Source organism: Primulina eburnea, chromosome 4 (genome assembly GCF_022965805.1).
Source record: "Primulina eburnea isolate SZY01 chromosome 4, ASM2296580v1, whole genome shotgun sequence".
NCBI classification, from domain to species: domain Eukaryota; kingdom Viridiplantae; phylum Streptophyta; class Magnoliopsida; order Lamiales; family Gesneriaceae; genus Primulina; species Primulina eburnea.
In genome coordinates this window covers 37,664,443-37,808,621 of record NC_133104.1, presented here as the reverse complement: position 1 = coordinate 37,808,621, position 144,179 = coordinate 37,664,443, and the positions used below count along the sequence as shown (strand labels likewise).

At 35.8% G+C, this 144,179-nt stretch overlaps 14 protein-coding genes and 3 long non-coding RNA genes across 29 annotated transcripts; 9 read left to right on the top strand and 8 right to left on the bottom strand.

Annotated features, from left to right (window-relative positions):
• Positions 1–8,806: 8,806 nt before the first annotated feature.
• Positions 8,807–9,994, bottom strand: LOC140830273 (uncharacterized). Its single transcript, XM_073193556.1, has one exon. The coding sequence runs from the start codon at positions 9,992–9,994 to the stop codon at positions 8,807–8,809; it is 1,188 nt and encodes a 395-aa protein (XP_073049657.1).
• Positions 9,995–12,837: 2,843 nt separating this feature from the next.
• LOC140831103 (probable WRKY transcription factor 11) lies at positions 12,838–14,732 on the bottom strand. The gene is given in 4 exon segments (XM_073194878.1): positions 12,838–13,212; positions 13,312–13,437; positions 13,895–14,206; positions 14,208–14,732. Coding segments are annotated over 4 exon segments (1,035 nt in total). The 5' UTR covers positions 14,609–14,732; the 3' UTR covers positions 12,838–13,016.
• A 16,030-nt stretch (positions 14,733–30,762) lies between these two features.
• On the bottom strand, positions 30,763–32,882 carry LOC140829847 (mogroside I-E synthase-like). The gene is made up of 2 exons (XM_073193129.1): positions 32,148–32,882; positions 30,763–31,546 (listed from the first exon to the last, which is right to left on the bottom strand). The coding sequence occupies exons 1-2, from the start codon at positions 32,802–32,804 to the stop codon at positions 30,818–30,820; spliced, it is 1,386 nt and encodes a 461-aa protein (XP_073049230.1). The 5' UTR covers positions 32,805–32,882; the 3' UTR covers positions 30,763–30,817.
• Positions 32,883–41,294: 8,412 nt separating this feature from the next.
• On the bottom strand, positions 41,295–41,897 carry LOC140830272 (uncharacterized). The gene is made up of 2 exons (XM_073193555.1): positions 41,621–41,897; positions 41,295–41,536 (listed from the first exon to the last, which is right to left on the bottom strand). Exons 1-2 carry the CDS (start codon positions 41,895–41,897, stop codon positions 41,295–41,297), a joined length of 519 nt encoding a protein of 172 aa, XP_073049656.1.
• Positions 41,898–51,057: 9,160 nt separating this feature from the next.
• Positions 51,058–54,621, bottom strand: LOC140831102 (probable xyloglucan glycosyltransferase 5). 2 transcript variants are annotated; one of them, XM_073194875.1, is made up of 6 exons: positions 54,286–54,621; positions 53,191–53,976; positions 52,677–52,985; positions 52,318–52,608; positions 52,087–52,200; positions 51,058–51,999 (listed from the first exon to the last, which is right to left on the bottom strand). In XM_073194875.1, exons 2-6 carry the CDS (start codon positions 53,911–53,913, stop codon positions 51,361–51,363), a joined length of 2,076 nt encoding a protein of 691 aa, XP_073050976.1. In that variant the 5' UTR covers positions 53,914–53,976; positions 54,286–54,621; the 3' UTR covers positions 51,058–51,360. The 2 variants fall into 2 exon arrangements, with proteins under 2 accessions (XP_073050976.1, XP_073050978.1); XM_073194877.1 differs by having other exon boundaries at positions 53,191–53,926.
• A 14,987-nt stretch (positions 54,622–69,608) lies between these two features.
• Positions 69,609–70,796, top strand: LOC140829846 (fasciclin-like arabinogalactan protein 3). The gene is made up of 2 exons (XM_073193128.1): positions 69,609–69,988; positions 70,225–70,796. The coding sequence occupies exons 1-2, from the start codon at positions 69,659–69,661 to the stop codon at positions 70,729–70,731; spliced, it is 837 nt and encodes a 278-aa protein (XP_073049229.1). The 5' UTR covers positions 69,609–69,658; the 3' UTR covers positions 70,732–70,796.
• A 5,237-nt stretch (positions 70,797–76,033) lies between these two features.
• On the top strand, positions 76,034–80,082 carry LOC140831100 (uncharacterized). Of its 9 annotated transcripts, none has more exons than XR_012117789.1 (7): positions 76,034–76,151; positions 76,321–76,387; positions 77,533–77,667; positions 77,787–78,131; positions 79,153–79,274; positions 79,352–79,635; positions 79,762–79,909. It is a non-coding gene; the product is annotated as an uncharacterized lncRNA (long non-coding RNA). The 9 variants fall into 9 exon arrangements; XR_012117782.1 differs by lacking the exon at positions 76,034–76,151 and adding an exon at positions 79,952–80,082 and having other exon boundaries at positions 76,251–76,387; positions 79,762–79,860; XR_012117783.1 differs by lacking the exon at positions 76,034–76,151 and adding an exon at positions 79,934–80,059 and having other exon boundaries at positions 76,251–76,387; positions 79,762–79,860.
• LOC140831099 (glutamate receptor 2.8-like) lies at positions 76,381–80,337 on the bottom strand. Its single transcript, XM_073194874.1, has 5 exons — positions 79,992–80,337; positions 78,259–79,598; positions 77,796–78,108; positions 77,242–77,648; positions 76,381–77,129 (listed from the first exon to the last, which is right to left on the bottom strand). Exons 1-5 carry the CDS (start codon positions 80,263–80,265, stop codon positions 76,458–76,460), a joined length of 3,006 nt encoding a protein of 1,001 aa, XP_073050975.1. The 5' UTR covers positions 80,266–80,337; the 3' UTR covers positions 76,381–76,457.
• Positions 80,338–86,230: 5,893 nt separating this feature from the next.
• LOC140829845 (uncharacterized) lies at positions 86,231–87,876 on the top strand. The gene is made up of 3 exons (XR_012117563.1): positions 86,231–86,323; positions 86,420–86,542; positions 87,827–87,876. It is a non-coding gene; the product is annotated as an uncharacterized lncRNA (long non-coding RNA).
• A 1,265-nt stretch (positions 87,877–89,141) lies between these two features.
• On the top strand, positions 89,142–89,887 carry LOC140829844 (uncharacterized). Its single transcript, XR_012117562.1, has 3 exons — positions 89,142–89,387; positions 89,463–89,634; positions 89,729–89,887. It is a non-coding gene; the product is annotated as an uncharacterized lncRNA (long non-coding RNA).
• Positions 89,888–98,071: 8,184 nt separating this feature from the next.
• On the top strand, positions 98,072–99,539 carry LOC140831098 (ubiquitin-NEDD8-like protein RUB2). Its single transcript, XM_073194873.1, has 3 exons — positions 98,072–98,241; positions 98,652–98,911; positions 99,244–99,539. The coding sequence occupies exons 1-3, from the start codon at positions 98,149–98,151 to the stop codon at positions 99,347–99,349; spliced, it is 459 nt and encodes a 152-aa protein (XP_073050974.1). The 5' UTR covers positions 98,072–98,148; the 3' UTR covers positions 99,350–99,539.
• Positions 99,540–103,290: 3,751 nt separating this feature from the next.
• On the bottom strand, positions 103,291–107,647 carry LOC140831097 (probable protein phosphatase 2C 59). The gene is made up of 9 exons (XM_073194872.1): positions 107,532–107,647; positions 106,800–107,122; positions 105,781–105,908; positions 105,075–105,173; positions 104,819–104,977; positions 104,448–104,534; positions 104,261–104,352; positions 103,982–104,056; positions 103,291–103,735 (listed from the first exon to the last, which is right to left on the bottom strand). The coding sequence occupies exons 2-9, from the start codon at positions 106,880–106,882 to the stop codon at positions 103,577–103,579; spliced, it is 882 nt and encodes a 293-aa protein (XP_073050973.1). The 5' UTR covers positions 106,883–107,122; positions 107,532–107,647; the 3' UTR covers positions 103,291–103,576.
• An 8,608-nt stretch (positions 107,648–116,255) lies between these two features.
• On the top strand, positions 116,256–117,101 carry LOC140830271 (uncharacterized). Its single transcript, XM_073193553.1, has one exon. It carries the CDS (start codon positions 116,256–116,258, stop codon positions 117,099–117,101), a length of 846 nt encoding a protein of 281 aa, XP_073049654.1.
• Positions 117,102–122,147: 5,046 nt separating this feature from the next.
• Positions 122,148–130,308, bottom strand: LOC140831096 (uncharacterized). 2 transcript variants are annotated; one of them, XM_073194870.1, is made up of 14 exons: positions 129,996–130,308; positions 129,687–129,768; positions 128,606–128,843; positions 128,297–128,338; positions 127,954–128,025; positions 127,671–127,806; positions 127,326–127,483; positions 125,688–125,772; positions 125,007–125,194; positions 124,621–124,782; positions 124,393–124,542; positions 123,972–124,232; positions 123,517–123,789; positions 122,148–122,427 (listed from the first exon to the last, which is right to left on the bottom strand). In XM_073194870.1, the coding sequence occupies exons 1-14, from the start codon at positions 130,048–130,050 to the stop codon at positions 122,182–122,184; spliced, it is 2,148 nt and encodes a 715-aa protein (XP_073050971.1). In that variant the 5' UTR covers positions 130,051–130,308; the 3' UTR covers positions 122,148–122,181. The 2 variants fall into 2 exon arrangements, with proteins under 2 accessions (XP_073050971.1, XP_073050972.1); XM_073194871.1 differs by lacking the exons at positions 129,687–129,768; positions 129,996–130,308 and adding an exon at positions 128,935–128,996.
• Positions 130,309–130,716: 408 nt separating this feature from the next.
• On the top strand, positions 130,717–133,343 carry LOC140831095 (uncharacterized). 3 transcript variants are annotated; one of them, XM_073194869.1, is made up of 3 exons: positions 130,717–130,935; positions 131,008–131,102; positions 132,301–133,343. In XM_073194869.1, exons 1-2 carry the CDS (start codon positions 130,840–130,842, stop codon positions 131,071–131,073), a joined length of 162 nt encoding a protein of 53 aa, XP_073050970.1. In that variant the 5' UTR covers positions 130,717–130,839; the 3' UTR covers positions 131,074–131,102; positions 132,301–133,343. The 3 variants fall into 3 exon arrangements, with proteins under 3 accessions (XP_073050970.1, XP_073050969.1, XP_073050967.1); XM_073194868.1 differs by lacking the exon at positions 132,301–133,343 and adding an exon at positions 131,865–132,166 and having other exon boundaries at positions 130,719–130,935; XM_073194866.1 differs by lacking the exon at positions 132,301–133,343 and adding an exon at positions 131,861–132,166 and having other exon boundaries at positions 130,723–130,935.
• Positions 133,344–133,461: 118 nt separating this feature from the next.
• On the top strand, positions 133,462–134,709 carry LOC140831094 (protein ENHANCED DISEASE RESISTANCE 2-like). The gene has a single exon (XM_073194865.1). It carries the CDS (start codon positions 133,655–133,657, stop codon positions 134,549–134,551), a length of 897 nt encoding a protein of 298 aa, XP_073050966.1. The 5' UTR covers positions 133,462–133,654; the 3' UTR covers positions 134,552–134,709.
• A 2,590-nt stretch (positions 134,710–137,299) lies between these two features.
• LOC140830270 (uncharacterized) lies at positions 137,300–139,023 on the top strand. Its single transcript, XM_073193552.1, has 2 exons — positions 137,300–138,587; positions 138,674–139,023. Exons 1-2 carry the CDS (start codon positions 137,300–137,302, stop codon positions 139,021–139,023), a joined length of 1,638 nt encoding a protein of 545 aa, XP_073049653.1.
• The last annotated feature ends 5,156 nt before the right edge of the window (positions 139,024–144,179 follow it).

Below are 144,179 nucleotides of genomic sequence, written 5' to 3'. Positions count from 1 at the left end.
TTGTAGGCACTAAAAGAATTATAATTCCACACACAATTCTTTTTATAGATCATTTGATTTTTCAACATCTGGTACACATAGAATTAGACATTGTGGATTTGATTATGGGTCGTCTCAGTATATTGGTGATAGATACAATGAATCTTCATCATCTATATGGCGTGGTGTTGGACGTCATGGTCCCGAGTATAGATCTTCAAGTACAGCTGATAGTTCTACTGTGTATCGTGGATTCAGGATACTATAATCGTCGTGACGAAACACTATTACAAAATCAATCATCACATTCTAATGATATTTCGTCATCTCAATCTAATCAATATCCCTATGGACAATCACGTCAATATCCAAATGTTCGAAATCAATTTAATCTACGAGATAGTGATGAAGAATATAACAATGATCTCGCTCCTCCGCGTCACTCTTCATGGTATTAGCTTTGGTATTTTTAGTGTGTATTTTCTTATTGTGCTATTATTGTAAAATAGTTTTGTATTGATCTATTAATTTGTAATAACTTTCTATATTTTATTTTTTAGTATGATGTAATTTATATTTACATTTTTTTACCAATTTTTTGAATTTATTAATTTTTTTATACAACCGTTTCGCAACCGTTCCGCAACATAACATTGGAACTGGAACGGTCGTTGCCGTTCCAAGCACCGCAACCGTTCCGGCAAACCATGGACATCACGCTGCCATTTTTATTTCTTCTAAGTCATTGAGAAGCTCGCAGAAACCTGTTTATTCGCATTGATCTCCTTGTAAAAGGGTATCCTACTTACCCTGCTTTTGCAAGCTACGGAATCATTAAAAGTACAATACTTAACCTCACTACCTTTGTAGGCAACTTCACTCATCGTCTTAGGAATGAGGAGTGATTCCTCAAGTTCTCATAATTTAGTTGTCCCATTGAACCAAGATCTTGGGATCTCCAATCTACAAGGTTGGGTTGCCACTATGAAAACTTTATTTGGTAGGTTTTAAACCCATTCCTCTTGACAGACAGTACATTTGATCTCTATTTAATGCTTTTGTAAGCGGATCCGCTAAGTTATCCTTTGATTTAATATAATCAACAGATATAACTCCATTAGAGATCAACTGTCGCACAGTATTATATCTTCGACGAATGTGTCGAGACTTGCCATTGTACATACTGTTTTGTGCCCTTGCAATTGCCGACTGACTGTCGCAATGTATCATGATTGCTGGCACTGGACTTGTCCAACATGGAATGTCCTCTAGAAAGTTGCGAAGCCACTCAGCTTCTTCTGCAGCTTTATCTAGCGCTATGAACTCCGATTCCATAGTAGACCTCGCAATGCAAGTTTGTTTCGATGACCTCCAAGAGACTGCTCCTCCACCAATACTAAATACATAGCCACTGGTGGATTTGGAGTCATTGGTGTCCGAAATCCAATTTGCATCACAGTATCCTTCAAGTACTGCTGGATACCTTGTGAAATGTAGTCCATATTCTGAGGTGTGCTTTAAATATCTAAGCACCCTTGTCAACGCCTTCCAATGTGCATCACTAGGATTACTTGTAAACCGACTTAACTTGTTAACCGCACAAGCGATGTCAGGTCTAGTACAATTAGTGATGTACATAAGGCTTCCAATAACTTTGGAGTATTCCAATTGGGAAACTGGTTCTCCACGATTCTTCGCCAAATGGACATTCACGTCTAAAGGCGTTTTTACTGGGTTAGAGTCAAAAGCGTTAAACTTCTTTAACACTGTTTCTACATAATGAGACTGAGATAGGACTATTGCTTCTGGAGTTCTAAAGATTTTAATCCCTAGAATTACATCAGCAATACCCATATCTTTCATATCAAAATGTTTTGTCAACATTTTCTTTGTACCCTTTATCAACTCTTGGTTATTCCCCATTATTAGCATGTCATCCACATATAGACATACCATCACATAAGATTCTCGAGTGCCTTTAATGTAAACACATTTGTCACACTCATTAATCTAAATCCATTTGACAATACCACTTTGTCAAATTTTTCGTGCCATTGCTTGGGCGCTTGTTTAAATCCATATAGAGACTTAATTAAACGACAGACTTTTCTTTCTTGTCCTTTAACTATGAAGCCTTCGGGTTGCTCCATATATATTTCTTCTTCAAGTTCACCATTTAAGAATGCCGTTTTGACATCCATTTGATGTATCTCAAGGTTATGCAAAGCTGCAATAGCAATGAGCACACGAATGGATGTTATTCTTGAAACTGATGAATACGTGTCGAAGAAATCATAACCTTCTCTTTGTCTATAGCCTTTGGCCACAAGCCTGGCTTTGTATTTTTCAATACTTCCATCAACTCTCATTTTCATTTTCAATATCCATTTGCATCCCAATGGCTTGGTACCTGGTGGAAGATCCACTAGTTCCCAAGTATGGTTTTGCAAAATGGAATCCATTTCAGAGTTGATGGCTTCTTTCCAATAAGGAGTGTCAGGGCTAGCAAGAGCATCTTGTATGTTCTTTGGTTCATTCTCCAACATAAAAGTATGAAAGTCTGGACCAAAGGACTTTGAGATTCTAGCCCTTTTGCTTCTTCTTGGCTCTTGCTCTTTTGAAGAGTCTTCCAATGGTATAGCATTTTCATATAGAGTTGGATCATGTGTAGGTACTTGACCTTCATTCTCCGTCTCTAGTTTTCTTTTGCTAGAACCATTTTCTTTCCTCTCTTTACAAGAAAATATATTTTCAAAAAATACTGCATTTCTTGACTCAATTGTCATGCCCGTATTCATTTCTGCATTTTCAGATTTGTGCACTATAAACCTATAGGCACTACTATTATGTGCATATCCAATGAATATGCAGTCGACCGTCTTTGGTCCAATCCGCTCTTGTTTAGGCTTTGGTATTTCAACCTTAGCTAGACACCCCCACACTTTGAGGTACTTGTAGGAAGGTTTGTGACCTTTCCACAATTCATAAGGTGACTTGTCATTTTTCTTGTGGGGTATCTTGTTCAGGATGTAATTAGCCGATAGTATTGCTTCCCCCCACAAGTTTTGGGGTAGTCCTGAACTTATCAACATAGCATTCATCATATCTTTTAGAGTTCGATTCTTTCTTTCGGCAATGCCATTTGATTGAGGTGAATAAGGTGCAGTCGTTTCATGAATTATACCCACAGATGTGCAGAATTCATCAAAAGGTGCTCCGTATTCACCCCCTCTATCGCTTCGAACTCTCTTTATTTGTTTGCCTAGTTGATTCTCAACTTCGGTTTTATAACATTTGAATGCTTCAAGAGCTTCATCTTTCGACCTCAAAAGATATACGTAACAGTACCTTGTATTATCATCAATGAATGTCACGTAGTATCTTTTTCCTCCTCTAGTTTGTACAAACTTTAAATCACCAAGATCGGTGTGTATTAGTTCTAGAGGAGTTGTACATCTTTCAATCGAGTGGTAAGGCGCTTTGGTCATTTTTGCTTCAACACATATCTCGCATTTGTGTGTTGGATCGACGTTGTGTTTAGGCAATAATTCAAGTTTCATTAAATGTTGCAAGGTATTAAAATTTACGTGTCCTAAACGAACATGCCATAAATAAGAACACTCAAGCAAGTAAATAGAACGTTTTCCTTTATTACTTTCAACAACATTTTGGCGTATAGCCATTACATTCAACTTGAAAAGGTTCTCATCGAGATATCCTTTTCCAATAAAATGACCATTTTTAGTCAATACAAACTTGTTAGACTCAAATACTAGTCTAAACCCATGTTTGACCAACAGAGACCCCGACACGAGGTTCTTTCTTATGTCCGGTACATGAAGTACATCAACAAGGGTTACTTGCAAACCCGATGTCATCTTCAGTATCACATTTCCGGTGCCCACCACCTCAGATGTAGCGGAGTTCCCCATGTACAGTTTTCTCTCGGTCGATGGAGTGTATGTAGAGAACATCCCTTTGTCGGAGCATATGTGTCGAGTTGCTCCCGTATCAACCCACCACTCATTGGAGTTTTCCACCAAATTGACTTCCAAAATAACTGCAGATAAATTAAGTTCAGAAAAATCAAATGGTACCGACCTTTCTTGAACTACATTGGCTTGAGGATTTCCCTTCTTTGGCTTCCTAGAATCCTTAGCCATGTGATTCGGTTTTCCGCAGTTATAAGAATTGCCTTTAAACTTCTTCTTGTTTGGTGGTTGTTGGCCTTGTTGTGGTTGCTTCTCAAACTTCCTCTTCTTCCCTTGAAGACTCGATTCAACAATGTTCACCCTTGGTGCCATCTTACTTGACTTGGCCTCGGTGTTCTTGTTGTCCTCTTCTATCCTCAATCTTACAATGAGATCCTCCAATCCCATCTCCTTCCTTTTGTGCTTCAAATAATTCTTGAAATCCTTCCACAACGGAGGGAGTTTCTCGATCAACGCAGCAACTTGGAAGGACTCACTTAGACTCATTCCTTCCGCATGAATCTCGTGCAAGATAAGTTGTAGTTCTTGCACTTGACTCATCACAGATTTTGAGTCTATCATCTTGAAGTCTAGAAACCTCCCAACGATGAACTTCTTCAAGCCCGCATCCTCCGCCCTGTATTTCTTATCAAGCATGTCCCAAAGTTCCTTGGCGGTCTTGACTTGACAATACACATTGTACAATGCATTGTCAAGTCCATTGAGGATGTAGTTCTTGCATAGAAAATCGCTTTGGTTCCAAGCATCCAAAGCGGCCCTCATGTTGGTATCTGTCTCGTTTTCAGCGACGGTTGGAGGATCCTCCTTCAAGAACCTTGACAAACTCAAGTTGTGAGATAGAAAAGCATCTTTTGTTGCCATCTCTTGAAGTCCGCACCAGAAAATTTCTCCGGTTTCTCTCCTTGTGCAATTGTAGCATGTGGTGTTGTAGAAGATGAAGCCATTGAAGTTCTTCTTGCAAATGATCAAAATCCAGAAATTCTTCTTAAGATTGTTGTTTGGGGTATTCAAAAGTGAGAGAAATGCAAGAAGAAATCAAATAATAAAACTTTGTAGAGGCAAGTGTTGAACACTTTCTCCTTAAGAAGAATTTGCCCTCACAATGTGCTAGAATTTGTGGCAATCTTCTCCCAAGATACAACTACAACACTTGAATAATGAGCACTCAAATATTCAAGTTCTATCACAAAGAAATGGATGAACTCTCTCTTGTTGAAGAAAGGAAGAAGGAGAATATGCTTATGCTTGTATGTGTTTGAATGTGTTTTTGATTTTCAAATAATCATGCATTTTATGTTTTTCATGCAAAAGACATGATCTTTCATTCATAGGGAGTGTCCCTTGGCCATTGTAACTGATCAAAACCATCAAACAATGCCAAGGAGATGAAAAAACATCAGAAAATTCGAAAAAACCCGAAGAGACGCGTCTGTGCGCGCAGGGGCGCACGCCCGCTCGCACGCTGCCGAGAGCTCTCGGCAGCTCCTGCCGAGAGCACTCGGCAGGTGCGCACACATGCGCGCTGCTCCGCGCGCATGTGCGCGCCAGGCACTGTCTGGCGCGCGCACATGCGCGCAGGCCCGCGCGCATGTGCGCGCATGACACTGCCATGCGCGCGCACATGCGCGCAGACCCGCGCGCAGGTGCGCGCCGGCTACTGTTCATGCCAATTTTTTTTTTTTTTCTTTTTCGATTTTTGTCCCTTACATGTTCCGACTACTCGTTTTAAGTTCTTTCAATATTTGATGAACTTTTTTCGAGTTTAATTCAGAACCACCGAACTTAATATTCGTTCATTAAGTTTCGTTATTCGTTTCGAATTTTTCCAAATCAAACACATTGATTTATTTGCTTAATTTTCATTCATTAAGCACCAAAATTCCAACAGTTTCTGCAATGAATTTTTTTCTTTTTGTTGCATTCTGCTTAAATCGGTCTAAATTCATTGATCACCACTATAAACTGAGGTATGTTAAATCACTTTAGAACTCAAATATCTACGCTCATCTTGGTACTTTTCGGAAAAAGCTAGGAAAAATAACCACTAGGAAGAGTGTTCAAATTTGTGACATCAAGATTTTGTTTGTATAGTAGTCGTGTTCCTACCGGCCTTTCTATTATATTATGTTCTCCCACCATATTAATTTTGATTTGAACAGAAAAAATAAGGAAAAAACCGATCGAGACATTATAAGCTCACACATCACTGCACTTTAATGTCTTCTTGTTGAATTGTTTATTCTTGTCAATCATGTGAATGAATCCATATCAGAATATGTCGAAAATTTATGTCGATTTATCAGAAAATATAAGTTACATAAATTTTGGAAAATGAATCATTTGATAGTGTGCCTGAGATGTTGTACGGTTTAAAATATTTGATTTGTACCATTAACACCAGCTACAACTTTTGGTAAAGCGGCAAGCGTTCTGTTTAACAATTAATATCAGAGTCAATGTCACGGGTTCGATTCTCATTGTCTGCAAGAAGTGCGATTATTCATATGGAGATTATTGGGTGCAATAAGCTATATCTTTTAGTAAAATAGCAAGCGATCGATCCTATAAATTGTCTTGAAATGTTATATCAAATACATTATACAAATGAAATTAGCATATGATGTCTGACATTGCTCTTTGAAGCCGAACAGGAACTCATATTGTTGCTTGTTTGCTACTTTCACTGGCCCTAATCGGCCTAACATGGGTATCAGTTGAGGCTGGAAGTTTCCGTTCTGTATTACTTTGAGTCTACGCTGTATTTTGTGGCTACATTTAGCAAGGAATGAAATTTTGGTACAATTTTTGAAACTCGGTGAGTTCTAATGAATGTTTTGTTGCAGTGTCCACCTTTTCGTTTGGTCCGGAACCTTATGCTTTGCAGCATTTGGTGATCCATTTGCCACCACTGCTTTTTACAAAACTTTAAATAAATGTATATTATAAATTAATATTTTTCACTTACCAAATAATACTTTCATTGAACTAACTAATACTTTTATATCAAAGAAATATATAATAAATTAATATTTTTCAATCAACAAGTAATACTTTGCGATGACCTAAAAATAATATTTTCACTTTATATTACATCACATTTTTCGTAACACAACTAAAAAAAATGAGATTTTTGCAAAGAAAACTTATACTTTTGACCTAAAAATAATAATATTTTTCTCTCAAATAAATATATTTACACAAATTTCTCATAATACAACTAAAAAATAATATTTTTGGCCTAAAAGTAATAATTTTATCTCAAATCATCATATATTATAACAAAAAATATATATATTTTCAATGAAAACTAATATTTTAGATCTAAAACTAGTATTTTTTCATCAAATCAGTATAGAAATATTTTTGAGCTAAATCACTAAAAAAAATAGTCATTTTTTGATATAACAATAAGCAATAAAAAAATGTAACAACCATCGACATATAATACAAAGTGATGTGATTTATAGTGTTTGGGAATTTTGAGTGAGGGTGATGGCAGGGATAACACCTGCAAATAATGAAAAGAACTCGTGAATGGGCGCCGGATGGGTGTCCGGCGTGGCCACTCCGATGCTAAAGTCAGCAAGTTTTTCAGGCGAACACAATCAATATTTGAGAGTTAAAAGATTTCAGAATCATTAAATGAGAAGTATACCTGCTATTTATAGTAGAAAATGAGGTAGGTACCTCGATTCCAGTGTCACCTACTAAGTATGGCAAGGCGGTTGTCCGTACTCTAGCTTCTGATGGCTTCTAGGACACTCCAAGCCCAAGTTGTTCTGACAGATTAGACGGCATGTATCAATCATACTCGATTGTGGTTCAATTCTCGAGGTAGCCCGGGTAGTCGATTACCCGGGTATTTGGATGAGAGCCCGGGCTGTGATGACTGCCCGGGAAGAGGAGAAAGTGCCCGGGTGATTGCACGAGAGACCGGTCTGTTTAGTGAATACTCGGGAAAAGATGTAGTGATCGGGTTCTTGATGGTGCCCGGGTCATCGCTGAAATGACCCGGATCCTTATAGGGGTATCACCACTCATCCCTAAAATAGTCGGGCTAGAGCTTGACTCGTTGTCCGATCAGTCATACTTGTAATTTTGTTGAAACATAACTCAGAGTGAATAAGAGCATCGGGTCTTCAAATATTTCACAGATGAAATGAGATACCGGGATCTGATACAATCCGGGTTTTGAGTAAGATGCCAATACATTCCAAGGCCTTTTGAGAGAGCCTTTTGAGAGAGCGTCCTTGCGCATCTTCTAAATAAAAAGATTCCGAGCTGACCCTCCGGGAAATTTTATAAGGTCCTTCCCACCGAGCTTCCAGCTTCCCAACTTCCCCCGCAGGGTTGAATTTTTTCATGACTAGATCCCCCACGGATTCGTACATTTTTGTTATATGATTTCATAACCCGGATCCTGTACGATTCTATTCGAATGAATGCTCGGTCTCTCTTTTCTCCTATTAAGTCCAATTCCATGGCCCGGCTCTGGTCATTGTCATCCGGGTAAGATGCTACCCGGGAAGAAATTCGCCCGATTTCTACCGGAAGGACTGCTTTAGAACCATATACCAAGTTGAACGGAGTTTCTTGAGTAGGTGCCCGAGGAGTAGTTTTGTAAGCCCAGAGAACACTGGGTAATTCTTCCACTCAGTCCTTTCCTTTGCCCTGAAGCCTGGTTTCAATGCCTGTAAAATGATTCTATTGACGACTTTTGTTTGGCAATTAGCTTGAGGATAGGCAACAGATGTGAAAGACTGAGTGATCTTCATCTCCCGACACCATGACATAATTTTTTTGTCATGAAATTGTCTCCCATTATCTGAGATTAGTCATCTGGGCACTCCAAATCGGCACACAATGTTCTTCCACGAAAATTTTAATACTTCATGCTCATTGATTTTTGCCAAGGGTTCAGCTTCTACCCACTTGGAAAAGTAATCCACCGCTACTAACGAGAATTTTTTCTGAGCTCGGGCAATTGAGAAGGAACCTACAATATCCGTGCCCCATTGATCAAAGGGGCAAGATGCCCAGATAGGCTTCATGAGAGTAGCCGGGCTGTGTTTAAAATTCGAGTTATGCTGACAGCCCTCACAAGATTGGACCATCCGAGCAGAATCTTGACTAAGAGTTGGCCACCAAAAATCGACAAGCATTGTTTTCCGGACCAAAGACATTCCTCTGAGGTGCTCAGCACAACATCCTTCATGAATCTCTCGGAGGACATAATCCACCTCCTTCTCTGATAAGCATTTTAAAAGAGGTCCCTGGAACGATCTCCTGTACAAAATATTATTTAAGAGAACAAACCTGGGATCTTGTCTCTTAGTTTTCTGAGCTCGGGCTCTGTCCTCGTGTAGTTCATTATTTACGATGAACTTGATCAGAGGTGTCATCCAGGAGTCCTCGGGTTCTGGTAACATTTCTTCCTCAGTAGAAAGGATTAGCCGAGATGCATGCAAGATCTCCCGGGTACTAACTTCTGACAAAGAAGCAGCCATTTTTGCCACAGCATCTGTCTCGCTATTCTCCTCCCGGGGTATTTGTTCAATACCCCAGTCCGCAAAAACTTCTGCTCGGGCTTTGATGAGCTGTAAATACTTTAGCATCATGTCATCCTTAGCTTCATACACGCCCTTTATCTGTTGAGTAATGAGCTGCGAATCAGAATACAGAATAATCCAGGAAGCCCCGACTTCCCGGGCAGCTTGGATTCCAGCTAGGACAGCCTCATACTCGACCTCATTGTTGGTTACCCAGGAGTCAATTCTCAGTGCTAGTTTAATCTTTTCTCTTGGGGGAGATATTATCACAACCCCTACTCCACACCCGGCAAGGCTAGACGCCCATCCACGAATATTCGTCATACTTCCTCCTTCATTCGGTTTGACCATCTCGGATAAAATATCTGACAGAGCTTGTGCTTTGATGGCAACCCGGGGTTTGTATTCAATGTCATACTCCCCCAACTCTACTGTCCACTTGATCATTCGTCCGGACACTTCAGAGTGAGTCATGATCCTGCCGAGAGGACTATAGGTAAGAACAATGATTTGATGCGACAGGAAATAGGGCCTTAGCTTCCGGGCGGTCATGATCAAGCCCAAAGCAATTTTCTCCATTCCACTGTATCGGAGCTCGGGTCCCCTTAGATACTGTATGGTTGCATATTCCATCGGATATTGTATGATATTAAGGGACTATACAATATGCTAATCATAAATTGTTAGTTCTTGCATACACTATGAAAGGATCGGTTAGTAGGTGATAAGTGTTTAGAAGAGGGGTTGAATAAACACTCACTGATTATGTAATCTTTTCGAATAATGGGTTCAGTTTAGTTACAAACTGACACTCGGTATCTCGTCAGTCGATAACAATCAGTTTAACTAGAAAACAGTTGCGGAAGTAAACTGACTGAAAGAGAATAACTGAAAGTAACTGAAATGAAAAACACACGATATGTTTCTGGATGTTCGGAGAATAGAATAACTCCTACGTCACCCCTTCTATCACGAAGATATGATTATCACTAAAAGACTTTGATCAAATACACATGTTGCACTGACCCACTTCAGCTTGGACTTAACACTGTCAAACTGATACTCTTAGTTCACAAAAGCTTTTACAGTGCGTGACTTAATATAACACAACTGAATAGATCTAACAAAGATTTCAAGGTGCTAGCAAGCTCGTAAATGTAGCCTTGATTGCTACTGATAAATCTGATAAGATTGAGCTTTGATATATGAATGCGAGTTGTGATTTTAGCAGAGTAACATCAAGCTTGAATAGAATAGTAATTCGCGTGCTATCTTCTCAGCTGCTCTTTTCACCTATTTATAGGTTTCCTTCTCAACGGTAATATTAAATATCATTTGAATCTTTATATCCGTTGATTGTCACGTCGATATTATCTGACAATCGTACACTGCAATCTCTGAAATGCAGCGTTCCACTACTAGTTGCAGTCTGTTGTACTATTTGTCGATTGTCGTTCTCAACTGATGACGTGTACAGCTGATGATCAGCTGAAAGATACTTTGCTGGAAAACTCATAACTGATCAGTTCCCAACTGATCAGTCAAGTTAGATCTCTGCTTCAACTGATGACGTGTATAATATCTAGCTGGTACGCATTAATCTTCAGCTAGAGACAACTAACAGTTGTAATTATTTGAGTCAGTTAAGCTCGTTGCCTTTGATCAGTTATTCAAATATGTTTCGAAGCTTAGTTTGTCAAATAACTGAAATTTAGTTTCCAACACACTATTAGTGATACCTAAGAAATCATGGAATGATACTACTAGATGCTCTTAATATGATTCAATGGGTACAATCAGAAATGAATTTTGATGTTCTTGTTATCAAAGTGTTGATACACAGAATGAGGCTAACAAGGATAATCTTGTATAACGAACATGCGTTGTCTCGAATCACCTAAGTTGTGAACTCACGACTAGCTATATTTCTCAACAAGTATTATTTTTATGTTCCCTCTGAGATAATCAAATTTAAGGAGTTAAATTTGGTGATTGTAGTTGATGGAGATCAAACAATTGGCTTACAAATATGTTTATTAGTGCATTTCATATTTGCAAGTTGTGATAGTTAACATGACTTCTAAAATTGTATGTGCAACTATCTAAATTTTGTGAAGTTATTCCAAAATTGGCAGCTGCCAAAATTGAGTGGAAAGTTGATTTTTACATTGACTTGGATTAAGTGGTTTTCGAAAAGTTTAATTTTGCATAAATATAACGAGTTGTTTATCCTCATATCTGATCCTCAATCGAGATTATATGATGAAACTACAAATTATTTGTTTGATTAATGGGCTTTGAGTATCGTGGTGAAACTCTAATTAGCAAGAGTCATAGTTAAACAAAACATCTAGTGAAAGTTCTGACTCGTTGGACTGTAGTGCCCTAATCAAACATTGCTTGTAGTTTTTCTAACTAATCAAATTATCTAAAGGAGATTATAGAAACATGGATTTATCAAGTCTAGATAGTAGACATGATAAATAGATAATATTCTATTTTATCTTATGATATATTATTAAGAGTTGATAAGTTAATAATTTGATATTTGAGATTTGGCAAGGTGAAAATTCCTAATCCTAGTCCCCTAGAGCATTCTAGTAGAACGATCCAAGTTGATTTATCACAAATAATAAATACATGTAATCAAGAGTTCATACTTCATACAATATAACACAATCAAGTTATGAGATAAAAAAAAATATCTAGACTTGAATTATCTCTCCTCAAAAACACAATTTCGGCCACCACCTTATTTTCTATAAAGAAAATTCGGCCACCTTCTTGTGTTTGACATGGAAATTTCGGCCACCACTTCCCTCACAACCGAAGGCCACAGCTGCACCATTGTGCTGCCGCCATCACCGATCGTCCTTTCTATTTCTCAACGCACTTTTTTCTAGTTTCTATAATGCAATCTGGAAATTAAAAGAATAATGAACTCAAACGTAAATTAGTATTGTCCATGGAACAAAAGGTGAATCCAGTTGATTGTTTGGAGGGAATAAAATAAGAGTGATCTCTACTTAACATCCGAATAATAACAGCAACTTCGGAAGAGATGAGATACGGATTCGAAGAGAGAGACAGAGAGTCGAAATCTGCTAGGGTTTTGCATCACAAAATGGTTCAGAAGCTCGGGTTGGACAGATAGTTTGGACTAGTCAGGATATAATATAATTAGATTCTTTCATAAGACGATCTCAAACAGATTTTTGTCAATAGAATAATAAGCAAAAAAACTACTAATTTAGTATTTTTATAAAATTTAAGTTGCCCTAAAATATACATTCAAAATGAGAATATAATGCCTGGAATAATAATAGTGATCTCAAAAAGTAAATAAATCCTTGAAGTTTAGAAACAACGAGCAATGTACAAAATGAAGCAGTTTACTTTTTACCATCCGAGTCCACTAACCCTACAAAACTAGAAATATGTTCGCAAACAAGACCTCATATTCTAATCAAATTGCAATTTTCCCTTCCGCGATCTTTTAATTCAACCTCTGCGTTGACTCAAAAACAAGAAGCTGAGCGCCACTGCCGCCGGCAGAGATCTCCGGCAACACACCTCGAACATGCCGGTGTTCCCCCTCGTAGGTAACAATCAGCATCTTTGGTTCATCCTTCGCCCTCTCCACATGCTTCCTAGCCGGGCAATCCTTCGCCGTACTGCATCTATAATAACCCCTGAAATTTGGCGCAAAAAGATCGATTAGCCAGACTGTTTGTCGATTAACGCGAATTCGTTTAATATATGGTGTGTTGGTATTGGTGCACCGAAATTACCGTGGGTATGGGGATCCTTTGATTGGTTTTTGACCGTATTTTCTCCAAGAGTAATCGTCCGCGGGTATATCTGCAACTTTTGAGCTAATGGCTGGCACTCTAATGGTGTTCTTCACCCTCAATTTCCTACAGTCACAATGGCGCAATTTTAATAAGAAACGGTCCCAAGTTCAATAAATTTCAGCACTTGAATCTGTAGTAAATCATTGCGTGAAATTGCTCATGAACAAGAGCAGCCAACAGACACTAATCTACGCCGGGAGTTTCAAGCACGCAGTTCTTAAGGTTCAGCTTTTATTATCTGTCCACTTTGTTTCTACCCAATTTTAATTTTATCTGTGTGCCAGTTAGCGCCTGGCCTTCTTCAATAACGCCAAATTCCATGATCAAAATTTCGTCGCCTAATATTTGTTTTTGGCACACAACATTTTTCATAGTAATATTCTCTTGACTGAATCTGGTTTCAATTTGATGAGCAAAGAGATTCTAGTAATTTTGTTAGATGAGACAGAGAAAGGCAAAAAGGGCAACCGATGGATGAATTCGATAAGATGTTTAAGCAAAGAACATGGTATGAAATTACTTCTTTTTGCAGTGGCAGCGGCCAGAACCCGAGATCTTGCCGGAGAAGTTTTCAGAGTGGTCATGCTCCCTGCATCTCTTCCCTGACAGAGGCGGCTTCCCCGCGGAGAAAGCCGGCGCCAGAATCGTCGACGGCGACCCACCCTTTCCATTTGAAACGCTTCCTTCACCAGTAATCGAAGACAAAAAAGTTGAACCCGAGTTTCCTGATGTCGTCACCGCCGTCGATAAGTTAAATCCTTCCTTTCCCATTACCTCAGACGTGTCTTTAACTAAGGCCAGCGCCGAGGGTTTGGAGAAATCAAGCGTCGAAGGCTGCAGTCGCCGCCGGAGTAGTGGACTTGGGGAAGAAACTCAGAGGCTGATGTTGGTAGATTCCAGAAGCCGGATTTTGACGCTCGCAAGATCCAGATGTTTGGGTTTGAAGCTGAGGAGCATTCGACCCCGCGGCGTGAGGTAGTGGTTGAACAGGAGCACGGCGGAATCGGGCATGCCCGCTACGGTTGAGAATAGAACAAACCTTTTTGAAGTTGGAAACCGTTAAATCGGTTATTTCTTTGCAGTTGAGTAGCTGATTTTGGCTCTGCTGCTGCTGCTGCTGATTGTGAGAGACCGCTCGAATCCAATGCTCCATTGATTTAATCCCGGCCAATGCAGCATCCTGAATCACCATATGCTCGTTTCGATTGGAATAGCCGAGCAATTCCACAGCCATTTTCTGCTGACGAATGAAAAGGGTGGTCACCTTAAAAATCCAATGTTGAGAGTTTTCTGCTGTAAATTATTCAGTTTTGTTGACGGAATTCAAACAGAACGAGAGATGTGAATGTGGAGAGGAGTGAGGGGGAATATATGGGATGAGACGAAAGGTGAACTGGACGATAGTCAAAGGTCGATTACCATCCAACGGCTGATATTCGGTCTTCGAACATTTCTATGCGGTGGGCAAAAATGCCAAAATACTGGCTTTTTGTTTTTGAAAATGGGAGAGGTGGGACACCCCTTGAGTGGAATATTGAGGAAATTGGTATTGCCAGATCGATTTTACTTGCTTCCAAATCTTTGTACAGTTTGTGAAGGGTAACGTACTACACCCTTTGCTCACCCATTAAGACCAAATACTTCAATTATAAAATAACATAAATCCCAAAATTTTATTTGACTCGTAAGCTTTTTATATATTTTCCTGACATTTAACATAGCATGGAAGTCAAAAGAAAATCCTTCTGATCTTATTAAATAAATTTATATTATTATAATATGTTAATAATATTATTTTTTAGAAGGCTGACTAAACAGCTGGAAGACGTCATGTGGGGTGGGGAGATTGGTTGACCCACTTTTTGAATTTTCCTATATCCCCACTAAAAGCTCAGAACTTACTTACAACCGCACGATCAAGATGGCTTCATCAACGGCCGTGATGCATTGGGAGGACGCTGACTCTTACTTTTTGGTTTAAAAAAAATCGCATTAATCACCAAAACCATTAATATGACTCCACGTGTCTTAATATTCCATTTAATTAAATTAAAAAATATCAATTTTTTCTTTTACTAATAAATTTCTTTTGAATAAAAAACATCGGATCCAACATAAAAGTAAATCCCAACTCTTCCCTTTATTTAAAAAAGCAGTCAAATGCAAATGAAAGCAAGTGTATTCCACTAATGCTATTTAATATATACAAGACTTTATGCATATTTGGAGTTTTAATTAATGTATATCATCAAACTTTTGACTTTTCGTTTTTCCATAATTAAAGGACCAATACTCGCTGACTTTCTCTTTTTTGTTTTTTGGAAAATGTGAGCGTTGTACATTTTTTTATAATTAATTTAATTTATATTTAAATCATAAAAAATTACTGATTAAAATATAATTTCGGAAAAAAAAATCAAAAATGAATTTGAGTTTTTTTGGTTATATTATTCTCAAACTTAATATTTTACTTATCTTATATAATTTTAAGCCTTATTTTAATAAAAACAATAAATGAGAGCATAAAAATAAAAATAGAATCAAACTCAAATCTTCCATCACTTCTGTCAATTGGGATTATTCAGAGTATTTTTCTCCATAAGATGTAGTCAATTATTAATCTTAATATCTCCTTCAAATTTTTATTGTTGATATACAATGTTTATAATAGAGAAAAAGGGTTTACAATATAAGCTTTCCGTCAGTAAGTTAATCTAATCTTTAGTTGAGCTATATTAGCAAACTTGGATCTTTTGGCAATAGCTAACCTAGCTAGAAAAAAAGTAGTTGTCGGACATTAATCTTGACAATTAGGATTGACTTAAATTGTGATGTCAAGATGTACACGATTTGCTCTAGAAACTATTTATTTTGATTTGCGATGCAGGCAAAAATTTACGAAGTTTTTTTCTAGAGTATCGATCATTAATCAACCACTCGGATATCTGCGGATGCCCGGTGCTTCTCTAATATCAATTTTTTTCTCATCAAAATAATATTTTTTTAATTTTTTGAAAAAATTTAGAAAATGTGCTTGGTCATTTTTTTTTTTTTTTTATGTAATGACCATTTCTTTTTTAGAAAAAAACATCATCATTGAAGAAATCATTGAACAAATACTTTTGGCATTTTCATGTTCAACGCTAGCTGATGAAGGCTGCTAATGCTTATGTGGCGACATTTGGTCCCTTTTGCTCAAGCGATTGAATTTTTTCCGTTCAAAGACCAGAGCATCTTCGCGTCATTCTTCTAGTAATAATTTTAATAGCTTAAATTTCCATAACGTGAACCACTACAGTTTGTCTAAAAAATCTGGTCAACTTTAGATTTTGCTATCAATATAAAACAATAAAAGTCAAATTCCACATGTGAGGTTAAAAACAAGACAACAGAGGCGGCAATGTTTGACTTTTACATTTCAAAATCCATAAAATAAAACACCCAATTGGGAATGATAGTAAATAACACAAATCCTTTGAATATTTTTATTCAAGATTTATCAAGATTTTGTGGTTTTTTAAATTAATTAAATTATGATAAAAAAAAAAAACAAAAATTTGTGTCCCGCCCTTTGAAGAGACGGGTTCCAGTGTTCCACTCCCCTCAGTGTTTTAATTTATTAATTTTCACTATCTCGCTTGTACAACGGACGCCTGATTTGTATTATATATAATTTATATATTAGGCACATATATATATAATAATATAAGTATGTGCATATAAATAATATATATTATAATAATTTAAGTATTTCATAATTTATAAATATATATGTATTCATAAATAGGTATTTGAAAATAAAAGAATTCAATAGTTCAAATTTGAGATGATGAAAACTATTCATTTTCAAATATGAATGTAAACTCTAATTTGTTCAAAACAATTTAAATCAAATTTAATGATACCAAAATTTACTTTGGGTTTGGTCTCGAGAACTGGTCTTCGAATATTCATAACTGAGTTGATCGGGAGAGTGCTCTGGGCTCTGCATACACAAAAGTAGGGTTAGGGGGAGCCAGAGAGTTTTCTGGCGTGACCCCTCTAATGCTTAAATTATTCAGGAAAGCCAAACTAAAATAGAGATATAGTAATGTTAAGTAAGCAAAAGAATTTGAGTGTTACAAAAGTGTGATCAATACTTGATATTTATAGAAACAAGAAATGTTAGTTACCTTTTCGGAGTAGAATTCTTGCTTTGGTAGAATCCTACATGAGATAGGAAACATCAGACAGTAGGACTCATTAACCATGGAGGATAGGACTCTTGATGACAGCTAGGATTCGTGCTTTATCTCGATGAAATTTGATTGCATCTCGTATTTATCGGGACATCTTATTTATTTACAAGAATCTCTTCACATTCCTTAATTGCATTAGGGATCGGGCTTCCTGGCCCTGTGAGAGGACTCAGACTTCTAGTAATCAGTTCGGACATTTAATAAACAAGGTTGAGGGGTCTGACCTTATTAGAAATTCATGAGCTCGAACTACTGGACTTGGAAACCTTACTGTATAGTTGGGATCAGTTGCTGGGCCCTTGATTAATAACGAGGAATGGGCCTTAAAGGGCTAGGGTTATTTTTTAGATGGATCTGGATTCGTCCAGACGTGTCAATTTTAAGGGGCTCGGAGGAAGACCAAAGGTTTTTCGAGGAAGACCAGGATGGGCTTTTCCCATGAAGACCAGAAACTTTTTTGGGGAAGACCGGTGGTTCTGCCATGGAATACCTGGGTGTGCTCGGTGGAAGATCGGGATGGGCTCTTCTCATGAAGACCAGAATCTCTTTCAAAGAAGACCATGGGCTCTTTCGTGGAAGACCAGAAGTTGTTTGAAAGAAGACATAGGGTTCTTCCGCAGAAGACCAAGATGTGCTCTTACCATGAATACTAGAATCTCTTTCGGGGAAGACCAAGAGTTGTTCCATGGAAGACCTGAAGTTGTCCGAGAAAGACCAAGGGCTCTTCTGTGGAAGCCCAAGATGTGCTCATGCATGGAAGATGATGAAATGTTCGGATAATTCGGTTTTCCACGAGACTGTTCTTCATAGTATTCTTCTTCGTGGTGCTTATCCTCACGATTCTTGTTTCCTAGGTGCTCTTGACGATGAAACATCTTTCTTCCTCCTCTTTTATTTATCATCTTATATCTTTTTCTTCAATTTTCCACAGATGACATCAATTGATCATACAAAAATTTTACCTTGGGTTCGATCTAGTGAGTGGTTTTTCGAATCTTCACAGTTGAGTGGATCAGATCGGTGCTATGGGCTCTGCATATACAGAAGTAGGGTTAGGGGCGTCAGAGTGTTTTCTGACGTGAGCCCCCTGATTCCTAAGTTATTCCGGAGAGCAAAATTAAAAGAGATATATAGTAATGCTAAATGAGCAAAATAATTTGAGTATTATAAAACTGTGATCAATACTAGACATTTATAGAAACAAGAAATGTGTAAGATTCTTGTTGTAGCATAATCCTACCTGAGATAGAAAACATTAGACGGTAAGACTCCTTAACCATGACGATTAGGGCTCTTGCCTTTTCTCGACGAGATTTGATAAAATCTCATATTTTTCGAGACCTCTTATTTATTAATGAGAATATCTCAACATTCTCTAGCTGGTAATCAGTTCGTACCTTTAATAACAAAGGATGAGGGTCCAGGCATGTTAGAAATTCATGATCTTGGACTCATGTCTCAAACACCTTATTGTATTGTTGGGCTCTGTAGTCGAACCCTTGATCAATAATGAGGCATGGTCTTTAAATTGCAAGGGCCAACTTTGAAATGAATCTGGATTCGTCCAAACGTGTCAATTTTAAAAGGCATCAAAACTCAATAATTAAATCAAATAAAAATTTAATCTATTAAAATTATTTAAACTCTATATAACATGAGCATAAAATATTTAATATAAAAAATTAAATGAGCAACCAATATGTTTTTCATTAATTAAGACGATTTTATAAATTTAACATTTTCAATTGAAATTTGAAAATAACATATAAATAAATAAATTTTTATTTTTTTCTTGAATGATAAAAAATGATTTTTACACTCTCTTTCATCCATTTTTACCCTTTTTTCAATTTTTTTTTAAATCCCAATTATTAATGAGTTTTCTCACATCCACTTTGCCTCGTTCTTCCCCTTTCAGATGAAACTCTCTCCTGTAACAAATTACGTTGTACGCACTTGTTGTCCTCCCTTCCTACTCGCCATTTTCATAACCCCTTTCCCGTTTGTTTTTATTCGTTGTTGTCCTAAACAATTTGCTCGGCCCCAAAGAAATCATCGGCATCCCCATCCTCGAGCATTAGCGACATTTTCAGAAGTGAGGTTCAAGATGGTAGCTGGAAAAGTTTAGGGCTGCGATTTGCACAAAAAATCTTGAATTTACGCCAGAAAATTTGCTTAGACAAACACCATTTGCACAAAAAAGCTTGAACAATAATATGCTTGAAAAAATCCAGTTCAAGGTTTTTTGTTAATAAATTTTGACACATTATTCTGAACTTGAATTTTTTGTTTTTACCAAATACTGCCATCAATGTCCATGATTTTGGGATTCATAAAGTGTTTCTGCATGAAAGATCATTATCATGGTATTAAAACAATTTTTGTTTGACGGAATGGGTTAATTTAGAGAATATGCTTGAAATAGGAGTCAACGAGAATGGGTTAATTTTGTTTTGACATAATTGGTTTGACAAAATGGGTTAATTTTGGTTTGACGGAATGATATTAGAACAATGTTGGTTAACATTATTTCGAGCTCCGTGTTCTCCTTGTAAAACACATGAACTATTCATTCTTGAAGATCTTGGCCAATAATTAATTGCTTATATATATTTTTGTGCAGAATAAATTTTGATGATTAGTTGTATAATTTCGTTAGATAATTTGAGATTTGTGAGATAAGTTATTTTTTTGACCGAATTATTTGTCTAATTTCTTGAGTTATTCTTGTTTTTACCGAATAATTTTTTGTTTAGTTCATATTTGTAACGTCCAAAAAGTAATTCACGTAAACCACAAGTATGCAAATAATTTAAATTGCATATTTAATTTACTTACATGATGCATATTACATGGTTAAGGGTATAATTGCATGATTTTGTGAAACTTTAGATTTTACTAGAATATTCGATAACAGGTTGGGGAAAGGAGACAGGGGACGACCGAGATAAAATAAATATTTTTCTATAAATATTTTTAAGGAGTATTAATATGATTAATATACGATTAATTTTTTATAAAAATGACAGAGTTCGAATTATTTTATGAGATGAGCTCGATTTTATTCGGGAAGCCGAATTTGAGCAAACAAGGAACTTTTAAAAGATCAAAATTATTATTTTTGAAAACTAAGTTTTATACACTTTTATTTTTCAATTAAATATGTGTTATTGGACCTAATTTACCTAGGATAAGTGATAAGTCCAAATCTCACAACGATTTTATGGATTTAATTTTATAATATTTGCCCTTATCTAATATTTTTATCCCTAATTATGTGGTGATTTGAATTAATAATTGTAGATTTGAATAAAATGAAAAGTGTTTGAATTGTGATATAAGATAAATTTATTAGATTTCAAAGGAAACAAAATATCAAAAGAAATGAAATAAAATATTATTATATTTTATTCCTTGACTATATTGAAATTTTGGAAACATTTATGTAAATCTTGATAAATATCTTATCTACACTTTCTTTAAGTTGGAGATGTGCTTGAAAGGAAAGGAAGAAGGAGGGCCGTTTAGAAGAATAAAAAGAGTCAGAAGCGGAACAGGGAGAAAGAGGCGCACAAAAGAGAAAAACCAGCGCAGAAGAAGTGAGAGGAGGAGAAAGGAAGAGAGAAGGAGAAAGACAATCACGTAAAGGAAGGAAGAGAGCACAACAGAGGAAAATAGAGGCGTGAGAAGAAAAATATAGAGGAGAAGTGTACAGAGAAGAAAAGGAGGGAGAATAGAGAGAACGGAAGAAGAGAAGACGGAAGTGCAGACAGAAGGCTATAGTGAAGCAGCAACAGTGAGGAAGACTTCACCAGGGAGGAAGACAGAAGGCAAAACCTGGAGGAATTCCTCACTCACGCCTAAATCACAGAGAATTTCTCTTATTTTCTTCTTTCTTTTGTTTTCTTCTATGAAATTAAGTCTGAGTTTGCATCTTTGTTTTGAATTCATGGAATAATTTTCTTTAGGCTAAGACCACGATAGGGCCAAACAATATTTTATTTGATTTTTTGTTTTATTTTCAATATCTTATTTTTCTTGACTTTATTATTGATTGATGTTGGTTTAATATTAAAATAGACTGATCAAATATTTACATGTTTGTTGACTAATCACGAATCGGAAGATGATTGGTTAAATATAGCAACAAAGACGTCATCAACACATGGTTAAACTGACTAGAAATAGTATTCGATTTCAGTGTGCGGTTTTATGTGAAAACTGAAATTCCACAAAGATTTAATGCATTTAGATCTAATTAAATTCAATTAGAAATAATTAGACTGTTAGATTTAAATATATCTATTAACTCGAGGAATCGTTTAATAAATAAATTTGTGGTTTTCACCGTGATTTTCAAGAATTAAATAATTAATTAAATTCTAACACGTGTCAACATAGTAGAGTTTGGTACTGCTGTATATCTTAGTTATTTATTTGAATTTGAATCTCTCCTTGATATTTGAATCAATCATTTTTAATTATAATTATTTTATTTAATAGTTTAGACTAATAATCCATATATCATCTTTATATTAATGTTGTCTAGGTTAAGTTAAGTTATATAAATTCTAGTAATTAAATATTAGTCTCTATAGGATCGACACTTGGACTCATCATCCATTTACTATAACTTGACCTAGTCCGCTTGCTAGATTTATTCTTAACCAAAATCGTCAGTCAATAAGTAGGCCAAATTGCACCTAAACTCAAAGGCTCAAAACTTAAGCCCATTAACATGTAAATTAAAAATTATAAAAAGGATTCCTAGGTTATTTGAAGCACATAGCAGCTGAAATCACCCACTATACACACACTAAAATTCGAATATTGGAGAGGAAGAAAATAAGGAGTATTCATCGCCCGTTCGATCTTCTCGCGCCCCACGCCGACGATAGCATATTCGAGCATTCTAAAATGCAAATGCACGTTTCTAAATTCCTTTGACGCATCATTCAAACTTGATTGTGCATGTTTTGATTATTTTTTCATGAAAAATAGTACGCTCGATTGGTTTAACGATAGAACGAATATTTCAAACGTTTTGACGATTTTACTTTTTTTTATTAAACGTTATGATTTCCAAGGGATAGGCTGCCAACTTGGGATGTTTTATGGATAGAACGAGGATGATTCAAGGTGGAAACGAGGTTGGAAATCGTGAGAGCTAGGGACGAGAAAGAGCCTAGGGTTTTCCTAAGGCCACTCGATGGGTAAAGGCTCGGCCAAAGTCTTGGCACCGTGCATGGCTCGGTCAGGGCTGGGCTGGACGTGGTTAGGTGTTAGGAAGAGTCCAAGCATGGCATTGTTTAAAGTTTGGGAAGAAAATATTAAAGTTTGAATTAATTCGAGAATTAAACACTTCACGAATTAGTAAATAGAAAATTAAATAGAAAGTCTCGAATCTAAGGTAAATAAAATATAAAAATTTAATTTAAGATTTAATAATTAGTTTGGGTCATTTTATACTTGGATAATACGAAAAAGGTTGACAGTGTCCTGATAGATCATAACGCATGTTACATGATATTTTTGAATGTTTAGGATGAAAATATGATACTTTATGATTTATTGTAATGCTGTGAAATTTTTACTATTAAAATGCTATTTTTCAAATGTGAAAAAGACACAATATTCTATGATTAAAAAGAAAAGAAAAAAAATATTTTGAAGAATGTGAATTGACCGTGACAAAAAAGGATATGATATATATTTTTGGGCATATCGTGAGGGAAAAGGTCCCAGAGAGAGCCCAACGATCGTATTTCTATTTTAAATCGGTGTCTAGTGCCCGTACCCATGCGCAATGGTGAGCTAAGACTGATCAGTCGACTAGAGGATAAAGACTAGTCACTTTCAAGGATCAAACTTCACCCAAAATGATAAATGATTGAAAGCATTATGATTTATGATTAAATTATGCTTACAAATTTATTTCGAATAAAAGTACGATTTTAAATACATGTTCTTGTAAATGAATTACTTGCTACTCATATTTAGAACGTGCTGAGTCATTAGACTAAGTAGGTTTGAATGTTGCAGGTGATGATGATATTGAAAGAGGCGCTGACGCTTGTACTCGAAAGACTTTATTTTCCGCATTAGCTTGATAGTTAAAAGTTTAAAGATTTTGTTAATGATATGATTATATATTTTTATGTTTTATTTTGAAGTTAGGATGATAATGTTAAAGGGTGGAGTTGAATTTTGTTAATTTACGATTTAGGGATTTTATGCACTTGAGATTTTAATTGTTAAACTGTTTGATTTATGGAAGTGTTGAGTATTTTAAATAATGAGTTTCGAATTTTATAAAAAAAAATTAGTAGGATTTAAAGTTAAAAAGTAATAGACGTTTCAATATTACTGTGACTTTTGGTGAGTTTATTATATATTTGTAATATTCCAAATTATTTCATGGTTTACATTGTAATTTTTTTATGTGGATTAGAAATGACGAAGAATAAAAAGAAGACTAAAGAAAATACGGATGATAAAGATAGAGATGTTGGACCAACAGTAAAAGAAGGTTATTCATTGTGTTTTCCAACAAAATTTTTATATGTAATGGAGCAATTGGTTCCCAAATTGGGTAAATTACAATTAAAGAGGATAGAAGCTGTCTATACTTATTTTTCCATATGTGATACCCAAATTTGATGTTACTTAATATTATAAATTGAAATATTAATTTTATGCATTCAGAAAAAAATCAGTAATTTGAGTTTTCAAATATTTGATTTGGTACATGAGATACTTATAATATGTAATAAAATACTCGATATTCAAACAAGCAATGTAAGTTCACCAAATGTCGGTATTTCCATTGAAGATGCATTTGGATGACATATTCATCTCATTTAATATTTTTTTTGTAAAAATAAAAAACAAATTCCCAACTACGTATGGAAATTTTAAAGTACTCGATTTTACTTGAGTAGTACATAATTTGAGTTTGCAAATACTCGATTCCGTAAATGAGATACTCACAATATGTATTAAAATACTGGATATTAGAATAGGCAACATAAGTTCACAAGTGTTGGTATTTTATGGAAGATGCATTTGACTGACATATTTATCTCATTTAATTATATATTTTTTAAAAAATTCTCTACTAAGCATGAAACTTTTAATGGAAATTTTAAAGTACTTATTTTTACTTGAGAAATACATAATTTGAGTTTGCAAATACATGATATCGTAAATGAGATACTCACAATATGTATCAAAATACTATATATTTGAATATGCAATGTAAGTTCACCAATTGTTGATATTTCCATGAAAGAAGCATTTGAATGACATATTCATTTCATTTAATATATTTTTTTGTAAAAAAACAAAAAACAAATTCCCAACTAAACATGTAAGTTTTAAATTATTTATTTTTATTTGAGAAGTACCTAATTTTCATATTGCAAATACTTGATTTGATACATGAGATACTCATAATATATAATAGAATATTGGATATTCGAATATTCAATGTAAGTTCACCAAATGTTAATCTTTCCATGGAAGATGCATTTGGATGACATATTCATCTCATTTAATTTTTTTTATAAAAAAAAAAACAAATTTCCAAATAAGCATTGAAATATTAAAGTATTTAGTGTTAATTGAGAAGTACTTCATTTGAGTTTGCAAATACTTGATAGTGTAAATGAGATACTCACACTATGTATTAAAATACTGATATTCTATTAGGCAATGTAAGTTCACCAAATTGGTTTTTTCATGGAAGATACATTTGGATGACATATTCATCTCATTTAATTTTTTTTTTGTTAAAAAAAAACAAATTCCCAACCATATAATAGAATACTAGATATTCGAATATGCAACGTAAATTCATCAAGTTTTGATATTTCCATGGAAGTTACATTTGGATAACATATTCATTTCATTAATTATTTTTTTTACACAAAAAAAAAGAAGACAAATTCCCAACCAAGCATAGAAATTTTAAAGTACTTATTTTTACTTGAAAGTGTCAAACTTCATATTGAAAATACTTGATTTGGTGCATGAGATACTCATAATATACATTAGGATACTGGATATTCCAATATGCAACGTAAGTTCACAAAGTGTTGGTATTTCCATGGAAGATGCATTTGGATGACATATTTATCTCATTTAATATTTTTTTTGTAAAAAAAAAAAAAACAAACTCCCAACTAAGAATGGAAATTTTAAATTACCTAGTTTTACTTGAGAAATACCTAATTTCATTTTGTAAATACTTGATTTGGTATATGATATACTTATAATATATAATAGACTACTAGATATTAGAATATGCAACGCAAGTTGAGCAAGTGTTGGTCTTTCCATGGAAGATGATGACATATTCATCTCATTTAATATATTTTTTAAGAAAAAACAAATTCTCAACTAATAGTGAAAATTTTAAAGTACTTATTTTTACTTGAAAGTGTCAAATTTCATATTGAAAATACTTGATTTGGTGCATGAGATACTAATAATATACAATAGAATACTGGATATTCGAATATGCAACATAAGTTCACCAAATGTTGCTATTTCTATGGAAGATGCATTTGGATGACATATTCATCTCATTTAATATTTTTTTTTTGTAAGAAAAACAAAAAACAAATTCCAATTAAGAATGTAAATTTTAAAATACTTAGTTTTACTTGAGAAGTACCTAATCTGAGTTTGCATATACTAGATTTGATAAATGAGATACTCATAATATGTAATAGAATACTAGATATTCGAATAAGTAAGGTAAGTTCACCAAGTGTTGATATTTCCATATAAGATGCATTTGGTTGGCAAATTTATCTTATTTAATATATTTTTTTGTAAATTTTTTTTCTAAACTAAGCGTGGAAATGTTAAAGTACTTTGTTTTATTTGAGAATTACCTAATTTCAGGTTGCAAATATTTGATTTGATAAATGAGATACTCACAATATGTAATTGAATATTGGATATTCGAGCGATCACCATAAATTCAATAATCGTTGGTCTTTCCATTGAATGCAATATAATGCATTTTCAATGTAATTGAAAATCTTACAAAAACATTATTCATCACTCCTCATGAAATAAGAATAACTACTTATTTCGATATACAAAGAACTTACTCTTACTCAATGACGAGTGAGCTACTATATCTTTGTTAAGTGCTTGTTTTGATCTACAAACAACTTACTCTTAGCCATGATGATTAATGAGCTAATTTTTTTATTTATTTAAATGACATGGATAAGTAACCTAATGAATTTTCTATGGAAAAACCAGCAATGATTGAATTTACGTTGCAAACTCGAATATCCAGTATTCTATTATATATTATGAGTATCTCATGTACCAAATCAAGTATTTGCAATATCAAATTAGGTACTTCTCAAGTAAAACTAATTACTTTAAAATTTTCATGTTTAGTTGGGAATTTGACTTTTTTTTAACAAAAAAAAAATATTGAATGAGATAAATATGTCATCCAAATGCATCTTCTATAGAAAGATCAACACTTGGTGAACTTACATTGCGTACTCGAATATTCAGTATTCTATTACATATTATGAGTATCTCATGTATCAAAATCAAGTATTTCAATATGAAATTAGGTAATTTCAAGTCTAAAACTAGGTACTTTAAAATTTCCATATTTAGTTGTAAATTTGTTTTTTATATAATTTTTTTAAATGAGATGAATATGTCATCCACATGCATCTTCCATTGAAAGACCAACACTTGGTGAACTTGCGTTGCATATTAGAATATCCAGTATTTTGTTAAATATTATGAGTATCTCATGTACTAAATCAAATATTTGCAATATGAAATAGGTACTTTTCAAGTAAAACTATGCACTTAAAAATTTCAATGCTTAGTTAGGAATTTTATTTTCCAAAAAAATATTAAATGAGATGAATATGTCATCCAAATGCATTTTCCATGGAAATACCAATAATTTTTGAACTTACATTGCATATTCGAATATCTAGTATTTAATTACATATTATGAGTATCTCATGTACCAAATCAAGTATTTGCAATCTGAAATTATGTACTTCTCAAGTAAAACTAAGTACTTTAAAATTTTCATGTTTAGTTGGGATTTTTTTAAAAAAAAATATTAAATGAGATGAATATGTCATCCAAATGCATCTTCCATGGAAAGGCCAACACTTGGTGAACTTACGTTGCCTATTCAAATATCCTGTATTTAAATACATATTGTGTGTATCTCATACTGTATTTAAATACATATTGTGTGTATCTCATTTACAATATCAAGTATTTGAAAACTCAAATGAAGTAACTTTAAGTAAATTAAGTACTTTAAAATTTCAATTCTTAGTTGGAAATTTGTTTTTTTTTTAACAAAATAATATTAAATGAGATGAATATATCATTCAAATGTATCTTCAATGGAAAGACTAATACATGGTGAAACTGCGTTGCATATTCGTATATCCAGTATTCTATTAAATATTTGAGTATATCATGTACCAGATCAAGTATTTGCAATATGAAATTAGTTACTTCTCAAATAAAACAAAGTACTTTAAAATTTCCATGTTTAGTTGGGAATTTTTTTTTTTACAAAAAAATTTAAATGAGATGAATATGTCATCCAAATGCATCTTCCATGGAAAGACCAACACTTGATGAACTTACGTTGACTATTGGAATATCCATTATTTTAATACATATTGTGAGTATCTCATTTTCGATAGCAAGTATTTGCAAACTTAAATTAGGTACTTCATAAGTAAAACTAAGGACTTTAAAATTTCAATGCTTAGTTGGAAATTTGTTTTTTTTTTTTTTTTGACAAAAAAAATGAAACAAAATGAATATGTCATCCAAATACATCTTCTATGAAAAGAACAACACTTGATTAATTTATGTTGCATATTATGAGTATATCTTGTACCAAATAAAGCATTTGCAATATGAAATTAGGTATTATTCTAGTAAAACTAAGTACTTTAAAATTTCCATGTTTAGTTGAGATTTTTATTTTTTTTGCTTTTTACAAAAAAATATTAAATGAGATGAATATGTTATCCAAATACTTCTTTCATGTAAATACCGACACTTGGTGAACTTACGTCGTCTATTCGAACATATAATGTTTTAATACGTATTGTAAGTATTTAATTTTCGATATCAAGTATTTTCAAACTCAAATTATGTATTTCTCAAGTAAAATTAAGTATTTTAAAATTTCAATGCTTAGTTTGGATTTTTTTTTTCACAAAATATATTAAATATGATGAATATGTCAGACAAATGCATTTTCAATGAAAATACCAACATTTGGTGAACTTACATTGCCTATTCAAATATCCATCATTTTAATATGTATTGTGAGTATCTTATTTACGAAATTAAATATTTGCAAACTCAAATTATGTATTTCTCAAGTAAAACTAAGTACTTTAAAATTTCCATGTTTAGTTGAGAATTTGTTTTTTTTTTTAAAAAAAATATTAAATGAGAACATCCATATGTAACATCTCTTTACAAAAATAAAAGGCAACACATGGTTCGAACCAAATTTTAGGCAATCAAACAAAACTTGCGTAATAACTAAACCAATCAATAATCACAAAATATTATTCAACAACATTTCCTCACAGGCTCCTTGCCTTCAGATCAAAAGAATGGTAGAATTCTTAGCTTCCGCAACATTGACCATTCCTGAGCCTCCACCAACAGCAACAACATCCATACCATTATTATTCAAAATTTAATGATTGTTCCTATATATGTACAAAATTTACCGTTATGAAAGTAGAGTGAGTCTACCGTCTCACGGATCATAATCTGTGAGACGGATCAACCCTACCCATATTCACAATAAAAAGTAATACTATTAGCTTAAAAATTGATACTTTTTCATGGGTGACCCAAATAAGAGATCCGTCTCATAAATAATACCCGTGAGACCGTCTCACACAAGTTTTTGCCCTGAAAGTATTGGCTTCAAACAATTCCAAATCTTTTAAATGATTCTACAGTCTTGTGATAATTAACTCTCATACTTCAGAGGCGGAGCCACGTGGTGATTTGCCCGGGCTGGCCAATTTTTTTTAAAAAATTATATGTAAATTTTATATAATTTTGGAATAATATGATATTAGTCCGAGTAAATCAATTTAAAATATCAAAAGATTTTAGAATTTAAAATTACAACTCGGGCGGAGCCATATTTCTGGCTCCGCCACTGCTCATACTATCAAGTGGCTCAAAATTCAATCCTCTTAACTTTTGCTTTGACCTGAGGAGAAGAGAACATTTCGTGTACAAATTCACTCTACGAGGGACAAAGAAAGCAGTTGAAGTTCATAATAATCACGTAATGCTAACATTTCAATGTTCCCAAATTGCTTCTACGTTAAAAAAACACTAACCAAAGCAGTTGAAATATGGAACATAATTAAACTAACAATTTGCACAATTTCCAAAACTTAACATCTCAGTTCAAAAATTAAAAGCGAGATATGGTTAGACTCGAAACAAAATCATAACAATAAAACACAATCGGCTTAATTGCTTCTCACAACTAAAACAAGTAATCAAACACATAAAATGCATGAAATGTGACCAACAATAGACTCATATTCATGAAAATTACTAGAACAAAATCGGAATAAGAGACTGATCTTTACCTTCAATAACTATTTTTCAAGTCACAAGGAAGGATGATAGATCGGGCAGATGGATTTGCTTGGGTAGGAGCCGATGGATTTCGTTGAGGGGAGGGAGAAAATTATTTGGGCAATTTGGTTGAGGGATAATATATTTATATATTTAGGTAAACAAAAAAAAGAAAAAAATGTAAAATATCTTTTGTAGGGAGTTAAAATTATAGTTTGGTTATTGTCAGGTATTAATTCTCAAATTATATTTGAAAGAAACTGAATTCCAAAACCAACTTTGAAACATATATTTTACTCTAATTAAATCTAGTATTTATCTATATTATAAAATGATAAAAATTTGTGTGAGACGGTCTCACAGGTCGTATTTTGTGAGACATATCTCTTATTTGAGTTATCCATGAAAAAATATTACTTTTTATGCTAAGAGTATTACTATTTATTGTGAATATCGATAAATTTGACTCGACTCACAGATAATGATTCGTGAGACGTCTCACAAGAGACCTGCTCTTATAAAATATAGATAAAATTAAACAATCAGTTTTTTTAGCAAAATTTCAACTTCAACGCCGTAACAAATTCTTGAATATTTTGATCGGAACTCCCTCCTACATCCACAGCTTCCCTAGCCAATTCTTTCCACTTGGTCGAATTCGATCTCATCTCTCTCCCCGTCTCGCTTCCCATCACATGTTTTACACAATTAACTATCTCCGCTCGTCCAACGAGTCTTCTATTGTCCGTTTTCGCCCTGACCCCCATGCGCCAAACATCCTCGACAAACTTTGCATTCGTGTACTGATCGCTCCACTGCGGCATCGCCACCACCGGGACGCCCAAACTCAGCGCCTCTAACGTCGAATTCCACCCACAGTGTGTCACGAAACACCCTACTGCCTCGTGTTTCAAGACTTGTAGTTGAGGACACCACGCCACAACGAGCCCCTTGTCACGTATCTCCTCCTCGTAATTTTTTGGAAGTTTAGATTCCTCGGATGCTCTAACTACCCACAAGAAAGGCCAATCGAGTGATTTTAGTGCAAGCGCTAATTCTTCCATCTGCTCGACTGTTGGCCTTGCGAAGCTTCCAAATGATACGTAGACCACCGACCCGATGGGCCGGTTATCGAGCCATTCGAAGCAAGGATCGGTTATTGGCGTGAAAATACTGAGTCCATATTGGCTGTCGTCTGGAACGCGTTTGTCCAGGAACATCGATGGTATGGTTGGGCCTATCGGCCTCATTGCCATGAACTTTGACATCCAATCTGTTACCTACTTTAGACAAATGGATTAAATAAGTTGGTTGCATTTTATTGATGTATTCAATTATCTTTTATTAATTGATTAGTAAATTAATTGTTGGGACCATTTAAACATTATCTCCAATTTTCTATTTGAACAATAAATTATGAAATAAACATGTTGCAAGAAAGGAAATTAGAAATAAGTAGGGTGCTTAAATTTTAATTTGCCATCTTAAATACCTTTATTTTGTTTCCTGACTCCCAATGATTTTGATTTTTTGGTCTTTTGTTTTATTTCACCAATGTTGATGTAATGACATAAAACGTTGACTTGTCGTTTGAAAATGTTGATATTGTATAAAAAAAACGCCGACACGACATTAGAAATTGATTATGTGTTTGACATTACGTCAGCCGTTCGATCGAAATAACCGAAAATAAAAAATTAATGCAATGAAACAAAAAATTTACAAGGTGATGGACTAAGAGCCTTGAAAATAATTTCCATAAATTTTATTAAGCTTAATAGTCAAATATTAAAAAGTTTTTGCTAAATGAAAACATTTGAATAAAAATTTAAGTCTGTTGTCAAAATTTTAAAATAATAATAAGATTAATAAATTGCGCACCTCTTGTTCCAATTGGTGAAATGTATTAACAAAAACCCAGTCGACCCGCTGCACATTCCTGAACTGCTCCATCATGATCTCGGACCTCGTGGGATCCGACTCGTGATCCCGGATAAACGAAGGCAGATCGGAGCGGTCCATAACCGGAAACCCGCCGGGGATCCGAATCCTATCCTCCATAACCGGAAGTTTGAGCTCCCTTGTGTACGCGTTGAAGTAGATACAGTTGACCGAATTAGGCTGCGTAAAGAAAATGGCAGTCATCAATCCAAACTTCTCAGCCACATCGAATACCCATGGGTAAAACGGGTCGTATATCACGCAATCAGCGGGCGACCCCGAGCTCCGAAGCTTCTCCACCAGCTCCGCCAATGTTCTCGACCCGTATTCCGAGCAGCGACTGTAGGCTTCTTCGGGCTTCACGGCCTCCACTCCGCCGTCGTCGAAACCGTCTGAGATTGTCTCCACCGGGAAGCAGGCGTCGGGGAAATTTTGAACGGATTTGAGGAAGAATTTGGTGGTGACGAGGGTGATTTTCGGGATTCCAGTTTGTTTTAAGCGCTTGGAGAATTGGAACATGGGGTTAATGTGGCCTTGCAGAGGGAACGAGAGCACGAGGCAGTGGGGTTTTCCTTGTTCGTTTTGCTTTTTCTCCATTTTCGAATGATCTGATAGCTTTCGCTTCAAATATTAATTTTTGCATGAGGTTTTCGTATCTTGTTGGGAGAATTTAAAGCTTCGACTCTCCCTATTGCCATTCTTTTTCCTTTATTAATTAATTAATTAATAATAATAATAATAATAATAATAATAATAATAATTTATGTTTCAATTACAGTCTTATTTCATATCAATTGAACGCGATAGAATATATTAAAATTAGACAAAAATTTGTGTGAGACGGTCTTATGTGTCGTATTTTGTGAGACGGATCTTTATTTGGGTAACCCATGAAAAAGTATTAATTTTTATGCTAAGAGTATTAATTTTTATTATAAATATAGGTAGGGTTGACCCGTCTCACAGATTGAGAGTCGTGAGACGGTCTCACATAAGACCTACTCTTAAAATTATACATTAATTAAATGAGTGTCTTTTTAACGAGAGACACAAAGATAAACATAGTCTCGGTAGATATAATATCAATACTGCTTCTACAGTATTATAATATAGTAGGAAAGATTTTAAATCATGTTAAAGGTACAAAGCTTACTTAAATTACTAGTTAAACTCATCACATTGTTGATACATTTTCTCATCTAAATTATGGCAAAAACTTGTGTGAGACAATCTGTCGTTTTTTGTGAGACATGTCTATTATTTGGGTCATCTATGAAAAAATATTACTTTTTATGCTAAAAATATTATTTTTTTATTGTGAATATCGTTAAGATTGATCACTCGTCTCAAAGATAAAAATTCGTGAGACTGTCTCACAAGAGACTTACTCCTAAATTATTAAACTAATTATCTACAAATTAAACATCAAACCAAGAGGTTTCTTATCGAAAAACTCCGTCAAATAAATATATATTAGCAAAAAAACAATTTTGTAGTAACACATAAAAGATTTTTTATTTTGTATTTTGCTTTTAACACCCAACGATTTTCCATTTTTTTCAACTCTATAATCAAAGATAATATATAAGAAAGATAATTATCGACTAAATGGCGATATCGTCAAGATATTTATTTAAATAATTTAATAATTATGTTATAAAATATTGTGAGTATTTTATTTCGATTTTAATACTATATTCTAAGAGTCGTGTCTTCTATAATTAATTTGACAGATTCAATGTCAATCAAAAAAATTAATTATAATATGGAAATTATTGAGTTACGCAACGAACAAATATGGTTGAAAATTACTTGGGAGATTCAGCAGATCTCTATTTAAATTAATTTGAGTTTTTTTATAAATAATAAAAAACCAGTAAATGAAGATGCTCCCTCCAGCATGAGTAGAGAGGTTCCGCTCTCAATTCCCGTCTCGTTATCAAACATATGCGGATTCAACCACGATCTTATAATAATAAGAATAAGAGATCTCCGATCCGAGACTCTGTTAGATTTTTTGGATCCAAAGACTCAAAACGCTTGCGTAATTAATTATGGTTCCCTGAAAATTGATGGGGTTTGGATAATAGTCAAACGTGTTTTCAATTGCTGATTGCGTAAAGGAGAAATAATTAACAATTATTAATAAGATAACTTGACGGGGAAGATGATTGAGATTGCCGGATAAAATATAGATTATATAAATGGACTTGATGTGATTTGTAAAGGATATAAAAAGCAGATAAATTCAGTACTCTAGTCAGAATCGATCATAAGGACTATCAAATATTTCGGAACATCGATTTTTGTATAAGACTAATGATTATTTAAACGGTCATATGGAAAACATTTACCCGACAGAAAAAACATTCAGAATAAAAGTTCAGTACGCAAAATCAAAAAATTATTATGACTACAATTGACAAATCTGTATCTCAAGCATTCAATGTCACATTCTATTTCAAGAAAACATTAATTACGTATGAAAAGTTATACAACATTATTTATAGCCTTGTACGATGGCTTTATAGTCGTTCAGATTCTACTATTGGAAATCAATTATAAAAAGCCATAAAAATCTTTCAACATAAGACACAACACTATCATGCGATCAGTTATCTTACACTCAGAAGCATCGCTGAAAAGAAATATGAGAAGAATACACTCAAAGCTATATCAGATCCTCTAGAGATCATTTTGTGCTATTAAAACACTCAATGTAATTCGTATATCTTTATTAAGTGTGAGTTATTGTAAACTAATATAAATAGTACTTCTAATTAGACTTCTGTGAGAAATCTACTGTTGCATTAAAAGTTTCAATAAACAGTGTTAAGCTTTATTGAAGTGGGTAATTAAAAAGTATTATAATACCAAAGTCTATTAGTGAGAACTTTCTAGTAACAGAAGAAGGAAAGACGTAGAAAGATTCATTATTTGAACTTCCAAAAACAATTCCTTGTTTTTTTTTATTTTTTGCGCTATTGAAATGTGTTTTCACAAAATCATAGCATACTTCTTCTGCATTGAATATCAATTGTCTATTGAGCTTTCAATCAACTGTGAGAAATCTACTGTTGCGCTAAAAGTTTCAGTAGACAGTGTTAAATCTTATCGCAGTCGGTAATTACAAAGTACTGTAATACCAAAGTCTATTAATGAGTACCTTCTGGAAATAGAAGATAGGGAGATGCAGAAGAATTCAACATCCAAACTTCCAAAAACAATTCCTTGTTTTTTGTATATTTTTATGCTATTGAATTGTGTTTTCACAAAGTTTCGACATACTTATTCTGCATTGAATATCAATTGTCTACTGAGATTTGAAAGTCAAGAATCAGACTTCCGCTACTAATTCCAATAAAAGTCATTTGAAAACAAACTTAAAAAATTTGAGGAGGTGTTTATTCATCATCTCTATCTAAATAACCTCCACATATCTTAATAAGTGGTATCAAAGACATTATTTTCTCAAACTCTGAATCAGTACACATTAGTGGCGTCCTTCAGCAAAATTCTCATGTTCTCAAGAGAAAGTTCGATGATTGGAAGATATGAATGAAAGGTCAACTGGATTCCCAAGATGATGATACGTGCTATGTCATCACTGATAGAACAATCAAAATAATGAAAGTCAACACTGCTATTGTTGTGTTAGATAGAGAACCTCATATGATTAAGAAGCATAGATTGGAGTAGAATACTGGTTACAAGAAAAAAAACAATTCTGGATAACATGTAAAAAGATATATTGTACATTACTCGATAAAAATATTTTTAGTAAAATCAAGATGTGCAACACCGCAAAGAAAATATGGGAAAAGATGATTCAGCTCTGTGAGAAAAATGGTAAGACAAAAGAAAACAAACTCAGAGTAGCCATGCAAAAGTTCGAAAATATCAAGATGGAAACTAGGAGAATCTTTAAATGAGATTGATGAGAGATTCAATAGCATTATCATTGAACTAGCTGCTCTTGGAGTACACCAATCTAGAAGTATCACTCAAGTTGATGAGATCTCTCCTAAGGAAATGAGACGTAAAACCAATTGCAATGAGAGAATTAAAGGATTTAAACAATTTGGAATTGCATGAATCGTTTGCTAATCTAAAGACTTACGAGTTCGAGTTGGAAATCAGAAGTGGAGAAGAAATCACATCAAGCCATCCAACCAAGGGTTTTTCCATGACATTGCTAATCCAGTACCAGATAATACTTCTGAGCAAATCAGCAACAATTTTACGTCTCTATTATTCAAGAAATTCTCAAGATTCATGAAGAAAGTCATAAAACATATAAGAATCCCAACAAGAACTTCAATAATGAGTCACCATCCCTCGACATGGCCTGTTTCAATTGTGGGAAGACCGATCACTTCATTGTAGATTGTCCTAATCCCAATATAGATTATTACAAGAAGAAAGGACAAAAGAGCAAGGGCAAGAAGTCCGAAAAGATCACAAGACGATGGTTGCTAAGGAATAAAAAGTAAGTAGACAAATTCCAGTTCTGAATCTTCTGACTCAGAGAGTTAATCTAGTGATAATGATTCTAAAGAATTTCAGTGTCTCATGGCGGATACTGACCCAAATTGACTGCTGATGAGAGAAAGAAAAGCTCTACCGACGTTAAAAGCTCAACGTGGTGCTTAGATAGTAGTTGCTCAAGACATATGACTGGTCAAGTTAATATACTTTCAGAAGTCATTAGTTGTAATCGATCCAAAATTACATTTGGAGACAACTCGAAAGGACATGGATACAACCAAAATATTCAGTAGCCCAAACCCCTTAAAAAAATGGAATAGTTGAATGAATGAATAGAACACTGAAAGAAGCAACACAGACGATGCTTGCTGATTTAGGAACATCTAAAAAAATTTGGGCATAATAAATCAATAATTCCTGCCACACTCAGAACTGGACATGATCAAGAAGAAAGGTGGAAAGACACCATATGAAATCTAGAATGAGAGTAAGCCAAATTTATCTCATCTACATATTTTTGGATGCAAATGTTTCACACACAATAATATTAAGAATCATCTAGCTGCCGTTGATAAGAATTCAGATGTTGTCATATTTATTGGGTACTCATCAGTAATCAAGCATTCCGAATTTTTAATAATATAACTTTAAATGTTGAAGAGTCGGTATATGTGGTATTTGATGAGTCCTATAATGACTCTGAACAATCTAACATGAATGATTGAGTATTAAAATAGAAAATGTTCAGTTGGAAGAAGTCAGTGAGGATGATGCTCCTAAGAGATCAAATCAGACCCTTGAACCCGTTGTTCCTGAGATCGAGTCGGTAGCAGAGACTAACATAAAACATAATCAAGAGGCTACTAATCAGCATATTCAAGATGATGCTGAAGTAACTTAGATAACAGGTAATCTTGATCCAACTAACATTTTATCATAACCAAATTACAGATGGAGCAAAAAAATCACTCTCCCCCATTAGTAAACGGTTACCCCTCGGCACCTTCAGAACTAGCAAACAAATGATTAGCGAATATATGTATGTTGCTTTCATCTCTTAATTATAACCTAAGAAAATAAATGAAGCTCTTACTCATTTTACTTGTATAGAGGTCATGCAAGATGAATTTAATCAGTTTAAGAGGAATAATGTTTGGTATTTATTTCTTATATGTCATCATCAAATTGTTATCGGTACATGATGGGTATTTAAAAATAAATTAAATGAGGATGAAATAGTAATCAGAATTAAAGAAAGATTAGTAACACATGGTTTTGTATGAGAAGAAGGAATATCTTTTGACGAAAATTTTGCACCGGTAGCCCGATTAGAATCTATCCGAAATTTCATACTTTTTTTGCTTCTAAGAATTTCAGGATATATCAATTGGATATGAAGAGACCGATTTTAAATGGACTACTGTAAGAGGAAGTGCATGTTAAACAATCTCTAGGATTCATTGATCATACACTACCGAATCACATATACAAACTACATAAAGCCCTTTATGGATTAAAGCAGGCGACAATGGCATGATATGATACTATGTCTCGGTCCCTAATTAACAATGCTTTCAACATTGGATCAGTAGACAAAACTCTGTTTAGATTTATTAAAAATGATCATATCTTATTTGTAAAAGCTTATGTATATAATATCATTTTCAGATCTTATAACCCAAAGTTGCACGAGAATTTGCCAAGTTAATGCAAGATAAATTGAAATGAGTTAATGAGAGAATTAATATTCTTTCTGTGTTTGCAAGTCAAGAAAATGGAATCTGACATTTTCATCAATCAAGTTAAGTACACCAAGGAGTTACTGAAAAAGTTCAGAATGGAAAATTGTTCCTCAACATCCACTCCAATGAGTTCAGTAACCAAACATGATAAAGATTAAATGGGAATCTCGGTAACAGTAACTCAGTTTTGAGGTCTGATTGTCTCTTTATTATACCTAACTGCTAGAAGACCATATGTAATGTTTGTTGTTTGCATTTGTGTTCGACTTCCAATTTACTTCTAAGCAATTACATTTTCTTACTGCAAAGAGAATACCTAAATATTTGAAGGTAACTCAGAACGTTGTCATATGGTATCCCAAAGGTTCATGATTTAGTTTAATTGGATACTCATATGCTTACTATATAGGATGTAAACTGGACATAAAAAACATTAGTGGTTCATGTTAATTTCTAGGTGATTGACTGATATCATTGTTTAGTAAGAAGCTGGCTTCTATTGCTGCATCAACCGCCGAAGGCAAATATTTGTCTGCTAGAAGCTGTTGTGGATTCAGCAACAACTACGTAATGATGGAATACGGGCTTGTGAATATCTTATTTTATGCGACAACACCAGTTCAATTGCGATTATATACAATCCGGTGTTACATTCCAGAACAAAGCATATAGGTATCAGACATCATTTCATTAGAGACAATGTCTTAAAGAATATATCATATTGGATTATATGTCCATTTTACAAACAACTACCGGAGATTAGGTTTTCCTACTTTTGAAATAATTAGTATTAATTAAGTTTTCATAATTAAAGTCTAGATGTGTGTGATTTTGGGGGAATCATGTTCTTGATTTTCAGCATCCTGCTTGCTGAAAATCAAGTTACTGATATACAATGAGATTACTGAAATGAGAGTCTCCTGTTGAATTCCAGTATACCTTCATTCAGTACTCTTATCGCATATGTACTAAGTTCAATTTCCCACTCACTTTTATTAACCAATCATGGGCAGTCCTTGTGTCATTTTTGTTCATTTTAAACTCTTAATTAATCTTTTCGAATTTATTTTACTTTTGAAATTTTTGAAAATGACCACAGGCCTACTGACACATGAGACAATGTATGTCATAGTTTAGCTGTACATATGCTACTTTACTGTCTCTAAACATTTACTGTTGTATTTGAAACTTTTTCCATTCTTTTTTTTAATGAACATTTCATTAAAAAGAGGAAAAAAGTTTACAATATACAGATACACTGGGCATGCTCAGGAGATAAATGTATCAATCAATCATCACTCAAATCTAACGAGGTACACAAAATAAATCTGTTGCAGTCGGTAAGCACCTGTAGATGTGAATCTGAATCTTCCTAATGATCTCCTGAACTCTCGGTTTTTCATCCTCGAACAGCACAATATTGTGCAGGTTCTATACATGATATATCATCACCGCAAGGGCCGTGAGCCTCATCTTGTCAACCGTAGACCTGCCTCTGTAAGTGCCACGAAAAGCTTTAAGGATAGATATTGGCGTACCCATAATCTTCTTCATGTCTAACCATTGTCGCACTCTAGCCCAAATTAGTTTTGGTATTTTACATTTGAAGAAAAGGTGATCATTTGTTTCATCCTCTTGTTGGCATATCACGCACGATCTTTCCTCAACAAAACCAAATCTATCATGTGTCAGCAACTTACGATGTGCGTGTAACCATAGAACAACACGGTGTTTCGGAAGCACACATCCACGAGACAGTAAGCTCTTCCAAGGCCATTTACCTTTGGCTTGCACAAAGAAATCATAAGCCTTAGCTATTCCATTCTTGTCTTGAAACCAACTGCACAATTTTGATATCACATTACCCACCGTGCCCAACTCGGTTAGAAGCTTATCTATCAACAACAATTGTTTCAGTAAAGGCGAGTAACAATCAACCCTTTGCACAACCGATTGAATCAATTCCAATTTCCCTGCAAAAGATACAAAGTTACGGGGTCACGAACTAATTTTTTTCGCAATAGAGTCAACGAGAGTGCTGTAATCCGCAGCCTTCAACCGAGCTGCAGCCAATGGAATCCCTAAGTATCTGAACGACATCTCGCCCCGAACAAAACCAGTTAAGCTCAATATTTCATGACTGGTAGCATCTGCAATGCAAGCCATGAAGATGTAATACGAAGACCAGACATGTCCCAAAAATCAGTCAAGCACTGCATTATCATGGACACACTACGCACGTCCCCATGTGACAATAGAAGAAAATCATCTACATAAGCAAGGTGGCTAATCTTCAGGTTGTCACACTTAGGGTGAAAGCCGAAGGACGGGGACCTTGCCATTCGTCTCAGAGATGTGGAAAGTACCTCAAGGCATAAAGTGAACAACAGCGGTGACAGTGGGTCACCCTATCTCAACCCACACATTCCATTGAAAAAACCATGCATTTGACGATTGACAACAATCGAGAATGAAGTAGAAGTCACACACTCCATGATCAAGACAACAAACATACTTGGGAAGTTAAGTGAAGTGAGTATCTTTCGTAGGAACTCCCAATCAACCGTGTCGTAAGCTTTTTGAATGTCTATCTTCATCATGCATCTCGGTGTCCCTCTTTTCCTTGCGTATTTCCTCAACAATTCTTGGGCAAGATGAATGTTATCCACAATCGATCGATCTTTAATAAAAGCTGCTTGAGCATCATCCACCAAGTTGCACAACACCCCAGTTAATTTGTTGACAAGGATTTTGGAAATAATCCTGTAGAACACGGTACAACAAGATATAGGCCTGAAATCATTAACACACGAGGCAGCCACCGTCTTCGGCACTAGCGCAATTGAGCATGATTCCATTATCTAAGCAGTTTTCCAGTAGCGAAGAACTCAAATACACCCTCACACACATCCTTTTTGATGATGCTCCACATATGCTTAAAGAACAGTGCCCCGAAACCATCTGACCCAGGTGCTTTGTCATTGTCTATATAATGTAGTGCTCTTTCAATCTCCTCAACCGATACCATCCAAATTAGTGCTGGCCAATCACTCATCTGCACACAATTCCCTGATTTCACCAACTCTTGATCACTCGGCACTGTCTCAACTTTGGTGCCCAATAAGTCTTTGTATTATTGAACAAAACATTTCGCTATTTCTCCTGGTTCAATCACCGTATTACCTTCAGTATTTTTAATTGCTAGTAGCGCACTCCGCTTGTTGTTTCGCTTGATCAAATCATGGAAGAACTTGGTGCAACGGTCCCCTTGTTTTAGATAGTTGATTTTAGCCTTTTGTACAATGAATAATCTCTCCGCTTCCAACATAATTTCTGTATCCCTTTTCACCAGCCTGTAGTCAGCTGCCTCAGTCCTTGAATCTATTATTACCCTCTGAACATCTTCCAACTTCTTCTTCGCAATTGCGGCCCTGGTGGAGATGTGGCCAAATTGCCTCATATTTAAACTGTAGAGGTTTTTTCATACCTTTGAAGAGTTGTTTCAATCGATATTGGCATGTCCCATATCCGTGAAAACTGTAGAGGTTTTTTCATATCTTAACAAGATCTAAGAAACCGTCACTAAGCGTCCACATGTTAAAGAACTTAAATGTCTTATGCTTAGATTGTTGCGCCTCAAGCAATGAAACAACGCTGATTGAGTGGTCAGACACACAACCCGGGTGCTGAAAATCAACAAATCCATTAAAAGTAGAGACCAACCACCTATTATTAATAAGGACTCGGTCAAGCTTAGTGCACACCATCGGGATCGTCCAAGTAAAAAAGCAACCCGTGGAATGAAGCTCCAACAAATCCAACGTCGAAACATAGTCCACAGAATCCTTTGTTTTCAAGTTTCATCTTCAGATTTCAGATATGTCCGCCCGCCTACACGATGAATGCTTAGTCTGTTAACTTCGAATATCTATATATGGATTGGAGTCATCAAATTTTCAATATTTAGGTGTGAACCGGTACCGAGATACTTTAAATAGATATTTCTCCCAAAATTTTTATATAGTTTCTAAAAAGAATAAGTTGGCGTCATGTAACATGTACAAAGCTTTTTTACACTGCAATTTAGGGGTCGTTTTCATGGGATTCAAGTAGGGGACTAGCAACAACAAAGCTAGTCTCATGAATCTATATCCTGGAGAAAAATCAATCTGATTCATACTGGAAATAAAAGTAATATTTTTTTACGAGTCAAATCGAATGAGATATTTATCTCATAAAATTTCGGTGAAACCTTTCATAAAACCATAGTTTAAATTTGTACCATCATATTCATCTATAATATCCATATTTTTCATATCTTTTGAGAAGAAATGTTAATTATGCATAACACTTTTTTTTTCTTGTTGATCACTGGCACAAAAAATGTTAATCATAGATTTCTTTTGTTTTAATTTCAAATATCAAACACACAAATCAATCATAAATTCGGTTGAGTTCAACATATCCTTAGTCTGTGCGCTATATGCACCCTCCATCTGAGCTGTGATATATCATAAGCGACATTAGCGGCATCAATTTTTAGCGACATCCTTCTAAGTTCTCCCTTCTTTTATTTTTTAGAATCCAATCCCAAAATATACTAGCGTAAGAATACATTCAAATTCAAGTATCAGCCTATAATATATAACTTAAAATCAGTACACGTAAAACTCATGCATTTATTTAAATTGTTAAATTATTTATTTAAGTTTAAAATGATTTTAGAGATGCATGATTTATGAATATGCATTAATTTAAATTATTTATGTTTATGTGATTCACATTAAATGTTTTCTTGACTTTCATGTTTCAGACGATTATTCGATGCGGGATGAAGGAAAAGAGATCGGCGACGATTTTGGTGATTTTAAAATATAGTATTTATTTTAAGTTAGGATTGTGTTAGGATCGGTTAGGGGGATCACCGTTGAGCTACAATAGCTCGGTTCTTGAAATATTGAACACCGATGAATTAAATCAAGTTTGGTTAAAAACCAAGCGGAAGATACTCGAAATAATTCTTCGTAGAAACAGATTAAATAATTTGTAAACCATTTAAAATATATGCAAGTTGAATGAGTAAAAGTATTTCAGTTGAAGCATTTTATCAAACACTTGGTATGCAATATTTTGGTATTTGAAGAAGACATAAAATGCTTCAAGAATGCATCTATAAAAACAGTGAAAATGATAAGTAAATGCAATAAACAAATAGACACGAATTTGTTTATGGATGTTCGGAGATTTCAAACACTCCTACGTCACCCCTTCTTCCCCTTGGGAAGGATCCACTAGAAGACTTTGATTTATACAACTCATTGTACAAACCCATTCAGCTAGGACTTACCCACTGCCTAAAACTGAACTCCTAGCACTCAAGATTGTAGGCAGCACCTCACAATCAGCATATTGTTTAATGTCTCATATGCAAAGACTACAAACACAATGTTTTACGTCTTTGTGTAAAGACTCACTCAACTAAACTTGTAAGCTCAACTCTCTCATATATGTGTGAGTGATTGTGTGTGTGAGGAATTTATCTTTTACAGTGCACATCTCAAATGTATCCTCACACAAGGGCTTGTGCTCTCAACTAGCTGATTTCTTCATGCTAACTGCCCATGCTTTGAATCCCCTTCCAAAGCTCTTATTTGATCTTCAAGATGTTGTAATTATAAGCCCCAATACTGATATATACGTTGGACACAAGAATATGACCGTTGAGAAAGTTTCTGTACTGTTTCTGGAGTTGCAACGGTCAAATTCGCTTTGCTGGACATTTTCCCGAGCTTAAACTGGTTGGTCAACGGTTGAAAACTGGTCAGCGGTTGAAAACTGGTCAGCGGTTCAAACTGGTCAGCGGTTGAAAACTGGTCAGCGGTTGAACTGGTCAGCGGTTCAAACTGGTCAGCATCTCAACTGCAGGTCAACTGGTGTGCTGTGCAGAACCAGTAGCTTCATCGTCATTTATCAGCATCGTAAGCTTCGATTCAGACTTTGACTTATAAGAATGATTTGTAGATCTTTGTCTTATCTTTCCAACGCATACTGAATCGCTTCGTTTCGATAACCGAGCTGAGAGATATGACCAAAATACCACAGCTGCTCAAAGCCAACTGATTGATGTTTTCGTGCAATCAGTTCGTCACTTCAGCGATCAGTTAGCCCTTGATAACATCCGATTTTGCCCAACTGACGTGAAATACGATTTGTTCCAAATTGAGTTTTCTAATCACTCCAATTCGCGGATTGTCATTTGGATCATCCAGTTGAGAGATATCTTCAAAACACCGAAGCTCGCCAGAAATTTAGTTTGTGCAAAATTCAGTTTCAGCTTGCTTCTTGTGTTTGCAACTTCACACTTGAGTAAATATGTTAGAAACACAATAACAAGTTTTGTTAACATCAAAATCAAGATTGCAAACTTGAAAAGTTCCAACAGATTGGAACATTTTAAATAATTTATTTAGTCTTTTAGCATTTTAAAAGCCTAATTTAATTATTATGTGATTTTATGATTTTAAAACTTTTCAAGTTTAACAATTGTGCATTTTACTTTAAATTAGGGGATTTTGTTTAGTTGGTGGGGATTAACACTTTTAATTAGCATTTTAATTTTGTAATTAAGCAAATTTTATTCTCTAATTAATTAAAAACTCACGCACACACACACACACACTTTCTCACACACTCACTCGCGATTCACACACACACATTTCCATTGTCTTTCATTTCATTTGTTTGAGATAAAAACAGATAACGATAATGCAATCAAAATCAGATAAACTAAGCACAATACAGTCTAACTCAATCGTATGTCCATCGTACTGCAGTATACAAGGTTTAACAGATTTTACTGACATCAAACATGTCCCTAACGGCGAAGAGACAGACACTACTGCAGACAATGACTCAATAGGTAACACATGACTCAATGCAAACCTCTCAGAAATAAAAGTATGCGATGCACCAGTGTCAATCAGTACATATGCAGGATAACCAGAAATAAAACAGTTACCTGCCACGACATCATCAGGTGCATCCTGTGCATGCTCCTTAGTCAAAGCGAATAGTCGGGCCAAGACCTACATCTGTGCCAGAAATTCGTAGTTTTATGGGTTTGGCGGGATATTATCGCCGATTTATTCAAGATTTCTCGAGTATTGCCAAACCAATTACTCAGCTAACTCAGAAGAATGCTCCGTTTATTTGGTCAGAAGACTGTGAATCCAGTTTTCTGGAATTGAAAAAGAGATTGACCAGTGCGCCTGTGTTGACGATTCCTTCAGGCACTGGTGTATTTGTCGTTTATTGTGATGCCTCTCACCGAGGATTGTGTTGTGTTTTGATGCAGCGGGGGCATGTGATTGCTTATGCCTCGAGACAGCTGAAACCCCATCAAACTCGTTACCCAATTCATGATCTTGAATTGGCAGCCATTGTCTTTGCCTTGAAGATATGGCGACATTATCTATACGGTGAGAAATTCGAAATATATTCTCATCATAAAAGTTTGAAATATCTGTTTTCACAATCTGAATTGAATATGAGACAGCGAAGATGGCTAGATTTACTGAAAGATTTCGATTGTGAGATCAAATATTATCCGGAGAAATCTAATGCAGCAGCTGATGCACTAAGTCAAAAGATGTGTTCTTTATCTTTATCGACGATTGGTGTATCAAATTTGATTGAAGATTGCTGCTTGTCTGGATTAGTATTTGAGACAAATCGTCAGCCTATGAGATTGTGTGCTATTCGGGCTGAACCAGAGCTACTTTTGAAAATTAAAGAAGCTCAGAAAAGTGATCAGAATATACAGAATTCGATTGCGATGGTCAGAGCTAGACATCGATCCGAATATCGAGGTTGTGACGGTATTTTGTATGTGAATAATCGTCTAGTTGTGCCGAATGTTTCGGATTTAATACAGCAAATACTGTCAAAAGTGCACAACAGTCGTTTTTAGCATTCATCCGGGTGGCAGAAAAATGTATAATGATTTAAAGACACAGTATTGGTGGAAACAAATGAAATCTGATGTGACGAAATTTGTAGCCAAGTGTCTGAATTGCCAACAGGTGAAGGCTGAAAGAAAGAAACCAGGATGATTGTTACAGAGTTTGTCCATTCCTGAATGGAAATGGGATCACATTTCGATGGATTTTATGACGCAATTACCGAGATCCTCCCGAGGTTGTGATGCGATTTGGGTCGTGATTGATCGATTGACCAAATCTGCTTGTTTTATTCCATACAAGATGACATACCGATATGACCAGATGGCTGATGTTTATATCGAGAAGTGGTTAGATTGCACGGAGTGCCGAAGTCGATTGTTTCAGATCGTGATCCTCGATTTACTTCGCACTACTGGCAGAGCCTGCAACAAGCTCTTGGTACGAAGTTACATCTTAGTACCGCATATCATCCACAGACTGACGGACAGTCAGAGCGTACGATACAGACATTGGAAGATATGCTGAGAGCTGTAGTACTTGATTTTAGTACTAACTGGCAAGATGCATTGTCTCTTTGCGAATTTTCGTACAACAATAGCTATGAAACGAGTATTGAGATGGCTCCATTCGAAGCGTTGTACGGAAAGACATGCAGATCCCCTCTGTATTGGGATGATATCTCTGAAGTTCCTGAGACTGGACCTGATATGATCAGAGATATGACTGAAAAAGTAAAATTGATTCAGAAGAAAATGAAGGCAGCCCAGGACAGACAAGCCAAATATGCCAACCTTCGACGTAGACCGTTGGTATTTGAGGCAGGAGACCGAGTGTTCCTGAAGATTTCACCTTTCAGAGGAATTGTCAGATTTGGCAAGAAAGGGAAGTTGTCTCCACGATACGTCGGTCCATATGAGATCCTCGAGAAGATAGGAGATCGTGCCTATCGACTCGCCTTGCCGCCTTCGTTATCCGGAATACATGATGTCTTTCATGTATCTATGCTGCGGAAATATCTCCCTGATGACTCGCACGTGATTCAACCAGACGAGACTGAGCTGGACGAGACATTGAGTTATGTCGAGAAACCGATCCGGATTATTGATCATAAAGAAAAACAGCTCAGAACGAAGATGATTCCGTTGGTAAAAGTACAATGGACTCGTCATGGTGTTGAAGAAGCTACGTGGGAGACTGAATCTGATATGAGACAGGAATTCCCAGCATTATTTCACTAATGTAAATTTGGAATACATTTCTGTATATACTCCTTGTTGATATGATAGATTGCTTGTGATTTCGAGGACGAAATCATATCTTAGGGGGGGAGGAATGTAATGCCCGAAAATTTAATTCTAGTAATCGGTAATTATTGATTTATAATTTGATATAATTACGAAAGGATTAATCGGGACACGAAATAAGAGTTCATATGACTTGTGTAAGTTTTGGACAGAAGTAGTGGCGCCCGAGCGGTAGATTACGACCGCCCGAGCGCCAATGTTCAGTAGGAAAATGCTTCGGGCAGAAGAGGTGGCGCCCGGGCGGTAATTTGTGACCGCCCGAGCGCCAATGTGCAACCCGGAAAGGAGTTGGACAGAAACTACTACCGCTCGAGCGCCGACCCAAATTCAAGAAAAAAATGACGCGTATCATTAACCGAGCAACTAGGATATATATACATATATAGGGTCGTTTATTTCAGTAAAAAAAAGAAAAGAAGATCGAGAAAAGTTCCTGTAATCCGTCCGTCTGAACTGTAATCCGACTTCAGTACTGTAATCCTATCGACGTAGGCTACACTTTGACGTAAGTTTTGCTACGTTTTGACATGCTTTGAAATTATGCTATTGTCAGAATTGAATAGGATTCATATATGATGTTCTTGACATGTTAGACATCATAGAATCGAAGTCAGATTAAGAAACAGACTGATTATGGAATTGTTATGAATTTTAGGGTATATTGATTTATACCGGACAGATTTGAATTATGACAGGATTACGGATTGTATTGGATATGAGTTATAGATTGTAACTGTTATCGGGTAAATTGGTATTGACGGGGATATTGAAATTGTACCGTTATACCGTTGATTTTGAATTAAATCCAGATTGATCAGATTGTTATGATATTGACTGGTATATTGATATGGGATTATTGATATTGTCAATACCAGACAGGCTTTGAGTTCAAGACTTGGACTGAGCCAGGAACCGACGAAAGAAAGGTATAAGTCAATGTGGTATTGGGAGATGGACTTGAGTCGGTTTAGACTTGGGTTTCCCTAAATCACATACTTTACTTTATTGCATTGATATTTGCATTGTTTGATTGATATACTTGTTTTCTTGAGTTATAGATTACAGGTATTAGAAGAGTAATCTTATGACAGAAGTGCCGTTAGTGGTGGGATCACCACGGGCACATTGCACGATGTCATAAGATGGTGTATTGGCGGTTGTGCCAAAGACTGTCACTGGATGTTTGGCTATCGATGTGGATAGGATGGTGGCTTTTTCTATTACTGTTAATCAGTATTGTATCGATGTGGATAGATTAGTAGCTCTTCTATTACTGTTAATCGATGTCATATCGATGTGGATAGAATTAGAGTAGCTTCTATTACTGTTAATCGGTACTATATTGATGTGGATAGAATAATAGCTTCCTCTATTACTGGTAATCGATACCGTATCGATGTGAATAGAACTGAAGTCTTTTCTATTACTGTTGATCGATACCACATCGGCGTGGATAGAACTGGAGTCTTTTCTATTACTGGTAGTCGATATACGCATGCCAACTTCTGGAATCGGGATCCCTAGACTAGGATTGTGTCTAGTCTGAATGATGTAGCTACGAGTATTGTCGACAGTTTGATATTGATTATGTTTCAGACTTTGTTACATATATCTGTTACCTGATTACATGCTTTATATTGTTTATATGATTGCATGTTTCGTTGATTTATACTGGGATAATTCTTAGTGCATTCAATAGCAGCCACCTTGCCCCTCGCTTTTCAGCGATTCACGTTGGGTTTTCTTCAAACAATCGCGTCGCAATTCGTCTCGGATCAACCCTCGCATCTTTCCCGCTTCATATCGTTGTTTCGGTAGCTTTAAAGATCAAGGCATGTATATTCTATTGTTCCTGCATCGATCTCGTCATAATGTGTTGTGATGTTTATAATGCGTACAAATCCATGTATGTTGTAAAAAAGTTTGAGCAAAAACGTTTGAAATGATTTTTAGATCCAAATTTTTAGATCTAGAAATGTGTCTGCTGTCATTTCGATTACTGCGAAAATTCAGTCGATTTTCTGGAAAAGGTTTAAACATATAAAACGTAGTACTTTTCGATACCTTCGATTTGACAATAAATTCGTAATTTTTGGACAAGAAATGAGTGAATTATGATCATTTTTGTGTGATTGTTCAAACTGTGTAAAAAATGTGTTTTTTTTAAAGATTTTCGAGCACAACCGAGTGTGCGGTGCACAAGCGGTAAGATTTTACCGTCCGAACGCAAAGCATTCTGAAAAAAAAACTTCTAAATTTTTTTTGTCTTGTACATGCATGCATAATGTATTAGTATGTTCGACATGCAGAGAAAATATTTTATGCTTTTGAGATATGCTAAATGTCTTGTGACTAATAATGAATGTGTTTGGAAGCCGGTGAACGTGGCCGGAGATCTCTCCACCCCGGGAAAGCAGAACCGGGTTTAGATCAGGATTGGAAATTGGTAAAGTATAACCATGGACTAATCCACCCGGTAAATCATGACCGGGAATCTCATGTATGTGGTAGTGGACATCCCTGCCAGCCCAGTACTGTGGTTTAGTCTGATCAGATGCATTTATGTATGGGCCACTTGCTTTGAAACATATCTCCACGTAAAATGATGAAGTTTATGCATGTTCAAATATGTATGATGTAAGTATGTTTGTGAAAATTTTTACGATGTGTTGGCACGTCTATGATTATGCCAGTACGTTCAAATTTAAGTATGTACGTTCTACTTTAAAGATGCATGTTGTTTTAATATGTATTACTTGTTATTCTCAGTTTATGCATGTTGAGTCTTTAGACTTACTAGACTTGGTCGATGCAGGTGATGACGAGCATAAGGAAACGAGTGGTGGGGACCAATGAGCCGACTCGGTATGCGCAAGAGGCTAAACCTGAGGACAGCCTATATTTTTAAGAATTAATGCACGTTGATTCAAATACACTGATTTTCATTAGATTGTTTACAATGTTTAAACAATTACTTTTTTGCAAAATTTGTTTGTAATTGTTTTATTTTAAATATTTTCAGACGAACAGATTATTGTAACGCAATTTTAAAGTTAATTATTTATTTAAGAAAAATTTTATTTTTCCACAAATTTTAAATAGTTTAAAAACCAGAGTAAGTTACATATAATTTCTTGTGGAGTTGATCTCATAGTAAACACAGTTCATCAAGTTAACGGAAAAGTGTAGGAAAAGAACAGAAGATGTAAAATGGGAAGTAAAAATGTATTTATTGATGCACATTGCTTGCATCCCAACAAATGTGAATTTATAGATGTCAAATGGAAGAAACTAACATGTCAGGATAAGTATTAGCAAACATGAAATATATTTTTTGTTTCATTCTGGAGGCGATAACCAAACATAATACACACAAATATATGAGATCAACCACAACAGAAGAATTGATCTTCCAACCTATACATAATGAAATTACATGTAAATTGTTACTGTTATCCTGTCTAAACTGAAAAATTGTCAAAAAGAAGAAAACGACAGTATAAGGTGATCAACAGGACGAACAAAACTTTATTTGGTGGGAATCTTGATGAATGATATTCACACTTTAAAGAAAATTACCCTGAATATGAGCTGGTGAAGGCATCAAAGTGACATAGGTTGTCTTGTCTTCATTTTGTCTTTCATCATGAGTTCTTTATCAACTGACCTGTTCTCCAATCAAATCAAGACCAACAAGTAGAAACGTGACACCTTGGAAAAGTAGAAAGTAAAAATGAAGACCATGAGCAGACAAAAGGCTTCTGATTGAAGCAGTTAGCAGAAGAAAAGCAAGAGCTAGCTCTTTTCGATAAATCTTGTTAGTTTTCTTGACCGGTTTCTTCACTGTTTGTTCCTTCAATAGGGTGAGATCAGAAAGACCATTTTCCAAAGCTCCCCTATTGATCTGTGGTTGGATAAGTGATTTCATATCCTTATCAGCAGCAGCTAACAAGTCGGATTCTGAAGACCTTCCGGCCTTTTTGGTGACAATCCACTCGTAAGAGCTGCCTAATTGAAAGAGTCCAGATAACATGGCATTGAATTTAGTAACTGACATAGTGTTTTCAAATAGGAGATAGGGGGCAATGAAAGGGATGGATTTTGGTGAGGGGAGTATGTTAAGGAAAGTCATTAGGATAGGAACGAAGCAGATCACCCACGTAGGTAGCTCAGCTTCGGGAATGAACATTGTCAATGGAAGAACTATGCAGAATAATGTGAACGAGTAGAAGGGAAGGATGAGTTTTCGAAGTAAGAAGAAGAAAAATATCAAGTTCACTTTCTTCCATATTGATATCTGCAGAAAAAATCAGCATCCGTGGATCATTAGTGAGGCTTTCATCTGAAAACTATCAGAGACTTTTAAACCTAATATTAAACGCACCTTTGATTTCAGGACAGCGGGAAGGCACAACCGGAACAGCTGCATAGGACCAGAATGCCATCGATGTTGTTGCTTCCTGTAAGCTTCAAACGACTCAGGAACTTCACATAGAACCTAAGTTTATATGCACGTAGAATACAATTGCATTAGTCATAATAGTCAAGCATCTTCAAAAAGTAGGAACGGCATGCTGGCTGAAAAACAAACTGGAATGACTGATTTTTTTTGCACCTTAACATCATTGAGATATATGAACTTCCAACCATTGAGATGGGCACGTACAGCAATGTCCATATCTTCTACAGTCGTCCGTTCAAGCCAACCGCCAGAATCTTCCAATGCTTGGATCCTCCAAACACCGGCAGTCCCATTGAAACCAAAGAAATTCAAGAACACCCCATTAACCTGCTGTTCTACCTCAAAATGATAACACATATTTATGTTCTGGAGGCGGGTCAACAGGTTCTCATCCTTGTTGACAAATGTCCATCTTGCCTGAACTAATCCCAATTCAGGATTATCCTACAACAAACGAACTTGTTTTGTCAAATTAACCGCGATTCAGGAATGAAAAAAATTAAAGTAAAAACCTTAAAATGTGGAACTGTCTGCTTGAGAAAATCAGGGGTTGGTTGAAAATCTGCATCAAATATAGCAACGAATTCGTAATCCTTCACATAGTCACAGCTCATGGCTGATTTAAGATTCCCAGCTTTATAACCGGTCCTAATCAGACGATGCTGATAGATTATGTTAGTACCCTTTTGGCTCCATTTAGAGACCTCCGATTGAATCAACAACTGAATATTTTCATCATCAGAATCGTCAAGAATTTGAATTAGCAGACGTTCTCTCGGCCAATCTAGTTGACAGACTGCTGATATAGAAAGCTCATACACCTGTACGAATAATGCAGATTTAGATATTTCATCTACACGACAGATTCCAAATCTTTGAATGACACTTTCTTTCCACTTATCCCATCAGACCAAGCTTAAGTATTCTTACATTGTCTCACTGAGCAACGCTTAATGATCTAATAACAACAACAAATCAAACACTTAGCGACAAATAGAAGAAATATCGGAGGAAACTATATCATACCTCCAGCTCGTTACACATAGGAATTTGAACAAGAACCATGGGGTAATTCTGAGTTTCTCCTTCAAGATCTTTATATTCAAAAGGATCACCATTTATTGTAGGTTCAATCTTCTTCAACTTGATATATAAGAATCCCAAAAACAGAATTAACCGATCCAACGATTGGATTAAGAACAGAACTATACAAAAGTTCGTTAAAGAAAGCACAAATGGGGCAATATATTGAGCTCGAAACTCCAACCAAGCCGCATAAAAGAGTTGGAACAGGCCTTGGATATCATAAGTGTGCGGAATGTGAAGATTTGGATTCTCAAAATAACGCCACCCTTTGAAATAAGCTACCACCTCAAAACCAAGAATTCCCAATAAAATCATTAAAAAGGACTTTATAACTTTCAACATCAATTTACCCTTGCCTAGTTTCTCGCTAGCAAAAGCCACTCCTTGCCTAAAGATCAACCTCTTCTTGATAACTCCAAGAAGACCCCATAGTATGGCTCCAAGCCAAGCCACACAGCCGACAGCTCGATTTGCTTTAAGAAGCAAAACCCATTTCACTTGCTTGGAATTTTTAAGCCGGCTCTTGTCCACTGGCCTGAATGCAGCATCAGGGCCATCTATTTCAAGAATGGAGAAATTAGGATTTTCCATCTTCACTATCACTGGAGTTCCTTGAGCTGTATCTTTAGTCCACCAAAAGAAAAGATTCATTCTGGGAGCCATTTTCTTGTTTCCTCTGCAGAATGGTGGCAAAATTTCACCCAGCGAGGAGAATAGAGAACGACCCTAAATTCAAATACAGGTTTAAGAGATAAAATGCATCAAATCTTTACATCTCAAGAATATACAAAAGAACAAAGTAAAATTGACACCACCAACTATGAGAAAATAGCCAAAATGATATAAAAAAAACTTTCATTAATAAATAGCTACTTCTGTCTTCAAGAAACAACGTAAAGCAAAGTTTAAAAAGAAAGAAAAGTCAAAATAAAAAATAGTTTAAAAATATTGTCAAATATTCTTTGCACACAACATTACACAAAGCAAAGCACCATTTCACAGAAAGGTATATAGCATCTACCAGAGAAATAATACCTTTAAAAAATGGATTCCATTTACTCTGCAAATCCCTAAATTTTACCACCTCGTAAACATGAACCTCAAAATCTCGCCTTTATAATTTTTCGAGTGAAAACAAAGAAGAGGATCCCAAGAAAGCATAAGAACCCGATTTCTTGAAATGGCAAATCCAAATAATCACAAACATAGAAAGGTGAAAATCTCGGGCATGCTAACTCGAATGAAGAACACGATTCACACAGTTAAAATTGTACCGCAAGTGGATAAGGTGAAAGTATGACACTGTAATATAGCGCAGATCCTTTGCTCAAAATGACATGCTTACAGTAACCATTAATCAAATCATGTTTCTCATAATGCAATGCTTTAACTTTTTAGAATTGTCTAAGTTTATGTTACAGAGTACTATATATCTGTTAGCAATCAAATAATTCGTAACTTTCTAATTAATTAAATTTGAGACGAGTTCTTAGTTTCGAAACTCAATTGTGACAAAAAACTCTTCGTTCAACTCAAGAAACCGAGTGATATACTTACAATCGAAACATAATGTTTATCTAACTTTATGGATACATATATATATATATTTCTGGTAAAGTCAATAGCTATATATTTTCCTAATGAAAACTTATTAATTTTTGTTGGTTTGTCTTTAAATGGGAGGATTTATTTATTTTATTTTCGACTTCTTAGCATAAATCTCATAAAAATAATATTTCGATTAAAACGTAATATTTTTTCACGAATGAATAAAATTTGAAATGTTAAGTGATTTCACATTATTCAAGGACATGGCTTTTGCTAGTAACACCTGTCGTAATTATACTCTAGTCTATTATTTATATTTAAAATAATATAATAAAAAAAACAAAAATAGGGCCAACAAATATTATAAGTCAAACAGATTAATCTAAAGAATGTTTGTTAACGAAATATTTATAATAACATTTTTTTATGACATGATACATTATATATATTAAAATAATAAATGTATCTAAGATATAATTATAAGTATGTATATTTATATTATATGGAAAGTTACTAATTTGATATTATATAGTTGTATATTTGCGATTTTAGTCATCTATATTCTCAAATGTTAGACTTAGTGATGTATTTTAAATTTTTTGACAATTTAAGTCCTTTTTACATAAGTGCTGATGCGACACTAAATACATCAACATGTCTAACGTATCATTGTCATTTGTCATTGTATCTGCGTCTAATAAAAAAGACTGAAATTGAAAAAAAATCAAAAAAATTTGATTAAAATTGAAATTTTGTAAGACGAAAAACTAAAATAAAAAAGACAAATGTATAAGATTAAAATTTCAGTTTTCTGCTTGTGAATTAACAACCACACTAAAAAGTATTAGAATTGAATTGTTTTTTTTTAAAAAAATTAGAATTGAATTGTTGAGACAGTGTTGGCTTAATCAAAACAAAAATATGTTTGCTGATGAATGCAACGGTACATAATTAAACGCCAACAATTTAATAATACTAAAGTCCGCATTTAAGACAGCAACAACCCATCTTCTAATTATTAAGCAATTATTACTCTTATTTTGACCCTCAACATTTAGCTCAAATATTTAGACCAAATCTATTACGAGACGATGTCACATAAATAATTTTTAGAGTTAAATAATTTTTTCAACATAAAAATTTATATTTTTTACGAATCAAATCGGGTCAGAAATCTGGCTCATAAAATTGATATAGGATACTGTCAAATAAATTTTTTTTAATTTTAAAAGAAGCCTCCATATAAAAAATATTTTTTTTAATTAATAATAAATGGCATCAAAGTGGCCAACTGTCCAACTTGTTCGTTTCACGGCCCACGTATGCACATTTATTCCGGGGGTGAGTATGAAAATCATATATACATCTTATTGCAAATTATTTTAATTTGGTTTCTGGGAAATTATATGTATTTTATTAAAAATAAAATATCCACCACCATCAGAATTCATATATATATATATATATATATATATATATATATATATATTATATGTTCACCCGTCTCACAAATAGAAATATGTGAAACTGTTTCACGAAATATATATATATATATATATATATATATATATGTATATATATATATGAGTAGATTTTTCGTGAAATAGTTTCACATATTTCTATTTGTGAGACGGGTGAACATATACATTTTACGCTAAAAAATAATATTTTTAACATAAAAAATAATAATTTTTTTAATTAGCATGTGAACTAAGTTAATTAAGGCACCCTAACAGATTTTGACGTATTAGTGGAGGGTCAAATGATAAGACAAACGGCTAATTATTAGTTATTTAGTTAATTAATTAATTAGATAAAGAGAATACCATCAAGTCTAGTGAAGGAATTATGTTTGGTAGATTGGTTCTACATTTGTATTATTAGTGAACGTGATAAAGAAAAGTGTCGGTTTAAAATATTCTATTATTTATTTATTTATTTTTCTCTTTCTTTCTTATTTTTTTTTTTGGTGAATGTAATAGAACTCATTAATTTAGAGATATAAATAATCCAAACTAAATCAAATATTATTAGGTTTGAGCTTGGCTCGTTTGGATTTTTTGAGGAGCTCGAGCTTCTATTATCATGCTCGAGCTCGGTTTTGTATTGAGCTTACTAAGCTCGAGAAAAGCTCGAGTTCGGCTCATTAAAATCTCGTTTATCATGTTAATCAAGTCGGACTCGAGCTTGATTCATTAATAGCTCGTTTATCATGTTTAACAAGTCTGGCTTGAGCTCGGCTCATTTTCGAGCTCGTAAAGTGTGAGAACCCGAGACTAAAATAGCTTTGATGGCATTTTGGTAAATAAGTTGAAAAATATTCAATTTATTTTGATGGCATTTTCGTAGATAAGTTGAAAAATAATGAATTAATTTTAAGGACAAAATGGTAATGAGTGACATATCTTTTTCATATGAAGCCCAAATGATTTGAGATTTGGATATGACGTAGAAAACTCAAAGATAAAGAAGTTTCATGTTTTGAGTTTTGAAAAATTTGATTGTTTGACTGATTCGAAGGGATATACCGAAGTTAAAATGTTATTAATATAATATAATATAATATTAAAAAAAAATAAAAAAAAAAGAAAATTTAAAACTTGAGGCGGTGGAATTGAAATCTCAATTCCACCAACTCAGTAGCTTTCGACAGAGAGAGAGAGGTGAGGAGAGTGATTTCAATTTTTCTTTTCGATCGTGCGACTTATCGGTTTATCCAATCGACGAACCGACTTCAGTTCTGGGATTGTTGACACGAGGTCTTCGATTTGAGGTATAAATTTTATAGTTTTGATGATGTTTGAAATTCGTCGATTTTTGGAATAAATCCGATAAATTGTTAAATCATACAGAAACTGAAGATTGTTGAATATTGTATGATTTTAACGAGGAAGAGATGATTACAGTGATGTTATTTTGAATTATTCTCAATTTATTATAATTAGAGAATTTTAATTGTTGGATTGAGATTGAAGAATTATGTGTCGGTTATATATGCGGTAGAATAACCGACAATAAACTCGTATTCGAAGTCGGAATTGAATTATGATATGATTATGATTTGATATGAATTTTTGAAGTTTCAAATGATATTTGAAACTCATATTAATGATTTTGGAGTATGTAATTGATTGGAATGAATATGTTATTGATGTAGATAAAGTATTATACTGATATCTTCAAGCTACATCGACTGGAACAAAGAATTGAGGTATGTTGCGACCGGGTAACATACGACAGGTATCTGTATTATATGATATATGATTGGATTGATTTGATTGGATTGGGTTGGAATACGTGTCTATGTGCCTATTTAATGATTTGATGTGGCATACATGACATTGAGATTGGAGTATCGATGTATAAAATAAATGTTTTGTTAACACACATCATTTTATGCATACATCGATACATGACATGCACGTTGAGCTATGATCCTTGGATACCCTGATATGATTTGATTGGATTCCGGGGTTTGTGAACACAATCGCTATGCCGGTATTATATGACCCGTAAAGCATAGACAATTGTGGCCCCATATGATTGGATATGAGATGTGGGATTGACGACGCTTCGTCGACGTTGTCATATGTGTATTCCCATATCGGTCGGTGTGCCAGCTCGAGCATTGATTTGATTTGATAGCGATTCGATTGATTCTGACATGTGCTCAGTGGATGGGCATTTGACCTGATACCTCCACGACATACATGCATTGCATACCATATATCATCGTTTAGATATCTGTGGTATATATGATTGGTTGTTCCATACGGAGCTTTGCTCACCCCCAAGGGGGGCTGTTGTTGTCTTTGTGTGTGGACAATGGCAGGAACTCCAGGACATCAGGAGACCAGAGAGGATACTTCTGGAGGGAGCCACAGCTTGGGCTGAGGTTTTATGTTTATGTCTTGTTCCCAGTATATATATATGTATATATATATGTATCTATATACCGGGGCATGTCCCGAGGATATGAGATGTTTGTATGTGATTGGTTGTGATTACGTGTGGGCATGATTATGACGTGAGATTAAATACTATTTTTAGTATTTAAATATCAGAAGAGATATTTTGGGCTCATTGTAAAGAAATTTTAAACCCGTTTTCCGCTGTGATTAATTAAACCCTAATCAGATTGCATTGTAATAACGATTAGGAGTTAAGGGCCCCACACTGAGTGGTATCAGAGCATAGCTGGGAATGCTCTATTGAGTCTTGTGTACACTTGAATAGGCACAAATGAATTGTGCGTATGTGTTTGACTTATTTGTATTACTTGCTCTTATGTGATTTGATTTGAGTAAGTATCTGATGAGATTGATGATATGAGGTGATGAGATTATGAAATTGATATGACATTGTGATATTCATCTTTTGATTTGTAGATGGATCACACAAATGAAACTGCGAGTAGCAGTACTGAGAGGATTGTTGGGCAATTTGAAGGATTGTCCATGGATGTTGTGATGGCTCGATTCCAGGATCTGAAACCACCAAGGTTCTTTGGCACTGAGAGTGCTGAACGAGCTGAGGCCTGGTTGAAGGACATCGAGCACTTGTTTAATATTGTTGAGTATTCCAAGGCTCGGAGACTGAAACTTGCTTTGTATCAGTTGAAGGACCGAGCTAAATCTTGGTGGGAAGCCGCTGAGATTGGACTGAAAGAGGCTGGGACTGAAGTCACATGGGATGTCTTTAAGGCCCAGTTTTTGGAGCAGTATTCCCCTCCTTCTTATTATACTGCTCAGGAGAATGAGTTTAATAATCTGCAGCAGGGAACGATGACTGTTGCAGAGTATGCTTCTAAATTTTCTACATTACTGAAGTATGCACCTCACGTAGCTGGAAATGCGAGGGAAAAATATAACAGGTTTGTAAATGGTTTACATCCTGTTTTATATACATATGTTGTTTCTGGATTGCCTACCAGCTACGCAGAGGCAGTTGAACGAGCCAAGGCAGCCGAGGCTGGACTTAGGCGGGGAGGTCCACAGTATACTCCTCCACCACCGGTGTCAGCTCAGCAGCCTACCTTGAGGCCGAGAGGTAAGAAGTTTAAGAAGACTGGCTCTGCTTCTTCGTCTTCTTCGAGTTCTAGTGGATCACAGAGAGGGAGTCCTGTGATTGCTCCCTACTGTAGTCATTGTGGAGGCAAACATACTATCGAGCAGTGTCGAGGTATGTTTGGTACTTGTTATCAATGTGGGCAGGAAGGCCATTTCTCTCGAGTATGTCCGAACAGGGGTACGACTTCTGCTCAACCCCAGCCAAGATTTAGAGGTGGCCCTGGTATGATGAGACCTGCTGTTCCTGTTCCATCTTTTCAGCAGTTGAATGTCCCACGATATCGAGGACCGGGTGGTCAGAGTGCCCAAGTTCCTCCTCAAGTGAGAGTGTATGCCATGACTGAGGATCAGGCGAGAGAAGCTCCTGGTGGCGTGATTGCAGGTATTTGCACGCTTTGCGATTATCCTGCACGTGTTTTATTTTATACAGGAGCATCTCATTCATTCATATCTCATGCATTTGTTGCATCTCACGATATTGAGTGTACCCCGTTGTATGATACTTTGTCAATAGCCACGCCAGCAGGGAAGATTATTTTATCTGAAAAAGTTGTGAATAATTGTGTATTGATATACGAGGATAATGTGGTATTTCTGAATTTGATTGTCCTCCCTATGCACGACTTTGATTGTATTGTTGGCATTGATATCTTGACGACAAATCGAGCTACCGTTGATTGTTGTCACGGAGTGGTTCGATTTCGACCGATTGATGGACCCAAGTGGAATTTTTATGGCAAGAGTTCCCTAGCCAATATTCCATTGGTATCTTCCTTGGAAATGTCTCGATTGTTGACTAGCGGAGATGAGGGTTATCTTGTCTACGCTATTGATATTTCGAAGAAGGAGTCTTCTTTGTCTGAGATTCCAGTTGTGAAAGAATTCCCGGATGTATTTCCCGATGAGATTCCTGATTTTCCTCCTCATCGAGAAGTTGAGTTTAGTATTGATCTTGTGCCGGGGACTGCGCCTATTTCTAAAGCTCCCTATCGCATGGCACCATTGGAATTGAAAGAATTGAAAGAACAATTACAGGATCTTCTCGATAAGGGATATATTCGACCGAGTGTATCACCTTGGGGAGCTCCAGTTTTATTTGTTCGAAAGAAAGATGGTACGATGCGAATGTGTATCGACTATAGGCAACTGAATCGGGTTATTGTGAAAAACAAGTACCCACTTCCTCGTATTGATGACTTGTTTGATCAGCTTCAAGGTACTTCTGTATACTCGAAGATTGATCTTCGTTCTGGGTATCATCAAGTACGAGTTCGAGACGAAGATGTACCCAAGACTGATTTTCGTACGAGGTATGACCACTATGAATTCTTGGTTATGCCTTTTGGTCTCACGAATGCTCCTGCTATCTTTATGGATTTAATGAATCGGGTCTTTCGAGATTATCTAGACCGATTCGTTATTGTTTTCATTGATGATATTCTTGTGTACTCGAAATCGAAAAAGGAGCATGCTGAACATCTGAGACTGGTACTTCAGACTCTTCGTACTAGTCATTTGTATGCCAAGTTGTCCAAATGTGAATTATGGATGGACAAAGTGGTATTTCTGGGCCACGTCATTTCGAGACATGGCATATCTGTTGATCCTGCGAAGGTCGAAGCTGTATTGAATTGGCCAAGACCTACAACTGTTCCTGAGGTCCGTAGCTTCATGGGTTTGGCTGGATATTATCGTCGCTTTATTGAAGGATTTTCGAAGATAGCTAAACCTATTATTCAACTAACACAGAAGAATCAGCGATTCATTTGGTCAGATGAATGTGAAGCTAGTTTTCTTGAATTGAAGACGAGATTGACCACAACACCTGTGCTTACTATTCCTTCAGGTACCGGAGGATTTGTGGTGTGTACAGATGCGTCTGGTAAAGGTTTGGGCTGTGTTCTGATGCAACATGGCAAAGTGGTTGCTTATGCATCTCGTCAATTGAAATCTCATGAAACTCGTTATCCTGTTCATGATCTCGAATTGGCTGCCATTGTGTTTTCTTTGAAGATTTGGCGCCATTATTTGTACGGAGAAAAGTTTGTTATCTATTCGGACCATAAGAGTCTGAAGTATCTCTTTTCTCAATCTGATTTGAATATGAGGCAACGCAGGTGGATGGATCTCCTGAAGGATTTTGATTGTGAGATTCAATATCACCCTGGATCGGTGAATGTTACTGCGGATGCCCTGAGCCGTAAAGTTCATGATTCTGTTCTAGCTTCTGTCAATGTCGCCAAGGTACATGAGGATATTTGTACTTCTGGTTGGACTTTTCACTCGAATTGGAATTCTGTCACTGTCTCAGCATTGCAAATTGAGCCGAATTTGATATCGAAGATTCGAAAGGCCCAACGAAGCGATGCTCAGATTCAAAAGTCGAAAGAACTTGTATCTGCAGGACATCAGTCTGGATTTCAGATTTCTTCTGATGGTTCTTTACGACTTAATGGTCAGCTGGTAGTTCCTGACGACTCTGATTTGAAATTGGCCCTTCTTCGAGAAGCACATTGTAGCAAATACAGTATTCACCCTGGAGGTCGAAAGATGTATTTGACACTGAGACCTCAATTCTGGTGGAGACGTATGAAGAAGGACATTGCTGAGTTTATTTCAAAATGTCTTGTCTGCCAGCAAGTGAAAGCCGAGAGAATGAAACCGGGAGGATTGCTCCATAGTCTTGAAATCCCGAAATGGAATTGGGAGCATATTGCTATGGATTTTGTGACTCATTTATCTCGTTCGCCCAAGGGCTGTGATGCTATTTGGGTGATTATTGATCGGCTTTCGAAATCTGCACATTTTATTCCGTATGAACGGACTTATTCTTATAAGAGAATGGCCCGTTTATACATTGAGAATGTTGTGAGACTGCACGGTGTGCCAGTCTCCATTGTATCTGATCGTGATCCCAGATTTGCTTCTAAATTCTGGGGTAGTTTTCAGGAAGCGATGGGTACGCGTTTGACTATGAGTACTGCTTATCATCCTCAAACTGATGGCCAAACCGAGCGTACGATTCAAACGTTAGAAGATATGTTGCGTGCTGTGGTGATGGACTTCAGAATGGGATGGCAAGATTCCTTACCATTGGTTGAATTTTCTTATAATAATAGCTTTCAGACGAGTATCGGTATGGCACCGTTTGAAGCTTTATATGGGAGACGATGTAGATCACCGTTATTCTGGGATGAGATTGGTGAGAAACAATTGACTGGACCTGAAATGATACAGGAAATGAACGATAAGGTTCAGTTGATTCGGCAGCGGATGAAAGCTGCTCAGGATCATCAAACGAGTTATGCGAATAAACAAAGACGACCCTTGGAATTCCAGAAAGGTGACAGAGTGTTTTTGAAGATATCTCCCTTTAGAGGCACTGTTCGATTCGGCATGCGAGGGAAGTTATCTCCTCGTTATGTTGGTCCATACGAGATTCTGGATCGAGTTGGTGATCTTGCGTATCGATTGGCATTGCCACCAGCTTTATCTGCCATTCACGATGTGTTTCATGTTTCCATGTTGAGGAAATATGAACCGGATCCATCACATATACTTGCACCTGATGAGATTGAACTAGATCCTTCTCTTTCCTATATTGAACAACCTGTTCGCATTATGGATCGAAAGGACAAGATATTGAGAAACAAATCGATTCCGCTAGTTCGAGTGCAATGGACACGGCATGTTGTTGAAGAATCGACATGGGAGTTGGAAAGCAAAATGCGAGAATCATATCCGCATTTATTTGATATTGATCCATCTGTTCCATTGTACTCTATGTATTCGGATCCCTATTCTGATTTTAGTTTTGATATGTACTATAACTGGTGACATATATATGTATGTTTACCAATGTTATGTATATAGAGATGTTTGAGATTTCGAGGACGAAATCTTTTAAGAGGGGGAGAAATGTGAGACCCCGAGACTAAAATAGCTTTGATGACATTTTGGTAAATAAGTTGAAAAATATTCAATTTATTTTGATGGCATTTTCGTAGATAAGTTGAAAAATAATGAATTAATTTTAAGGACAAAATGGTAATGAGTGACATATCTTTTTCATATGAAGCCCAAATGATTTGAGATTTGGATATGACGTAGAAAACTCAAAGATAAAGAAGTTTCATGTTTTGAGTTTTGGAAAATTTGATTGTTTGACTGATTCGAAGGGATATACCGAAGTTAAAATGTTATTAATATAATATAATATAATATTAAAAAAATAAAAATAAAAAGAAAATTTAAAACTTGAGGCGGTGGAATGGAAATCTCAATTCCACCAACTCAGTAGCTTTCGACAGAGAGAGAGAGAGGTGAGGAGAGTGATTTCAATTTTTCTTTTCGATCGTGCGACTTATCGGTTTATCCAATCGACGAACCGACTTCAGTTCTGGGATTGTTGACACGAGGTCTTCGATTTGAGGTATAAATTTTATAGTTTTGATGATGTTTGAAATTCGTCGATTTTTGGAATAAATCCGATAAATTGTTAAATCATACAGAAACTGAAGATTGTTGAATATTGTATGATTTTAACGAGGAAGAGATGATTACAGTGATGTTATTTTGAATTATTCTCAATTTATTATAATTAGAGAATTTTAATTGTTGGATTGAGATTGAAGAATTATGTGTCGGTTATATATGCGGTAGAATAACCGACAATAAACTCGTATTCGAAGTCGGAATTGAATTATGATATGATTATGATTTGATATGAATTTTTGAAGTTTCAAATGATATTTGAAACTCATATTAATGATTTTGGAGTATGTAATTGATTGGAATGAATATGTTATTGATGTAGATAAAATATTATACTGATATCTTCAAGCTACATCGACTGGAACAAAGAATTGAGGTATGTTGCGACCGGGTAACATACGACAGGTATCTGTATTATATGATATATGATTGGATTGATTTGATTGGATTGGGTTGGAATACGTGTCTATGTGCCTATTTGATGATTTGATGTGGCATACATGACATTGAGATTGGAGTATCGATGTATAAAATAAATGTTTTGTTAACACACATCATTTTATGCATACATCGATACATGACATGCACGTTGAGCTATGATCCTTGGATACCCTGATATGATTTGATTGGATTCCGGGGTTTGTGAACACAATCGCTATGCCGGTATTATATGACCCGTAAAGCATAGACAATTGTGGCCCCATATGATTGGATATGAGATGTGGGATTGACGACGCTTCGTCGACGTTGTCATATGTGTATTCCCATATCGGCCGGTGTGCCAGCTCGAGCATTGATTTGATTTGATAGCGATTCGATTGATTCTGACATGTGCTCAGTAGATGGGCATTTGACCTGATACCTCCACGGCATACATGCATTGCATACCATATATCATCGTTTAGATATCTGTGGTATATATGATTGGTTGTTCCATACGGAGCTTTGCTCACCCCCAAGGGGGGCTGTTGTTGTCTTTGTGTGTGGACAATGGCAGGTACTCCAGGACATCAGGAGACCAGAGAGGATACTTCTGGAGGGAGCCACAGCTTGGGCTGAGGTTTTATGTTTATGTCTTGTTCCCAGTATATATATATGTATATATATATGTATCTATATACCGGGGCATGTCCCGAGGATATGAGATGTTTGTATGTGATTGGTTGTGATTACGTGTGGGCATGATTATGACGTGAGATTAAATACTATTTTTAGTATTTAAATATCAGAAGAGATATTTTGGGCTCATTGTAAAGAAATTTTAAACCCGTTTTTCGCTGTGATTAATTAAACCCTAATCAGATTGCATTGTAATAACGATTAGGAGTTAAGAGCCCCACATAAAGCATAGAATTGAGCTCAAGTTTGAGCTTGATTCGAGCGAGCTTGTTAAAAATTAAATCTATCTATGAAATAATTTTAGATCAGGCATAAAAATATAAATTCATTCATAAAATACCAAAACGACAATAATAACAACTACAAATACATAAACTCATTATATTTATACTGAACATCCCAAAATAATACATATAGCATCCAGATAACAAATATTCGTCATAGACTGATATCTCCATATAAATAACATTAGAATAACTTCACTCCTTTAATAATACATTCGCTGTGTCCAAATAAATTTAATTTTTTAATAAATATAAATTCATTATATTTAATTTGATATAATATTTTAGGATAATAACTTGTAAAATTACTCAACGTGTATATGACTTGGTGATGCAAATTTTTTGGGGAAAAATAATAAGTAGGTGTATTTCTGTTAATTTGTTATGTTTTAAAGAATATTTTAGTATAATGATATGGAACTAAGATAAAAAAAAAAATCATCTTTTTTTTCAACTATGTTTTGTGTTCAATTTATCTATTGACATTAATACTAATATTTTTATTTGTTAACTTAACAAATGAGTCAAGTTCGAGCTTACGAGCCACCTAAACGAGTCGAACTCGAACTTACGAGCCACCTAAACCAGCCGAGCTAGAGCTCGCAAGCCTATTATCAAACATGTTTGCAAAATTAAATTTTTGAGTTCGAATTCGAGCTTGGCTTGATATGATAAAAAAACGAACTCAAACGAGCTTTTTATCGAGACGAGTTTCGAATAGCTCACAAACGGCTTGCTTCATTTGCATCTCTACGTATGATGGTTGGATTATAGAATTTGAGAGGCCTAAATTTTTTTGGTCAGTATAATGAAATTAAAATTTAAAATTCTAATAGAGTAGGTCTCTTGTGAGATAATCTGTGAGACGAATTGACCAAATCTATATTTGAAATGAAAATTAATACTTTTCACTGGTCGAATCGGATTAGAGATATATCTCACAAAATTAGTATGTAAGACGATCTCATAAAATTTTTGTGCTGACATGTGAGACAGATCTTATAAAATTTCTATGTAAAAATAAGGTATAGACTTATTTTAGCTGAATTAACAAACACAATCTAATGAGTAAGGATAGCAACGAGGCGGGGCGGATGTGTCATCCTCATCTCCATCCTCGAATTCTATTCTCGCCCCCGCTTTTTTTGCGTTCGATAAATCCTCAATCTCGAACCTGAACCATAGGAGATCAAATTCTCATCTTCGTTTCAAAAATATTAATGGACGACGAAAATCCGGAACTTATTATTATGTTTTTATTATTAATGATAATATTAATATTAATATTAATATCAATATTATTTAAATATTGTTATTAATTTTTTTAAAAATAATAATATTATTATTTTAGTATTAATATTAATAACAATAATATCTTTTTCGGAATGAGTTTGAGAATAAAGTTAATATCCACGTACTCGTCCCGAATTATTTTGAGAATTTATGTATTAAAAAAGAAGTGGAATAAAAAATAAAATGAGAGAGCTGGAAAGAATAAAACAAAAATGCTTCACCGACAGGTGCTACAGGTACAAACATCTTCCCAACTAGCGGTAAGAGTATATGCCTAATTGATAGGCACAATTTTTGTGTGTAGATTATATATACAACAAATAATATATGATATCATTTATTTACACACAAAAAAACTTGTTTTTTTAAGAGAAAAATCTTGTAATTTTTTTTATATTTAAAACAAAAGAATCAAGTCATCTATATTACTTTCTAACACATAGGAGACAAAAATATCAATGAGTAGATCTCTTATGAGATAATTTTACGGATCTATATCCATGAGACAAGTTGATCATATTCATATCCGGAGTGAAAACATAATACTTTGATATAAAAATTAATATTTATCCATAAATCAGGTCGATCGTGTGATATGTCTCACAAAATTGATTGATGAGACAGTCTCATAAAAGTTTTGTGAACACCAAATGTCTAGCCATCATTTACAACATTCTCAGATTTTTTTCTAAGTTTTCAACAGATAGAGACTATAAATATTAGATTGTGGGATGATTTAGCTTTCAATGAAGGCCAACTGATGAAAAAAGAGGCTCATGCACTCATTGCAGCTATTTGCAAGCTCAGAATGCAAACACACTAGAGTCAATCTCATTTTTAGTTTAGTTACATCATCGTTTATCTGATGGCTATTTAATTATATCGTAAAGACACCAAAAATTATATCCAAAATTCTACATACTTTCACAAATTCTTCAGCGTTTATGCTGACACTTGTTCACCTGTTGCAACTTTGTGCTTTCGAAATATTCTACATGAAACCATTAAAGAGCATAGAAAGAGACATGAACAAAATAACTGAATACGCTCTCTTTTTTAGAACTACTATTATGTTTGGGAGACAATAAAGAAGATCGAAAAAAATTCTTCTTTGTTTTATGATGCGTGCAACCATTGGTACAAATTATCCATAAAAACAACCAGTGGAATGTCTTGCCTTGACTATACAAATATACCATTTAAATAGTTTCAAGATTTTAAGTAACTCTACTTTCAATCTTTGTTAAATATATCCTAAAAAAACGTATAATGATGCGCCTATGACATATCCTCTCAAATATAAACTTACTGTGTTGATTGAAGATGGAACTGGAATCGCAAGAGTAGTGATTATGTTTGGGGAAATTGTCACATTTTTCTTTGGCAGTCCTGTTGAAGAGTACATCAAAATCAGCAATCATAGGCAAAAATACATATAAATTAAGATTAATATTTTACTACTCAATGTATATCTCACATATGGTGTAGGACATATAAGGTGAGAAAAAATATCGAATTTTTAGGTATGATAACGATATGAAATTTGAAAATTTCGATGTGTATCGGAATATCAAAATAATATATAAATTTTTTAAAATATATAATATTTTAAAACAATAAATTAAAAAATTAAGAAATGTAAGGTTTTTTTGTGTATAAAACAGTATATGTCGATACAGTATTGAAATCTCGGTATACCATATAATTTCGGTATGATAGTTATACGTACATTTTTTGTATAGTATCAGTATAAAATTTGTTTATACCATAATTATCGATATGGTACAATACGGTATACCACCCCTATAGACATCGATGATAAGCCACAAGAAAGAAGGCCATATATTTCAGTTAAAATTGGGTAGGACCGTCACAAACAGTGAAAACATGGTTTCAATAATTGTTGAAAGCGTTCGAAAATATGCATGCTTCACTCCAACAATATCTAAACAAAAAATAGATATCATTAGGAAAGCTAAATAATGTAAGCAAAGAAAGGATCAAAGCTAGCTACCTTCCACATCTTCGAAGAGATACATTCCTAGCCGAAGTGAAACATACGACACTATTATTGAAATAAAGGATGATGAGCTTCTAATTGAGGAGTATACAAAACGAATTAAGAGACGGATTGCATGCAACAAAAAAAGTGCTACTATGACGAACAAATAAGGGAAACATTTAGACATTTCTCATTGCATGTGTTATCAATACTCGTTTCACTTTTTTTAAGTACTCGTTTCACTTTTTATGCAACTACTTTCTCTTTTTTTCCCCTGAATTTGACATATCACATAATATAATTAGTTATATATAATTTCGATTTCACTATCTAAAAATAATTTGATTTCATTACTATCACACGTACAACTCACGTTCATCGTTCTAGTATATATAAGTATAAAAATAAAATACATACAAAATGGTAGAAAATGTTAATGCATTAAATCCATCCAAACTCTGCGGATGAGAGACGTTCCCTCTCCTCCCCATTCCTCACAATCATAATCCTTCCAGTGTTGTATATATACACACACACAATCCCCAAAGTATTCCAATATCAGCGGAGGCTCGTTTTCTTGCTTACCTTTTCCAGCAAAAATGAGCCCCTCCACATTCCTCGCCATCTCGGCCGTGCTCCTCCTCTCGACCGCCACCTCCGCCTTCAATGTCACCCGAATCCTCGACCAATACCCCGATTTCAGCGACTTTAATGGCCTCCTCACCAAGACCGGTCTCTTCGCAGATATAAACAGCCGTGCGGCCATCACCGTGCTTGCCCTCACCAACGACCACATTGCAGAACTCGCAGGCAAGCCCGAGGATGTTCAGAAGCGTCTTCTCAGTACCCACATTGTGTTGGATTATTACGATATCTTGAAACTCAACAAGCTTCGGGATACAAAGACAATTCTCACCACACTTTATCAGGTCCATATTTTTAGTTTTAATTGTTAAACAGTTAAACTCCAATGATCTAAAGATGGATATTAAATAATGTATTTGAGGTTCATGAAAAATGATTAGACCCTCCCCACCCGACGTGCATTGAGATATTATGGGACCGCATGTATTGACATGCAATTAAAGATGGTTTCATTTTATATATCTAAGTTTAATTTAGCTTGGAATAACCCGAAAATCATAACTTTTGTTGCTGTCTCTAGTCCACCGGTGTTGCCGATGACATGCAAGGGTTCCTCGACGTTATTCACAAGGCGGACGGGAGCATCGTCTTTGGCTCAGCCATGAAAGGCGCCCCACACGACATCAAAGTGTTGGGCTCCGTCGCTTCTCAGCCATACAATATCTCCATTCTCAGCATTTCTAAACCCATTTTCGCACCAGGAATCGACGGCTCCTACAAGCCAGTTTCAGCACCGCCCCCGAAAGCTGCTGCTGCTCCAGCCAATAAAGTGCCTCCTCCTGCTGTTGCTGAAAGCCCCGAGGAAGAGGTGGCTGATGCTCCCGCTGAAGCTGACGGTCCTGTGGCTTCCGACGCTCCTGCTAATGCTCCTGCGGCTGACGCACCTGCCGATGCTCCGGTGGCTGACGGCCCATCTGCTGATGCCAATGATCAACCCAAACCCAAAAGCGCAGCGGTGAAACATGTGATTTCCGGCATGTCTCTTGGGTTCGTGGTGGCGTTGGCTTCATTACTTGTAATTCATTAAATTAAAGTATTGGTTGTTAAGGATCGATAATTTAATGAGAATTTTGTGGGATATTTGTTTTGAATATACCATTGAGAAAATTCAAATAGATTTTTTTTTTTAAAATTGTCATTTAGAGTTCTAATTACAAGCGATTATCAATTTTATACTTAGTTTTGCGTGAACTTACTTTAGTCATTTTTTATTATATCGTTACCATATTACACGCATGAGTATATATATTTAATGATTTTATTTTGCATAGCTTTTATAAAAATTATATATATATATATATATATATATATATATATATATATATATATAGACCATCTTTTATCTTAAATATGTGTAGTTTTACTCCATCTCTGAGCAAGGTATGTTATCCGATGCATATGTGAATTAGCAACTAGTATACATAATGGAGACAGAGGATTTTTCTATTGGATTATCGTTTTTTTTCACACAAAGCACAACAAAAGTTTAAAAATTTTAGTTTTCACGTTTAAAACGTTCGTTTGACGTCATATGATTTAAACCATTCATAAGGTGTTTAGATCTTATTTACCTTTGTGTATATAACACATGCTCCAATTATTCTGGGTTTTAAGCGGATGTAGCTCTTCTTATAAATCCATACAAACAGATCTTTTTCCTTCGATTAAAATTAAGTCAACGATCAGAAACTTTGTACCTCGTATAGATTACACTAGAGATATAAACGAAGTTTGTGTTGAGATCGGATCGCTGGAATTTCAGAAATCTAGAGGGGCGGAGCCAGGAATCTGGCACTACCCGGGCTAGAATTTTAAACTCTAACATCCTTTAATATTTTAAATTGATCTACCCGGGCTAATATCAAATTTATTTAAAATTATACAAAAATTTACATATAAATTTTTGTAAAAAAATTTGGACCACCTGGGCTAAAGCCCGGGTACAGCAAGTTGTACCTCTGCCCCTGATCGGACGGCGACGCTGTGGAAGGATGGTGGCCGAACTATTTTCTCCAAAAATATAGGGGTGACTGATCATTTTCCTTGTGAGGAGAGATAGAAAAGACAAAATTTTATGTAAAAGTTATGTTATTTTATATAAACTTTAATGAAATATTTATAAGTTTTAATTTTTGATATAATCAGAAATCCTACTTGAATCATGATACAATAGTTACATTATTCAAAATCTCTCATATATGTATTTTCTACTCTTGAATATATATTTATCTGTGTATCCAAATATATATGATATATATAACTTTTATTTACTTACTCAATTAATTAATAATCTATTCTAGACTATTTTATAATGTTTTATGAGAATTTTACACTTAGTAGTCATCACAATTAATATTATTATTTAATTAGAAGATTCTAAATTTATTAAATAAATAATTGTGAACTCGTTATAACTCCGATCGACAATGAGACAGTGCCGATGTGTCGAGGGTACACTTCTCGCAACCAAAGCGTAGAAAATAAACTGGCTATGATATCATGGTTGGAGTACTGTTTTCTCGCACCCAAGACACAATGAGAGTTTAAAAATTTTAGTTTTGGCATTCAAAACTTTCCTTGAGCAAATCATAGGGTGTTATATCTGATTTATCTTTGTGTATTTAACGTCGACTTTAATTATTCCAATTTTTAAGTGGATATAACATTTCTTGTAAATTTCTATGAATGCATCTTCCTCTTTCTTCAATCATCAAATTAGTCTATGATCAAACTACAGTCGTAAAACAACTGAGGATGTACTAAACAGCTAGAGATGAGCTGAAGTTGGTGATATGCTAAGGAGCTAGAGATGAGCTAAGAAGCCGAGGATGTGCTGTAAGAGTTGTGGATGTGCCCAGGAGTTAGAAGTATGAAATAGATGACCAATGAAATTAAAAAGAGTGAAGTCCCATCCCTATCAAGAGAGGTTCTAGGTGTTGTCTCGCCGACGCATGAGTTATACGCATGTGGTCCCCTACCAAATATGGTCAGCGTATTGTTCTCTAATAAATATTAGGTTTGAAGAATCATTTGCCAGTGGTTACTCTCATTTTCAGATATGAGCAGGGACGTAGCCAGAAAAATTTTTGACCTAGGGCTGAATGACTCGATAAACAACCCGGGTGAAATTTTCTATTCGAAACTCGCGTTGGGCGGAAAAACAGAAAATCCACTAAAAATATACATCATATGGAAGTTAATCTCAAGCTCTATACATACCAAAAATCTAATCTTCTATGACGTCATCACTACATAAGCTGAAAAATAACTACAAAATCAACCAAGCCATAGTTTGAATCTTTCTGCATAATAAATGGAATAAACTAATTAAGTAGCAAAAAAAAATCATTTCTCTTCGTGCAAACTCAATCAAGACCCTCTCCCGTTTTTCAAATCTCTTACCAAAAAATCCTTTCAAATCCTTACACAAACAACTTTTTTCAACTCGAGACCCTTGCTTACAAAAGTACAGTTGTTGATAGAGTAATTTCTCTTATGATTAAATGAGTTGAAAATAATTTTAGTGGGCTAAGTTAGTAAATATAATTATTTTATAGACTGTATAAAACTTTAATGTAGACCAAAATTATATATATACTATAATTACTCCTATTAATTTTTTTTTGATCCAGGGCTGGAGCCCACCCCAGCGCTCCGTCCCTGGATATGACTTAACTATACTTTTCATATTTTACGTCTCTGATTCGAGTGTCGGAGAGATTTTGTCGAGAAACTCTCCCGACCTCCTTCTAACGTTGGGTTCTTTTTTTTTTTAATGAAAATTAAATTCCATTAAATGAGGTAAAAAAAAATAGTATTGGTACAATTATACTGGGCATACCTAGGACTAATACGAAAACTTAGATACAATCATCGTACCACACTACAAACATGAAGCAAGCTAGAAAATACACAATGATATCATCCTATTACATTACATCTAGCATCATAACATCACAAGGAAGTGATCTCAGGCAAATGATTTGGATCTTCTTCACAACAGCGTCCATATCTATTTTCTCAGCTTCGAACATCACCCTATTTCTTGTGTTCCAGATAGCGTGAACCGTGGCAGCTAGTGCAGCACACCTGAGCTTGTTAATAGTCGACTTACCTCGGTAGACAGTTCTAAATGCTTTCAAAACAGACGAAGAATTCGCCATTATCTTTTTCATGTCAAGCCATCCTCGAATTTTGACCCAAACAAGCTTAGAGAATTCGCAATTAAAGAATAAGTGCTCAAATGTTTCTGTTTTCACTTTACACAACACACATGATTTGTCAGCCACATAACACTGTCTATCACGAGTCAGAAATTTTTGATGAGCAAATAACCAAAGGGCAAACCTGTGCTTGGGGATTACGAAAGATTTAGAGATGAGAGGTTTCCATGGCCAACGTCCCACCGATTGAGCGAAGAACCTGTAAGCACGGCTCAAACCTTCTACCCCCCGGAACCATCCATCTAAGCAACTGGATGCTTTCTCATTAGACCCATTCTCCATAATCAATATATCTCTAATCCCAAGTATTTGCTCAATCAAAGGAGAGTCATCTCTAGCCGCGTTCCAATTCCATATATCACCGAATCCACTGTGCAAATGTGTTACCCATTTAATCCAAAGGCTATCCTTCTTCGCATCAATGTTCCATAGTGTCTTACAAATTAAGGCTTTATTCCAAGCCTTCAAGTTTTTCAATCCCAAGCCACCATCTTCTATCGGTCGACAAACCTGATGCCATGCAATTGGTGGGTGCTTAGTAGGCCATACAAATTTTCTGCACAGGGAGTTAATCATATTAATAATGTTGTTCGGGATTGGTAGAATAGATAACCAAAAACATTCCACACCCTGAATCTCCGAACGAAGTAACTCCAATTTCCCTGCATACGACAGAGATTTACTAGGCCATGATTTAATTTTATTGTCAATAGCCTCGATGAGTAGGCTATAGTCTGAGGTGCGAAGCTTTCTAGACGCAAGTGGGATGCCAAGATACCTGAATGGTAGTTCACCACAACACATACCTGTGAGCTGAAGGATACGATGCTGTGTGTCTGAGTCAATACCAGCCATGAAGATATTGGATGTAAGCAAATTTACTCTGAGCCCCGCCATATCACCAAAATCATTCAAACATTTCATAACCATTGATACACTCTGTACATCACCACGAGAAAATAGTAGAACATCATCGGCATAAGCCAAATGAGTAATATGTAAGTTCTTACACTTTGGGTGGAAGCCAAACCTTTGAGATCTTGACATGCATTTAAGTGACTTGGACAACACTTCAAGGCACAATGTGAACAAAAAAGGAGATAGAGGATTATCTTGACGAAGCCCCCTCTTACCTTCGAAATGTCCAAAGTATCCACCATTAATTGAAATTGAGTATGAAGCTGTAGACACACATTCCATAATCCAACAAATAAACTTCTTGGGGAAATTCAAGTATAAAAGTACCTCATAGAGGAAGTCCCAATCGAGAGTGTCGTGAGCTTTTTGAATATCAATCTTCAAGGTACATCGCGGAGCTCCTCGCTTACGAGAATATTTCCTCAGAAGTTCCTGCGCAAGATGAATATTATCAATAATGAAAGCAGCTTGTGCATCATCAACAAGGCTGCCAATAACTTGCCTCAATCTCTCAACCAAAATTTTAGAGATAATCTTGTAAAACACTGTGACTCGGGTCAGTTCAGGTCTCGGAAAAGAACCATGCAAATTGGTGAGTATGAGTTATAATAAATAGATTCATAAGATTCGAGTTGACGTTGGCAAGTCGTAAATTATTTTACCCCAACATGGAGGAAAAAAGACACGACAGGCTTGACTATATTGCTTTTGGGACATATAATATTCAGCTGTCAACTTTTTATACTCGGTGTCGGATTAACGAGTGGAGAGAGTACTACTCGGCAATGAACCATTTTTGAGTGATATATATCGTGATAGCTAGTTTGGAATAAAATGTATGAAATGGGTAGAATTGTTGGAATACAATTCGCTTTTTTTAGTAGAATTTTTGCATTTTGCAGAAATGAAATCCCACTAAAATTTCTGAATATTTTTGCATTTATGTCGAGGTAAATATCCCGAGTGGTTGGAAAATTGATTAAGATATCCGATTTTTCTATCCTCCTCCGCCCCATAGTAGTGATCGGCCAGTTCATGAAGGAGGCTGGTCGAAAGTATATCAGCAATCGTTTATTTGATCTGTTTTTATAATTGCTCTTAATGCCCGTTACCTGTTTGTTGAAATGCTTTCATGTTTTTTCCTTCATACAATATAATTGACTCCCGCTGATTCACATGTCTCCGAATGCCAACATATGACGAAGAAAAACAGCAATGGAGAGCGATGAGTTGGAAAATAAATTTTCTGAAAGAAATTAAATTTCGTGCCTCCATCAGTGACAATTGACAAACTCCCTCCACCCACGTGGGTTTTAACTTCCTTTTGCTCCTTCCCACTAACTCTGTTACATTTCCCATTTTCCATTTTCTGTGACACTTTGTGCCATGCTCTACATTTGCTGGCTTGGCTGATTTCCTTGCTGATTTGCTCATATGATAACTGATGTCATCTTCGATCTTTGCAACATTTCCAGCTGAGAAATATGGATGAAGTGACTACCAAGTTCAGGGAGGATTTTATAGAAGAATTAGAGCAAGAAGGTACAGTACCAACCCCACAGTTGAGTACAAAATGTCACCGATAGAGTAAGCTACAATATGTCTAGCTCAGTTAGTTAACTGCCTGTGCTGAGGTTGAGATTATTTGATCATTATCATTTTGATTAGCTAGCTCAATTTCGGGACTTCTTGTCTTAGATGCTTCTCCTTGTTTATTTGCTATTGGATTATCCACTGAATTCCCCTGATCTCCTTGAAAATTTGTGGTCTGCCCTCTTGGACTTGAGAAAATTGGACTTGGTGGGTCATTAGTAGGCAAAGAAGCCAATACGAAATCTGATGGACTTAAATGATGATTTTGAGGTGATGAATACATTGCCGTGCCCATTGAGTCGTCCCTACATTTATTGTCTTTCTCTGTAAGTCTAGAGTTCTTGAACGTATGAGAAGAGAGATCTTTGTTGTCGAACCTTCGAAGTAACTCAGCCATCTTTTTCCATATTGTCGATTCAGGATCAGACCATTCTACGACATGCCAATGTTCACGAAGGAACATGACCACATAGATCATAAAGACTAATATTTCAATTATTCCTACAATTAAAAAGAGCCCCCAAAAACTTCTGAGCCCGAGACTTTTTTGTGAATTCAAGGTGCTAGGGTCTGGACAGTTGGTCTTTCCTGAAAACCACTTTCTCTCAATTTCCACGATCTTTTCACTCTCGGTGACATTTAAAATTGCTCTTGAAACATCATGTACTAGAGGCGAACCAATTGGGAAGACCTGCACAGTACAAAAATGAAAAATTTTGAAAATGGATAGACTTGTGCAAGACTTTTTATAAATCGCAATAGTGGAAAGAAGGATGAAGAGGGAAGGAAGGAGGGTCACTTACAAAGCCAAAGCCGCCAGCCTTATACGCGGGATCAACCATGATGTATTTTGAGCAGTATTTAGAAAGGAACAATTTTATGTATGGGATCTCATGAAAAGCTGCAGCTATACCACCATTTTCACTTCCTTTGGAGAGAAGTCTATCCATTTCTTCTGGAGAGTTAAATTCCACAATTCTAGAATCATTGAAATTCATGTGTTTCAGATATTCTAATATGAATGATCCTTTATTATATCCTACATAATCCTTGTTTTCAAGAAGCACGTTGACATCTGTGACCTTCGGCTGCAGCTTTTGAACTGTTAACATGGAGGCAAGACTGGCAGTATAGCTTTGGGTTAGTATAAGAACCACCAAGAACCATATGATCAGCACAAACCTAGCCAAGTTGCTTATCACCCTCTCCTCTACAAAACAATGTAAGTGGTGAGTACAAACTTAAGTATTATATCATCTCTTATGTTATAAATCATGTAACTAAATGATCTTAATGAACCAGTTACCCATGTTTGCATAGCTAAAAGTTTTTGTTTAACGAATGATAGATGACTTACTGTGAGAAAAGACCATGGTTGAGAAAGCAAACCAGAAGATCATGCCAACTTGATGCCAAGGGGGCCCCCTGAAATCTTCATTTATGCGATGTTCCAGAATCCAGATCAAAAACCCAATAAAAACAAATGAGCAAAAGCTTGTCAACCAAAGTTCCCAAGTCAGAGGTTTTACAAATACCCATGCATTTTTGCTCGTATCTTCTTTTATCGGTACAACCATTGAAACGCCAGAAACTAAATAAGGGAGTGTGAAATCAACATATTGTGACCTATTTGCTAAAATAGTTACATCTCCAGCAACAGCATCGTAGTTCTGTTCATTGATCAGAAAAAAAGGTTAGCAATATATTCAATTACATGTTAAATAGTGCATGCGGCAAACTGCTTTGAATTTGATCTCTTACTGCCCTCCCCCCTTCCCACCCCCAAATAGTTGAAAGCAGTGGTGTTGATTGGTACTCACTCCTAGGTATACTTGATATGTCAGATCATTGTTACTACCAGCCTTCTTGTGGTCAGGTGTTGCGAATGGAATATATTCATATGGTACAGCATATGGGAGTGCTGCCATTACTGCATCAAAAACATCTATGCAGTATCCCTCAACAGTTGTTGAATTATCAGCATTCCAATTGACACGAACGAACTCTGTGAAACCCATCTTTACAGGCACTCCTACTTTAAGTTTCTTCCCATTTATTGGAATCACCCAGCCTTTAGATGGAGATGTTTTATCACCTGGCCACAGAGTGGATCCTAAGCTGAACTTGGAAGTGGAATATTTTTTTGTGTTAGCATCTGTGAAGTTTAGTTTTCTGGTAATTCCATATTCTTTCCTCCAATATCCTACCACCCGAACTGCAGGACTGACCACATTTACTATTTCATAAGGAGGCGATCGGAGTTGCCTATCATCTAATCGAAACTCTCCAGAAAGTCCTCTGAATGTAGTTCCTGATAAAGCTTGAATCAGTTTAGGTCCCGCATTAGAGACCCCAAAGGCTTCAAGATCAGTAGAATTTCTTGAGATATCCGCTTTATCAAATGTAGCATTTGTGAGTAGTGCTTTCTCGGCTGCCATGGCTAATGCTATGGCCGAATCATATGCCCATAACCCAAAAATGTTCAATTCCTGGCTAAGAGCCATTGGATTATTTTGCTGAAGCCTTATCTTGTATCGTATTTTGAAGTTTTTAAGCTCTTTTGTATTTGGAGTATGAGGTTGTACACCTATTACTCCAAACATAACCTCTATAACAGAAGGGTCTACTGAATTTATTTCATTTGCCATGCCATCAGTTATAATCCATACAAAGTCTTCACTCATCATTCCTAATTGTTCTGCTTTCATGAACAGGCGGGAACCTAGAGTAGCCCGCATATGGACAACAAAAACTCTTGTTTGCATTGCCATCAACTTATAAAGCTCTGTAAGAATCTGACTGTCTGTTGCTACCGATGGAACAACACTTCTGTAAGGTACTCGGGCATTTACCTGTTCCAAAGCATCAGTCAAATATGGTACAATCCCTTCTCCAAATTCATTGTCCTCGTAGATGGGCACGACTTCTCGCCATCCGAAAGCTTGAATTATTCCAGCAATGGCTTGTACCTGGGAAGAGTCATCTAGATTTGCACGGAAGAAATATTTACTTCGAAATGATGAAAGAGAAGGGCTCGTTGCTGAAAATGTAATGATGGGAACTTGAGCTTTTTCTCCAAGAGCAATCAAGAAGTTTGCCTGTGTTGAGAACACGGGGCCTATGATGGCTTGCACTTCGACATTCTTCAGTAGGTCTAGAGCTGGATTTCATGTGCAAGGAAGGGTGGTCAGACAAAGGTAAAGTTGGCTACAAATTTGTGCTGTTTTCAAGTGTGTTAAATGGTTTAAATATCAAAATTCTGTAATCAGTTCGAACCACATGGATACCAATGTTGTTTGATGGTTGATTATCGTTTCATGCAGTGTTTCAGGTATTCTGTTAGTCGATGAGAACATGCAGAAAAAGTAGGACTTGCATGAATACTCCAAACTCCGAGAACGGATGGCTAATGAAACATCAAGGTTATCATTATTGTTGATAAACTATTCTGTATAATATAAATAAGTTCATTTTTTTTTATGAATGTTGGTGTAGATTTTCGCATCTAAAAAGAAAAAAGAGAAAGTTGCAGAATTTTCGGCTGTCGTAGTACCTGCAGCTGCTGCCCCAACCACACTTCCTTTGGAGTCCCTAGCGTTGAGAACTAGCCTTGTCTTATAATGTACATTTTTACCATAAAAATCTGAAAGTGCCATTGAAATACAATTCAATCCCATTTCCCCAACATAATCACCCTTGTCCAGTATCACCCCCACCCTTACAGCAATAGGGGTGGCCTCTACCAAGTTCATTCTGGTAATTATGCACACAACGAAGAAAAATAGTGCATGGAAAATGGCAATTTGCATACAAGTTTTTGGCTTCATTTTATTAATATCCGAACCTTTTCAGAGGGATCGATGTAGTTTATATAGGTGGGGATTATTTAAATTATATTATATTAATAAACTAAGTAAAATTGTATGGCTTAATAGTGATTCGAATTCTACGTTTGGTCAACTCATTACTTGATCGGTTGAATGTCTAGTTTTTCATCTCAAAACGTCGGCCAGTTTGGACAATTTTAAATAAATTCAAAAATTTTAAATTATTTTATTTTAAAGAACAGGAACGGTGTTGACATTTAAATAAGGTAAAAACTTGTGTGAGACGGTCTCACAGATTGTATTTGTGAGACAGATCTCTTATTTGGGTCATCCATGAAAAAATATTATTTTTTATGCTAAGAGTATTACTTTTACGGTCTCACATGAGACCCACTCTTTAGATAAACGTTGAAAAATTATTTTTTTTTATATTTTTAAATAGAAATATAACAAAATCTAATGGCGTCTATGGACTCTTGTTCATTTTACATTAGTACTATATCGTAGTTAAGTTACTAATTATTCAAATGGGATTAGGCGGATAAAAGAAACCTGATAAAAATAATTAAATTATACTCCAAAAGATTGCGTGCAAAAAGACTAATTTCTTTTTTTTTTTCCAGAATAGAAGATTGAATATAAATTAAAAAATTTTGAATTGAAATAGTCGTCCTTCTCGAGTCTGCTCTGCTCCTAGTTTGTTGGAAGGTTCCAAGTTGTTGGTACGTTTAACCGTTGATTTTGACTCTATCAAACTTGGATTGAAGTCGACAATTATCAGTGTCAAGATCTCAATCTGTCTCTCTCAACTCATTTTGGTCGTAAATTGATTTTGATCCGAAATATCGAAAATTCCGGGAAATTTACATTTTATTGAATTGAATTCTTGATATTTTTGTTAATAATACGCATGATTCTCTAGTTTGAATCATTTCTTGACAGAAAAAAGGAGAGTTGTTCATCGATCATAAGTCGAATTTCGAAACAGACGACATTAGTATCGATAAAGTTTAATATGGCCGGATCGCGATTCTGTGAAGTTGTATTCTGAGGTGTAATTAATTGACTAATGCGATGCATTAGATTCAGTCATCAAATGAATATTTCGACAAGTCAATTGTTCATGCTAAAATGACACATCTTTCTTGCGGACCAATCTGTTCAAACTTTGGAAATTTTTGTTAAATACGTACTATTGACTTCGAGTTGCAAAGTTACTGAATCAATACATTGTACTTACTTGCTCGTCTTCTATACGTTTTTCAATTAATACATATGGAATTTCCAACTTCAAATCAAACCACATAATATCATATTCTAAAATTTTCCCATAAAAAACCTTAATTACTTAAGTTTGAAATCATGGGACAAATTATCCATTATGTAGTCACTATATTATATAATATAACTATATATATATAACTATATATATATATATATATATATATATATATATATATATATATATATATATATATATATATATATATAGTATTGATTTTCACACACTCACAACGTACATCATTTAGCATACCAAAGTTGGTAAAGCTACTTTCATGCTTTTGGATGAATTAACAATAAAAAAACCTTTTTTATAGTATGGAAAATTTGTAACTCCAATTCTAATCAAATGTAAAAGAGCCATGGTAAATTAATTGGTCGGCTGTGATTTTAATTCAATTCAATCCAAAAGTATGATCATATGTACTCAATATTATGTATGTCACAAAAAATCTTATGAAAATATCTTGTTAGTCAATTTTATGAAACATATATTTAACTCAATCTGATTTACGAAACAAAAAATTAATTTTTATAAGAAAATATTTTGTTTTGTTTTTATAAATATGAATCCGATCAATCTGTTTAATAGACATAAATATGTGAAATTACGTAGTAGAAGCTTATGTATTAAGTATGAGCTAGAGAAACAAATCGCACTTGTATCCACACAATCTGACCCGGAATTTATCCATAAATACCCATTTTCACTTGGATCCGACACCACAATTTGTTGTCTTCCTCCATGAACTCACACAAGAAGCAAAATGAGAACATACGGTGGCGCCATGTTTCACCCCATTCACGGATCAGAACTCACAGCCGCCGTCGCCAAAACCGCCGAGCCAACCTTATCGCCGCCGGCCACCGTCCAACGCTCCCCATGCCACTCCCCTGTCCTATACCTCTTTACGGGCACGGTAATGCTGGGAGTAGTAGTCTTTGCTCTCTTGGTCCTCGCATGTTCCTACTGGAAGCTCTATGGCGGGATGCTGAACGATGAAGCGAATGGCGGACGGATAGAGAAAGGAGAGAGAACTTGAAGGAGAAAGCTTTGCCTTTGTCGGAAGAGAAATCACTACAAAAAAATACTTCTACAGAAAGCGATTTTTTTCAATTTTAAGATCGGTTTTTAACCGCTCCAGCACTTGTACCACCGGTTGCAAGATCGCTCCTCTTATTGATGACATTATATCTTCTAGAAGTGGTTTTGTCAACCGGTGGTACAAGTTGAAGAACCACTTCTATTGTTTATTTTAGGTGCATTTTTATAATGCTCGTACCCATTATCCATTACGGTTTTTTTTCGTTATTGTAGAGAAACTGTCGCCTACAAAATTAGCGACGGATTAATTTACAACCGTCGCTAATTAGCGACGGATTTAAAAACCGTCGTTTACTAATTGAGCGACGGAATTCAAAAACCGTCGCTAACTTAGCGACAATTTGTTCATACATTCCGTCGCTAACGTAGCGACATTTATATCATGATTTCATCGCTAATATTTTCGGTAAAATAAAAAAAAATTAATAAATCTTAAAAAAAAACTTACAATATTACTATGATAACATAATTTCTGATCTTAATTAACACTTAAAAATTTACATTAAATCCAAACTAAAATAGTGTAAGAAAAATTTTATGTGTTGTGAAGTGGTAAAAATGTATAAAAGAGAAAAATGTTAAGTACTGTGAAGTGGTGTAAGATAATTGATTGGAAGGGGATGTATTTTATAGAAAATTTTGGCGACAGTTAATGGTTTTCACCGTCGCTATTAGCGATAGTTACTGTCAAACTGTCGCTATTTATGGCGGAGTTTTCAAATTTTAAATTTGGCGACGGTTTATCCTCGGACCGTCGCTATATTTAGCGACGATAAAGCTATAACCGTCGTTAATATTAGCGACGGGTTTTAGTGAAACAGTCGCTAAGTGAATACATGCGACGGTTTGACTTTACCCGTTGCTAAATGTAGCAACGGTTTAGTAACGTCGTCGCTAAATATAGAGACGGTTGTCCGTAAAACCGTCGCATATTTGAAAAGGCGAAGGTTTGTTTTACACCGTCTCGAATTTTAGTGACGGTATGTACGAAAACCGTCGCTAAATATGATAACAGCTTCTCTAAGCATTGTCGATTGTTTAAAAAACAGAGCTATAAGGGCGGTCCACAACAACGATTTTGTGAAACCATTGTTAAAAATATTCAATTAGAGTATTTTCCAGAATGGTTCTAATAGCTAAATCAATAGGAGCAATATATAGCAGCGGTTGATACAAATCGGTACTAAAAATTAAGCAACTGAAACGGTTATGGGACCACTCCTAAAAGTAAGGAAATAGAAACGGTTTAAGTAAAACCGATTTTGTTGTTCAATTTGCACGAGCGGTTTTAGAAGTGCTTCTCAAAAACTGCTTCTAGAAACACTTTTTTTTGTAATGAATTTTTAGTGATCATGGCGGTGAAATGAAGCCGACTTTCTTGGCCACCCTCACGAGTAACTGTAGTAGGGTTACTTCTTGTACCGGATAAAAATATAGCGAGTAATAACGAAAATGAAAATACTAAAAAAATGGATAAATGGTAATCGATGAGAAACAACTGTGTAAAAATATCAAGAAATGATCCAAGAACAAATCCACTGGATTAAAGTTTCGGGTTACTTTTAACTGATTTTATTTATTTTTCCTCATTCTGAATACTGACATTTGAAATCTATCATAAATAATATTAAAATTGTATACTTTTTATATTAAATGAATTTGAAATCTACTTCAATTTTGTTATTCAAAATAAGTGGAAAACAATTTGTAATCAATTATATAAAATTCATACATCCATTAACTAGTAGTTCATGTTCATCATCTAAGAATGTGACGATTGACTCACAAATGGATATTAAAGTGATAAATGCAAACACCTTTATTTTTCCCCTTAATGAGCATGCAACCGTTGATCGCATCTTGAAAATGGAACCATGGCTTTCTTCTACTCAAGAAATTTGAAGTTACTGGAAACAAATATTGTATATTAAGCATGTATTCTTTCCTTGGTTAGCGTAGATATTTAGGAGATTTGTTGTACTTATTTATGCTAAGATTTTTTCAGATGTATATAAGCATGTAATATTATGAACGATGGGTACACTTTTCCCATCCAAAATATTATTGTTTCATGGTATCAGAGCAATAAACATGGCTGGAAAAGACGACGACAAAAAGAAGGAAGGAGGAGATGTGTCTTCGAATTTCACATCTCCGTTTTACCTTTCTGCCAGCGACGACCCAGAAAACATCATCACACAAGTTCAACTAAAGGGTGAGAACTATGATGAATGGGCGCTAGCTATGAAGACGGCGTTACGGGCCAAGAAAAAGTTCGGTTTCATCGATGGTTCGGTAAAGACCTTCCGATGACTCTGTGGAACTAGAGGATTGGTGGACATTCAATTCCATGTTAGTGTCATGGATACTGAATACGATCGAGCCAACCCTGCGCTCAACCATAACCTACATGGAGTCTACAAAAGAACTGTGACAGGATATCAAGGAAAGATTTTCTGTTGGAAACGGGTCGAGAATTCAACAACTCAAACGTGAGTTGGTCGAATGCAAACAACAAGGCATGTCTGTTATGAATTATCATGCCAAAATTAAAATGATCTAGGAAGAGTTGGAAAACTATGAACAATACCCAACATGTCTATGTGGAGGATGCAAGTGCAACATCGGAGCAGATCTGGATAAAAGACATGAAGAGGAAAGACTTCATCAATTTTTGATGGGGTTGGATGACACAACTTATGGAACTTTCTGCTCAAATATCTTAAGCACCGAGCCACTGCTGAACTTGATTCGAGCCTATGCTATGATCATACAAGAGGAGCGAGTAAGTGATATAACTCGAGGAAAAGAACATCGAAGTGAGGCCATGGCCTTTGCGATCCAAACTCCTAGTCATTCTAAGGCACGCGCGGATGGCAAGGAGAAAATTGTGGCATGCTCGAGTTATCCCGATTGGTGGGGAGATATACCTAGAGGAAGAGGCCTTGGAGTGACAAGCCCAGTGCACAAAGTGGACAGTGATCTGCTAGTAATGCAACTTGAGAGAGAGGTCGTGCAGGTCAAATTCAAGCTAATGTAGCCCAAGTGACATGACATGGAAGCATAACTCAAGGACAAATAACAGAAACAGACAAAAGTGGAATAAGTGGGCTGAGCAGTGAGCAATGAAATGTGTTCCTGAACCTCCTGAATACACAAAAGGATGAATTCAAGGAAGACTGAATGGTAAGCATAGAACAATGGAGTGGATAATTAACACCAGAGCCTCTCATAAAATATAATATATTATTTTTTTAAGTGATTTCTTAGTAAAATATTTAGATATAAAGTACAAATGAATTACATAAACAACAATCAACTAAGTATTATTCAAAATAATTCTTCATTCACTAATATCATCTCAATAAATAATATAAAATACAAATAACATTATTAATTTAATTAAATTTCGGTTTTTTCGGTCGGTTCGGTTTTGACATTTATAATCCGAAACCGAACCAAATTAATTTCGGTTTTAACATTTATATCCGAATTATAAAATTCGGTTTTACGGTTCGGTTTAGTGTTCGGATTTTTCGGTCTGGATTTTCGGTTTTATCCGAAGTTTGAACACCCCTAATTACTATGTGGGAGCTTCCAAATTATAGAGTCATTGAAAGACCAAATTTCTCTTTATTGCTCGAAATACAGCTTCGACTTGATTGAATCTAGGTAAGAGCATTTTCTTGATTTTTGTATGTCATATTTTCAATTTCGGAAGCGTGAATTGACAAAACTTTAATATTTTTTTCAACATTTTTTTAGTAGGTGTGTGAACAGTATTCAGAATGAGAAGGAAATCTCAGATGGCGGAGGATAGCCAAGTGGTGCGGTTTTCAACGTTTTAGATGCGTTGTTGAAAGGAAGTTTGGATCGAGTAAAAGCCATTAGGTTTGTTTTTTATGACTTTAATTGGTTGTTTGTTCTATATCTTGGTCCCATATGAATTGAAGTTCAATGCTCAGGGATGAACTTGTTATTTTTTAAAAAAAATTAACACCAAATTGAATTTTATTTAGTTGAAATCAATGTAGTTTTCCAGACTGCTTTTATATATCCTTTTAGTTGATGAGTTGTTTGCCCTGACTCAGTTTCATGGTTGTTTCTTGATTTTAGTTAGATATTATTCGTGTAATTTACAGTAGATGGTATTAGGAAGTTTGCATTGCTTGCGGCTTCTGAATGAAGGAATTTTAAGCCTGTTTTTAGGAGAGATTAAGATACTAATTCAAATATATTTCTACTCACACATTGGACCTTGCCACAAGAATCCAACTTTTTTTAACGCTGAGTTAGTTAAATCCACAACTCTAATTTGAGGGTGTTGGGGGCCATTGGTTATTCTGTATATTAGAAGTAGTGTTGTAAATGGTGGGGGTGGTGGCAAGGTGGTCATTGAGTGCCTATTGCTTAGGTGGTTGAATTTTTTTAAATAATAAAATTTTCATTTAAAGTCTGTTGGGTTGCTTTGAAGTCCAACAATTCATCATAGAAGACTCATGGCCCGTTTCTTAATGGGCTAAAGCCCAATTGGCCCAAAATACAAAACCCTATAATCGAATGGTTTCTTCTTGTCTTCTCTTTACATGCATAAGCTGCTTCTTCTTTATCATCTCTTTAAAATGATATTGTATCTCATTTTTCTTTAAAACTCGAACCCTATCTCAAATGACTTCTTCTTGTCTTGTCTTTACACGCCTCGGCTGCTTCTTCTTGTCTTTTCTTTCAAGTTGATATCACATCTCTTTTTCCTTTAAAACTCAAAACCCTAGCTCAAATGGTTTCTTCTTGTCTTCTCTTTACATGCTTCGGCCGTCTGCTCGCCCGCCTCCGCCGCATCGACCGCCTTGCCCACCGGATAGCTCAAAGCCGCCTAAAGAGGCCTCCTGATGCAAAGGCGGGCGGTCGAGGGTCGCCTACCACCTAGGCGGCTGCCTCGAACGTGTAGGCGGTCATCTACCGTCATTTAGAACACTGATTAGGAGTAACCAAAAGTCTGAAATTGTCTGATGTAAATTCAAAATCTTGCGACACAATTATCTTATTTTGTAAATCAATATGTTGAAGCAATGTGAGAAAACTATGACAAACTTGGCATCCATTAACAACTTTTGACCATGATTGCTTCAATTAATGTTGTCGCATGTTTTCAACTCAAACTCCAAATATTTGCAGGGAAAGAATAAGTTGGGTTCGGACAGGGGGTCGTGGTGCTATCTTGGAAAGCTTCTTGAGAAGATACTGGGAGATGATAATGAAGGGGAAACCTCAGAGTTGATTCATTCAACTATCCTAATGGATGGTTACTTCAAGATTGGGAACACGCTTGAAGCACTAACTTGTTGGAATTATGTATTCCAAAGGGTATAGAGGCTGATGTTGTTGCATATAATGTGGGAAAATGAGGAAAACGGGAGCCATGGAAGTATTTATTAAAAAAATGGGAGTGAATGTAATTTTACTTTTTTATCCTTTATTTTAAATTTGTTTAAAAACTAATTTTGTCAGTAGAATATTTAAATATTTATTTTAGTTTTCTATATAATATAATTTAATTTATAATTTAATTAAATAAAAATAACTTATTATCCCCTCCCTTCTCCGCGACCCACTCTTTCTCACCTCAACCCAAGATTTTCTTTTCCTCATCTGCTGCTGCTGCACACTCAAACCATCTTCCATCTTGCATCATTGTTCTGGTTTTTTGCTAAGAATTAACAATGAGTCTAGAAAATATTCATCTGCAAGAAATCCAACAAGAAAATCACGTATTGGTAAGAAATTTATTTTAAAATTTGAATTTGTTATTGAAGCTAGATTTGGGTCGAGCCGTGGGTGAAGGCTCGAGCCATGGGTCGAGCTCTTCGTGAAAAGCTCGACCGTGAGCATCATCCGTGAGCAGCAGCTTAGCTGCTGCTCTCGGGGAAGCTCTTCCCCAGTAGCATGACCCAAACCCAATTGGGTCGTGCTCTTCGGGGGAAGAGCACGACCCAATTGGGTCGTTCTGAGCACGGCACGACCCAATTGGGTCGTGCTTGGGTCGTGCTCTTCCCCGAGGCACGAATACTGTTTAAATTTTGATCACTAATATGTTTGTTTTTTTTTGTCTGCAGATTTACTTTCCCACTAAACTTGGAAGGAATCAATTCTTTGAATGCAAGTTAACATTAGGATCAAGATACGTTGAGATATGTAAGAAGATTATATCATTTTTAATGAGAAAGAGATAGAGTATTTGGCTGCAGCATACTCAATTCGGTTTGCGATTTTCATTGTTCGAATATTGTTTGTTAACGGGTCTAAATTGTTCAAACGTTTATCCTATGATACCTGACGAAGATGAATTTAGGTTGAGACATTTTGGAGGAAGTGACGGTATAAGTTTGATGGATTAATAGATAGAATGGATGAATATGAGAATGAGTTAGGGGAAGAGATAGATATTGAGAAGTTGAAATTGGCCTTTCTTTTGTTCGTAGTAGGTGTTTTAGGTAGACAAAGAAAGAACAAATATGAAACAATCGATTTAGAATGGATTAGATTAGTTAATAACTTTGATAGTTTTATTAACTATCCCTGGGGTAGCATAGCTTTCGAAGAAGTTATTTATGGACTTAGAAAAGATCTTGAAACTAAGTTCAGAAGCTATGAGAATTTGGTAGCACGCCGTGGGGATGATCCAGATTTCAGTGGATGCGGTAGCTTCCATATAAGTGGATTTATTCATCCGTTGCAAGTAATTAAATATTGTTTATTAAATGAAATATTCTTATTATTTTATATCATACTAATAATGTTTTTTTTGTTCTAGATTTTGGCCTATGAATATTTTCCGGCAATCACTGAAGTGTTTGCTAGACGTCGGAAAGGTCCCAATGTACCGATACCTCGGATGTGTTATTGGATTGACTAGAAAATGGAGTAAAAATCATTCACCTTCCATGGAGGATGTGAACAAAGCTTTTAAAAATGTATATACCAAGGTAAATACAAAAAATTCATTTTATTTACTTTTTCTAATACATTTTTCGTTAACAGTTAATTAATTTTCATGTTTATTGTTAATGATTAATATAGGATATTTTGGGGATGCTCATTCCCACCACGGAGGAGCTGTTGTCCGTACATTATATGACTGGCTATTTTGTTGATTCTAATAATGTGATAATCCATCGCATTACGGAGTTAATTTGCCAAGGTATCAAAGTAGTTTGCACTCAAAATCCATTGGACGACCCAGAGGATGAAGTGCATGTACAGACTGAGATTGAGGATCGACGGTTTCTCCATACATACTCCAGATCATCTCGAGATAAAGTCAGAAAATCTTCTCGCCATCTCGTAGTCCATTCACACATGAATCAACCGTCTCCTCCATCTATGCATAGAGATCATACATCTCTTGAAGATATATATGAACTTCGTTTCACAAGCTTGGAGGATAAAGTTGAGACGATACTAAAGGACCAAGCCGATATCAAGAATCAAATGAAAAATATGCAGAACGATATCTCGAGTTTGAAGGATATGTTTGAGAAATGTTCTTCAATGAGTGCCAATGTTGGTAAGTTTTATTGATATTTGTATGATTTTTAATTGTTAGTATGAAAAATGAAAAAATTGTATGTATTATTCTTTCAGATCAAGGCCAAACATCAAGGCATAGATTTGAAGATATTCCATTCATGAGAGCAGATGAGGTGGATCGAAATATTCGACTTGTGAATGATCCGTCTTTGACTCGTGCTTTTGAAAAAATACGGGTCATAAGTTAAGATTGTTTACAGTGGAGGAAGAGCCTATTACGGATGAGGAACTGCGTCATCATTTTGTGAATGATATGATGTCATTGAGTTTTGAGAAAAGAATTAGAGTGTTCGCCAATAGATCGTAGCCACGAGTAAATATTGAGATTAATTCTTGTATGGCAGATATGAGGATATCTGGGATGTGCTCGTCCTACGATAGCTCGTGGTTTCGTGACTTGGGGACACCTGGTTGTTGGTTGACTTAGACAGTAAGTTTTTTCTTATTTCTTTTGTTTATTACGTTGAGTTAATAATTAACATATTTCACTTTATCATTTTCAGCATATTCAAGAATGTTGTTGAGGGTTGCTCTAATTACAAACGTCATACTCACATTTAATGTCACAGAATGTGTCATTGATGGACGTAGATTTTCATCAGCTGGTTTCGAGTGCTTTCAATGAGGGCGGCCAGAGTAATATTGAATGTTTGATGCTCTATGTGAGAGCAGAAATTGATGAGTGGCCGTCTATTTCATGGAACAAAGCCATCATAATTTTGATACCCTTTCATCTTCCTGGGCATTGGGTTTTGTTAAAGGTTTTGCCTGACCATAAGAGTATCACAATCGTGGATTCTGACCACAGCGTAGATAGGTCGGGCATGACATTGCACACACTTATTAGCCCTTTGTCACTTATGCTTCCACATATGTTGGGTGTTGACTCTTCGGAAAGATGGAGAATAAATAGGCCAAATAAATTTCCTACTCAAAAAATCAGGTTAATTTTTAAAAAAATTATTATTTCATTATTGTTTAATGTATATCAATGTATAATTTATGTTTGTTTTTTCATTGCAGCGGTGAATGTGGAGTTTACTGTTTAGCGACAGCAGGTTATACCATGTTCAGGGAAAATGCCTATCAATTGAACGATCAGAAGATTGAAGAATTTAGGCATTATTGTTGTTGTTGTATTTGTGATATATTATGGTCATTGGATTAAAACATTTATATGATAGTTGGATTAAAACATTTATATGATACTTTATATTGATTTTTAGTTAATTTATGTGATATTTTTTTTTACTACAATCAATCTAATAACGATCTCATACAAAAAATATATTTAGAGAATGATTCATCAATTGATCAATTATATAACACCATAAAAAAATGAAAGCAAGTCACTGATTTGAATTATATTAGGATTATTGTTTCTAGTCACACAAATTGTAGCTCTTTGGCTCGACCCACTCAACCCAAATTGGGTTGAGTGGGTCGCGCCACACAATATACTGAATTTTTGGGTAGAGTAGTTTAATTTGAGTCGAGTCTTACATGTTATGAGTTTTTTAGTTTCTATTATTATGAATTTTGTTAAAAAATTTGTTAAGAATTTTAGTCGAGCATAAATTCAACCCGATAAGAGATACATTCGTCTAATATTGGTATGAATTTTTTAACCAACACACTTAAATTATAATATATAAATCATATTAAAATGTTTACACAAATAAATTTTTTATATATATTTACGTTCTAATCATATATAGAATGACTTATGTATTATGAAATGATCAAAATTCAAAATCTCTCTACCATTCGACCCAAACCCTAAACCCTAAACAAAACCCTAAACCAAACCCCAAACACTACCACTCGACGCACTCGAGCCAACAATTTACCACCCACTCGACCCAAACTTAAAATTTAAAGCACAATCTTGTCCACTCTACCCACTCACCACCCCCTCGACCCAAAATTAAAAATTCAAATCAAACACATTACATATTAATAAAATCAAATCGACAGCCTTTAAATTCAAACAAATTACATTTAATTCAATCTTATCTTCTGCCAAATTCTGCAATGTCTTTAAATTCAAACAAATTACATATCATTCAATCCTATCTTCTACCAAATTCTCCAACTGATGGAAATCTGTTTTGTTTTTTTCTTCCACGTCTTCTTTTGATCACAGGTGGCAGTACTAACAAATCATCGAGTGGCCACTCGTTCTGATTCAGAACATGATAAATTGGCTCAGAATAAGCTAAAGACCATATCATAACAGAATAATATTCTGAGCACAAAGAATAAAAATTGACATCACAAAAGTAACTCGCTGCAATTGCATGAGAACATGGAATCTTGTCAATATCAAATTCTCTACAGGTACATCTTTTGGATTCCAAATCCAAAATTTCACTGTTTGTAGCACTTCGAACATCGAACTCAAGATGGCCTAGCTCATAAACTTGATGTGCCCGACCATATTAAACCTTTCGCGCACAATCGATTCAACGGTTGGAGTGAAATTTGTTGTTGATGCGACGGATGCATTTCGATACCTTGAAAACCAAGATGTAGTCAATGTCTGCAAGAATTTAGTAGTGCAATGATTGGAAGTTTTATTTCTTCACGCAATCTTGCATTTATTGATTCAACACCATTCGTTGTCATAATGTTATACCGAGATCTTGGGCTATATGCTCGAGTCCATCGATCAAATGAATCACTTTCATCCAAAAACTTTGCAGCATCAGGATATTTTTTCTTAAACTTTTCGTACTCTAAGTCAAAGTCGGTTTGCTTGTAAATTTTTGTTAACCGCATAAACATTTCGGTACAACCCTTCTTTTTGCAACGAATTTTCATATTTTGTGACAAGTGCCATATACAATGACCATGATGTGCATTTTTGTAAACTGCCGCAACTGCAGCAATGATGCCCGGATGTCTGTCTGAGATAATCACCAACTCTTCCTCATCAACCACTACTTCCAAGAGCTTCGTCAAAAACCAACTCCATGAGGCAATGGATTCTACATCAACAACAGCCCAAGCCAAAGGATATTGATGAAAATCTCCATCTTGTGCTGAGGCCAAAAGTAAAGTACCGTCGTACTTTCCTTTCAACCATATACCATCAATAGATACGACTTTTCTCATGCATCTATATCATCTTGCACATGCGCCATATGCTAAAAATAAATACTTGAATCTATTATTCTCATCTACTACTAAATCTATGATACTACAAGGGTTCATTCTCTCAACCATTTTCAAATATGAAGGTAGAAGACCAAAACTTCTTTCAGGATCACCTCTGAAGATATCATGAGCAAGTTATTTGCCTTTCAAGGCTTTGTAATAGGTAATGTCAACCCCCTTGTTCCGCATCATTGTCATGATAGATTTTGGTTGAGGTGTTTTCTGTTGTCCTCCAAAGTTCTCTACCAACATATCACAAACGACAGATGAGCTGGCTTGTCGATGTCTTCTACGCATTCCAGTCAAGTCACAATTGTGTGTGTTGCAGTATGTACGAATCACAAAATCTGTTGAGTTCTCGTATTTTGAAGTCCAAATTCTCCAGCTGCAACCTTTATTCATACAACGAACCGAATAGATATTTTGAGAAGATTTGACACTTTCAAACTCAAAAGACGAGCCCAAAGCAATTTTGGATAGCACTTTCTTTATTTCGGTCTTGCTTGAAAATCTTTGACCAATAAATAAGCTTGAACCATCGGTAAATGAATATGTATCATTGTTAGCTTGAACATGAGTGTCAGTATCATGAGCTACACTGATGTGGTGGATGTTGACATCATTATCATCCACATGCACTTCATCTATATCCTCCCCGTCATTTTCTGTGTTTCTCACATCATTCTCTTCCATATTTTCAGTTGAAGTATTTATATCTTCTAATACATCATTATTGATACAATGGTCATTTGAGACAAAAGTTCTATCAAAATAATGATCATACAGATTTATTTCATCATCGACACGCTCATCATCCAAATGAGTCATATTAAAATCCGGTGACATGATATTTTCACTTTCAACGATATCAAGAGAAACAACATTGAGTTCAAATCGACATGAAGAACCGGTCTTTCTTTTGCACATCCAAAATATAAGTATGCTTTCAAATCATTATCATCTTCGATATAAATTGGACGAATATTGCAATGCTTCACATCTGGAAGATAACTTAATTTCAATTTTTGTGTGTCAACTAGATTCATAATTCTGTATATCTCACTTTCTATATATTCCAGATCAGAACAAATATCAGAATCCAAAGGAATCTCTGCCCACTTACCACTCGGCCATGAACACCATTTAAATATGTCTTCTTTAATTTCCCATTCGCCATTGTACTCAATGAAAATAACGGTTGGCATAACCTACGAAATATAGATGAGAATATTATATTATAGACAATATTATTTATTTTAAAAAATATGCTATATGAAAATGATGAGTGTTTAGGTGCTACAAATCACTCTACCCATCAATTGCAACATATACACATTACTCGACCCATGAATTGCTCAACCCACACATCACTCAACCGACACATAACTCCACCCACACACGAGTGTGTGCACCTCGACCCGCTCTTCACTTTCCACACCACATGTGGGTCGAGGTGCACAAAACTCGGCCCACTGTGGGTCGAGTGGGTCGAGGTGTGTGCACCTCGCGACCCACACTGCATGATCTCGACCCACACCTATATGTGGGTCGAGAGATGACGCTCACCAACACACACCGATCATCGTGCTCGACCCACACTATCACACTTCATCCATCTGCTCGACTCACACAACGTAGTACTTACATTAACTCCATTCACAAAAATTCTAGCAAAAACAACCAGAAATAAATTGAAACAAGTTGTAACATTGGAATATATACTTACTTCTCCGGCAAATCTTCAAATTTTCAAATGATTTTTTACGTCAGGAACACAAAAATAACTGAAACCTGAATCGATTATTTTGCTGGGAAGAATATCTAAATGAAACATGAAATCGCCGATATCAATAAAAAAATATTTTTTAAAAATAAAATATATATAACTAATTAATTAATGAACTAATAAATGATCTCATCTAATTAACAAAGTTCACTCCCTTTTTTCGATTTAAAAAAGTCAAAATCCCTTTTATTTAATTAAATTTAAATTGGATCCTATATTATTTATTGACCCCATATAATGTTATCATTAATGGATGTTCTACTATTGGAGATATGGAATTTGCGTATAAATCATTGTGGCAAATGTTTTTCACTTCATTTTCTTTCTTATCTGTGTTTATATTGCCAATATTAATATTTTTTTCTTCTAAATAACCAGTGACTATTTGTATTATGTTTAAAACGTAAGTTATGAGGGGTCCGAGCTCTCATATCTCACTTGCATGTTGTTCTTGTCTTTTATCTCAAATTTTACTCTTTACTTTATTTTAGCAATATATATTTTAAGAATTGTTTGAATTCTAGAATCGAGATGGACAAGGCCTTGTTGAAGCATTTGCCATCCATGACCAAGGAGAAAATGACGTTTGTTTTGGATTTGAGTCGTCCATGAAAAAGTATTACTTTTTATGTTAATAATATTACTTTTTATTATGAATATAGATAGGGTTGATCCGTCTCACAGATTAAGATCCGTGAGACGATCTCACATAAGACTCACACTTTTCATATAGTTCGACTCCAACATTAATTCTTGGATTTGCTCGACGGTGATCCACACCTTTCATCGTGCATATTGTGAATCAGTATATGTAGATTTTCTGTCTTTTCAAAATTCTATTTTGCTATTTTAAAATTATATAAGGAATCATCGTGGGGTTCATGGATTAATCTCACCTTCAACATATAATTAACAATAAAATAAATAGATAGCATCTTATCTGAATTTTGAATAAATTCAATGTAAGGAATCTCATGAAAACCAAAATAAATGCCCAATAATACTAAAAAAAAATTCTAACTTTATGCCTGATATATTGTAGGTACACAATTGTTTATATACAAACTCCTGTGAGAGGGTAAGAGTCAATTTTGTTAGATGGATTTTTTTATTTGAGCTGCCATTAAAATATTATTTTTTATGTCAAAAGTTTTAATTTTTATGATACAAATATTAATTTTTATTGTAAATATGAATTGAGTTAATCTATCTCAAAAAAGCCCTACTTATATGTATACCAACACTAATTATCAGTCCCCCTAATTTCTAAAATTGATTCGTCATAATGCTCAAAGATGCTAGGGACTTTCACCTGTCAAGTCGGAGTTCAAAACGTTAATATCCAATGAAACAAACTACAAATTATTTGAGCAGATTCTTATAAAAATAATTTAATCCAGAAAAGAGAAACGAAACACATAATTTCATGTTTATCTTATGATTAATTCTAACCTGTTCCAAAATAAAACCGGACCAAATCAGTAAAGGACAATATGATTAGACAAAAACTTGTGTGAGACGATCTCACGAGTTGTATTTGGGAGACGAATCTCTTATTTGGGTTATCCATGAAAATGTATTATTTTTGAGTGAGTCTCATGTGAGACCGTCTCACAGATCATAATCTGTGAGACAGATCAACCCTACTCATATTCACAATAAAAAGTAATACTCTTAGCATAAAAAGTAATACTTTTTAAAGGGTGATCGAAATAAAAGATCTGTCTCACAAATATGACCCGTGAGACCGTCTCACACAAGTTTTTGCCATTATTTTTTATGTTAAGAGTATTACTTTTTATTGTGAATATGGGTCGGGTTGACCCGTCTCACAGATTAAGATCCGTGAGACGGTCTCACATGAGACCCACTCATATGATTAAATAATTTTGTGAGAAATGAATAAAGCCAAATCAAAATTGAACAAGTATTAAGTTGGAACAATGATCAACAGGGATTTTACCACACATAAATCTCGTAGATTACACATAAAATTGGTCGAACCTTAATCATCTATTCTATACGACACAATCCTACTTAATTTCCCAATGAATAGAAAGTCTCATGTCAATTATGATCGCATCAACGAACCTTAGCCAATTCCAATCAGATATTTATTGCTTTAAAGTAGATTATTAGGGGTATAAAAATAATTTATGAATATAAAAAAAAAATATAAAGATGGACCAAAATTTGGGTCCATGAAAGTAAATCACAAAAACTCACGTGAGACAGTATCACAGATGTTAATTTTGTGATATATATATATATATATATATATATATATATATATATATATATATATATATATTCTATTTGGGCCACCCACAAAAATATACTATTTTTTATGGTAAGTATAAGTAAAACTAAATTGTCTCACAAATAAAGATTCTTCCGCTCTACATGAGTCGTAAGAACGAGATTATGAAAATTTAAAATAATATAAAAAGCATCATGTTAGCAAGAGCTAATCAACACATATATTTTTATACTATACATACAGTGAGACGTGTCAATCCAATCTATATCTATCATGAAAAGTAGTATTTTTAACATAAAAATAATACGTTTACATGGACCGATGGTTATCAAATTTTCTCCAAGTCGTGCTTTACCGATTTGATTTATAAACTAGAACTTGATAAACATATACATTTGAGTAAAAACTTGCAAAGATTAAATACTTATAAGATAATATAATTTAAATTATTTGGTGCCAAATTTAATAATATTTAAATTAATTTTCCATTGTGGCATTTAATTTTAAGTAGAAGATAGATATGAAGATTGGAGAATAATGTGTAGGGTCCATTTTCGGGTTGGCCCAATTGCGACAAATCAGACCCGCAAAGAACAACACATTATATAAAGTGATAGACCCGAATTGGTCCTGGCAATCTGATAATACAGATTCCATTTTCAGAGTGTGTTCAAGTTCAACAATCTGAAAGGGCTTGAATTCAAGATGCAGATCTTTGTTAAAACCCTAACTGGGAAAACCATAACTCTCGAGGTCGAAAGCAGTGACACAATCGACAACGTCAAGGCCAAGATTCAGGTCCGACAGTTTTCCTAATTATGAATTGCTGCAGTCAATTTTTCCCCTTTTGTCTCGATCATCATTTTGTTTTTATTTGAGTGTTTTTATCCAATTATGATTGTTTGGGTCGTTTCTGCTTCTGCTCAGCTTGTTGGTTGAGTATGTTCTTTTTGTTTTCCTTTTTTGTGGCCGCTGATGATATTGAATGAATGGGTTGGATTCTAGCAATTTGTTGTTACGTTTATGTGATGATTAGTTTGCGTTGAATTGTGTATTTTTTAGAGCAGCTTGAATGATCGTTTGTTCAGTTGCTAATATATGCCATGATCAAGGATGAATCTTGTTCAGTTGCTAATATATGCCATGATCAAGGATGAATCTTGCATAGTATTCTACTACTAAACGAACATGTGAATTACTGGTCCTAGGACAAGGAAGGCATACCTCCAGACCAACAGAGGCTCATTTTTGCGGGTAAACAGTTGGAAGATGGCAGGACCTTGGCAGATTACAATATCCAGAAAGAATCAACTCTTCACCTTGTTTTGAGACTTAGGGGAGGAACAATGATAAAAGTCAAGACCCTTACTGGAAAGGAAATTGAAATTGACATTGAGCCTACTGACACCATTGACCGGATTAAGGAACGAGTTGAGGAGAAAGAGGGAATTCCTCCTGTGCAACAAAGGTTTGCGTTGTTTTCTTTGATTGATCTTGTGTTATTGTAAGCTTGGTTTATTTTCTCACTGATGTTGGGATGTTTTATGCCATACCAATCAAATTTTCAGTACCAATGACCAAATCTTTTTAGCATTTGGAAGGAAGTACTTGTGGGTAACAAAAGTTCAAATTCACAATATAAATCTCCACTTATTTTAATAGTTTCAAACTCCTAGTTATCTCAAATTCTTTAGCTGCAGAATTATAGCCTCAAATATTGGAGAAATAAAATTCATATATAAAACAGGTATTCTCCAATTATCATTGCGAACATGATGAATCTGCCATGTTTTCCTTTAGGCTTATATATGCTGGCAAGCAGCTTGCAGACGACAAAACTGCCAAGGATTACAACATCGAGGGTGGCTCTGTTCTTCATCTTGTTCTTGCTTTGAGGGGTGGTTGACTTTAGACAGCTACTTGGGTTTCTCGAACAATTTGCAATGAACTACTTAAATTTGATGTTTACCGTATCTCCTATATGTATTGTCTTCTTGCCTTGTGTTCTTGTACAATTTTGAATCGTGTAAAATCTCATCTTTGAATCCTCAAATTTGATTGATTGTTGTATATCAATTTATGGGTTTTGGCCATCACCACAACGTGTTCCGTAATTCTTCACTTCTTGCTGGAGCCTTGAGAATAATTTCTGCGTTTTTACATCTGTGAAATAGACACAAACACACACACACACATATATACTAGAAAAGTGCACGCACGTGTTGCATTGCATGTGAGCAGCTAAACTGTTGAAAATATATTAATGAAATTTTGATAATATTTAAATGAATTAAAATATAGCTAACAACATTTATCAATCGAAACAAAACAAACAAAAAAAAAATCATGATCATAGACTGTATATGAATCGGAAAGTTATCTTATTTACATGACACATTTTTCAACTTGCTTCTTTGTTGACTTTGACAATTCAACAACTCTTTGTCGTAGTTTTTATAATATGCGTATGACCATTTTGGTATACTCAACAAGTATATAATTATCTTTAACACTTATTATGTTATTTAGAATTCTCATCGGGGATCTGACATGCTTGTGGTTTGCTTCTCTATCACAACATTTTTTTGGTTTTCTACATTGTTTTATCCGATAATCTTATATTTTGACTTTTTATTTTTTTTGTTGAATGATTTTTCAGTTTATGACCATCATTAACTGTAACTCTTAAGAAAAAAATTATTTTAGTCGTAATAAGTTTTCACTTGTGAGTAAAAGTATGTATAACATATATATCCTTCAACAACATAACCAATGAATGTTATTGTAATTTTTTCAAACATCGTGATATTTATAATATCAATTTTATATATTTAATATTAATATTATTAAAATATAGCTATAAGGTTAATAAATTATTAACAATTATTTCTCAATCACTGTGAAAAATAATACTTAAAAATCTATTCAAATTACTATATGTTAGAACTGTGCCCTCATTTAATTTGACGCAATTCAGGAAATTCATCTCATTAGTTATTTTTTTAGAAGCTTCAGAACAATGATTGCATTCATCATATTATGAGGATAACATAGTTTCAATCTCATTTGTTGTGTATAGAACATAATATTATATTATTCATTGAAACAAAACAAATTTTCTTCTATCGAGTTTACATTTTGTTTAGAATATTTTATATCTTATACAACGATATACAAAATTAATTATTGTATTTTAAAAATTTTGAGAAAAGACAAGAATAACATAATTAAGATATGCATAAGAGATGATAGATATCATTCAAATATATATAAAAGTATTTGTTTTATTTAATATCTCATCTAATAATACAACTTTTTAAATTTCATGAGCATTTATGATAGTCAAAATTAATATGATGAAATGTTGTAGAATTATATTTGTATTTCACTATTTGGCTAAGTGAATGTATTTGGTGAGGAGTTTTCAATGCTACCATCTTATATATTATGAATTAGCTGATTAGCCACTTTAACTAAAAAAGAGACAAAACCGACCTCTTAGCCACATCAGAATATATCGAGATGATATTGGATGAAATAAAGTGCAACTGGCTCAATGTCTCAATTTACTAAAAATTCACAAAATTGATCTATTGTATCCACAAAGCTTTAAAATTATTCTCATACTATTAGAAATAGAATGAGAATTGTGTAAACTTTGTTTTTCATGTATTTCTTTTTCTGTATGAAGAATATTTTCTTTTTGAAAAACGATTTTATTCTTTGAGAAATATTAACATTTTATATGACATCCATATAACATAATCAACACCAAATGACATATAACAATAAAACATGTTAACGCTAGAGTAAAAAAACTCATATAATTACAAGAACACTAATTGATCAAATGAATCATATTATTTAGTAATATTTTTTTAGCAGCATATATAAAAAATTTGTCCAAATGGCTTAAAAACAGTGTTTGAAATCAGTTACATACAAACATTTCTCTCAATCACGTATCTCAATTGACACATAAAGAGTCTAAAAATATCTCAATTCTAAATGGGAGAAAGAAGTTTTATATGAACTTAATATTTATTAATAATTTATTTTTATTCAATATGTCTCATCTCCATTCGTCTTCCCATTATCTATCATTTCATGAATTTGACTGCAATGTATAAATTTAAGATATTAAAATTAAATTAAAATAATAATTATTTTGATTGAGTTAAGTACACTATTAATGATCATTTTAAACTAACATAAAAAATGACTTAAATAACATCATGAATACGACGAATTGTAAAACAAAAAAGGTAAAATAGTAAGCTCGCAATTGTAAGTCATATATTTAATAGATATTATTAATATATAATATATTATTTAAGGGTATATTTTTAGCATTATATATCGAAATTGATTAAATGCTTAAATATTTGCATTGAAATCACTTACATACAAACATTTTCTCTCAATCATGTATGCATGTTGATACATAAGTAGTCTAAAAATATCTCTATTTTAAATGAGAAAAAGATTTTTTTATATGATGTTAATATTTATTAATAATTTAATTTTATTCAACCTTACTCATCTACATCCGTCTTCTCATTATTACCTTAATATTCGGAATATTAACAATTTTTTAATTTATAACATTATTATAGTATTTTCTACGAATTTGATGTCACTGTATAATTAAAGTAATTAAATTTAAAAATAAAATTAAAATAATAAATATCTTAACTAAGTACTCTATTTATAATCATATTAAACTAACGTAGAAAACAATTTAAAGAACATCATGAAATGAAAAATTATAAAACAAACAAAATGGTAAAATAATAAGTTTACAAATGAAAATCATATATTTATAAAAGTAAAATAGATGTTAGTAGTGTAACATATAATTAAATTAAATTTAAAAGTAAAATCAAATTAATAATTATCTTGATTGAATTAAAATCAAATTAATAAATACACTATTAATGATTATATTAAACTACCATAGAAAATGACTTAAAAAACATCGTGAACATAACAAATTATAAAATAAATGAAAGAGTAAAATAGTAAACTCATAATTCAAACTCATATATTTATAATATTATTAGATTATATTAGATTAGATTAGATTATATTAGATAAATGCATGCCTATGCTGTATGTGAGTGACTAACGTTTGAAATATGCTTATAAATTTAGATAATGTTTAGAATAACATCTTGTTTATTAGTATTTATCAATTTAAATACATCAAAACACATAAAAAAAACCATCATGACTATAATTTAGATATGTTAATTTTTCCATACAACGTATTTTTCAATCTGCTTCTAGACTTTTTGATATAATGACTCTCAAATAAGAAAAAAATATATCAATCATAAATGAAAAACAATAAAAAGAAATTAATGGAATAATTAATTTTAACAACGTCCAAACCACAATTTATTTAAATGGAGCACACTAACTATATATATATATATATATAGACATTTTTAACACACCACCAGCAATCACTTAACCATTGGATAGTTCTCAAACTCTATAATCACTTAACTATTGGATATTTCTAGCACACTAAATTCTAGTTATCAATTAGAGAAAATTGATTATTCTAACGCATGATATGACATTAACAACATGAGAGTATCACAAAAAATGTCAATACAACCATAGAGTCACACAATTAATTTTGAGTCAGCCATAATACTTGAAAAATAACAAAAGACTCAATTAATTGTTTATAAAACCATCTAGACCAAATATTATATCTCATATTTTAATACTTTAAACCATGACTGTTTTTGTTACATGCTTAATTTACTGTGGGTCATATTGATAGTAAAAGAAAGATACAGAAGAAAGAGAGCACAATCTCCAACAATCTGCAAATTGTGGCAAAAAGATCTTCAAATAAATATACATACCAAAGGCTCTAAAAATATTACAAGCAAATATTATTACGAGTCACTCTAAAGTCGCACGTTCTTCAGGTCTAAATCACTTCTTAAATAAAGAGATCTCAGCCAGACTGGGGCCTATGTTGTTTCTAAACTCGAGTAAAGTACAACTTCCTATATATATATATGTTGGGTATGAGCTATGTCCCCCCTCCTCCATAAAGTATGGAACCAGATTAAAGATGTTGAAACAAACCATGCCAGAGATATATCCACCTTTAACCAGAGTTACTATTCGAGGGTTCGGGCTGGTTAGCAAGAAACCGGACCACAACAATGGTTATGTTATCTGCGCTGCCTCTCTGATATGCTTCCTTCATCAGCAGTTTCGCTGCTTCTTCAGGTTCTTGGATTGGTTTAGTCATAGAAACGGCTTCCTGAGAAAAAATATGTTACATAGGAAAAAAGTTGAATGTGTACTTGTGCCTAAATCAAGGTGAGGACATCAAATAGATGCATGGATGCAGAAGGGAGCAAGTTACGGTAATCAAACCACTCCCCTAAATATATCAAAATTTGAGTTTTTTTTTTCTTCTAAAAATACAAGTTTTCCACTGTCAAATCTGAAATACTAGGGCCTGTCCCTGGATTCAAGAATCAAAATTTATGTACAGATGCGTCACCTCGTTCGTTACTACATCCCAAAGTCCATCGCTAGCGAGGATAAGGAACTCAAGGGTGTCATCAACTTTTTCCTCCTGTGGAAATTCAAACAATGATATTGTTGGTTAGATGTTGGATTTCGTTTGCAGCTTCTCATATAGGCAGAATTTATTTCAAATTTCTTATCAACATATTATAATCTGCTAAAAATTCTCAAGAAATGGCTACATACTGCTTCAACAGTGTCGATTTTCTCCTATATGTATACATTTTTTTTTACCGAAATTCTTACACCATACCCTAATTTCTGGATCAGCAACCACATACTGCTTCAACAGTCTATCACCAAATGCACGAGACACAGCAAGCACTCCTCCAACTCTCCAAGTTCCTGCAGGCAATACCCAAAGAAAGGAAAGGCAAAAGAAAATGACACGTCATTCTGCAGAAAGCTCGGACAAACAGAACATGGCCATCTTTCTTTACCTGCCCACATCACAAAACCTCCGGCATCTTCAATTCGCTGTCTCTCATCTGTTTGGTCTGGTTTGTGATCTCGAGAGACAGCAATGGCTGCAAGGTACAAATAAAAATTTAATCAGATCATACGATATACTCCGCAGAATATCTTGGACTGACGAATAAGATGATCTATGGCTAATCAGATCCCACGGTATGACATATCTTATTGTTCAATACATTTATGGCTCCTGATTGCAGGTCTTGTTAAACCCGGTACTGACGTAAATAAGTTTTTAGTTTCCCCCAAAGAAAACAAAAAAGAAAATTATGTGGGGAAAATTGAGTTTGTTTCAGTTCATCGCAAATAGATTGATAGATAATGCTTGTTCTCTTACCCTTGCCACCCCTGGAAATAACAGCCCTCGAATCCCCAACATTTGCCACCAACAAACGGTCACCGACAAGGATTGCAGTGGAAGCAGTCGACCCAGCATCCCTATTCTGATTGTTTTCTGATTTCAGGAATTCCGAGTCTGTGTGACAGTATGCATCAGCTGAAAAAGGAAACATACCCAAAAATGAGGTTAGAGCGAGTAAAAAATGGCTTATAGAGCGCTAAGCCATAACCATGGTGACAATACAATCACATACCTATGGCAGATTTGGTGTCAGAAATAAACTTTGGGTGCCTGATCAAATTGCTAAAAAGGTTTTGCTTGACATATTCCGCAGCTCGAGCTCCCCCATGACCTAAATAACAAGAAAACGGGTACATACGTAAATAATGGCTCCAAACCTACTCTCTCTCAACAGCAAAGATAAATCATGAAAATTTCAAAAAAATTTGACATGATGCAAATCAGACGGCAACTGTTCATGCTAACCCGTAACCTATGGAATTACCATCAAGTCATATGGTAGTAAATGAGAGACCGGAAGAAATTTGTCTGTAACTTCATACCATAGATGTATAAATTTTACTGAATTAATAATTAGTGAAGCTTTGTTCTGAGTAAACTCTATAGCAAACTCATTTTATGCATCCTTCAACCAATTATAATAATATTTTCCTTATGAAAAAAATGAAGTTTTTGATAGCTGTTGCATATAACAATTTGCCATTTATTGGGGCTAGACCATGAATCTTCTACTTGATAAAAAGGAGAAATCACATCCAACCATATCCATACTCCGTGAAAGCTTAAAAATATTGAATTCGAGGACGAATATATGGGTGTTACAAACCACGGATGAAAGAATGGGTTCTTTTCCCAAAACTTTCACCAATGCACAGAGCAGCATATATGAGCCAATGCCTAGTGTGTAGTGTGTGTGAGAGAGAGCGAGAGAAAGAGACCATCAAACACTCCAAAGAGACCAACCACCTCTCCCTCCACACCATCAATCCTTGTCTCGTAAAAATCCTCCATTGAAGATCTTTTACCTGGAAAACTCGAGTATCCATAGCTAAATTTTCCATTGTGACTGCAAGAAGGTACAGTACATCAAAGTTACACAGCAGTTTGCATAACCTTTTCTTATTGCATAATGGGCATATCTCTGATTTCCTCGAAACTCCAAACTTCAATAATGAACAAATTTGAGAAATTAAAAAGAAAAATTTGAATGAATAAATCATAATGCTTGAAAACTAGAATCACAATATTATACCAATTTAAACAGTTATAAATAACATGATTATTTTCCTTGTTTAGATTTACGCTATCAAATTCCTAATAACAAAAAGGACGGACAATTTATAAAGAAACGATGATACTATGTCAAATACGACAAATTAGTTAAGTTTTTTACTTAGCAGACAAGGTGATCTCAACGGTATCCACACACGCACATTGACTAACATAGCCCACGTAGGAGTTTCCGTTAGCAGACGTAAGCAATTAAATGCTGCCTCATGACGCATGCTCGAAAACTCAATGATCAAAATTCTCTTGACATGTGAAAACAAACCCCAAATCTCAGCCGACCCGACAGCAACTAGACTAAGATTTTCAAAACAACAAATCAAAGTAAACCGCGCAAGACATCACCAAACAAAGCCACCGACAACTTTTGACCTACCAAAATAAAGATTGACACACAAGCCATCGACAAAAAGGCAAATAAAATTTTACCACCTCCATGACATTCATACTCCATACAAAGCCCAACTGCAAGTTCAATTTTAACACAAGATCATGCAAATTATTAAATGAATACTATGCACACACGCACATGCAGTTGCAGGGTCCAATTCAGATCAGCCAAACTAACAAGTATTTTGGGGTAAAATACTAACCAATAACTGTTGATTAGGGCTTTGGCAAGAAATATCAAGAACGATAAATAGAACGACTAAGTCAAGAATATAATAACCTGAGGCCGCCGCCACTGACCGGGGCATCACCCACATGGACTTGGCTTGTTGATTGTGGCAACAGAGAATTCAGATAACCCATATAACGAATCTTTACCTTTAGAACTTTAATTTTCCTTTATGGCTTTTATTTTTTATCTCCCCAAATCCAATGAGAAAATCACCTAACTTTTTCCTATTATATCTGTGGCTAACAAATCTAGACAACCCAACATGGGATTTTTCTTAGCAAATTCGTGTAAAGAAGAGCACAAACGAAGAAGTCACACGATCACAGCATGTGAGGTGTATTCAATTCCAAAATAGGATTTCAAAATTCAACCTGCCAACCAAAATAAAAAGATAAATGAAACATATCCCATCAAACTTGATATTCATGAGTAGATTTATAAGAATCTGCAGACATATTATGAAGCATAAAAATGAAGAAACTCCCACATTTAACCCACAAATCAAATTGCAAGGCTAAAGAATCTAAAAAAGACGAATAATATTTGCTCGTGTGCATGTGTATCTGTTATGATACATCGAAACCATAAAAAGAATTATCTTTTCCTTCTACATACATATTTCTGGGCCGCAGAAATGAAATACGGTTCAATAAACTTCTTGATCACTTAATATCATTTTCGAACGGGTATAAAAAGACAGAAAATGAATACATGAAAACGATGTATCATAAATAGAATGCTATATTTTGAATGTATTTGTATACAGATTTAGCAGAGGACCTGGAAGAGGCAGGAGTTGGAGAAGAAAACCATGATGATAGAGAAGAATAACATAAAAGATAGAAGGGAAAATGAGAAAAGTCAAGACCCAAAAAAAAGGGGCGATCTTGTAATAAAATGAAAATATTGGGACATGTCTATTGTCTAACTAATAAAGAAAAAATTATTAATACCATTTCCACCTATCCAATTGTGTAAAGTTATTAATATCTCTGTGAGTCACAAATTTTCACAAATTTTTTATATGTGAGACAAGTCAACTTTACTGATTTTCACAATAAAAAATAATATTTTTAGCATAAAAAGTAATACTTTTTCATGGTGACCCAAATAAGATATCTGTCTCATAAAATACGACCTGTGAAACTGTCTCACATAAATTTTTATCTATTTTTGTGGGTTTCTTTACGAATATCATAATATGTTTTCAAGAAAAAGAAAAAAAAAATCTTTCAGTAGTATGATGATAACTTTTATTCGCTTTTTTGGGAGTTATTATTATTATTATTAGGCGAAAAAAGAGGTGATTTGAGGGGAAAGTGAAAGGACAAAAATTGGTGTAACTTGAATTGCGGTTGCCATACACTTGGCTCCCATGCATCAAAAGGTGGCCATCTGAATTCATTCTCATTTAATTCCAACCACGCTGACATAGTATTTCGGGGATTGTAAAGTGTAGAAAAGATGATAAAAGATTATTTTTAGGTCTAAAATTAGTAATAGGAGTCAAATACATCAGGTTATACAATGTGAACAATCAATGTTTAGTTAAAATGCTTCGATAACTTCCTCAAAAAAAATTTGTTTTAATAACTCATAAACGTAGCCAAGCTGCTTAAATCGATGATATTTTTGTTAGAGTTTTTCTCGATTTATGCATCATAAATAATATGTGGAAGCGGATCAAACGTTACATCTGATCATCTAATAATTTATAAATATTTTGTTTTTTTTTTCAATTTGAAGTTTTCTAAGTACTACAATCATCCATGGATGATATAGTAATATTCTTATGAGATGTATACTTAGAACCTCAAAATATGTTATGTGTAGGCATTTCTCATCTTATCAATGAGCTGATCGGTAGCTCGAGAATGAAAAGAAAGCGCATCTTAATTTTCTAAAGTCGATGCGAATAGATGTATCGTTTGTCGAAAATGCAGGCTATGACCGTCGTCAATGTCAACATGTTTATTCAATGCCGACATGTTTATTCCTCTTTGGAATATAATTGATATGAGCCATTTTTTCTTGCATTCTCCTACTTGACCCCTACATATCTTATTATTTACTATATGAGGCAAAAAAAAATACATGAATCTCAGCTTTCATATTAGAAGTAGCCGTCAATATCTACTTTGTACTCTTCAAGATACAGCTCCACTAGCTAGCATGAAAATATATACTAAAGCGGATTTCGTAAATCAATACATCCAATGTAGTCTAAATCAGAGTAGCCAATTATTTCCAAATTTTTTGTTCGTCTGAACATAAGTATATAATCTTTGGTCCCTTGAAGGTACCTCATCACTTTATTTGCAGCATTCGAGTGGTATAAACTAGATTTTTTTGATATCTTCCCAACATCCCAACAATAAATGCAATTTCAGGCCTAGTACAAACCTGAGCATACATCAAACTTCCAAAAACATAATCATAAGGAATGGTTTTTTATTTGTTTCCACTCTAGATCATTATTTGGGCATTGACTCAAATTGAACTTATCAAAGAGAGTTATACTTGGTGAACAATCTTTCATCCAATATCTCTCTAAAATTTTGTTGGTATATGATTTCTTGAGACAAACACATAATATCTCGAAGTGTTTCTATGTATATTTATGTCAATGACATAAGATACATCCCTCGTATCCTTTATATCAAAGTTTTTAGAGAGAAAATATTTCACTTCATATAATAAACCTTGTAATTCGTTGCAATAAATATATCATCCACATATAGAATAATGAAACAAATCTTACTCTTACCGACTTTTTGGTATATACATTGATTCATGAGATTCTATATGAATCCGAATGAAGAGATAACATTATGAAATTTTAAACAGCATTGACGAAAAGCTTGTTTCAATTAATATATAGATTTCTTAAGCTTACATATCAAGTGTTCACCTTAACTAGAGAAAAATCATTCAGGTTGTTTCATATAAATATCTTCCTCTAGTTCTCTGTTGTGAAAAAACCTTTTCACATCCATTTGTTATAGAGACCTAAGTCAAATTGTGCAACTAATACTAGAATGATATGAATAGAATCTTTCTTTGATACAGGAGAAAAAATCTCCTTATAGCCGATTCTTTCATACTGAATGAATCTTTTAGCTACGAATCTTGCTTTATATATTTCAATCTTGCCTAATAAGTCTTTTTCTTTTGTTTTGAAGACTCGTTTACATCTAGTGATTTTTACACCACCAATCAACTTAGCAAGATCCCAGATTCCATTAAATGTCATATAATCTATCTCTTCTTTCATAGCATTAAACCACAGTTTTAAATCATTACAACTCATGGCTTGTTAAATATTCAGGATCAGTTTATGCTCAAATATTAAAGTTCGATTAAATACACAACATCATCACTAGATATCACCGATCTTCTTATTCTAGTAGATTTCCTTAGGTTTTTTGGTTGATCAACAATTTCTTGTTGTTAGGAATAACTTGATCTACTCAAAATTTAATTAGTTATTTGTGGAAATTTAGTAACCAATTGTTGAACAACCGTTTGGCACTGAAGGTTTTGAATAACAACCAATATCACTGGAGTAAAAAGGTTGTGCATTAATGAGATTTTTCTAGAAAAACTATGTCATTGGAATGATCTCTCCCATTAATCAAGTCATTCTCAAGAAAATATATTTCTTGATTCCATAATTCTAGTATTGTGAGATAGATAACATAATCTGTACCATTTGGATTTTTGGCATACCCGATGAAATATTCACTTATAGTTCTTAGATCCAGTTTCATTTCATGTGGTTTGTAAAATTTTATTTGTGAAAGACAACCCCAAACGCATATATGTTGCAAACTTGGTTTCCAACTTTAAAATAATTCAAATAACGTCTTTGGGACAATTTTAGTTGGAACTCGATTTAATATATATACAATAGTATTAAGAGCTTTAGTACATAAGGATTTAAGAAGTTTAGATCTACTAAACATGATTCTCACCATATCCAATAATGTTCGGTTTCGTCTCTCAATTACACCATTTTGGTCTGGAGAACGGGCATAGTATATTGGGCAACAATCCCATGTTCTTGGAGAAACATCGCAAACAGACCAGGTTCATTTCATTTCTTAGTGTATCTACCATAATATTCTCCACCTCTATTGATTTTCACGATCTTAATTTTTTTTTCACATTGCTTCTCCACTTCAGGTTAAAAACCTTAAAGGATTCAAGGGTTTCGTTTTTTTTATGAAGCATATTGATATATATGTACAATGAATAATCATCAATGAAATAGATGAAGTATTTCGGACTTTGCATGTCCATATCAAGACAAAAAAATATCTGAATATATGATTTCTAATATTTATGTACTCCCCTTGACACTTTTTTTTAGAATTATTTGTCTGTTTTCTCTTCATGTAGTCCAAAAAAGTCTTAAAATTAGTTAAATCTAAATTACTAAATACTCCATCACTCACTAATCTTTCAATCTTCTATATGGATTTGTGTCACAATCTTCGATGTCACAATATAAATGAATATTAATCAATAACACATATTTTAATACTTACTTGAACATGCATAGTATTGTTATTATTTTGTAAAGAAATACAGAAAATACTATCGATCATTGTACTATTTCAAATAAGATTTGATCTATAAAATAAATTTATTGATTCATCAAAAAACTGAAAGGAATAACAGAGGGTACAAGATTTAAAATTGAAATTAGATTATTAGAAAAATTTAGAACATAAAAGGTCTTTTCAAATTTTAAAATAAAACAACTATTCAACACTAGGCAGCTTGTCTCAATAGCCTCTACATACGAAGACATCTTGTTTTCTTGATAGATGTTCCGCTCATTTCCTAGAGGTTTCTTTAGGCTTTGTATACCCTGCAAGATATTTGTAACATGAGTTGTAGAACTAAAATCAATTCATCATGTGTTATAAATCATATCAACCATATTAGATTCATCACATACAAATAAAATGTGAATACCTTTCTTTTCAAGTCAATCCTTTAATTTAGTGCAATCCTTCTTCATATGTCTTGTCTTTTTACACAAGAAACTTGAATTCTTTCTTGATGTCAGGTTGTTGTAGAATTATTCTTTTCCCTTGACTTTGGCTTGCTTCTTATATTTTCCTTGTGTAGTCATAAAAACGTTATCACTTGTTTTCATCAACAACCTCCTTTCCTCTTGAACACACTTATTCATTAATTCGTTGATTGACCACTTATCCTTATTTGTCTTGTCGGAATTTTGAAGGGTTCATATTACCGTGAAAGATTGTATAAAAAAAGTTTCGGATATTTCCACTTCAAGTGTCTTGAGTCGAGTCACTATGTACGGCATTTTCATGATGTGCTCTCGCACATCTCTCACACTAGTGAGCTTTGATGAAGAAAATTTCACTATTATAGTGCTGACAAGTGCCTTATATGAAGATTGAAAATGTTCATCAACAGTTTTAAGTAATTCTTTAACATTATTATGTTGATCGATGGAACCATACATACCAGCAGATATTTTGATCTTTATGAACACTATGCAGAGTTGATTAAAGCGCTCCATTTTTCATAAAGATCAACATCGCCCGGAATGTGTTTTCAGTAATAACAGATTGTTTATCTTTCCGTGTAGCATAATCAACATCATATACCCAAATTGAAGAATAATTATTTCATTCCATATTTTATAGTTATCGACCTTAGTTCGGGAATGTCATATTTCATATCAGGAAAATTGCAGGTTGCATAGCTATATAAAAATATAATATGCTTATAATTTTAAAATTTTTAGGTAAATATAATGTTTTACAAATGTAAATCATTTTACAAAAATCTAGCGACATAAAACTTGCATGTGGGCTAAAATTTAAATTCAAAATAAAAAATTTCTATAACTTTATGATAAAACTATCAAAATATAATTTTCATTAACTCTTGTGGGTAAATTTAAATTTTTTTTTGATATTTTAACATAATCAGTTATATAAATATAACAAAAATCTATGTGGGGTAAAATTTATTGTGTTTTGATAATTATTTACAATCAATGTCTATTATGTGATCCAAATCCACTTAATGTATAAGTTTTCATAACTAAGGGTGATGTGACTATTTCTCAATTATTTAAAACTATAGGGTTCACAGACAAAATTTTGCATCTACTTAATCCTTTATATAACAATTATTTAGTAATACAATCAACACTTTCCAAGAGTGCTCCCAAGAAAGATATGTGAGCTAAGATCTTTTAAATATTTAACTCTTAGATAGAGCAACGTTTTTTAGGGAGAACAGTGATAAGTCAAGCCAGTTTAAACCGGTCAATAAAGAACTCCATCAGATTATGCTTTCTTATGTCACCTTATAATTATTATTCAACTTAATTATTCACATTTATGTGAATCTTTATAAGCCAATTTATTCTTCTTCTTATTATTAAATGACTTTATATTCACATTTTACTTGATATATCCAAGCACTTGCTCCAAGCTTTTCTCTTCTTCTTCTTCTCTGAAAAATGTCCGAAAATCGTTTGTAAATCTTCAATCCAATCCTTTACATATCAGCCTCCTTCAGAAAATTAGGCAAGAAATCGTGCAAAAATCTTTCCAAAAATTTAGCGGCGCTCGGGCGGTAATATTCTACCGCTCGAGTGCCACATCCTCTGTATTTATCTTTTTCTCGCAGCCAACCGCGCTCGAGCGGTCAAATCCTACCGCTCGAGTGCCAACTCTTCTGTATTTTCATTCTGTCCTCATACCTCTCGCACCTGAGCGATAGAATATTACCGCCCGAGCGCCATGTTCTCTGGAGTTTATCTTCAGAAACTACACCTCGCGCCCGAGCGGTAGAATATGAGCGCTCGGGCGCCAGCCTCTCTGCCCATTTTCCTTGGCTTGCACATTTTCGTTCCGATTTCAGTTTTCCGGCCAATTTACCTGCAAATTCGTCACGTACAAGTGAGACACGATCATAGGCACATGCTTACTCTATAACGACAAAATGTAAATGAAATGTACGCATGTAAAATGCAAACACACACAAAACTAATGCAATAAAACACGTAAAAACCATACCTATCACAGCGTGATCACAAGTTGACATGTTTTAAATGTATATATGTTATCATGAACATGACTTTTTGTGAAAATACAAAAATACGTTGCATGCTTGGTTTTAAGAAAATGTACATATATGCATGATTTTTATAAGTGATGAATAGGATGACATGTTTTGGGGTAAGGGAGTTAGTTGTGACTAATTAATACGAACACGAACACAAACATGTAAGGCTAAAGCTCAGTGGATGGGTAATACTGTCGCTGATGTCTCCGCCGCCGAGTACCGCAGTTATACGTAGATGGATCCATCCTAGAGCTGATACGAAAGTCACAACTAATGAACGGAATTCAAATAAAGGAAAATTGAACACGTATATGTTAATATGATGCGATATGGATACATCTATGCTTTGTCATGTCATGTTTTTGATTATGTTTTTGAGATCATGAAATGTATTTTAAATACATTATTTTTCACGGTGGCATACTATGTATATATACTTGCTATTACGATTCAAGCGTGTTGAGTCTTTAGACTCACGCTAAGTATGATTGATGCAGGTGTGCATGATGATGTGGAGACTGGAGGCGCCGAAGACTGAGTAGACGGGGCTTGATGTGCTCATGCTAACCCGATGAGCATATTTTTTCCGCACATTATGTTTATGAGCTAGGAGTAAACATGGATATTTTATACACTGTCGCATATTTGAATTATTTTAAATATCAGTTTAGGGTTTGATGTTGAGATATTCATTTTAACTGCAGTAATTTTTTTTACTTGTAGTTGAATACTTTTATTTTAAAACATGTGATTGATTTTATCTTTTATTTTAAAACATGTGATTGACAGCTTTTATCGCATGCATGCGCTTAAATGTAATTTTCGAAAATAGTTAAAAAAAATTTCTAGTAATATTTTATTATCACGAGTCGTTTCATTTATTCTTATTTTGAATATAATCCATACAACCATTTTCCTTACAATTTCAGCAATTTTCCACTAATGTTCTTTGGGTCTCCAAAATGTGAATCATGCATGAAGTTTGAACTTTTGGATTTTAAAAGTTAAAAGTTCTAATATTCGTAAGTGTAATTTGCAATGATACAGAGATCAATGTCAACTCTTTTAAGACTTATGCTGATGATATGCTTTTATTCTCGAAAGTAGATAGTCTTCCGGTTACTATCCTCTCGAGGTGTTTTCTTGAGTTTGGGGACTTTGTTGGGCTAAGGACTAATCACCTTAAGTCCGATATTTATATTGCTGGGGTGATGGTATCAGTCAGTCGAATTTTTTGGGTATCACAGGTTTCTCTGCAGGATCTCTTTTAGGTATCTTTTAGCTGTTGAGCATCTTCTCTCTTGTAATTACTTTTATGGGTGGCATTACTTCTCGTCTTCACTCTTGGCTTCGTAAGTCTTAATCTTATGTTGTGAAGTTTGAGCTTGTTAGATCGGTCCTTCGAGAGGTGGAGTGTTTTTGGTTATCCATTATGCTAGTCCCTTTGGGCATCATCGATCGTATCTACAACCTCTACCCATCTTATATCTGGAGTTCGAGTCATACTCCTGTTTCTTGGGCTTCTTTGGGTGGGTCTTAGGGATCTTCGGAGTTGGAACAAATCTCTACTCTTTTCTTCTTTTTTTTAATGAAAATATATTTCATTAAGGGGTAAATAAAATTCGATACAAATATACTGGGATAACCCAAGAGAAAGCATATAGCTTACCCTCTGAATCTATCAAACAGCTACATTGCCCAACACACAGTCTATTTCAAGTACTCAGGGCATACTCCGGATCAACATTTACAACTACTCGAGGAATATTTCCGGTTACTAACATTATATCAAACGATTTGTATCTCAATCATCAAAATGACAAGCACATACCAAATGACCGAGATAACATGTGCACAACCGTAAATATTAGATATGAATAAAAATGTGATAGTTGGAAACACGCTTCTTTCATATTCTCATTGTATAAATAGGTTGTACCAGACACTTCTATCAAATAATACGATATACAGATTTGCTCACATCAATGGAGCTTCTAGCATAATAGCTAACATGGTATCATAGCTGTAAGCTTTCCATGCGATTTGCGTGATTTCTCTGATTTTTTTTGTGATTTCTCTGTTTTCCATGGCGAGTCGAAATCCAACTCCACCTCTGGAAAATCAAGATCCAAAATCGGTTTCGCATGCCTCCAGCAGTCGAATCAGTTTTAAAGATTCGAGTAGCCCCTTTTATCTTTCAAATGGAGATAATCCTGGTCTGAATTTAGTCTCGCATCCACTTACCGGTGCAAATTACAACACCTGGAGCAGAGCCATGACTATGGCACTTACCGCAAAGAACAAATTAGGATTATCGATCGCACCATTCTGTGGTCGCCTCCAGAACATTTGCTGTATGGCGCATGGATACGGTGTAATAGCATGGTAATATCCTGGATTTTAAATTCTGTTGTAAAGGAAATAGGTGATAGCTTGATGTCTATTCCTACGGCCTATGAGATTTGGATCGATCTTAGAGATCGTTTTCATCAAAGCAATGCGCCACAATTTTTTCAAATTAAGAAGCTGCTAAGTGGTTTACATCAAGGATCAATGGAAGTGAGTGCTTATTATACTCGATTGAAAACACTATGGTATGAATTGAAGGATTTTCAACCAATCTCCGTTTGTCACTGCGGATCGATGAAGGAATGGGTGAGTTACCAAAATCAGGAATGTGTAATGCAGTTTCTGATGGGTCTAAATGAGTCCTATGCTCAGATTCGAGCTCAAATATTGATGATGGATCCTACTCCACCAATATCTAAGATTTTTTTGATTGTCATCCAAGAGGAGCGGCAACGCTCAATTCATCATGACATTTCCAAGTTGTCACCAGATTTGAATGTCTTATATCCTAACGTGGCTGCTGTTAAGGTTTCTAAATATGTGAAAAATGACAAGCCTGCAGGTGGTAAAGTAGATAAATTTTGCTCCCACTGTCAGTGGCCTGAGCATACTGCTGATAAATGTTTTAAGTTGCATGGTTATCCTCCTTTACATCCAAAGTATAAGCCACAACAGCAACCACATAAAGAAGGCATTGCTATGGCGCATGCGAGTTCTTCTACTGCTGAATCATCATTTAGCTCAGAACAGGTCAAGCAACTCATTGCTCTCTTAAGTTCTCAGCTTCAACATGGTCCTAGATCTTCTCAGGTTTCTCAACAACATGAACCCTCTGTTTCATGCTTCCATGGTATATACTCATTATCTCTTAAGTTCTAATATCATTTCAAATTCTAGTTGGGTGCTTGACATAGGGGCCACACATTATATCTGTTGCTCTTTATCCTTGTTTCACTCACACCGACGATTTGAGTCCACCGTCACTTTACCTGATGGTTCTACTGTTCCTGTCACATATATTGGAAGCATATTTTTGTCACAGAGTTTGATCTTGAGTGATGTGCTGTTTGTCCCTCAATTTCGTTTCAACCTGCTTTCCATTAGTGCACTTACCCAGAAAATGTCATATTCAGTCACTTTTTCTTCAAATCTTTGTCATATCCAGGAGTCCGTGACAGGCCACGATGATTGGGACGGGTAGAAGAATTGGAGATCTCTATGTCCTTGAACTTCCAAGTATTTGTACTGTTTCTGCTAATAAGTCTGAACTTTGTCATTATTGTGTGGGACACCCTTCATTCACTAGACTATCTGTTATAGGCAATGAGTTACACTTCCACCCTGTAAATGATACTTTGGATCACTGTTCAATTTGTCATCTTTCTAAACAAAAAAGGTTACCTTTTACTTCCAACGATTCTCTTTCAGAAAGTTCTTTTCATTTACTTCACATTGATGTTTGGGGTCCTTTTCATCCGATAAGTGTTGAAGGGTATAAGTATTTTTTGACGATTGTGGATGATCATTCTCGTTTCACTTGGGTATACATGTTAAAGGCTAAGTCTGATGTGCTAACAATTTTTCCAGAATTCTGCAATATGATCTTTACACAATTTGGACAGTCTATCAAATCAGTTCGTGCTGATAATGCCCCTGAATTGAACTTTTCTGATTTTTTTAAGTGCAAAGGCATTCTTGCTTTTCATTCTTGTGTTGAGAGGCCACAACAAAATTCTGTTGTCAAAAGAAAACATCAACATATACTTAATGTTGCTCGAGCCTTAGCCTTCCAATCAAGTATTCCTCTAGTATATTGGAGTGACTGCATAGTGACAGTTGTTTACTTAATCAATAGAACTCCTTCCACCTTGTTGTCCCATAGAACTCCTTTTGAATTGCTGTACCATAAACAGCCTTCTTATCAACACATGAAAGTGTTTGGTTGCCTTTGTTTTGGCTCCAGTCTTTTACATGGTCGAACCAAATTTTCACCAAGAGCAATCAAATCTGTGTTCCTTGGATATCCTCTAGGCTACAAAGCCTACAAACTACTTAACTTGGACACCAATGAAATCTACATTTCCCGAGACGTCATTTTTCATGAAAACTTTTTTCCCTTCAAAGAAAATTCTTCACATCCAGCTGATCTTGACGTGTTTTCCGACACTGTTTTGCCCACTCATATTGACTCCTCTTCTCCTTTAGACATCCCTTTCAATCATCCCCAGGCCGTTCGTTCTCGTCGCATTCCTGTGCAACCAACTCATTTGCGTGATTATCAATGTTATGCCATTAAATCCTCTGACCTTCTTTCCTCTACTGCTCACCCCCTATCTTCAGTTATTAATTCCAGTAGGTTATCCCCTTCATATCAGATAATTGTCAATAATGTTTCTTCAATTGTTGAGCCCCAAAACTTTGCCCAAGCTGTTGTTCAACTTGAATGGAAAAATGCCATGGATGAAGAACTTCGAGCCTTAGAGAGCAATGGAACTTGGTCTATTGTTCCATTACCTCCTGATAAACGCGTTGTTGGGTGTAAATGGGTGTATAAAGCAAAGTTTCGGGCTGATGGTTCATTAGAGAGATATAAAGCTCGGTTGGTTGCCAAGGGATACACTCAACAAGAGGGTATTGATTACTTTGAAACATTCTCCTCTGTTGCCAAGCTATCTTCTGTCAAAACTCTCCTTGCCCTTGCAGCTGCCCAAGGATGGTCCCTTATGAAACTAGATGTTAATAACGTTTTTTTGTATGGTGACCTCGATGAAGAGGTATATATGGCGTTGCCTCCTGGTTATCAACGCCAGGGGAAGTCTTTACCACCTAATGCAGCGTGTAAGTTGCATAAATCGTTGTATGGACTTAAGCAAGCTTCGAGGCAATGGTTTGCAAAGTTCTCTCTTCTACATTGGTCAAGATGGGTTTTTTTCAATCTACTGCGGACAGTTCCTTGTTTATTAGAGCTAATGACAGAGTGTTTCTGGCTTTATTAGTGTATGTTGATGACATTGTCATTGCTACCAATAACCACAATGAAGCTGCCAGTTTGAAGGGTCTCTTACATAAGCAATTTAAGTTGAAAGACTTGGGGGAATTGAGATATTTCCTTGGAATTGAAGTTGCAAGGTCATCTCGAGGTATCTCAATATGCCAACGACACTATGCTCTCCAAATAATCAATGATGCGGGATTACTTGGGTGTAAGCCGCGGACAACTCCCATGGACTTAGGATCAAAACTTAATCAAGATGATAGTGAATTACTCGCTGATCCATCTGAGTATCGAAGGGTGATAGGTAGACTTCTATATCTCACCATCACACGCCCGGATTTATCTTACTCTTAAGTCAGTATGTGTCCAAGCCAAGAGTTGCTCATATGCAGGCTGCACATCCAGTACTTAAGTACATCAAAGGTACTGTGGGCCAAGGACTATTTTATGGGTCATCATCTGATCTAAAGCTGAGTTGTTTTTCAGATTCAGATTGGGCTTCATGTCCCGACACACGAAGGCCAGTAACTGGTTTTTGCATTCTGCTTGGGGAATCACTGATTTCTTGAAAATCGAAGAAACAACAAACAATATCTAAGTATTCTGCGAAAGCTGAAAGGGCTATGGCCGATGCTACTTGTGAAATTATGTGGCTGTCTTCACTTCTTAAAGATTTGCATGTACAACTCCGTGAAACAGCTGCTCTATTCTGTGATAATAAGGCAGCAGTGCACATTGCATCTAACCCGGTATTCCATGAACAAACTAAGCATATAGAGATTGATTGCCACTTAGTTCGTGAGAAGGTTCAAGCTGGAATAATCAAGATTTGGCATGTTTCCTCGAAGTTACAACTCGCAGACCTATTTACTAAGCCTATCATACATGTTCAGTTTCGTTTTTTGCTCTTTAAGATGGGAATTATTAATATTCATTCCTCATCTTAAGGGGGAGTATTAGATATGAATAAAAACGTGATAGTTGGAAACACGCTTCTTTCATATTCTCATTGTATAAATAGGTTGTACCAGACAGTTCTATCAAATAATACGATATACAGATTTGCTCACATCAATGGAGCTTCTAGCATAATAGCTAACAGTAAAGCTCGCGCTATGGCCCGTAAAGTCAGCCGCCGCCACATATACTATATTGCTATTTGTCCATCTGATATACGATACATGCGATTGGCACCAAGTGTGGGTGCCGCATCGTTCTTGTGCAGAGACCATTGCTAACAGTAGGCTAAATGTTGCTGCTCGAAGTACCACTCTGGCATCAAAAATCTTAAAATAATAGAGTCAACGTCATAGCAAAACAATTTCCACAAAGGAGGATACACAAATACACGGGGCATTCCCTGGGATTCCAGCTAAAAAAAAAAACAAATGCCAAACATATCACCCCTTCGTCACATTACCACAACCCCTTCGTCACATTACCGCACAATGCCATTTCCCGTTTAGAAATAGAGTCTGAAAGACAAGATTTGAATTTTCCTCAAAATGGCTTCTGCCGCCACACATTCATCATCGAATAATTTCAGGTTCCTCATGTCCCAGATGTGGTAAATGGTTGCAGCAATTGCTGCAACTCTAATCTTAGCAACTCTTGCATTTCCACTGTATACACTAGGGGTAGGCAACAGTCGGTTTGGTCCGGTTTTACTCTACAATGGTTCGGTTTTTCGGTTTTGAATATCTCTAGTCCAAAATCAAACCATTTTATTACGGTTCGGTTCGGTTTTTTTTTGTAATATGGTTCAGTTTATACTGCCAGTTATGTACGGTTAGCTAAAATTTGTTAAAAAATAAAATTATACGTCACTTTGTGCTTTTAAAACCTAAATCAAAGTAATTTTCAAATAATTAATTTGTGGGACTTAATCTTATATATATATATATATATATATTGTGTGTGTAAACTGTGTTGCGTACAAAAATGTCATACGAATATAATAACAATATATAACTAATTAACCATGTAAACACGGGAAACACATGAATCCAACGGAATATTCAGTAATAGGGATGATAATAAGGTGTCAACCATCTCGAATGAAACATCAATCATCTTACGAAAAAATTCAAGAAATATATACATAAAAGAAAAGAAAACGTTGAAAGGTGAATGGTGAGAAAGAAGAGAAAACGATCGAATTGAAAATTGAGGGTTAATGAAACTAAGTTCCTAAATCTTAATAGACCCATTATACATAAAAGTCTTATTCATAAAATTAATATGACCCATTATACATAAAAACTCTATACTTAACAATAATATGGCCGGTTCGGTTATTCGGTTTTTTGAGAGATTAAAACAAAAAACCGAACCGAAAAAACCGAATTTCATAAATTTTAAAACCATAACCGACCGAAAAATCGATAAAAACGAATCATTTATACCGAATTATTCGGTTCGGTCGGTTTTTCCTGTTTTTCGGGTTTTATGTCCACCCCTAATATACACCTCTGAACGCAGTTAGTAGTGCTGCCATGATAGATTGTCTTTCGTGCTGGATAAAAGTTGCTGCCTCGGTCATACAGGTATGGACAGTCTTGATCATCTATTCTTTGATTGCTAGCTACTTCAGCAAGGAATTATGGATGCGAGTCAGGAAAATGAAGATAAGATATGCTATGACGACTCTTCAAAGCGCTCTCGAATGATTCACAAATCATTCTGCGGTACCTCAGGGATTACTAAGGCTCGAGGGTTGACTTTCTCCCCGACAGTTTTCGCATTTGGACAGCCAGAAATGCCATGTCCTCCGAGGGGACTGCACCAGATATTGATAGTTGTTCGTTCCAATTCTAGATGTTAACAGATTTGCTATCTTGTATCGACTTTTATATTTTTTGGTCTGGGTATGCTGTATTTCTATTGGCTTTGATTAAGTAAATTAACTTATTTACTGAAAAAAAAAAAAGAATAATGCAAAAGGAGATAAAAAGCTTTATTATGTCATAAATTTGGATGACCATCCTTCACTGACTCGTGAATAATTCTGGACATACAAATCCATAATGTTTCAGGCAATTTGTGGCAAGAATGTGATGATAATGCTGACACTACATCAAATGCAAATCTTTGAAACTCCGGTTTCAACGCAAGACGTATGACCATAGCTGTCCACGCATCCGGAGCCAACTTCACTGCATTTCTTAGAGATTGAAACCCAGCAACCACTCTCAGTAGCGTTTTGTAATCCTGTGAATGGAAAGAGAACGGGGCATGCTTGAGAGACATTTCCTGGTTTAGAACTTTAAATAGAAACAGACATTGTGGCCCTAAAAGTAACCAGGAATTCAACATGTTTATGCAGCAAGACAGACCCATATGTGAATCAGGCTTCTTGTCTCCAATGACAATGCAGATAGCCAAATAACTCACCAAGGAATCTAAACATCAAAATTCAACTCTAGGTACCGTTCAGTGATGATGTCTTTTGTGTATGACATATTTTGTGAAGGACATGGTCCATTCTTTACATGGATAGAAAATGAAGTGGGCTGGTCAATATCCTCCGCAGCTACACGGTAGGTTGGCATGATGCAGTCCCAAGAAAAAGGCAATAAACAGCTTATGGAGCTAACATAAGCCAGATGATTTACAACCTGTTTGGTTTTGTTTTCACAATTTTCCACTCCCAAAATAGAAATAAATGATAATTTGATGCAAGTTCCAAAGATACTCTCCCATTACAACAGCTAAATGAGGTAACAAAGGGGGGAGATTCACCCTTTTCTTGGTCGTTTCACAAATAATTTCCAACAGCCAAATAGAAACAAAAATATTACTATTGATTCTCATTCTCTTCCCTGAAAACATATTTCCCCTCTTCACATCTTCCAACATAATCATTATTCACTATTATTCAATTCTCACCTCTTGAAAATATCATGTTATTACATCATTCTCAGAAGTTGGAAAAAGGAATTTTTGAAGTTTAAAATTATTTTATATCATGGCATGACGTCATTATCAAAGAAATTCTGACACTACGTTGCGTCTACGATATAAAAAACCCTCTCAAAAAATAATAAACACGAAACTTCTTCTCCCACTAAACATTTCCATCCATGTCTCCAAAAGATTTTCCCAGTAACTCCAAAAACAAAATCAAACACATTAGTCCATTCCAAAAATATATTCTAATCTATACTGCAACTTGATCACCTAACCATTCTTCAGGAAAAAAAATCTAAGAATAGAATTTAAAGAATATATAGAACCTTGAACATAAAACAGCTTCATAAATATGATTTATGTAAAAGATCTCTAAATACAGAGACAAACCTCTGATTCTGATTTTTCAACTTGAAATTTTTTGTTGGAAAAGCGAGAAACTACGTCATCCTCGAGAAATGTATCAGCTGCCTTGAGGATATCCCTAATCAGAAAAACCCGTACCCTTGAGCCTTTTTTGGACAAAATAAATTGGAAAAGATCCTCAGTCGCAGATACTACTGCACGAATATCAAATGAATTCCATCCTAATGAACTTGAAGAGATTTCTTGGGGTTTCGATGTCTCATTGACTTGAGAAGCTTGCTCGGATATTGCTACTATCTAAAAAATGTGAACAGACAAATAAATATTGTCAACAAAAGGAAATGCTTCAATTCAATAGAGATAAATATTAAAAACCTCAACATGGAGCTCATTAAGATTGGACCAAGAAATGCAAAGTAAATAGTTACAGTATGCTGACAAGAGAAGTGTGAAATCACATCATAAAATAGAGAAATCACCAATTTTTCTAGCCGATTCCATCTCACTGAGCCATCATTACGGATGAGGAGCTGACCCAAGATTTTTCTCATGTCTGGACTTGGGTCAACCAACAACCTACCAATAACGAATGGATATGCACTCTCCACAACTTTAAAATCAGGATCCAAGATTTTTGCAGTTCCTTCAAGAGATCCCAGGGCTCTTATCACAAGGGCATAGTCCGGAGGAAGAGAGAAATTGAATTCATACATAATATTGTACAGCTGATTCATTATTCCCTGAGTCCAAGGAAGATTAAACTTCAACAAATGTATGTAGGATTATATTCAGAGGCATTATGAACTAATGAGCAAAAAAACGAAAAAAATGATCGACAGCTCTGCATATTAGTTTCTAATAACACTATTAACATCCTTCAAGCAATTTAGACTTACTAACCCGAAAATCTTGGGATAGTCTCGTTCCATCACCAAAAGATGCTTGCAAAGCATCTGAGACAGAATATATATCAACCCCTTCCGGTAAAAATCCTAGAGACAAAAAATCATTTGCCAACCCCAAAGAGTCACGATTGACAAAGTGCACAAGCTGACACAAACACTCATTCCAAATAAGTCAAACATAAGATTATATTTCCATAAGAAAGAGGACAACAATTGTTCTTACCACTCTAATGAGTCCCACGCGATAGTGGCGGGGAATATCACCCATCATCCCAAAATCAAAATAAGCAAGGGACCCATCCGCAGTGGCTACAAGATTTCCAGGATGAGGATCAGCATGAAAAAATCCCACCTCAAGCAATTGCATCAAAGAGCAATACAAACCCTAAACGTTGTAGTCAAGGATTAGAAATTAATTTACATACACCAACTGGCAGAAGTAACTGACACCAGATGAAACTGGAGATATAAAATATAAAATCATGCGATATCAAACACCTTACCTTTAAAATAGTAAAAGAACCAGGCGACTAAAAGCTAATGAAAAACATAAACCGAAATAACAAGTACAAGAATGCAGAGAGCTCGTCAGGACCTTGGCAACTTTACCTCATGTATTAGTTGCTTTCGATTTAGACAGGCCTCTCTCAGACGATTTTCATCTGTAAGCTTTATCCCATCAATCCATTCCATGGTGAGCACAGCTTTGCGGGTTAAATTCCAATATATTTTGGGCACTTTTATACCACTTGCTTTCTGATATGCTGTGTTATCTTTTGAATTAGTTTTATCATTACCTGGTGAGTGACAATATCATTTAAGTTGAAGGTTATGGTGATGAATGCATACTATACAACATGAGATTGACTTAGAAGAGAAATACTGAAGTTTTGAGAGGGGAAGTTCCATTCCTAGCTAAATTTTTTACCACCAAAACTGGAAAAAAAAATTGATTATCATAAATAATAGGGAGATACAAGGAAATATTTTGTCAAATGCTTTTACATAGTAAGTTCCGCAAATCCAAAAATAGCTTTAATACATGGTACAAAAGCCAATAGAGTGTTAAGTTCATATACAAACTCATGCTAGCATTCTAAAGTTATTTACCCTCAGAATGAGATTACTAATCTACTTTCACTACAGGAAAACGGATCACCAGCATTCAGAAAGAGATGTAACATCTTATAACATGCTGAGGAATACGAAGCATCTAATAGAATTTCTGCATGCATTCTGTTAGACAAGATAAGAAAAGGATGTAATTGTCTAAGCTTCAGAAGAACGTACGGCGGTAAAAAGCATAGAGATCAGCGAAGCGCTCAGCATTCTGACCCTCCAAGATGTAGTCAATTTCCTCAAACATGTGTCTCACCTATCCAATCAAGCAAAATCAAAGAAATTGAGGCACATAAATAGACAATCCAACTCGAAGTTGGTGCTATATGACATAATGAAGTTGATAGAATTTTCATCGTTAATATCATCATCTTAAAGTTTAATCTGTTCCATCCATCTAAATAGCGAACTCATAAACATTTATTAATCTCCAAAGAAATATAACACACGTCACTGAATTATTATTCAAGAATTGGCAGAGAAAGGAATGATTTATATTCCAATACTATTCATCAATACTTCTTAATGAGCTGAATCCTGCTATACACACCACACCCATAAGAACAAATATTACACAACATCAACCGCGCTTCACCTTTATAGCACAATCTTCTCTTTAAGCATGTCATATTTATTTGGTAACTTTAACTATTATTTCAGTGTGTAAAGTATTGCTGATTTTGCTCAACTCTGTCAACCAAATTTTACCTTTCTGGTTAGCATAAAGGTTTTATGCCCCTAAAAGTATCAGCCGACCAAGAAAATATCAAGAAATGATGTAAAGCATACAAAGCAGGCAACTAATCATCTCAGGCATTGTTTGGTACATGAGATAAGAGTGAGATTGATAAATAATCTTCCTTATCCCATGTTTAGTACCTTTTTAAAAAGTCCATGATAAATAAATTTTGAGAAGGATAAAACATCTTTTGTAAGAGATGTGATAATTTTAATGTAATGATAAAATATATTACAAATGACTTAATTACCCCCAATTTAAATGCATTTAAGTTAATGTTAAATATTTATTAAATACATACATATACACACACACACAAATATATATATATATAGTAGACACACACACACATGTATATATATGTGTGTGTGTATATATATATAACATTGAGATATGTAATTACAAGATCTTGATAACAATAAAATATAAGTTTTTGTGATAGGGTTAATTTTGTCATTACAATTCAATATATAAATTTAATCACTCTTGTTAAAATTATACCAAGCATTCAACATATTATCTTATCATTATATTTATCCTAGATTTATCCTTATACTAAATATCCCTTACTTATCCTATCCTATGTACCAAACTGTACCTCAGAGTTCAGGTATCATCAAGAACTGAAAGATAACATTGAGATATGTAATTACAAGATCTTGATAACAATAAAATATAAGTTTTTGTGATAGGGTTAATTTTGTCATTACAATTCAATATATAAATTTAATCACTCTTGTTAAAATTATACCAAACATTCATCATATTATCTTATCATTATATTTATCCTAGATTTATCCTTATACTAAATATCCCTTACTTATCCTATCCTATGTACCAAACTGTACCTCAGAGTTCAGGTATCATCAAGAACTGAAAGAAACTCATCAGGCAATCAGCAGAATTTACTTCTGGCTTATTTACAACACAAATACCTCGTGCATGTGAATCGCAGATGTTCAATGCGAGCTAGAGTGTATAAAAATTTTCTTGAAGAAAATGTGATGGCCATGATAAAATTACGTCTGACGTCCTAAGGCTATCAAAAGTTACACGATCAAGAGGCTCACCATTTCATTCACTGCTACTAACAGATCTCTGCGAGCTTTAGCAAATCTCCTCAGTTGACCTCCAATCATACGAAATAATAGGGCATCAAGGGTCAATAAATGTGACATACCCGGCCGCTGAACTTTGACAGCTACTAGCTCTCCAGAATGCAGGTGAGCTGCAAAACTTGAAACGGAAAACACAAATTTAGTTAAATTAGATACAGTCATTCTCAATAGACCAATAAGGGCTTCTTATTCTTCCCAATCTGAAAATGGGAAAAAGGCCCTGAAAGAAAACCAGACCAATGTAAAATGGAACGGGGTGCATAATCGAAAATCTGATTCAGATCTCAATTCTCTAACCTTTGTAGACTTGTCCTAAGGATGCTGCCGCAATAGGCTCCTCACTGATGTCAGCAAATATCTGCGATATTGGCATCCCCAACTGTGACTCGATGGATTTAATGGCAACATCCGTTGGAAATGGAGGTATTTGGTCCTGATATTAGCGCTGGCTTCAGTTGACACATAGGAAGCAATAGAAAACTTCATGGGCCAGGTTTCATGAAAGTGAACCAGAAAATTTCTGTAGCCCGTTCCAGTACTCGACCAATCTTACGGAATAAAATTGGAAACACGGGCATACCTGTAATTTAGCAAGTTCCAGGCAATATACTGTTGGTAAAATATCTGGTCTTGTGCTCAAAGCCTGTCCAAGCTGCAAAATCGAATGGCACATCGGATGAAACAATTCATCCACATCAAACTTGCCATTAAATTTTATCATAGACAACTTTGACTATGAAATTTTGCTCCAGAATGTCTAATTTGCATCTGTTATCTATATCGCGTAAGGTAGTCAGCAGCTCAGTAACATGCTCAAGAAGCAAATACCATATTGCAAAACCAAAAAATGCAGCTCTTCTCGAAAGAGAAAAATGATACAACAGCATAGAAACAATAGGATAAGATCATAAAATATAACTTGCCTTAACATAAAAGGGCCCCAAGCGAATTAGAGTTTCCCGGAACTGAAAATGACAAGTTTGGGAATTTATTAGTCAGATAGAAAATGACATTTAAATGCAGCAATCAATGCAGTGGCAGATGTATAAAATTTAATATTTATCATAAATTACCAACTTCTGTGTTCAAAATCTAAGCAATAATACAAATGCTTTCTCAAACCACATTCACAAAGTTTCAGCACAGAGGATTAACCCAATATGTTTTACAAGCTGTTTTGGGAAATGAAGTATTTTCACTTCTTATTGCGCAAGTAAAAAGTAGAAACCAACCTTGACCGAACGTTTTTTCATATCTTGGACAAATAAGCGCCAGATGGTTAGCTTCAACACATGGAATGAAATTATCGCAGCTCTATACAAAGCCAAGAATGGGCCGAATCGGTAAAACATGGAAACACTTTTCAAACCAAGTGCAAGTCCAAATTTTGTTTCAAGCAACTCTTTCCTCAACTTTGCATACTCTGCGGATGGCCTTTCACCGTGCACACTGGAATAGCCACTGGAAAAACTGCATCAAATCCAGTACAGAAAATATGAGAAACTAAAGAGTAAGATCAAAGTTGTTTCAAGAGTATATGGATCAATTTAATTAAGGGTACTCCAGAGTAACCGAATATTTGCCACATCTAAAAGGATGCACCTGCATAATGAAGATCCCCACACATCACATTCAAAACTCAGGTAACAATGACATCAATTGTGGTATTTGATCAAATTTCTCATTCATCACAACAGAAATCATGGGTGATGTATAGCTCCAAACAACAAAGCCACAAACATATTGTTAAGATTGGAACTTGGACCTAACTCAACCCCAAAAGCTAGCTCAAGGGAGCAGGATTGTCCAATCCCATATATACCATTCAAAGGTTATTTATCCAACCGATGTGGGACAATTAACACACCCCTCTCACGTCCAGGAATGAACATCTGGAGCGTGGAGTTTACAAATGACCCAATTATGGGCAAAACGAGTGGCCTAATTATAGACAATCCAATACATAACGGTGAAACCCGGGCTCTGATACCATGTTAAATTTGGAACTTGGACCTAACTCAACCCCAAAAGCTAGCTCAAGAGGGGAAGATTGTCCATTCCCATATATACCACTCAAAGGTTATTTATCCAACCGATGTGGGACAATTAACACATATTGCAACATGCCGTCGAACAATAAATATATAATTCCAGTGTCATATAATTCTGGTAACACAGGTATCCCAGAAACACAATAGACTTGGATACCACACAATATTGTCTTCGACTGTAATCAAAGCTCAAACAATGCTTATTTCCATGACTGTGCGGAACTATGGGTGCCAAAAGCGTCTTACAATATTTTCAACATACCCTCTTGCGACAAGATGTTTTGGCCCTCTTAAAAGCATCCCCTTCCATCGGATAGTCTCATAAGGATTCCCATTCCGAAGAACTGCAAAAGCCCCAGCAAACATGAGCATCAACGTGTACTCACCATAGAAGAGCACAACATACCAGATCACGCATTCACAAATCTAGAAAGCGTAAAGCAAGGAAAACCTTTCTCAACCTCATTCAATTAATTCCACAAGGAACCACCAAATCAACTATAAATTGCATATAACACCAGATACAGCAACAAATAATAAGCGGTCCCAAAAAAGCAAAGAAAGGAATTACTCGCGCGGTGAAGCGGAAGACGATTCCGTCTGAGGCACGCAGCAAGGCTCCTCATCTACACAGATGCTGCATGTATGAATTTTCCTCTATGTTTTATAAAATTTTGTTTTGAATCCAAATAACAATTAGATCACAGGCAGTTCGTTAAAATGCGGAAGCGGAAAGCTCTGCTGCCATCCGTTTGCGCGTGCTTAATAGAGAGAGCGGCGGCGAGTGCAGCTGCCCAGTTTGATCTCGAATTGCACAGAATTTCGAATACGTACGCGTGGGCTGCTCTATTAGTTGACACGTAGAGTAAGGGTGGGGTTATAAGGTTATGGATAGGCCCTGTCCCGAATCTAGAGTTTCTACTCAGATCCAAATTCAATTTCTAATTTTAAATATAATATATATATATATATATATATATATATATATACATATAAATAAATAAAAATTTGCATTTGTCACCACGATATTCACAATAAAAATAATAGTTTTAGTATAAAAATTAATATTTTTCATAGATAATCCAAATAAAAGACCTTTCTCACAAAAAAAACACATAAGTCCGTCTCACACAAGTTTTCGTCTCATGTTTTTGTGGTAAATTAAATACTAAGGCGACAAATCACTCTAATTTGCATTTGAATAAATTTTAAGTTTTTTATAAAATTAGTTAATGATTGTAATATAAAACTAAACAATAAACGATAGTAAATTTAAGGAAAAAATTTGCGAGGGTACATGAAAATAAATTATTGATTAATTTGAGGACTTGGAAGTAAAGTGGAATTGGGCGCTTCTCCAGCGTAGGCTCTGCTGAAGAAACACGCACAACACACAGTAGGGCTTTAGAAAAAGAATGGCGAATGTCCCTAAAACTTCGATTCGTCCATGGTTTCTGGAACTGGTGCCTCTCTTGGTCGTTCTTCTCATCGCTGCCCACGTAATTGCTCTGGTGAGTTGCGCAATCGGTGCCTTTAAACGATCTTGTTCGATCAATTCCATGTAAATCGATGCAGTTTTGTAGGTTTACTGGATCTACAGACTAGCCACTGAGAAGCAACCCCAAAGAGCGAAAAAGATAAAGCGCTAAGTTCATCCATTTCCAGGAATATAATAGTGGTAAGAAGACTTGCTGGAATCTGTTTAATAGGCCTACTTATGAGTTGTATTTCAAATTTTCGATACTCTGGTTAGTTAAATATTGAATAAAGATGGAAACTTTGGGTTGTTAAATGTCATTAAGTTTTTTGAAAATTGTATATACAGAATTGAACAATCCATCTATATTTTTTGCTATAGTGGTAGGCATTTGATCTTAACTTGGTATCAAACCCAAGTTCTGATAATGTATAAACCCACCGTTATTAGTTGGATTGTTCATTAGTCAACCGATTATATCTTGTTAATTTTATGCTCCATATAATTATTCATGGGCGTGAGGGTTGAGTTAAATGTTCCATATCGGTTAGATTAACTCCTTGAGAATTCTATTTATGGACTTGAACAATCCTTTCCCGTTTGAACTAGGTTTTGGGATGAGTTAGGTCTAAATCTCAATTTTTATATGGATGATAACCTACAATGCCCCTGCCTTTGCCGTGTTAATATTGCCAGAAATATTCATTTGGAGTCCGAATGATAACGTGGCTTAACTGAATTTGGAAATACAAATAATATTAGATGGTTCTTGGATTGATAACGTAATCCGAATGATCATCGAGAGTGGAGACTGAACTCCATAGAGTAGGTGGCTTTGTGTTTCCTGCATTGCCTTTTTTGTATAGAATGCTTAACCATCAAGATCTTTAAAGAGTTGCTATTGTTTGTTTCTTCTTTGGATGATCTCTTTTTTGATTATTTAATTGGTGCTTTGGTAGAAAGGTTTCACGAGAGGAGGCGTTCAGATTCAATTTCGATAGCTTTAGCTTGTGCCTGTGTGGTATCTGTTGCCGAATATTGTTTTGTATCCTTTTGTTGGCTGCCATAACGTAATTGTCTTGTCTTGTACTTGTTAACTCTGGATTTACCTTTCAAATATTTATTGTTACTCAGAATCAATGTTGTCATGTGGGTTTTCAATTTCTACAAAACTAGTTTTAGCAGATGATAAACGCTGAGACAATGGTTGTTTTTTCAGGAAGTTATTCTTTGATTGGAACATAAACCGAGCCCATGTTATTTTAGTGTTGTATTTGCCAGTCTTTGCCAAGGATCAGTCTCATCTGCGGTTAATTTTTTTCGAAAGAGCCACACAAATCGAGTAGGTTTTCAACACCAAAAGATGCCTTTAAATAACTACCACTTACCTATTTTTCAGGATACGTGCATTCTTTAACGCAGACAAATCATTTTCATCGGTCATCATTGCGGGCGTAACTTAAATTGTATGGTTCTTGTTTTTTTACAAGATATAATATTTTTCATTTGACAAAATCTTGTGTGAGACGGTCTCACAGGTCGTATTTGTGAGATGGATATCTTATTTGGGTCATCCATGAAAAAGTATTACTTTTCATGCTAAGAGTATTATTTTTATTGTGAATATGAGTAAGATTGACCCGTCTCACAGAATAAGATTCGTGAGACGGTCTCACATGAGACTCACTCTTTTCATTTTCATTATGAGTTTTCTGAAATCCTTTTTTTTAAAAAAAAACAAAAATTAGTATAAATCATAGCCAGCCTCGACGTGGACTGATGACTGAACACCTATAATAAAAAAAATTGGTTTTATTTGTTTAAAGTTTAAGAAAGTTTAAAATTGTTTTTGTCTTCATTTGACACTTTTGCCGTGGAAAACTGGGTGCATGCCAACTCCATGCCGTGGAATCCCACTGTTCATTATTTTACTGCCTGCTTTTAAAAGAATTAACACAATTATACAATAAAATATATCAACATTTCACAAAAGTGGTTTGGAATATCATGCATTGTTCCAGGATACATTACAATATTATACATTTGAAACGTAATGAAAAAAAATATTTTTTTTCATTTGGAAAATAAATAAACACGAGATATCGAATGTTACGATTTTTTTTGTTATCCAAAAGAGTATATTTTTTACGAGATATTCTCATAAATTTATATTATTGAGATGGGTCATTCAATCTATATTTGAACTGAAAAAATAATATTTTTCATAAGTCGAGTCAAATAGAAAACTTGTTTTATAAAATTATACCGATCTTGCATAAGGTTTTGTATATATTAAAATTGGTAATGACAATCGGTTTTATTCGAAGCAGACTACTAAGACTGGGTCACATGTAAGACCGTTTCACGGATCTTAATCTGTGACACGGGTCAACTCTACCGATATTCACAATAAAAGTAATATTCTTTAGCATAAAAAGTAATATTTTTCATGGATGACTCAAATAAGAGATTCGTTTCACAAATACGATCTGTGAGACGACTACTAAATTGTGAGTTTGTTAGGTCTTAAAATTCGTGATTTTTTTTAATATAAATTGTGAGTTTGTTAGGTCATAAAATTCGTGATATTTTTTAATTATTTCCAAATTGATAAATTTGCAAGTGATGGCATTTACGTAGTTTCCTTTAAGTTCAAGGGTAAGCGTTCTCCACCTGCTCTAATTTAACCCGAAGCTGCTCACTCTATAGTGATTGTAAAACCCACAGCGGATAGAAATAAACAGTCCTAAAACATGTGTCCTACGAAGAACAAACACAAACACCACCAACACAGCCACCGCTCTTCCGCCACTTCCACTGCCGGTGACACTATTGATTGGAGAGATGGGACGATCAACGGTGGATCCTTGAACCATGTCGATCTCCACAGGGGATCAAATGGATGGGCATCGCCTCCAGGGGATGTTTTCTCCGTCCGTGGACCAAATTATTTCTCAAAGAAAATCAAAGTCCCTGCCGGAGAGTGGCTGCTGAATCCGGCTGGGGTTGATTGGCTCCGATCTAACGCGAAACTCGATCACGTTCTGGCGCGACCCGATAACCGCGTTATGAACGCGTTGCGTGGCTCCAGTAATCATGAAAAGGCAAAAACCTTCGTCATCGCGATAAATCTCCAGGTACCTGGCCGTGAGCATCACTCCGCAGTTTTTTATTTTGCTACGAAATTTGATGAGTCGATAAACTCGCATCCGTTGCTGTATCAATTCATCAACGGATCGGACGCATTTCGCAATAGCCGCTTCAAGATCGTGAATAAAATTGTGAAAGGACCGTGGATTGTAAAAACTGCTGTCGGGAATTATTCGGCGTGTTTGCTGGGCAAGGCTTTGAATTGCTACTATCACAGGGGACCAAACTATTTGGAAATCGATGTGGATATTGGCAGCTCGACTATTGCTACGGCGATTCTACGGCTTGCGTTGGGATGCGTAACGTCAGTGACGGTTGATATGGGTTTTCTGGTAGAGTCACAGACGGAGGAGGAGTTGCCGGAGAGGTTGTTTGGTGCGGTAAGGATATGTCAAATGGAGATGAGTTCTGCCACTTTTGTTGATAGCGCCACTCCCTCGAGTAAGGTTTTACCAATGAGCAGTGGTGGTGAAAGTGAGAATGATGATAACAATGAATAATGTTTCGATTAATTTTTATTTTCCAATTTTAACTGAGGCTAGTTTCTGAAATTCATAATGATGGTGAAGAAAATGATGAAATCCCTTTACAATGGGAATTGTAGATAGTAGCACTGATGGAATCAATCAACCATTTCTTTCGTCTTTTCATCTCTTAATTATTCGTTATTGTTTTTACTTCTCATTCACTGCCAGCCTATGAACTTCAAAAAATTCCTGTCTTTATTACACCTGTATGCTGTAAGGCTATATCAGCTCAGTTATTGCTTTTTTAGGTTGCATGTGTTTTATGTGTCAGTCATGTAATTTATATGCAATTCAATGGTTGATGGATCCAAACGCTTTGAAGAACAGGATCCAAGAAAGTGCTTTCAATACAAAGTTATTGACTTGGAAAAATACTGGCAATTTGTTGTGAACTTGAGGTTTAGGGTGTTTATTAATTATGTCATTGGTGATTTTACCTTGTTTTATTGTACATTTCATCCATGCTTGAAATATGCTTTTGTTTCGATAAAAATGGAGATCTGCAATCTCCATGCTCATCCTCAGTCATGCTTTTCTGGGGCAAAGAATGTTTGGCAAGTTTGGCTGGGCAGGTCTCTTACAATTTTTATTGATGATGACCAGGCCTACCGTATGTTTCGCCCTTTTGAACAAAAAAGGAATTTTAATTTTATACATAATTTCAAAGAAACTTTTATATTTTGACTCCTCAGAGTTTTTTGAATGGTGAATATTAGTAAAAAACTTGGATGGGAAAATGTACTGCTAAGAGAAGGAGCGGGCAAATTATCATTTGCCTCTGTATATTGTTTGAGGGATCTAAGTCAATAATAATTGTTTACTTATTTGTTTGTGTTGTGTTTGGCTGTAAAGATGTTTACGTTGGATTCTTCTTTCTTGAGCTGTGAACAGTTGCGTTTTCATCTTCTTGTTTGGTAATGACTTGTGACAGATATGGAATTGAATGATTGTATTGAATTTTTGGGTTGTCTTTTTTATATTGAAACTCCTTCCAAAATAAAGCGGTGGAAGCAAATATTTCCATTTTTGTGGGTCAGGATTTTAACAGAGGAGGATGAAATTAACACTTAAAAAGTTTATATATTTTTGCAAACATATCATACATCAAAATCGATAAATTGTAAAAACATTAAAAACAGAGGGGTGGTCATCTCTGTCCGACCCATTTGGCTCTACCATTAAACTTGAGTATCCTCAAAAGTCTATGCATGTATTTATTTAAGCTTGTGACTATTACATAAAACGCATATATAACTGCGTGGGTCCTTTTTGTGTGTACTTTGCGTGTATTCCTTTTGGTTTGTGATGTCTGAAACACGTTGACTATGATTCAATAAATGATGAAGTTTAACAGAATTCGAATTTGATTAGTGCGACGAGTATCCAAGTTTAAATTTATCTGAGTTGAGTTTTAATGATCCAATTATATTTTGGTAGTTCTTATTATTGCTTTCCACGTGGTGACAGGCAAGTGATGCTTCCCATAGTAACTCATAAAGCTGTTGATTGTACGACTCTGTACTTTAATGTCTTGTCTAGTTGGAGGGTACTGGTGCATGTTCTGATGACGTGAAGGTTCCAATGCCTTGAATTTGTACATTTTTGTTGGGTTGTTTTTGCGGACCCAGTCTTCAATTCTTGCATCACTTGATCTAAGTGTTTATATCTCGTCCGTTTTCACCCTTTTTGGTTGGTACTCTAATTATTATACTCAATATGCCATCTTTTGTGGATCATGTCTAGAGCGTAGTGCTCAGGTGAGGAGGATAGCCAGAAACCTAGACTTCAAGAAAGACTTAAAGAGACGCTTTTGTCTCGACTTTCTTCTTACCCCAAGAAATCATAGTGATGCCCCCAAGGGAGCCCGGGCCCGGGTAAAACCCCTAACCCGGAAGGTTCTTGAACTCGGGCTAGAACCCCTGACCCGGAAGGTTCTTGAACTCGGGCGAGATAAGAGCAGGGAAGAGATACCAAGTTACGATTAAATTCAGGGAGCCGGTGTGAAAGAATGATCCCGGATCTTCAGACGCCCGGCGAGTTGTGCATTCAATTATCATAAGAATTCCCAATGAACCACTTCCCAGGCCCAAAAATATCTCAGAGGCACCTGGGTGGGAAATACCCGGGAAAGAAACTCAGTATCTCCCTGATCACCACGTCTTCCGGAAATCTCGGAACCCATTCTCCCACGTTCCATGACCAGGTCAACTCTTGATACGTGGCTCACTACTTTGCAGCGTGGCCCATGACCCCGAATCATGGCCAGCACCCGAACTTTGCGGGCAAGTCACCTATCTGATTCACGTATAAATACCCCCGTAGGTATTCCAGAAAGGGAGGTCTTCTTTCTTTTCTTTCTCGCAAGCACAAGCATTATTTTTCTTTCCAAGTTTTCCTTGGCGTGCATTTCTGACTTGAGCGTCGGAGGGGATACGTCGGAACAACTTCCGGCACCCCTTAACGTTCTGTGATTTCAGGATTGCTACTCAGGTCATCCCAGGCGTTATCTCTCAGGATTGCTACTCAGGTCATCCCAGGCGTTATCTCTCAGGTGGCAGGGAACTCAATCATCTCGGACCACTTGCAATTCGCAGTAAAAGATACTCACTCGTACCTATATTCAAACACCCGACTTGGCAAATTGTACACCCGGCTACTACCCAATTTGCCCGGTCCACATCATTGGCGCCGTCTGTGGGAAGTCAGATCTAAGGCGTAGATATGGTTACCACTCGTAAAACTACGGGGAACCAGTCTGGCCCTCACAACCCCGAAGGAGGTAAAGGACCCTTAGAAAATCCATCATCTAATCACATCCCAGAGGAGTTGGCACAATTAATAGCTTCCGCCGTCCAAAAAGCCCTCGCTGAAAGGGCCTTGCCCGAACCCAACCAACCCAATGAGAATGAGGCAATGGGAGAATCCCCTCCCGAGGAGAATAAAGAAGAAAATTCCCAGGCATTTTCCAAAGCTCCTACCCTCACTGTGGACCAGGAGCTGAAGGATTTGAGGAAGAAAGTGAAAGAGTTGGAAGCCAAGACCGGGTCCTCTCATACTGCGACCCCGGCCAGTTTCCAGGGATGCCCCTTCTCCCCGGAGATTGTAAGGGAGCCCCTCCCTGTTCACTTCAAAACCACCAAGATCCGGGAGTATAATGGAAACTCAGACCCTGAGGAGCATCTCACTCGGTTTGAGAATATGGCAATGCTACATTGTTACCCTGACAAAATCAAATGCAAGGTATTCCTCACCACCCTGGTGGACTCTGCCCAGAGGTGGTTCGAGAAGTTAGAGCCCCGGAGCATCCAATCTTTTGAAGGTTTCAGAGACACCTTCTTGCATCACTTTAGCAGCAGTAAGAGGTATAAGAAGACTGCCTTCAGCCTGTTCGAAGTAAAACAATCAGGCGATGAATCTCTTCGGGCGTACATTCGCCGGTTCAACAAAGCATCCCTGGAGGTGCCGGCTTGTGCCCCTGAAACCAAAACTACAACGTTCACTCAAGAACTCAGGGAAGGGGATTTTTTCAGGTCCCTGGTGAAGAAGCAGCCCGGGAATTTTGAAGATCTGCTGTCTCGGGCAGAAAAGTACATAAACATGGAAGAAGCCCAGAGGCAAAAGAGGGAATCTACCCGCAAAGAAAGAAGTGATCGGGCTAGAAAAGTTGATGACAAAGCTCGGGGAAATAATCTCGGGCGTTTCTCTCGATATGCCCCCATGAAGCCGCACCGAGACGACGGAGTCCATATTTGCGATGGTGATCGAGGGGCCAAATCATACCATTCACCTCCAAACCAGCCACATATTACCAAGATTTGCTTCTATCATGGAGAATGTGCTCACAACACAAGTGAGTGCCGAAGACTGAAGCGGGCCCCTTCCCAGTCGGGCCCTGGTGAACAGGCACAGTCAGCGAAGAAGCCCCGGGGACCACCGTGGGTAAATAAAGATGTAGGGTACAGGCCGGGGGACAAAGGCCCGGTCAGACAAGAAAAGAAAGATAGCGCCGGTCAAACGTCTCACGGCCGGGAAAACAAAGACGGAGGAGGATCACCAACCCTGGGGGTGATTAAAATGATCTCTGGGGATCGACAGATGGAGATTCCAACCGGGCCAGGAAAGTACATTCCCGGTATGAGAGTTTTGGAGTGGAGGATGCAGCTAGGGATGAGGGGCCGGTAATCATCTTTGGCCCCCGGGATCTTCAGGGAGTTAGCCTCCCACACAATGATGCCTTGGTTATCCAAGCAAAAGTGGCAAATTATGACATTCGCCGGGTCTTCGTCGATTCTGGAAGCTCGGTGAACATTATTTTCCAGGAGGCCTTGGACCAGATGAATTTGGAGGACTACCAGTTGCAGCCAGTGGAAACGGCTTTATTCGGATTTGCTGGCCACACTGTCTACCCCGGGGGAAATCACCCTGCCCCTCACAATAGGAGATGAGGAGCTCAGAAAGACGGTGATGACGGTTTTCACTGTGGTAAGTGCTCCTACCTCTTATAATATCATTTTGGGCAGGCCGGCTATGAATGCTCTCCGGGCCGTAGCCTCGGCTTACCATCAGAAGCTAAAGTTCCCGGTGGGGAACAAAGTTGGGGAAGTAAGGGGTGACCAGCCATCCTCCCGCAAGTTCTATGCAGAAACCGTTAAGGTTGAAAATAAAAGAGCCCGGCGAAATGGAGAGAGTAGGAGACCAGGGAAGGAGGAGGTGCATTCTATCCAACAGGTGCACATCATGGAGAGAGATGAGCAGGAGGAAGTAAGCATCTTGCTCGGACAGCCCATGAAGACAACAAAAATAGCCCGGGAACTCGAACCAGCCACCCGGGCCCAATTGCTACAGTGCCTAGAGAGGAATGCGGACGTCTTCGCATGGTCTTCATCAGAGTTGATAGGGATCTCCCCCCACGTGGCAGAGCACAAGTTAAATATCATCCCGGGCTCCCGGGCAGTGAAGCAGAGAAAGAGACACTTTGGTCCCGAAAAGGACAAAGTGATTGCCGACCATGTGGGAGAACTGTTGAAAGCCAGGCAGATCAGAGAAGTCCAGTTTCCTTCCTGGCTATCCAATGTAGTCTTGGTTCTCAAGTCATCCGGCAAGTGGCGAATGTGTGTTGACTTCAGGGATCTAAATAAAGCGTGCCCGAAAGACTGCTACCCTCTGCCCCGGATTGATCAACTGGTGGACTCGACATCGGGGTATGAACTGCTATGTTTCATGGATGCATACCAGGGATACCATCAGATCCCCTTAGCTCGGGAAGATCAGGAGAAGGTCAGCTTCATTACCTCAGGGGGAACCTTCTGCTATGTGGTCATGCCCTTTGGATTAAAGAATGCCGGGGCCACGTACCAGAGATTAATGGACATGATATTCACCAAGCAGGCCGGGCGGAATATTGAGGTTTACGTGGACGATATCTTGGTGAAATCCCGGGCGCACACTGAGTTCATCCCAGACTTCGAAGAGACCTTCTCTACTCTCCGAGAATATGGGGTGAAGCTAAACCCGGATAAATGCACGTTTGGGGTTAAGAGTGGCAAGTTCCTCGGATTCATGGTCACCGAGAGAGGAATTGAAGTTAATCCGGAAAAAGTCAGGTCTATCACTGAAATGACATCCCCAAAGTCAGTCAAGGATGTGCAGAGACTCACGGGGAGAATTGCCGCCCTGTCACGCTTCATTTCCCGATCTGCCCACCGGAGCTACCCTTTCTTCCAAACCCTGAGAAGGGCCAAAGAGTTTGGCTGGGATGAGAAATGTGAAAAAGCTTTCGAAGAATTGAAGAATCATCTAGCCGGGCTCCCTGTCTTGGAGAAGCCCGGACCCGGGGAGAAGCTCTGGGTGTACCTTTCTGCCACCGAGTATGCTGTCAGTTCCGTACTAATCCGAGAAGAAGGCACTTATCAAAGGCCGGTCTATTATGTGAGCCATGCACTCAAAGGGCCTGAGATCAGATATACAGAAGTAGAGAAGGTGGCCCTTGCCTTGTGATTACAGCACGAAAACTTCGCCCGTACTTCCTGTCCCATCCCATCACTGTGCTGACCAATACCCCCCTCGGTAGAATCATGGCTCAACCAGAGATCTCGGGAAGGCTGGTAAAGTGGACTATGGAATTGGGAGAGTATGACATTGAGTACCAGCCCCGGAAAGCAATTAAGGCCCAGGCCTTGTCAGATTTTATCACTGAGATGGTTGTTCCTGATACCGGTGGAATTTGGAGAGTATTTGCAGACGGGGCTTCCGGCAAGGAGGGCAGTGGGGTGGGAGTACTACTGATATCACCCACCGAGGAGAAAATACAGTTGGCCATTAGGTTGGACTTCCGGGCCTCCAACAATGAAGCAGAGTATGAGGCTGTTATCATCGGGATAAAAGCAGCCCGAAATGCTGGAGCTACCCGGGTCATTATTTATACGGATTCGCAATTAGTAGCCCAGCAAGTAAAGGGAGCGTACGAGGCCCGGGAGGAGAAGTTTGTGAAATATCTGGCTATTGTCAAAGAGTTATCAACACATTTCACAGATTGGAGCATAGAGCAAATTCCCCGAGAGAAAAATAGCGGAGCCGATGCCCTGGCAAAGATGGCAGCTTCACTTTCCGATTATTGGGAACCGGGTATATTTTACCACACTAACCTGGTATCTTCAGTGTATACCGGGCCTTCTCAAGCCCGGGAAGATAATTGGACCACCCTCATCCTTGACTACATCTCACAATCCTATTTACCCGAGGATGTCAAGGAGGCCAGTCGAATCAAAAAGAGAGCAGCTAGGTTTGTTGTGATCGATGACACTATATACCGGCGATTCTTCCAAGGTCCCCTTCTCAAGTGCATCTCCGGAGATGAATCCATTTATGTGCTAAGGGAGATCCATGAGGGCTGCTGCGGAGATCATATTGGAGCAACTTCCCTGGCTAGGAAGGCTTTGCTCGCCGGGTTCTGGTGGCCTACCATGCATCAAGATGCTACCCGGGTAGTCCGCTCTTGTGAGGGATGCCAAAGGCATAGCAACATTAACCACCACCCGACTGCCCTGATGAAGCCTATCCGGGCAGCTTGCCCTTTTGACCAGTGGGGCCTGGATATTGTAGGATCTTTCCCTGTAGCCCGAGCTCAGAAAAAATTCCTGCTATTAGGGATTGACTACTTCTCTAAGTGGGTGGAAGCAGAGCCCCTGGCTAAGATTACCGAGGAGGAAGTTCTTAAATTTCTATGGAGAAATATTGTCTGCAGGTTTGGGATCCCCCAGAAGCTTATATCTGACAATGGCCGGCAATTCCAGGGGAGTAAAGTCAGAGCTTGGTGCGAAGAGATGAAGATTACTCAGGCTTTTACCTCAGTTGCCTACCCACAAGCCAATGGGCAGACCGAAGTGACCAACCGCACTATTGTCCAGGCTCTCAGAGCCCGGTTATTTGGAGTGGGAAGGGATTGGGTAGAGGAGCTGCCCAGTGTTCTTTGGGCATACCGGACTACGCCTCGAACAGCTACCGGGGAAACACCATTCAGCCTGGTATATGGCTCTGAAGCAGTGCTCCCTACCGAAATCGGGCAAACTTCAGCCCGGGTAAACACATATCCAGAAGTACAATGATAATGCCCGGGCCAGTGAACTTGATCTCATTGAAGAAAGGAGAGAAAGAGCGGCAATCAGAATGGAAGCTTATCGGCGTCGGGTAATGAAAGCTTATAACCAGAGGGTCCAACACCGAGAATTCCAGATCGGAGACATGGTTCTCAAAAAAGCAAACCCAGCCGGAGATGTTGGCAAGCTTGATGCCCGATAGGAAGGACCTTACAAAGTGGTGCGCAGAGTCAGCTCGGGCACCTATTATCTTGAAGATGGGCAAGGCCGTCCTCTCAAAAGACCCTGTAATGCTTTTCACCTCAAGAAATATTTTCCTTAGAAGTTCTTGTAAATCTTTTAATTATTTGACAATAAAGATCAAGTTCCTGGGAAGATTATTCTTAAAGCCCGGTAGGTCCCGAACCCCAGGCACATGTTAAGGGCCCGGGTGATACCATGCCCCGGCTTCCCTTCAATTTATTATTAAGGGCCCGGGTGGTACCATGCCCCGGTCTCCCTTCAAATTATTGTTAAGGGCCTGGGTGGTACCATGCCCCGGTCTCCCTTCAAATTATTGTTAAGGGCCCGGGTGTTACCATGCCCCGGTTTCCCTTCAATTTATTATTAAGGGCCCGGGTGATACCATGCCCCGGTCTCCCTTCAAATTATTGTTAAGGACCCGGGTAGTACCATGCCCCAGTCTCCCTTCAAATTATTGTTAAGGGCCCGGGTGGTACCATGCCCCGGTCTCCCTTCAATTTATTATTAAGGGCCCAGGTGATACCATGCCCCGGCTTCCCCTTCAATCTATTTTAAGGGCCCGGTTGATACAATGCCCCGGCTTTCCTTCAATTTATTATTAAGTCGGGGGGTCCGAAGTCTCGGTGGCCTATAAACCCAAGTTGATTGACCCTCGTTAACACGAAGACACAAGGATGAACGGAAAAAATTTCATTACATCAAAAAAATTATTACAACTACAGCAAAAAAGGGGAGGGTAGGGAAATGCAAAAGATCTAAGCGGCAGGCTCTGGCTCTGAGTCCTCCTCTGCCTCAGACTCTTCTTCATCCGGGATCTCAGCACCATCATCCGGCAAGGAGCTGACGGCCAGGGCCAAGTCTAGCAGGCTTTTCTTCTCCGGAGGTAGAAGGCTGGCTTCTTTCACCTGCCCCCTGCATTTGTTAAAGCCCGCCTTGAAATAAGGAAAGGCTTTATTTGTCACTATCTGCTGGAATTCTGCAGTAGCAAGGAAAGAAGCCCGCCACCCCTCCTCCAGGGTGGCCTGAGCTGCAAGATCCGCCTCCCGGGCCGCGAGAGTAGCCTCCAGCTCACCTGCTCTCTCCGTGGCCAGCCAAAAATCATCCAGGGCAGCCCGGGCATCTAGATCTAGCTTCTCGGCCCGGGCTTCTGTCTTCTCCAAATGAGTCTTGAGTGAAATGATCTCTGCCCGGGCCTCCTCGAGCAGGGCCTGCAAGCAATTTATTGTGGTTCCCTGGCCAAGGATGGCCTCCGCATGGAGGTCTTTAAGCTGAGCCAGGTGTGCCAAGGCATCATCATGGAGAGCTTTGGCGGAGGCGGCCCGGGCCTCTGTGCTCTTTTGCAAAGCACCCATCTTCTCGAAGGCAGCTCTAGCCATCTGCCTGCCCTGCAAATAAACAAAAAATACATAAGGAAGAAAGTATATTGATGGAACAAAGAAACAGAAGTGGAGGAAGGAAAATACTTACAGCCAGTAGGAGATTGAAACTCTCCATTAGGAGATCTCCTGCCTTCGAAGCCTGAAGGATGGTCTCCTCGGCAGGAGTTGCCACCCGCTTCAACATTTGGAAGCCCATCGTTGAGCTTCCGGCCGAGGATATGGTCTCGGGCACTGCAGGGGGGTGGAAGTAGTTGTAGCAGGGACCTGAGGGGATCCAACAGGAGACACTGGTGGGATAAGCTCGGATCCCTGAGCCACACGGGGCTCAAGACGGACAAGCTCTTTTGTAGCTTTCCTTTTTCTGGTGGTCCGGAGGGACCGGTC

Coding starts and splice junctions, on each gene's coding strand:
- LOC140830273 (XM_073193556.1), bottom strand. CDS start 9,994: ATGACTCACTCTGAAGTGTCCGGACGAATGATCAAGTGGACAGTAGAG.
- LOC140829847 (XM_073193129.1), bottom strand. CDS start 32,804: ATGGAGAAAAAGCAAAACGAACAAGGAAAACCCCACTGCCTCGTGCTC. Junction 31,547..32,147: donor TTCACCAATTGGAACAAGAG/GTGCGCAATTTA, acceptor TGTCTAAAGTAG/GTAACAGATTGGATGTCAAA.
- LOC140830272 (XM_073193555.1), bottom strand. CDS start 41,897: ATGAGGCAATTTGGCCACATCTCCACCAGGGCCGCAATTGCGAAGAAG. Junction 41,537..41,620: donor AGCAATTAAAAATACTGAAG/GTAATACGGTGA, acceptor AAGTTGAGACAG/TGCCGAGTGATCAAGAGTTG.
- LOC140831102 (XM_073194875.1), bottom strand. CDS start 53,913: ATGGCTCCCAGAATGAATCTTTTCTTTTGGTGGACTAAAGATACAGCT. Junction 52,609..52,676: donor AGACAGTTCCACATTTTAAG/GTTTTTACTTTA, acceptor CGTTTGTTGTAG/GATAATCCTGAATTGGGATT. Junction 52,201..52,317: donor TATATCTCAATGATGTTAAG/GTGCAAAAAAAA, acceptor ATATAAACTTAG/GTTCTATGTGAAGTTCCTGA.
- LOC140829846 (XM_073193128.1), top strand. CDS start 69,659: ATGAGCCCCTCCACATTCCTCGCCATCTCGGCCGTGCTCCTCCTCTCG. Junction 69,989..70,224: donor TTCTCACCACACTTTATCAG/GTCCATATTTTT, acceptor TGCTGTCTCTAG/TCCACCGGTGTTGCCGATGA.
- LOC140831099 (XM_073194874.1), bottom strand. CDS start 80,265: ATGAAGCCAAAAACTTGTATGCAAATTGCCATTTTCCATGCACTATTT. Junction 79,599..79,991: donor GGTTGGGGCAGCAGCTGCAG/GTACTACGACAG, acceptor CATGAAATCCAG/CTCTAGACCTACTGAAGAAT. Junction 77,649..77,795: donor AACCATGGTCTTTTCTCACA/GTAAGTCATCTA, acceptor ATTGTTTTGTAG/AGGAGAGGGTGATAAGCAAC.
- LOC140831098 (XM_073194873.1), top strand. CDS start 98,149: ATGCAGATCTTTGTTAAAACCCTAACTGGGAAAACCATAACTCTCGAG. Junction 98,242..98,651: donor ACGTCAAGGCCAAGATTCAG/GTCCGACAGTTT, acceptor TACTGGTCCTAG/GACAAGGAAGGCATACCTCC. Junction 98,912..99,243: donor ATTCCTCCTGTGCAACAAAG/GTTTGCGTTGTT, acceptor GTTTTCCTTTAG/GCTTATATATGCTGGCAAGC.
- LOC140831097 (XM_073194872.1), bottom strand. CDS start 106,882: ATGGGTTATCTGAATTCTCTGTTGCCACAATCAACAAGCCAAGTCCAT. Junction 105,174..105,780: donor TCTCTTTGGAGTGTTTGATG/GTCTCTTTCTCT, acceptor CTTGTTATTTAG/GTCATGGGGGAGCTCGAGCT. Junction 104,057..104,260: donor TTGCTGATCCAGAAATTAGG/GTATGGTGTAAG, acceptor GAATTTCCACAG/GAGGAAAAAGTTGATGACAC.
- LOC140830271 (XM_073193553.1), top strand. CDS start 116,256: ATGGTAATATCCTGGATTTTAAATTCTGTTGTAAAGGAAATAGGTGAT.
- LOC140831096 (XM_073194870.1), bottom strand. CDS start 130,050: ATGAGGAGCCTTGCTGCGTGCCTCAGACGGAATCGTCTTCCGCTTCAC. Junction 129,769..129,995: donor TCTTCCGCTTCACCGCGCGA/GTAATTCCTTTC, acceptor GGGCTTTTGCAG/TTCTTCGGAATGGGAATCCT. Junction 124,543..124,620: donor GCGTGGGACTCATTAGAGTG/GTAAGAACAATT, acceptor TGTTTGTGTCAG/CTTGTGCACTTTGTCAATCG.
- LOC140831095 (XM_073194869.1), top strand. CDS start 130,840: ATGGCGAATGTCCCTAAAACTTCGATTCGTCCATGGTTTCTGGAACTG. Junction 130,936..131,007: donor CTGCCCACGTAATTGCTCTG/GTGAGTTGCGCA, acceptor GCAGTTTTGTAG/GTTTACTGGATCTACAGACT.
- LOC140831094 (XM_073194865.1), top strand. CDS start 133,655: ATGTGTCCTACGAAGAACAAACACAAACACCACCAACACAGCCACCGC.
- LOC140830270 (XM_073193552.1), top strand. CDS start 137,300: ATGGTTACCACTCGTAAAACTACGGGGAACCAGTCTGGCCCTCACAAC. Junction 138,588..138,673: donor AGAAAAGAAAGATAGCGCCG/GTCAAACGTCTC, acceptor GGGGATCGACAG/ATGGAGATTCCAACCGGGCC.